This window comes from Heterocephalus glaber, unplaced genomic scaffold, assembly GCF_053883595.1.
Source record: "Heterocephalus glaber isolate CG9 unplaced genomic scaffold, H.glaber_assembly_v1.0 deba00000122, whole genome shotgun sequence".
NCBI lineage: Eukaryota > Metazoa > Chordata > Mammalia > Rodentia > Bathyergidae > Heterocephalus > Heterocephalus glaber.
Genome location: NW_028258138.1, coordinates 47,831,051 through 47,975,229, shown reverse-complemented (window position 1 = coordinate 47,975,229; position 144,179 = coordinate 47,831,051). Strand labels below are relative to the sequence as shown.

The 144,179-nt window shown below is 36.0% G+C and overlaps 1 pseudogene; it reads left to right on the top strand.

Annotated features, from left to right (window-relative positions):
* The first annotated feature begins 27,969 nt into the window (after nt 1–27,969).
* Nucleotides 27,970–130,928, top strand: LOC147830417 (large ribosomal subunit protein eL37-like; annotated as a pseudogene).
* The last annotated feature ends 13,251 nt before the right edge of the window (nt 130,929–144,179 follow it).

Sequence of the window (144,179 nt, the reverse complement as noted above, 5' to 3'; positions counted from 1 at the left end):
ATCATTAGTTCAGCATCCTTTACAAAATCAGTCATGCTCTGTATGATTTTCTGAATTTCATAAATATTTGTGTGTAATTCACAGAGATTAGGTTTATGTCTAAAAATCAAATTCTTCTTTATTAGGAGAGTATTATCATAGCATATATTTTCATCAGTTTTCCACTTATTATTTTTTCTAAAGTGAGCAAGTCTGCCTATTTATGTGTCAGGGCTCATAAAACATTACCTTACTTACACTCTCAGTTTTTCACACTAGAGAAACTATTTGGTATTTACACATGTGTGTCCTATTTATTTTACTTAAGAGATGGGAGGGGGAGGGGAAAGGAAAGAAGGGAAAGGAAAAATTATGAGAAAAGAAAAAAAATGGAAATGAAATCTATGTAAATAGGGAAGGGTGGAGGGGGTGAAGGGCACACAGGTAATGGGGAAAAAATAAGAACCAAGATACATCATGTACAGGTACAAGCACCCAATGATAAATGTAAATGGTATTGTACACCTAAAATGGACCAATGAAAGAATTTAAGAAGAAAAAAAAAACATTACCTTAAAGTACTTTTGGAAAAGATTGGGAGGGTTTCAGAAACAAGATTCTCTGACACTCCTCCACCTTTGTACTTGAAACATGATCATAAAGCAGTTCTCTCACTTTGACTGAAGATAGGTCAAAAGTTCTGTCCCACCTTTGGGAGGAATGTTACATATAAAGGCCAAGAAGAATCTCAAACAAGTCTTGCTGCATTTTCCCCCAATTTCTTACTATTAGGTCACACCCTTTTTATCCAATCACACTTCTACATGACTGATGATCCACTCTTCAATGAACCTAAGAATAAAAATACTCAGCTCTTCAAAGATCTTTGGGACTTCATTTCTGAAGCCTCCAATGTCATGCAAAACTCTGGTAATTTGACATGTTTTTCTATTACTACCCTACAAGTGTTGGCCATGGCTCTTGTGTTGATTGAGGGAAAAAAAAATACTACTTTTCATCTGTATAATGGTTTCAGTATCTTCACTTTTTAAATGAAGAGGTTGTTATAGATTATATCAAAGAATGCTTTCAAATCTCAATTTTTTGATATTTAATAAAAAACTAACCTGAAATTGGGAATTTAAATACATTTCATTAAATTTCAGAAGTCTAGAGAACTGACATTTAAAGTTTAGTGGTGGCTATATTTCCAGGATCTGCAACAGACACATAGATTTTCTTCTGGTTCAGTCGAAAAGAAATTCTGAAGTAAGATAAGTCATTCTTCACCATGACTGTGCATTTCTGGGGACCAGGAGACATAGGACTGATCCTTGGGCCTTAAGGAGGCATTTTGCAATATCCTAAAGATCCCCTTCTGTGCAGACAGCATGGGGGGAAATGCTGAGAAATGGAAAAATGGAAATAAAGTCTTTGTAAATAGGGAAGGTTGGCGGGGGTGAAAGGAGGGCTAGGAATGGGGAAAAAATAAGAACCAAGATGCATTATGTAAAGGTACAATTTCCAATGAGAAATGTAATTGTGTTGTATACCTACAATGTACCAATAAAAGAATTTAATAAAATTAAAAAATTTTAAAAAGATCCCATTCTGTGCAGACAGCATGGGCCTGCCCTATGTTTTACAATTTTTGCTTATTTTGATATGCTCCATCTACAGACCATTTTGTTAGCTTGCTTGTCTTTGCCATTTTCTTTTTGACACCAAAATTTGCTCACTTGAAGGTAATATATGTGGTCTTCCTTCCTGTTTTATTGCTCTGACTAACAATACCCCTAAGGGTTCCTTGAAAGAAAAATAACTTGGCCATTTGGGCCATGTTTGTTTTGTGTCTGTTCCACTAACAGCCAGCATTGCTGCAACCCTGCCATGTGAGTTTGGAGTTGAAGGCATGAAAAAGGCAAGAATTTCAAAGACTCATAAAGTTTGTAAACTAATGATCTAGCCTTTCATTTTCTTTGGAAAGGTGGCAATTTAATGCTGTATAAAGCCAAAATGAATTTTAGGACACAAGAAAATGCTTTTATTTAACCTTTTATTCCTTGAAATGCTAGACAACTTGGCACTTTCCAATAATAAAAAACCAAAAGACCTGTATTGGATGAAATGACCTCCTGGTGGGCAAAAGAGAGATAATCTGATCAATGGTAGAAGGATATAGCCAGGAGGCAAAGGCAGACGACAACGGCTGCCAGGAGATGGGACCAGATGAGGACAGGGGCAAAAAGACAAAAGAGAAACAACTCACTAGGGAGTAGTCAAAAATCATTTCCTGTGCAATACAGTGGAAAAGCCAAAGGCACCGTGAACCCATGAGACAGATTTAGATTGAAAATTCTATAAAAGAAATAGAGAAGTTTCAAGGAGACCCAAACACTGGGACAGACTGGCTAATAAACCAAGGCCTGCTCCCAAATGTCTCACCCTGTTGTTTTGCTATTTAAAATGTCTCCTGTAGCAGGGAATGGTAGTACATGCCTATGATCTTAGCACTGGGGAGGCTGAAGCAAGAGGATTCTCTTGAGTTCTTCGAGGCCATCCTGAGCTACATAGTGAGCTCCAGACCACCCTGAACTACATAGCAAGACTCTCAAAAAAAACCAAAAAACAAAAAAACAAAAGAAGAACCCTAAATAAATAAATAAATGTCTACTATTAGCCACTGGTGATGTATTAGCATTGGGTAATGATATTATCTCTAGAGTACAAACACTAAGAATTATTATGTTAATTAAAGAAAAGAAAGTTGTTAACAGAGAAAATAGGTTCATTTTTCAGGTTAGTTGATTCTTTGAAAATCTCAGTGTGATGTCCTAGGAGAGGCTGAGTCCAAGATGTGTTTAATGGAATACCCAGTCTCATTGAAGTTCTCATCTAGTTCTCTTAATATAGTTAATCTCTAATGGTGCTCCTTTATCTATTTTTATTCTTCCTCTTTTTATTCTTTAGCTACTTCCTCTAGTGTCTATGAAAACATAAACATATGTCTTGCTTATCACTGTGTACTCAGAGCATGAGGCATTGTTGAGTACACAGTAAATTCTCAATGATGTTAGCAACCAGCTAAATGCTGAATGATTGAATGAATACATGAATGAGTGGGGATGAATAATGTAGGAAAAGTAAAGTGATGTATTTATATGTGTGTAAAAATTTTTAAGATAGTCAAAAGGATGCAGGTAAGGTGTTGAGAACATGGGCAAGAAGAAAAAAGTGTTGGGAAAAATGTACACCTAAAGCCAAAACAGAAAAAGAGTTATTAAAAATAAATGTCCCAGTTTTAGTCAACTTTTGCCCAAGAAATAACCATAATTACTCTGTCCTAATTGTGAGAGGAAAATTTTAAAAACCATTACTATATTTCAAGACTTCTGGAAAAAAGGCATGGGAAGCATCTATTTCTGTATCTGCCCTAGGATTCTACAAATATTCTTTGTAAGAAATGCTACAGATTTAGGTACCCTGAAATGCCTATTTTTAATTTACATAAGTAATAAGTATCTTACTCGATGCCATACTGGTCCTTGTTAAGCAAATGCAAGCATCAGATGCTAGTGAAATCCTGTCCATGAGCCTAAGTAGTTATGTTCATGATTGATTTCAAAGTTCACTTGTAAGAAAGAGAAGCAAAGAACCCTTGAGAACATTAAATTTAGTAACAACTTCATCATTACTTTATTCTGTTGATAAATGAGGGAAAAAAATTTGTTTGGAAATAATTTGACATGACTTTCTTACCTATACAGAAACCAAGTCAGATGAAGGGGTCAGGGAACAAAGATGCCTTAAATCTCCTTATCTTTTATAGCTAAAACCTGTTTGATTTCATGCTGCATTTTCTTGTGTTATACTTTTTTCTTTAACCCCCTTTTTTGTTTTTTGTTTAATTTCTTTTAGTTTTATTTTGCACACTGAAGGAAGAAAGGATTACCCAAAGGCAAGATGAAGTTCCAGGACTGCCAGTACCAATATTATTTTTAAGGGGAATTCTATGTATTCCTATCTGTACTATTTTCTCTTCAGAATAAGGTCTCTGCTATTTTTTGTGTCTTAAGACTAATTATTCACCACCTAATTTTAAATGTTATAATCATCCAGAAATAGTACCTAGTATCTTGTGGAGGAAAAAGCAAAGATTGTAAGAATCATTGCTGTGTGAAGGCAACGTGAAAAATCCAGGGAAGAACACTACAATTGTATTTTTTCCTCTAATGAAAGTAGTCAAGGGACATCTCAAGACTAAAGACCATTTAAGGGCCAAACTCTCTAGTTTTCTATGTGATTATAATCACATTTCCAAGGTTATTAAAATTATACTTTGGAAAAAGTCAAAGTCCTCCAACTGTATGTACTGTATATCATGTGAGAGAGATGTTCATCCTTATGAGATAAGCAATGTCTTACTTTTTTGAAGGCTTATGACTGGTTTCAGCACTTCAAAAGACACTTCATCAGAAAGAGTATGAGTTCTGGAAAGTAACATAGGAAGAACTGTATTTCTTTTTATGGGACTTTTGAGTCTAAAATTTATATATAATTTAAAAAATATGTGTTGAGTTAAAAAAATATAAGTGTTAGGCTGGGTGTGGTGGCAAACACCTGTAATCCCAGCAGTCAGGAGGCTGAAGTTGGAGGATTAATGCAAGTCTGAGGCCAGCCTGGGGACATTAAGTTCAAGGTCAGCCTGAACTATATAGCGAGACCTTGTATCAAAAAACCAAAAAGCAAAAAGAAAAGTGTCAACTTATAAATTCAAATGAGTAATTTTCTGGAATGGATTGGTTAATAAAAACAATTCTACTCAAAAATATTTTGCTCATTTCATGGCAATGTCACCAGATACTGCATCAAGTAATAACCCTGTGGTCCACTTGATTTAATGACCTCTGTTGATATAGTTGTTTATTCTCTATGTCCTAATATACTCCCTTCCTTGAATATCAGAACCACCATTCTCTGTTCTTTTTCTTCTTTACTGGCTACTCCTTACTGGTAGCTTAGTCTCCCCTGCTGGGTCCTTCCCATCCTCCTATTCATTATTACTTAAATGACTCAATTCTTTTTTTTTTTTTTTGGTACCGGAGATCGAACTCGGGACCTTCCACTTGTGAGGCAGGCAGCAGCACCACTGAGCTAAATCCCTGGCCCAAGACTTAGTTCTTAAACATTGTCTCTTTTCTATTTGATTCACTCCCCAAATGATACATTCCAGTTTCATTTCAGTTACATTCCATACCTAAGGCACATTTCAAACTTATGATGTCTAAAATAGAATTTGGATCTTCCTCAATACATGTCTTCAAATCTGTTCCCTGAAGTTGCTTTACCATTCAATCAATATCAATTGTTCTACAAACTGAAGACAAAAACCATAGTCATCCTTGATTCCTTTCATTCTCTCACACCTTTCATTCAGCTTATCAGCAAATTCTGTCAAAGCTGTCTACTGCTTCTTCCACCCTGCTTCAAGATATCATCATTACAAACCTGCATTTTTCTGGTATTGGTTGTATTCATTCTTTTATCCCACATTTGCTCCTATACTGTGTTTGGCAGAGAAGGATATTTTTACAAAACTAGGGCAGATAATGTTTTCCTCTGTTAAAACCTCAATTAAGTCTTCCAATTTCAGCATGAACTCCAAATCCAGGACAGTGACCATTCATGTCCAATAGGATCTGGCTCACTGCTATCTCTCTAAACAATCTTTAATTTGTATCCTCTTCCCATCTCTTCTGCCCCTCCCCGATTTCAGACTATTCTCTGTCTACTCCAGGTGGGCCTGCTTACTCGCTATTCCTGGAACACATCAAGATGGATCCACATTAAGGTCTTCACACAGATAAAAACATGGCTCACTCTTTCATTTCCTTCCAGGCATTTTTCAAATGTTGCCTTAGCAAAGAGGTAGTCCTGTGAACCTGATTCAAAAGTAGCAGAAACTTCCCTTATGCCTTTCATTATCTATCTTTCTTGGTTTGCTTCATTTCTTCCATTGAATTTAACGTTGTCCATTCACAGATAATTTTTGCTTGTTTCCTATGTCTTTTCACTAAGAAGCAAACAAACAAACAAAAAAGAATACAACACTATGAAATCAGGAACTGAATTTGTTTTGTTCATTGTTCCAATCTCAACATCAAAACACAGCCTGACATTCTTGGCACTCCAAAAATATTTTATGAGGGTTGAATTGGTGGAGTGCTTGCCTAGCATATGCAAGGCCCTATGTTCAATCTTCAATCTTTGGCATGGCAAAAAAAGAATTGGTGAGTTGAATTATAATGGGTCATGTAAAATATATTTGTTATTAAGAAATTTCTTTTCAGCAAAGTACAAAAATTTAAAGCATTCCTTTCTTTAATTTTGTAATTCTTTACTGTGGAATAGTTCAAGATGTCAGTTCTGTTTTAAGTAACAGAATTGATAACCTAGCAAGGAAACGTAATTTGGATTATAAAATTCTTGCTTTAATAAAAATTCCTTAAACAGTGAAAAAAAAGAAATTTCAAAAATAAACATAGATAGGAACCAGGGAGATAGACTTTGTGGAGATGGGAATGGGCCTGGGGAAGGGGGAAGATGGGAGGGAAGGAAGGGATGTAAAAATGATCAAGATGTGATAAATTATATATTTATGCCAATTTCTCACAAAGAATGTATTTATTGTGTTTCACAAACATATACATAAAGGGAAAAACTTCACAACCTTAAAAAAGAAATTTCAAGTTATAAAGAAAGGAGAAGTTTAAAATTCTAAGTGGTTTTATAATTAACCAAACTCTGCTAGTAGTTAATAATTCATATATCAAATGATTTATGACTTTTTAAAGGCAAAATATAAACACAAATATCCATTTTCAGCATAGAAAGTATAAGATCAAAGTGTTAGTTCTCCTTTTTAATACATAGTTAATACTTTCAACACATTACTTATTTTCATTAAGCTTCACTTTTCTAATGTGTTAAAAGAAATGAGAATACTAACTTCAATTATAAATATTAATCATATTCATTTCAAGTTGGCACAAAATAGATTGTCTTAGCAGCAGCAACAATAATAATTTCTCCCTAGTCACAGAGTAGTAAGTGCTTCCCATTTGAAAATTAAGTATTGAAAGATTTTTCAGCAAGATGTTTACATGGGCCTCTCTAGAATCCTTTCCTGGGCTGAAATTTAAATAAACAGAAATGGTGAAGGGATCACTGGGGCTACAGAAATTTTGGAACCTTCTGCACATATGAGCCTCATTCAGGGTAACCTAGGAGTCCCATTCCAGACCAGCACTAGTCAGAGACTACTCAGGAAATTAGCTTGACACAATGATTCCAGAGGCAACTGAGATGCATCTGGATGTCTTTTACTACACAGAAGATATAAATTTCAGGGGAAAACAAGAATTGACATGGTCCTCTAATGCTCCTCAGGAGCCTAGATTATTCCCAGGGAACACCAGCTGATTAACTGAGTAAATGAAATACAGTGTCTGCAAATGGGAAATCATGCTTTGCTATGTCTACTCAAAGTAGTCATGAAATGTTCCTTCCCATAAGTATTAAATAACAAAAAATGTACAATTCTCTTTAAAGTCAATGTATACTCCTTCAACTCATTTTATTCATTTATCATTATTGTTTCTTATCTTGGTTCCTCTTTCTCTTCCTTTAAATTCTCACTCTAAGCTGCTTTGCAGCTTAGAACATGGCCAATATACATCTTTTAGAATGCATGTTTTTATTCTGTTAGGTAGGTAACATGTGGTAAATAAAAAATTGTGGACAATCTTAACTTATAGTCAAACAAAATGATCTTCAGTTCTCTTGACCTTTTCTTTTCCCTGAAACAAAGAACCAGCCTTGGTCTACAGTGTTGGTCTGTTCTTAGGAAAAAACCAGAAGAGTTCCAGGGTAACCTTATAAAACTCCAACTGTTCAGGGAAAAAGAGCAGAGACATAGATTGAATGGTTTGATTTCCTTTTAGATGGGGCTGGGTGTATAGGTGGGGAACCAGACACTAGGCACAGCTCAAAGCACCATTTCATTGAGTATAAATAACTCTGGCAAAGGTTACAAGAGCTTCCTGGACTGACTTAATATTGTTGCCTGCCACCTAAAGCCAAATCCCCTTTTTCAAATGAAAAAAATATATACAAATGTGATTATAGTTATGACTTACACAGTGAGACTTCATCCAGTCATTTACCTTTCTGAGCCAGTCATTGGAGGGCCAAAAATGTCCTGTCTACAAAGCAATGTGTAATATTGCTTTAGGCTGCATAGGACTGCCCAGGATCACCCTTGTTCTGAGGCCAGAGCAAACTTTACCTGTCCAGAATCTCAGCAGACTTTTTTTTAGAAGAGAAGGTCACTGGCAGGACCTTAGGAAATGAAATCCCAAGACATGAAACTAATTGTCTAACAGAAGAGATTTCACATAGGGAAAGAGGCACTTCCTTGTCTGGCTAGTAGGACATGTGGAGGGAACAGAGCCCAGGAATGGTCAAATGTTTATGAAAGTCCTTTATGTGTTTTGATTCAGGTGAAAGAGTTTTTTTGAATCCCATCACTTAGAATTAAATAAACTTCTACATAAATTTTTTTTCTTCAAAAATTTTTTCTATGTTTACTGGAACTTTATACAAAGAGAAATAGAGAAGTACATATGTAATATTCACTGCAATTTATTGGTTTAAAAGACACCATGGGACTCTCACAAATAGACAAGATAAGTGTTTGTTTGCTTAGTTGTACCATGGCCTGAAAAATAGAAACCTTGTTTTTTTATTTAGCATATGAAAGTTATTAGCTACATGGCAGGGGCCTTATGAGTTGGGTATTTACCTTCTGTATTTTTGTAATTCTTACATTTCCTATCACTATTTTTAACATACTAGATACTCAATATATTTCCCACTGAAAGAGTGTGCTAATAGGTAGATTAAATCAATGCACACAAAATCCGAAGTTTCCTACACATGGTAACGCACAAAATGAAGAGGAAATGTCCTTTTCATTCATTTTTAAAAATAATTTGTTCAACAGAGTGTCAAGAGTGCTCACTCTGTGCCAGGCATTGTGATTAAGCTAAGGGACGAGATACAAGGAAGGATGTTGTATTTTTTCCTTGAAGAGTTTAGAGTCTGATGTGGGTGAAGATAAATGGGAGAGAGGAGGTAGAAAAGTAATGTCAAGTTACCTGAAATTGTAATGCAATATAGAGTATCATAAAAATAAAAGAAAATGCAGATGACTTCAAGAAATTTTATCTGAGTAAATAGGAAACTCTTTATAAAGAGGGAAACACAAATAGCTCCCAATAGTATTAAAGTGCATACATACTTAGCAAACACTCTTTTATCTTCTTTGTTTCCCACCAAATTAGTTCTCCATCTTCTGTATTAAAATTGGCAAGGGTGAGGAAGGAAAGCTGCATCATATGTAGGGGACTATAGTAACTTATCTATAGACTCCCGGTCATCCTGGAGCCCCAGCTACTACCATTTTTTGATATTTCCAATATATTAAAACTTTTTAAATGCCCAAACAATGTTCTTAAAATTGTTGAATGCTTTAAATATTTAGTGTACTAATCTTTAATGCACAAATACTATGTAACATAAATTGTTAAACTTGTAAGAAAGTGATATAATTCATTATAAATGTTTATTCATTTGATTATTTAGTAATAAACACAAGCTCAGCATTCAATGATGAGTGTATTTATAACTTCATTTGAAGATTACATAGAAGTCTAAAGTTCATTTGACTTTATAATTGTGAGACCTGGGTAATGTGTACCAAAAGATCTATCATTGTGATAATTCTTAGATTCTCAGAAAAGACTTAGTATGCACTTTGGAGGAGATCACTTTAAGGCAGAGATTCAAGGTGTAAATATAATACCAAAAATTTCCAATATAAAAATGAAAATTACAAAGCCTTGGGCATTTAATGGTGGGTCCATAGCCATGACTGCCATCACAGTCTCTTGTCACCTTGACTCTATTTGTGAGATGTAGTAGTTAGATCACATTCAATGAAGGAGAATTACACAAGGTCATGAGCACTAGGAGGCAAGGTTGCTAGGGCCCATCTGAGAGTCTGCCTACTGACCACAAATGTTGAAGTAAAATCTAAATGGCATTGTAACTCACGAACAGACTGTGAGTCTCTTTACAATTCTGTATCTGGATGGATCATTTTTTTCCTCCAGAGATATATGTACTGTTACATAAGGAATAGTTTGAAAGGGGGCTGATCTCTCCAGAATATCTTCTGTGAAAGAAGGAAACTCAATTTAAATCCATGAATATATTCACCCACAAATACAAACAAATGATATTTCTAAATGTGAATACAAAGAAATAAAAATTATTGACATGTCTACCATGTTTCACATCATTTTCTAAAAAATGTACTGAATAATGTGCACCGTAGAAAGAGACTTCATTCTTCACAATTCTTGGCCTTTCAGTTTTGTTTTTTGGGGGGTTTTTTTTGGCTTCTTATTTTATGCCTGGAAGCTAAACCCTGAGCAATTTCAAGTTGTTGCCTCTGGTTTCCTCTTTAATAAACACAGATGAGAATGGGAAGGAAGACTATTTTCTCAACTTTACCATATTTCTTTATTTGTATCTCTCCCTTTAGTCCTCCCTGTCTGCTTGTCCATTCACCTCAGCAAAGTTCAAAGAAATTTAGTTTCTATTGTTCCACTTGAGACTGTTTTATGAATATGAACTTGCCTTCTGAGCAAGATTGTTTTCAATAGTAACAATGGCTTATATTAATAAGTAATAAATTCCTCAGTGATAACTTGACACTTGTTTAAGTTTCAACTTTTAAAGTCTTACCATAACCAATGTACCAAAAACAATTTTAGATTATTTAACAATAGTAAAAGATACTTTTTTACCTGCTTCTAACACAAGCATAGTTTAACACATTTGTATCATTTTCTCCAAAAGAAAATACACATTTGTATCATTTTCTCCAGAAGAAAATACTTTTGGATACAACCCAGATATATTTCTGCCAAAAAGATAGCTTTTCACAACACTTTGCACAAATTAAAAGTGAGATCTGAATTATATTAAAGAAATTTTAAGTAGTCCAAACCTGTATATTTTCAAATTCCAAACTTTAAGTTTGCCTTATATGTTGGCCATAGTAAATATTGCATAGATATCTGAAACTCAAAATACTCAAAATAAACTAGTCCATTTTCCTTCTCCAAAAATTCAATTTACACAGTTACATGGATCATCAGAAATCAGGTCATAATCTCACCTCTATTAATTTGCAAAAGTTTAAGGCAACTCAGAGAATTCAAGTTATTTGCCCAAAGTTTCTGGAGTTAGATACTAGTAGCTCTTCCATCATAGTCCTCATTTCTTTCGATTCTTCTGTTTTAATTAATGAAACCATTAAAAGGTCCTACCCAGTTGTTCAAATCATTAAAGTCAAATCTAGTTCTTCCCTTTTCCCTATACCAAATCACCTGCCAAATCTCTTTGTTCACTTCTGGACAATGCTTGTAATTACTTCTCTCACCCTATTCATATGTGTCTTCATATCTTGCCCAGAGCTATTGAAATGGCCTCCTAACTGGTTTACTTTAACCTCTAGTATCCATGTCCTTTAGATACTCCAGCTAGCAATCTGAATGGTATTTTTTTAAACACAGTTTGATCATGTCCTGGAAAAGTTCTAAAGCCCTTCATATCTTCCACTGTCAACCAAATAAAGCACTGTATCCATATCCTAGCATTAAGGAATCTGCATAACATAACTGTTATAAAAATTCTCAACTTTCTCTCTTATAGTTCAGTGGCATTTCCATATCTGGCTAATCTAATACACTTTATTTCCAGAATACACCCCATACTCTTTTTGTGTTCATGTCATTTCTTCTGCCTGGAATAACAACTGTTTTCAATGTGATAAAAATCCTATCTTGGAACACCAACTAAAATGTTAACTTTTTCATTAAACCTTTGATGATATACCCAACTGTTACTAGCATCAATTCATCTGAAACTCCTCTGTCATTGTTTCCGCCTTGTTTGTGGACCTGATTACATTTACTTTGTTTTTTCAGGTCAATAATTACTCTTTTACTATACTGTAAATTTTGTAAGGACAAGGATAACTGATTATTCAGCTGTGAGCTCTGTATGCCTAACTAATGTGGGTCTTGTCCCCAGTGGGGCTCAATAAAGCTTCACTTAATTAATAAACTGTATTTATCTAAGATTTTCAAAACAGATGACTATCAACTTCTTTTTCAAGCATCTCTACTAAAGGTGTTAGAAACTTCCTATACAGTCCCCTTAAAACCCTTTTATGATGAAACTGTTCTTTCAATTGCTTGTATCTTATTCACGGCTTTAGCAGTGCTGAGGTCTGCAGTTCAGTGGGCAAGGCTGGTGAATGATACTTCTAGTGCACTATTCCTATTTTCTTAGTAATATTATGCAGGTCATATCAAGGATAGAACTGAAAATTAAGTGTTAAGCAGCAGCAGTTCTTTAATTCTCTAACTTTTGATTTGGTTTTGCCATCAACTGGTAAGTATGACCCTCTTGCTTTAATAATCAACTTCTAAGAATTTCACCAGAGCTGTCAACCACTAGGGCAGCTCCTCCTGTGTTCAAGTTCATTCTTTTGGAGGGGGGGATTGAACTCAGAACCTTGTGCTTATGAGACAGGTGGTAGCACCACTGAGCTAAATCCTAAATCTCTGGCCCTTCAAGTTCATTCTTAACCCTAGCACCCCATTCACCTTTCCAAAGGAGTAATTAGTTCTACTCCATATAATCTAATTGTCTCTTTCATTGCACCCTTAGTACAAATTTAGAGTATTCGATCACCAATTTTTAAATCTCATATTTTCTTTTCAGTTTACAGTGAATAATTTATCTTATTTCCCAACCTTCTTATAAAAGTCTAAATATGGAAGATTAGAAGCTGAGACATATGTAATTTTAAGACAAAAAAGTTTAAATATTCACTTTGGGGACCAAGAATTATATCTTTACAATAACAACTTGTGGGAAAATCATGCAGCCAAACCATAAGCAAGTCTTCCCCTATAGGTTTCACCTTAATGCATTTGGATTTATTCAAAGTGGAATAAATGAGGTTGAACTGCAAGAATGTTACATAAGCCAGTGGGAAGAAAAGAAAATACATCTCAAGTTAACACAATTACCTAAATTCAAACATGGTCATTACTTGTATTTGAGCATTACATTATTGTTCACAATGTAATACTAAATATATTGTTGTTGTCTCAAAATATCAAGCTTTACTGGAGAATATCCTACAATGCTTAGTTGTGTTATCAATTCATATTAAACTTCAGCTAGGCCTTCACCAATGTTTAACAACTCCTTTCATTTTTAAATTAGCACCATATTGAATTACCAATATATAACAACTGTTCCAAATGTTTTATATACACTTAAAGCCCCTATGCAGTCCTCATGTCATATGTTCATAGTAAATTGCCTCATCATTTACTTTACTGTGAGGCTCAAAGATATGTAATGTAAATATTCTTAACTATATAACCTTAATAGGAAAATTCTCCAATTTCCTCTTCATTTTATTGCAGTTCACAAATATTCAGTTCCTTTCCCTTCTACTCACCTGATAGGAGTACATTTTTTCACCCCTTTGATGTTAGGCATTTCCACGTGACTTGCTTTGGCTGCTGAAATTCAAATGGGTCACTTATGGAAGAAAGACTGAAGGCAGTGGATAATTTTCTACATTCTCTTTCTCTTAGCTGTAACTCTTGACAAGGTTGAAAGCTATGGCTATTCTGTCATGCTGAGTCTTGAGGTAGAGATAGACATGGAGCAAGCATTCAGCTGACTTGCAATAGTTATAAATCATGAGCAAGAAGTACATACATCTTTGTAGTGTGAATTTAGTGAAATCTGGGGGTTGTTTGTTACTTTAAAAACCTAGTGTAAAAATAGTATCTAGGAAAAAGATGGTGTGAAGAATTCCAAAACCTTTTTTCGCTCCACAAAACCAGTAACTAAACTGGCAAGGGCTGTCAGAATTGATTTTTTCAAAACTCTAGAAACTAATCAAGAGTGTATACAAACAGGTAAATGTTTAATCAAGAAAAAAATCTAAGCCTCAGTAAGATAGCTTTGTAGTGTTTTAAATTACCTCCATCCTCATTCCCCATTCGTCATTCCCCAGCTCTGAAACAGCCTTAGGGACAAAGGGTACGTTCCTGTACCAAAGGTTATAGAACAGAACTTGTTCTCAAGGAATTGTAGCTGATTTCTTTAGCCTCTCTGGTGGCTATTGAAGGACTAGCTCAATCTATTTGCCTTTACTTTTCCAATTAAGAACAATCTAGGGCTATGGTGGCTACCCAGAGGACATTTGTCGAAACCACTGAAAGTCAAATGTACCAATGACTGTTGGATAGGACAAAGGATAAAGATTGGGCAAATACAAACAAACTGAAAACATTGGCAGAAAAGGCTGACAAATGAAACAATTTGCAGAAGAATAAAGAAATTCTAATGAATAAAAAATCATCTGTGTTCATGGACAGAAAGACTTAATACTGGTAGGATGGCAATAATTGCCAAATTAGTCTATAGATTCCATGGAATTCCTATCAGAATTGCTCCTCCTTTTGCTAAAATGGACAAGGCAATATTTCAATGAACCCCAAATAACCAAAATAATTCTGAAAAGGAAATACTATTTTGGAAGACTTGTACTTTCTGATTTTAAATATTACTAAGATGCACAATAATCAAAACAGTGGAACATTGGCATAAGGATAGGCACATTAACCAAAGGAATAAAGTCAGGAATCTAGAAGTAAACTATACATCTCAGGTCAGTTAACTTTGGTCAATGATCAGTGGTCTTCTGCCAAGGACATTCAATAAGGAAAAAGTCTTTTTCAATAAATAATGATGGAAAACAGAGTAATCCTATGCAAAAGAATGATCTTAGATTTTTAGCTCACATCATATATAAAAACTAATGCAAAACAGATTGAATATGTAAGAGTTGAAATTATAAAACTTTTAGAAGAAAACATTCAGATAAATCTTCATAATAATAGATTTAACAATGGAGTCATAGGTTTGATATCTAAAGTGCAAATGACAAAAAATAGATAACCTGAACTTCATCAAAATTAGAAGCTTGTAGATACAAGGACACCATGAATAACATAAAAAGTGTCAATTTAATTATAGAAATATATTAAAATCATATTTTGATAAAGGCCTAGTATCTAGAATATATGCAGACCTCTTCTTACAACTGTACAGAAAAAAGCATAATTAAAAATACTTTAGGCAAAAGACGTAAATAGACATTTCTCTAAAGAAGTAAATAAATGGCCAATAAAGATATGAAAAAATGTTCAACAATATTAGTCATTGGGAAAATGCAAATCACAACCACAATGATAGAGTCAACTTCACACCCACTAAGAAAGTGGGAGTAGTTATAATAATAATAAGTAATTATAACATGGAAAAATAGTGTTGGTGAGAATATAGACACTTTTATACTCCTTTTTGGAATGTAAAATGATGAAGCCACTGTAGAAAAATTTCCTCTAATAGTAAAGCATAGAATTACCATGTAACCCAACATTTCCACTTAGGTGGAATACAAGAGAACTGAAAATAAATATTTACACAAAAACTTGTACATGAACATTCACAGTGGAGTTATTCATAATGGTCAAAAAGTGGACAAAACCAAGTCCAATTTAAATAGTGGATTCCTTGGAATTCCTTGGAATCATGGATTCCTTAGAATTGTAGACTTTGCAAACTCATGATTTAGTATCTGCTTGATCAACTCTGGATTCTATTACAGCACCTCTTGTTGAAGACAAGATTATAGGCATAACCAATAAGTAAGAAGTTATTCATAGCCTCCAAATACTTAAAAGCACACACAGAGAAGAACAAGAAAATATTACCATGTGAAGTATCACTCAAAGAACTAAACTTGAACATTGTGCCAGTCTTTGAAACAGTCTTCAAAAGTACTCATGATTAATTTCTATAGTCAATGTTATTGAGCACCTACAATGTGCCTGGCACTGACCCAGGCCTTATCCCTTATAGAGCTGATATTATGGTAGGGAAAAGGGTAGAAGGAAAGAAATATATAAATGATTTAATTTGGGAACTTGATTATTGCTACAAAAAATATAAGTTAAGTGAAGAAACAGAGCAAGAGATGCACTGTCTTATGCAAATAGAAAAGTTCTGTGAATGAAGAATTTAAATTGAGACCTAGAAGAAAGCCTAGAAGAGGACAGCAGTGCAAAGAGCTAGCAATAGACTTGTCTTCACAGAGAGATAAGCAATGGTAAAACATGATGGTGGAAATAAATCTTGTCCTCTGCCAAGCCAGGAGACCTTGTCACTGGAGCATAGTGGAGGATGTGACATCTGATGAGACAGAAGAGCTGGGCAGCAACAGTACCCACTACCACAGGGACCTGAGTCTTGTAGGTTAAAATGTAGCATAGAAAATTTATTCTCTGGACAAAATGAAGTTATTAGAGGAATCTAAGAATATAATCTGATTTGCCCTTTTAAAATATCTTCTTGGCTGCTACATAAAATAAAAGATAGGAAAAGCAGTTAAGAGAGTACCACAGAACAGTCAGGAGATAGTGGTGACTTAGTCATAAATGTAAAGATGCAGATTTGGTTACAACAAATCTGAACATATTTTCTGATTCCTTTCAACCTCTTTTCCCCTTCTTTTTTCTAGAGTTTGTCTTTTCCCTGGGCTAAGAAAATATAAGCGTTTGACCTTAGCAAATGGACTGAGAGTTCTTTAAACACAAATACCTAAGAAAGTTAAACAAAATGAAAGTAACAAGAAGACATGCCATGTATTAAATTTCTTTTAGATCATGTACTCTGATTTCTTTAGACACTGGGCACATGGACTAAGGATTATTATTATGGCTGGATTACAGCCTCAAAAAATATAGGTATACCTATGTATACAATCATTGGTTCAGCAGTCATATCTTCTTTATAGCTTATAATCAAAAGCTATTGCTTAACTGTGCTAGTTGTGATTTGCCACTTAAGTCAGAAAAAGAAATGAAATAACATAAAATACATAATTTGTTTCAACAGCTTTTCTATTGGCATTTTCTAAAATCCATACATGCTAACATTTTTGTTAATTGCTTAATACCAGGGTACTTGTCAGAAACAAATATTTGTCCCATTAATTATCTACAATATATCAAGCACTAAAGCACAAGCTGTTTAAGAATTTTTCTGTGATGCTATTCTCATTTTTAATCAACATATTCTAATTATAATAATTTGGAAAGAAACTGTTTAATGACACATTTAGATAGCCAATTTCTGTGTAAAATGATCACTCATTGTGACAGTGTTATGGTTGGGACCTAGAATGTCTTCCAAAAGACTAATTGTACTGAAGGACTGGATAAGAGTTGATGGGTTTTAGGGAAATGATTGAGTCAGAAGGTCTCTGACTTTATCAATGGATTAATTCATTGATGGGTTCATAATTTGTCAGCATTATTGAGAAATGATGGAAATTTAGGAGAGTGAATTGGCTGAAGCAAGTCATTGAATGCATGGCTTGAAAGATTATATCTTGTCCTTGTTTCTCTCTCTCCCTCTCCCTCCCTCTCGCCCCCCTCTCTCTCCCTCCCTCCCTCCCTCTCCCTCTCTCTTCTGTATCTCTTCCAATCTTCCTCTTTCTCCTTCCTCTTCTTTTCTCCATCCCTCCCTCTCTTCTGGCTAAAATGAGTTGAGCAGTTTTCCTTTTCCATGATGCCTCTACCTTGCCACAATCCTAAAATTAAAGGAGCCAGGTGACCACAAACTGAAATCTCTGAACCCACAAGACAAAACTCCTTTAAGTTGTTATTCTCAAGTATTTGTCATAGAGATGGAAAGCTAACACACAAAGATGAACTTGTCAATAAATTATCAACCATTTTTAATACTCACCATGTGTTCAGGACGTTATGATATAAGTGAAGGCAAAGGAGACACAGTGCATACACATACACCAAGGAAAGTTTTGTTGTATTTCTGTGAAATTGGAGCATGAGTTGGCTACCATTACTTCTTGCTTCTTTAAAAAGAGCTATAAACTTCCTAATGATCAAATGATTACCTTTAGTAGTGAAAAGCTAAGGTTTTAAAAATATTTCTACCAACCGTCTTTTCTAAGTATGGAATCCTGTGGTGTTCATGAACACATTTTAAACTTGATGGTGAAGTATGATGTAAAAAAGAAAAGAATATATTTATCCACACAGAATTCGGTGATACTAATGTGTGCCTTGGCATTACTGACTGAATATAGAAAGAAATCACAGCCCTGGTACCCAAACAGAAAATTAAAAATAATTGTTCTATCTTCCCACAAATCCAGATGAGTAAATGTGATCATGAATGAGTCTGGCTCATTCATTTTCTACTTCAAATGCTTCTAATTGAACTGTAAGCAAATTTATTTCATGAGTTAATTCAAATGAGTAAATTAATTTTAGTAAATATATACACTTTATAACCATGTGATTTTTCCTTAATAGATTAGCTGTCTTTTCCCTTAAAGTCCATATGTCTAATGATAAAATAGCTACCCTGCCTTCCCAGTAATTACTATTTTCCTGTTAAATCTTTTTTTAAAGTTTTATTTTTTCTTGTCTTATAATCTCTTTTAAATGGTGAAGTTAGTTCATATATATTTGCTATGATTGCTGACAGTTATGGACTTAAAATTTTCCTTTTTTATATACTCCACCTCTTCCACATTTCTTGCTTTTTATATGCATGTTTCTTATTTTTAAAATTGTGACTTAAACTAGCATTCACGTGTTTCCCCTACCAGTAGCTTTCCCATGCTTTCATAATCTTTTCACACCACACCTATCCACCATCTGGTTGATGTTATGTAGACTATTAATTGGGTTGTTATACAAGTAACTATTGAGTTTTTTGTTTTGTCTTAATTATTTTTTTAAAAACTGCAAACTCTTCCAAAAATTTGGACCATTTATATCCAATCTCCTCTAATATTTATTTCTTTTCCTATTTAAGAACTCTTTCTAAATAATTCCCAATATGGGTCCTTGTGTTGCAAAGTTTGTGGCATTGTGTGCTAGAATACTTATTTTATACACTTACATTTGAATAACGATCCTTATAAGATTAAAATTATAGGTTGAAAGTTCTTATTCAATGCTTTTTTTTTAAAGTTACTGTTATTGGTACACTTTTTATATACACAAAGATCACATTCATCATAAGGAATTTGCACCTATACATAATATATCTTACATCTTCTTTTTTCCTCACGGCTCCATTGTCTTTGTATTCAGTGTTATACAAGTCTGATCTCAGTCCTACTATGATTTCTCTGTAGGTAATCTCTTTTTCACTCTAGAGCATTCAGGAATTTTTCTTTTCCTTTTCTTTTTTTAATCATTTTTATATTTCACTACTATTTACCTATGTGTAAATATTTCCCATATCTCTCTTGTCTGGAACTTATGAAAACTTTTAATTTGAGATTATTCATTTCTATAAATTTTAGAAACTACTTGTCCTGCTCCATTTTCATTTTTCTCTTGAACTCCTCTTATCTAGATATTGGTATTTCTAATTCTATCATATCTCTCGACATTTTTTACTTAAAACATCCTCATTGTTCTGTTTTCATCTCCAAACTAATCTTTCAATTCACCAGTATAGTCTTCAGTTGTATATTAATCTATTATTTGTCTCAATTATTGTGTTCTCACTTAGCTACAGTATTTTTCATACTTATATTTTGATTTGGGTCTTTCTATAATGTTTTGTTTATTTTTCATATTTTTTATTTACTTCCTTATCCTTTTTAGTATAGTCACTATTATTTTCTTCAAATTTGTGATTAATATTTTATTTTCCTGCTTTTGTTGGTTTAGGTTTTTAAATTTGGTGTTTTACCTTGAGATAGTTATCTCTTCAGATGTCCTGTTATCTTGTTTTGTGAGCTCATTAATCCCCTGATGATATCAGCTACTTTACATGTGAATTTATGTTGGGAAGATCTGAGTTACTCTTTGGATATTATAACAATCTAGACACAAGCTCACACTTCTACAGATAAACACTAACTCTCCCAAGTGAAAACCAGGAAGAAAACAAAAAGACTATAAGCCACTTCTTAGTAACAAGATTCTAACACTTATAATAACTACTTTTTGTCTCATACTATAGTCAACCTTCCCAGATCATTTGAAACAATCTTCGTTATGATTAAACTAATATACTTGCAATATGAAATACTGTGAACAAAAAGAAGAGGTGGATGTAAAAACATTGGTAAAAGAAGAGGACCATAATGAAGAAATAGAAACAAAGCAGGAGCCAGGCGTGGGGGCTCATGCCTGTAACCCCAGACTTGGGAGGCTGACGCAGGAGGATCACTGTGAGTTCAAGGCCAGCCTTAACTACATAGTGAATTCAAGGCCAGTCTGAACTACATAGCAAGATCCTGTCTCAAAAAGAAAAAAAGCAGGAAAATATAATAGTACCATTTTTGTAAAATCTGTATGAATATATGTGTTTATAAGGATAGGAAAAGCCTCAATGGATAGATATTTAAAGAGAATTGGCACAAAGGGGTGAAAAGCCAGAAAACACTCCTTTTTTGCTTAATGTAAATTTTAACTGTTTGTACACTTTCTCAGTATTTATGTGGCAGTTGATGAGTCTATACTAAATGGAGAGGCTGGAGTCTTATTACTAGAATGGGCAGAAGATTTAGTCCCCATATAGGATGACATGGTGTTCTTTTTAAATCCCCTCTGTATAATACACATCTCTTTCCCAAGTATAAATACCACAAAAGCAAAAAAAAAATCACTGTACTTTATCCTGGAAAAAATATCACTTTTGGTGACATTTATTAAGTATATAATATATTAATAAATGAATAAATACATGAAATAAAAATTGAAGATCTATAATAAAATCAAAGTTTTCTTCTTTTATTGATTATTTATATAATTATTCTAAATTGAAGGTTGGTCTAACTCCTAAATGAGATAGGAACACTGTGCTCATCTTTATCCATACACTATCAGGGAAGACTTTCTCTGGCTACTATAGGTTTCATCTTCCTTCTCAATCTTCCCTAGAGCAAATTTGGAAGCCTACAAATTGGGCTTCTGCATTAATCAAGGTATTCCACTTTTGTAAAAGGTGTAATCCTTTGAATCCCAGAAGGCCTGTGTTGCAGCTATTCATGGAAAAAGAATTGTTTGCATGAATAAAAGTAAAATAATTTAAAAAATCATAAATTTGGAAATGTAATGACCACTTGTCCAAATATCTATTGAAAGGAAGTTTGTTATTTCTCAAGAAGTTTTAGTACAGGTGGTATCATTTGAAGTCAATAAAAGTGTTGGAACTGGTGTGTTTATCATTGGTTGGTAATCTGTTTGTGATTATAAACCAGTGGCAACCTATCAAACTTATGAAATCTGAAAGCTCTTGTACATTAGAATGATGTTTTTAATGGTGCATAAAATATTTTTATGCTGTTTCTTTGCTTAAAAGAATGTTTATTAAAATTTACAACCTACTGAATTTGGAACACTTAGTAAGAACCCGTCTTACCATGGCACTCAAAATAGGAAAGCATCTTATCAGCATAGTCCTGAATGAAGTCTTATTCAAAATAATTATGACTGATTATTCTAGTTCATTTACAACTATATTTGACTGTTAAAACTTACTTGTGTTTTTAAACATGTACCATCAGCAATGATTTCAAATAACTGGAAATATAAATGAAAATGTGTTATCTGGAATGACTAAGGCAAGTAACAGTGTGGGCTCTGGAATTGGAAAGAACTGCATTTATATCCTAGCTCTACAACTAACCAAGAGTGAAATTTATATAATCTCTCTGAACATCATCTTCTCATATGTAAACTGGAGGTAACAAAGCTTGGTCCCTGGAGTGGTGAAAGAACAAATAAAATTACATTTATGAATGTCTGGCACATCCTAGGCACTCCAAACATGGCAGCAATTACTGCTCTGTCTCTTGCCAATTTTGCCTTTCTTCATGCCTTGCCCACATGTACAAAGGTCTTTAACAGCATTTATCATACACCATTTTCTTTGAACCAACTCACACTCCTAGGAGAGACATGGAATGCAAAGTGGGTGAAGCCAACACCTTCTTTAACTCTTAACTGGGATTTAACACTTACATCTTCTTGTGACAGAAATTCGAATGTCTGGAGAATACTGATTGCTTAACTGAGAATGAGCCACTACCAACAGAATCAGAAAGAAAAGTGACTTTCATGGGGCCTATCCATTTTTCCAGCTGGATAATCATCAGCAATTGTTACCTGCTGTAGTATTAAACAGAGGGAAAGATGAGATATTTAAGGTCAACAAGGCTCAATTCCAAAGAAAAGTAGAAACTAAGTCTCTTTCTTTAAAAAAATGTTTTAAGAGGAAACATAAATTCAGCTATGTTTCTGCTTTACTAAATGAAGGCTAATGTAACAGGAATCTGACTCCAGAGCAGTGATTTTCTGTTTTGTCCACAGGAGCCTTGAGGGACAACAAAACTCTTGTCCATGCATGCACCTTTCTACTCAACACAAAAACAATTAATAACAGTGAAATAAATACAATGTAAAATAAATCTAGGAAGCCAATCTTTTTTTATACTTAAATTCAGTCACTGCTTGAGAGTGTATATAGGTTTGTGTGTGTATATGTGATTAACCACATCATTTCAGAGAAGTTTAAGAAAATGCAACTTTTCCATAATAATGCTTTTTTAGTAATTTTTACACAGGGAATTAATTTCTCTATTTAATTACATTAAAGTATACTATCAAAGACATATTACCAATAACTCTTTCTGCCCAAACTCAGAGACTATAAGGTCTAAAAATTAAAAGTTTTAAACTATAAAAAATTGAACTCTAGAAATGAATGCTTATAATAAATGCAAGTCTTCATTACAACTTACAACAGGATTTACTAGAAACAAATCTATGAATAACTAACAATTACAATTATATTTTCAGAATTTAATGGCCCTGAATCCTGATCTATGTTACTCAGAAATCTCAGAATGGGTCCCTACTCTTCCCACTGGGAAGACTCAGTGAAGAAGAGAAAAGGTAAAGTTATAATTTATCACATTTACATTGCAACAGAAGAAAATCATATGTTCATCTCAGCAGCTTCAGAAAAAAACATTTTAATTCAGTATGGATTCCTGACACAGCCTTAGTGAACTAGGTCATAAAAAAATTCACAACTGCCACAGAGCATGTGCAAAAGCCTCCTGTCAACACCACAGGTTAAAATTGAAAACATATCTTCCATTATCAGGGACAAATTAAAAATATCTGCTATTACCACTCCTTCCATACTATACTGGCGATCTTCACCAGTACAGGGATACCAGTGAAATACATAAAATATGTACATACTCAAAAATAAGAAACAAAATGCTCTGTAGTACAGGCATTGTGATTGAATTTATAGGAAGACCAAATGCAATCATAATAATGCAACACATTATTAGAATTAATAACACAATTTTTCAAATGCCACATAAAAGTAAACACAGTCACCTTTTATATCTCCTTCTACAAACATGGATTCAACCAACCACATTAAAAATATTTTTTAAAAATGCTTCTGGACAGTTTCCCTTGTCTTTATTACTAAAATATGAAGCGGAACAGCTATTTATATAACATTTACATTTTATTACTGATCAAAAATAATCTAGAGATGATTTAAAATATATGAGATATGCATAGGTTATATGCAAATACCACACAATTTTACGAGATTTGAGCACTTGAAGATTTTGGTATCTACAGGGATCCCAGAATCAATCCCCTTGAGCAGTGAAGAATTACTGTATACAAAAGTGATACATACAGCCATCTACTAATACCCATGCAGTCAATCTGTTTATAATTTTTATAAAGATATCACGCAGACATATATATTTTTGCCAAGAAATATTTTATATATATATTTACATATGTACCATTTACATAAATTAATTGGTATTCTTCTATTTGCATTCTTTTTTTTTTTTTTAAATGTGGGCCTGACTAAACATTTAGTCAGGAATGAGGTAAAAATGGTGCTATGAAATTTGAGACTGGGTCATAAAAAGAATGGCTTCTGCCAGACACTTCCTCTCTTAGATCATTCAGTTTGGGGAAAGCCAGCCACTTCATTTAAGGACACCTAAGCATCTTTGGAAGAGACTCCTATACGGAGGAATAGAAGCCTCTTGTCAACACCCAGTACCAAGTTGCCTGGCAGTGAGGGAACCAGTATAGCCTCAACATCTTGACTGCAACACCATTTCTAACCTCGTGTTAGAAATCCAAGCCTACCCTCTCGCATGTTCTTGATCCATGATGAAACTGTGAAAGATAATAAAAATTTATCATTATCTTATATCACTAAATTTTACAACAGAGCAATAGCACATTGTGTGACCCCCAACACCTTTGAAAGATGGAAAATATTACTATGGTCACATTAAAGGTGCAATAAGAGTGGAAGAAAGACCTCAGAGAGCATACTCAAGGTCACACAATGGGGATGAGTGACTGAGGGAGATAGGACTCAAACACAATCAGGTTTCAGAGATTGTACTTTCAACTGTGATATAATACCACATTACATTTCACTCCCAAAGTCTCAACAGACTTAATATTTTGGTCAGTCCTTTTTCACACTAAATACCTGTCTGCTGTAGATTTCCAATTTCCAGATTGTATAAGGCTAAGTGGTTATCTGAAACTTGTGAGCCAGTTCTAACAGGGACTTCTCTTTCTTCTTGTTTCTTCTCTTCTTGTTTGGATCTACCTTCCCTGGCCTCCATACTACCCTCTTTGTTTGGAGAATAAAATTTCCTCTTTTCCAAAATCAAGAAAAGAAAATACTGATTATTTTGCCCCAAAGGCTGATTTATTATTTTGTCCAAATCCAAGTTATTAAAAAAAATCAAAACACATTTTAGAGATATTCCTGGAAAGCAATATCTTCATTTAAGTATTCCAGCATTTATTTGTCTGCTAATAAGCAAATGCTTTATTCTGGGATGCTTCTGACATTTATTCAGTACCTAAATTCCATCAAGAAGGATGCTATGTCAGATGTGTTCTTTACTTCATCCAGAATCTTCATCCTATATCCATAGTTCTTATCTGCCTATTAGGAAGTAAGCAAAATTCATTAGATTTTGCATCAGATACACATGAAGGGTAGCATTGCTTTTAGATCACTATAGCAAAATACCCAAGATAGTCAACTTATAAAAACAACAGTTTATTTAGGCTCATAGTTTTGGAGGCTCTGGTTCATGACTGTTTTTTTCTTTGCTTTGTGCCCACATCATATCATGGTGGGTGTGTGCGGGAGAACATAAAACATTTACTCATGAGCCAGGAAGCAGAAGAGCAAGGGGCCAGGGTCCCAAAGTCTCCTTCAAGCTTATGCTTTCAATGACCTAAAGACTTCCCCTTAGGTCTTACCTCTTAAAAATTCCACTACTTCGTAATAGTGCCACCTTCAAGTTCAAGCCTTTAACTCATGGCCCTTTTGGAGGGGCAAGCATTCAAGATCTAAGCTGTCTCAAGAAGTCTTTTCCTTTGATAACTTTTTTCACCATCTCAATTTTCTAGGGTAAATCTTTTAGTTAACACTCTAATTGAGAGTATGTAAACAAAAAAGTTTTAGACCATCACATGTTTGAAAAATCCTTTCTTGAAGTTTGTGCCGCAGGCGTCGCTGAGCGCCCCGGAGAGTGAGTGTGGCAGCCGCATGGCAGGAACCAGCGGCGGTGGCGCCCCATAGCGGCGGGCCGCAGCAAGTGTGCCCCAAGATCAAGCGGGAGGCGGTGCCCTGCTCCCTCTACTGGCTCCTGTAGGCCCCCTTGGGCTCTGGGCCGCCACTCCACTCAGCAATGGGCACCAGCCAAGCGCACATGACTTCACCCTGGGGCGGCAGCTCCCGAGCAGGACTAACCCGACCAGAGGTCCCGAGGAACTGCTGAGCACCAGGGACTGTCCCCCTGCCCTGCCGCTTCCCCCAGGATTCCATCCCCATCCGGGACCCAACTACCCAGCCTTCCTCTCTGACCAGACGCCGCCGCCCATCCCACCACTTCACTACCAAGAGCTCATGCCACCCTGTTTCTGCCTGCCGGAGGAGACCAAGCCAAAGAGAGGAAGAAGGTCGTGGCCCTGGAAAAGGACAACCACCTACACTTGTGATTATGCAGGCTGTGGCAAGACCTATACAAAGAGTTCTCACCTCAAGGCACACCTGCGAACCCACACAGGTGAGAAGCAGTACTGCTGAGACTGGGATGGCTTCAAGTGGAAGTTCCTGCAAACACATGGAGGAGCAACGCCCTTTCCAGTGCCAGAAGTGCCACCGGGCCTTCTTCAAGTCGGGCCACCTCGCCTTACACACGAAGCAGCACTTTTAAATCCCAGAGTGGAAATGAACTGCACTGCCAGGAGAGAATTCAGTCTTTTTTAAAACCTTTTGTATTGTCCTCCCCCAAGGGGAGGAGCCCAGCTGGCAAGCTCTACAATCATGGTCAAGTTCCCAGCAGGTCAGCTTGTGAGTGGATAATCAGGAGAAAGGAGAAATCCAAAAGAAAAACACAAAAAACAAAAAACAAAGAACAGATGGAATCTGTGACCGGATCTTCTATCATTCCGGTTCTAAGTCCAACTTGAACATGCCCAGACTTACAAAATGCCATGGGAGAGACTGGAAGTAGTGGCTATCAGGATATAAATTAGATCTTTGAGTTGGGGAGGGAGACAAGACCCAGATTTTGTTTTTTGTGTTTTGAGATAGGGTCTCACTATTAGTTCAGACTGGCCTTGAACTCACTTTGTAGCCTAGGCTGGCCTCACAGTAATCCTTGTGCCTCAGCCTCCCGAGTGCTGGGATTACAGGTATGTGCCACCATGCCCAGATAATTTGTATATTTGTAAACTAGGAAGTAAAGAAATGAACATTTTGTGGAGTTTGTATTTTGCATACTCAAGGTGAGAAATAAGTTTTAAATAAACCTATAATATTTCATCTGAAAATAAATTTAGCCCATGTTGTTTCCTTATCATGACTTGGCTCTATAATACTTTCTCAGAAAAGTGGGCTCATTGACAACCCATTTTTGGGTCCCCTCCTGTCTCTCAGGAGCTATCTCTCTCAATAAAGTTTCCTACTCTTAACCTCAAAAAAAAGAAAGAAAAAGAAAAATCCTTTCTTCCTAACTTCTGATTTGATTGATAGACTAGGTATAAAATTTTAGATTAAATATCACATTTTTTAATGTTTTGAACGGAGTACATATAATCTTCTAATGTTCAATGATTGACAATGACAGCTCTGATGCTGATATGATTCATATTCCTTTGGAAATGTTCTTCTGTGTGAAGATCTTTTTAATATTTTCTCTATTTGGGTGTTCTTAAATTTTAGAAGAAAATTTTAGATACTAGTTTTTGTTTATAAACCATATTATTCTGAAATCTAAAGATTCATAGCTTTTATTTTGTCTCTTAGCCTATCTTCTCTTCTTTTCACATTCTAGATTTCCTAAAATTTGTTACCCAGTGTTTTGCTGAATTTTTTAACATATATGATGGTTAATTTCAGTTAATTTAGCTAGGTCATAGTACACATAGATATTCGGTCAAAAACTAGTCTCAATATTGTGAAGGTATTTTTGGATGATATTAGCATTTAAATAAGTAGACTTTGGGTCAGGCAGATTACTCTCCATAATGTAAGGGAATTTTCCAATCTTTTGAAGGCCTCCCTCCAAGAAAAGAAGAATTCTGGTTCTAGATTTTCTTTAGATTCAAGATGCAGCATCAGCTCTTCCCTGAGTCCCTAGACTGCTTCACACACCTTGAAAGTTTGAATTTTCCAACTTTCACAGGTGAGCCATTTCATTAAAATATCTCTTTCCTTCCTTCCTTCTTCTTGGCCTCCCTTTATTTTTTGCTGTTTTTGTTCTCACTGTTTTTCTTCCAATATGGTTGTGGTACTTAGTTGCCATTTGTATTGATGGAGGAAGAACAAGACAAATGGACAAGTTTCCAATATATGTAATGCTCCTATTTTCTTTCCAAAGGAGCTTAGCTCAAAAAGAATGGCACACAGCTCCTTTTCTGAGACATTCAAATATCTGACACGGTGTTCTCTTCAACCTTCCTTACTTTCCCACTGTACAACCCAGGGTAGTTCCTCAGGATGAGAACGAAAAGAGACTCTTTGACTAATCTGTGTGGTTTTGCTTTTGCCCTCATTTTTATGGGCCCTGGCTTTTGCAATTAAAAAGTTAAGAGCATTAATCTTAAATTCTCTGATTGTGATAAAACATTTCTTTAGAGCAATGGATGTCTCATTAGACTCTTTTGCATGTTAAAAGCCTCAGAATCATAAATAAAAGCAATACTGGGCAACACAATCCTACGTGGTTGCTAGCTCAAAGTATCGTCCCAGTCATGGAACTCAGACACTAGAACTGAATAGAGATAATACATTCTTCACTACTTCACATATTGTCACCAAGTTTTTCCAATGCTTCTTTTTAGAAGATGCCCATTTTCCAAAATTTGCTATTGTAATGCTATTGTATGTTACATTTTAGCCAGAATAGGAAGACTGAACTATATTTCTAACTCTGTTTTGCCTTACTGAAAATACAAGAGCATCATCCAGTGGCAAAACTGTAACTGAAAAATTTTCAATTTACATAAATTGGATACTATTTCAACATAGAGGGAAAAAATATTTTCCTGTTCTGTTTTCTTAATGAGGTTTCCAGACAGAATTGTAGGAAATTTAAATGGCTGCTTATTTTTCAGCTTCCTTTGAAACTTCCCAGACCCAGTGATTCCAAAGTCCTCTGTATCTGACTTCTGAAGACTGATGTCAAGAATGACTGACTGTTTTATGAATACAGAAAGTTGGCTGTAAGAAAATTCTGAGAGACAGGGTTATGAGTAAATTAAGCCATGAAGTATTGTTATTCTTTCTCCTGAAAAAAGTATCTTTGTATCATTCCCTCATTACTCTGGCCTTAGGACACTTAAACATAAAGCCATTTTAAAACAATGCAGTCAGTTAAAGTCTCTTATTGAAGAATCTTTCCTTTTTGTTTAGAAGAGATGTGTTATGTGCATTTTTAAAATTCTGTTTAATTGAGATCATTATTGGTGTTTTATAGATTTATCTTGGTATTTTAATATAATTATAAGCAATGTTTATAATTCCACGGAGCTTGGAAATTGTAATGCACTAAAAAAATCACGAGGCCTCAAAAGGGCATATAGTTCCTTCCAAAATTTCCATTGTCTTACTGTAATCTAATAGTAGTTTCACCTAAACTTTCTGACTTACAAGTGCAACTCATGAAATTATCTAGGCTCACCATCAGTCCAGTTGACCAGGAACATTTGAAGTCGATATTACTGAGTTACTAACTTGGTAGAAATTTAAGGCTTAGAAACAAGAGATTTTTGGCCAAGATAGTATTTCTACGAGACATGTCCTCTAGTTTTCCTTAATAACGAGGGTTTAGCATGAAAGAAATCTTAGAATTACTGCATTGTAATAGTACAAAAGTCTAGTCAGACTATTCAATTAGTATAAAGATGCTTAAAAACAAAATGCAAAATTACTCTTGGTAATTTTGTATGTTGTAAAGTTTACAATTGGGGAAAAATAAAGTTTTTAAGATTATCCAGAGAATCTATAACAACTATTGGGAAGAGGCAATACTGGTCTCTCCTTGATGGTCATTGCTACAACTATTCTCTGATATTTGAGCCAAGAATTAGTAATACCCATGTTTGGATGAAAGCTTGTTTACAAACATACTGTGAACTTCATCTGCACTATTCCTTTTGTACAATGTCATGATATTGGGAAGATTTGGGGTAAATAAATTCATGATCGGGTAGGAATCTCATCCTCTTCATCTGGGTCCTATATGACCCTCATCTTTGACTTGTTTTTTCATCGTCATATTTTTGGAAAACACTTGAGACATTTACATGCTCACCAAAAATGGCCAGCCAGCTATGAAGTTGGTGTTCACACTTGTGACAGCCCATCTCTCATTTGATTCTTATTACTAATAAAACCCTCATATCAGGCCCAGTTACAGCAATGTCAGTTTTTTCTCCTGCAGACTTTCAGGGACTTGGGCCAAAATGTGTAACAGTGCTTATTGTGAAGAGAACAATAAGATCTTTCCATGCTAGTTAGCAATTAAGGAAAAAAAAAACACTAAATATTTTTGAGCTTCAGTTGATTACAAAATCACTAGAAATATAATAGGGCTAAATTCACCTCCTATGCTCCCTATGCGGGAATTTGGTGCCAAATAACTATATATGCTCAGTGAGATGGAGACAGAGTTAGAAGGGCTCATAGAATTTCACATGATTGTGCTCCATCTCTGGCTTCACTTCTACTAGTGACATTACTTTTGTCACTAACTTGACATTTTTCCATTTCTATGAGGAATATTTTGACTCAAATATTTTGTTACTTCATTTTTAAATCTCCCTGAAAGGATACTTATTTTCTATACTGGCAACATTTTACTGTGCACCTTTCTTGAAAATTCTGATCCTTATTTCTGCAAGTTCAGGGGATTTAGTTGGTGCCACAAACAGCAAGTAACAAACATACTAAGTCTGTTATACCTCATTATAAATTCATGAGTAATTTCTTTACATAAACAATCACAAGTACTATTTAACATTTTAACTCCTTTGTTCACCTTCATGTAGATTATTTTATTAGCATTTACTTCAAACCAGAAACTTTTTAAGAATTAATTTAGAAAATGAATCTTTCTGGGAGAAACTGAAATATATATTTTAAAAGATGATGACACTGTATATTGTCACATTGTTTCCTCAGATAGTTGAAGAAGTATTACTATTGGTCACTTCAGTGATATCCATAGACTTCTTAGCTTTAAATATTTACTGAGACCCTACTGTGTACTATGCATTAAGTATTATGTAAATATATCACTCCCCCATCAATGAGCAAATAGATAAAAGATTAGAAATTTTAGAAACAATCTTATACAAAATAAAATAAAGGAAGAAAGAAATTTTAAAAATTGTAAGATGAACACCAAAGTAATTCCTAGGGCCCACTGGATTGAGGTAAATAATTTTATTGACAATATTATAATACAAGTATTAGTCTAAATGGAAATATTTTTCTCCAGGTTTGACATTCTTCCAGATTTGAAATTATTGGGACCACCTAACAAAAATAAGAATCCTCCCCCACCTTTCTTGGAAATTTGAGGAAGTACAGACTTTGATGAAATGTCTTTGGCAATGTCAGTGACAGGCAGTTTTTCAAGTTGAATTGGAGATGAGTCAAATTGAAAATAAATATAACTCTTGTGCCAAGACACTCAATCCAAACTACCCATTTCCATGTGGGAACAATAAGTAGGCACAGTAGATTTCACTTTGAACAAATTTTAATTGAGCTGACATTATAGGGCCTTACTAGCTGTGTCTTGTTATAAAAAATATATTTGAGGGTACCAAAAGTATGGCAGCTGAACAAGAGGAAAGTGTTTAAATAAATTCCCACATGCTTCTTCTACATTACCACATTCAGTTACAGGGCTATAAGTACAGTGCTTTTATAACTGGATGATACCCAATTTAGTGAATCTTAGTTAATGTTTCTGAATTTGTGGTCAAATATTCTGGCCATTTGCAACAGAACTTCTATTAAAATTGTTAAATGAATGCATAAATAATAGCTTCCTCAGTTAAAGACTTTATTAATGTTAGAGATCAACTTGATTGGATTAAGAGACTCCTAGAGAGGCAATTGGATCATAAGGATGCCACATTCATCAGTGGATCAATCTAATAATTTTCTTAGCTGAATGAGATGTTAGGAGATACAGTCTAGTTGGAGGATGTGGGCCACTGGGGGCGAGCCTTTGGAAAGTGTATTTCTCACTGATGTTCTTTTTGTATGCTCTGCTTCCTGGCAGCCATGGATTGAGCAGATTTTCTCCACCTTGTCCTTGCCCCATGATCTGTCTCTGCCTTAGAGCCAAGCAACCTCTCAACTGCTCCTCCTTTAAAGAATGAGTATTGAGTGTTTTGCCTCAGCAACTGGAGAGCTGACTGATACATTAACAATTTTCAACTCAGTTTCAATTACTTTCCTGATTACCTAGATTAAAGTGTCTTATATATACACTAGTAGAAGTAAAATTTAAGTTGAAACCTGAAAAATGATTGAAAGATGTAAAACAGCTAACCAAAGGAAAATAAAATAGTATCTAAACAAAGGCAATGGCATATCTAAAATAATTAAGATTGAACATATTAAATCAACAAATTGAAATTAGTTCAATAGTGCTGGATGATAGAGTTAAAAATATGAAAGTATGACCATGGATATAACTGAGAATTAATAAGGAATAGGTAGAAGAGAGATTTATACCAAGTTAAGCAAGTTTGGACTTCATCTTTTTAATCATTGCTTTTTTAAAAATGACAATCAGACATATTTTTAAAAGTTTATCCTGGATGCTACATGGAAAATGTATGAAAGATGGAAATGGTATAAGGTAATGTTGGAATGATAACTAGGACAATAGAATTGATAGTTGAACTAGTGTAAAAAATGTCAATATCATATTCAAGATTTTTCTTCTTCTTGGTGACTATGGATGACTGGAATTTGGCAACAGAGCATTGCCCACAGAGACCACCCCAATGAAGCAGTGACTTGATGAAGAAGAGTGATGAAGCAATGACTTGAGGGAAACATGGGCCCTTGAAGCAATTTTTCCACTAGGCTACAATATTTACTTTGGACTGTTATGTGACATTAAAAAATATTCTTTGTTCTTTAAGTGATTCTTTGGGGGGGTCTGCTTGTTATTTTATCCACTTTCATTTTTTCAAATAAACATGATTTCCTTATTTGTCATTGGGAGTATGACTGCCCAGAGAAAGCCTGTGCAATAAAAGAAGCAGAAAATATTTAACAAATGGGAGTAGAAAAACAACAACTAAAGATGGTGAGCTATATATAGTAAGAGATGAAGAAAAATTCTGAGTGATTTATCTAACAAGAAGAAAGGAAATTTTGCATGAGATAATGGTATATCAGCATTTTATTTTCAGAAATAGTGAGATTTTGGATTTACATAAGTACTAATAATGTTTTGTTACATAAGAAACAATCACTGCACTTTTAATACATAGGGAACTTCTGCTTTTAGCCATGATTTGGCTTCAGACTTGCTTCTATAATAAACAACTAAAAAACTGAGTGAAGTAACATTGCAATTATTTCTGGTATGGACAGCAGAAAGTGCAAAACTGATTCTTGAGAAAAAGGGGCCATGAGATATGAACTTTACATTTGCCTTACCTTTCTTACTGGAGGAACTTTTGTGACTGCAGTGAAAGTTATTAATGCCTAAGTGTAGTCAACACTCACTGAACTCAGGAGAAAGACAGAAGAGACAGACTCTGCCACTGCGATGGACACTTGTGAGATTAAGGTATCAAAAAAGGCTGTATAAGGCAGAGACAGGAGTCAGTGTGGTTGCAGAAAACAACTCTAGATGAGTGAGTGAGTGCATCAAGGATGATATTTAAATAAAACCATAATGTTGCCTGCTGTGGATGGATAAATAGACTTACAATAAAAATATTCAAAAACAACTGAGAAAAATAAACCAATAATTGCCTCTAAAAAGGGAAGAAAAGAAATGTATTGGGGTCAAATGAAGCTTCAACTATATCTGCAGTGCTTCTTAGAAGAAAATCATTTTTAATCCTGTTAAATGAGTCTATATTCCCATAATTTTTTATACTTGAAGTACTGTCTAATTTTTAAGATGTAAAAATCAGTATGGCTTTCTATTTTGGCTCATGACAAAGTAACAACCTCAGATTTAACCTCATTCTTTAAACGATTAGAAACTGTGCAAAATGTATGAATCTATTTTTTTCAAGATCTAGACAACAGACAGCAAAGGATTGTGTTAGTGTAGTGTATGAGAGAAGAAAAGCAAGATGAGCCCCACAGTTGCTCCAATTTTTTGCCTAGAGGCAATTTCCTGACCACAGATTCCATACAAGAAAATAGTGAACTGGCCAAACTAAGGAGATGAAGATTACAGTTCAGGAAGAGAAGATGATGAGTAATTATAGACCAGACTGTCATAAAGGACACAAATATACCTAAAAATGTCTCCAGAAATGTTCATAATAATCACATAGATCTCTTCCATTAAGCAGATCTAATTCTAGTGAAATTTCATAAAGGCAGGTAAAGTACAACTGGGAAATAGAATATGTGCTGCCAAAGCAAGCACACAACTGGGAAATAGAAACTGAGCAATTCCCAGAGCTCATACAAGAAACTGAATTTTGATATCAGAATGAAGAGTTCTTAGAGATAAACCAGGCATTCAGTGAAGACCTCAGAGGTGTGAGGCTTTGAAAATACAGCTGAACTAGCAGGAGAATTCTGAGTGAAGGTCACTTTAGACTTGCTCTAGAAAACTTACAACTAGACCTACCGAGGGTCTAACTTACAAACAAGCAATTTAACTGCCCATCAAAACAAAGCCCAATGCTGTTAAGGAAGGCAACAATATCTATATACTTAGACACATAAAATTCATACTGTTCAGCAGCCAATAAATTTTACCAGACATGACAAAAATCAAGTAATGATGGCCCACAATCGGTGAGAAAACTCAGTCTATAAAACACAGATAAAAAATAGAATATTTGAAAGAACTAATAAAAAATGTGTTCAGAGAAACTAATACATGATATTCAGGTATTTAAAAGGAAAGATAAATGTAATGAGAGGAGAAATAGATTTTTTTTTTTTTTTTTTTTTTTTGGTACTGGGGATTGAACTTGGGACCTTGTGCTTTCGAGGCAGGTTCTAGAACCACTGAGCTAAATCCCCGGCCCAAGAAATAGATTTTTTAAAAAATTTTCTTATTAAATTCTTTTATTGGTACATTGTAGATATACAACACAATTACATTTCTCATTGGGAATTGTACCTTTACATAATGCATCTTGGTTCTTATTTTTTCCCCATTCCTAGCCCTCCCTTCACCCCCTCCACCCTTCCCTATTTACAAAGACTTTATTTCCATTTTTTCCATTTCTCAGCATTTTTCCTTTCCCTTCTTTCCTTTCCCCTGCCCCTCCCACTACCCCTACCCCTTTGGACCTTTTCTTCCTATTTTACATTATCGCTTATTCATTCTAATCATTGGTACATTTTAGGTATACAATATAATGACATTCATCATTGGAAATTTGCACTTTTACATAGTCTCTCTTGGTTCTTATTTTTCACCCTTGACCATCACTCCATTAAACCCCTCCATTTCTCCCTATTTACAAAGATTTTGATCCTATTTTTCCATTTTCTCATATTAATCCCATTCCCTTCTATCCTTTCCCCTAGCCCTCCCACTTCCTTCCCCTTTGCCCCTTTTCTTCCTATTTCACATTACCTATTATACATTTTACTTTTTATTTACACTTTCACTTTCTCACACCAGAGAAACTATTCGGTGTTTATACATGTGTGTCCTATTTATTTCACTTAAGAGTATTGCCTCAATGTGCATCCACTTAGCTATAAATGTCTCTAATTTCTCATTTTTTATGGCTGAATAGTACTCCATTTTATTTTAAAAAACACATTTTCTTTATCCAGTCTTCAGTTGATGGGCATTTGGGCTGTTTCCAAGTTTTAGCTATTACCAACTGTGCTGCTATGAACATGGGCACACATATATCACTGTGGTATGATTCTTTTAATTCTTTGGGGAAGATCCCCAGCAGTGGAATAGCGGGATCAAATGGGACTTCCAGTCCTAGTTCTTTGAGGTATCTCCATACTGATTTCCACAGTGCTTGCACCAGTCTACACTCCCACCAGCACTAGAGCAGGGTTCCTCTTTCCCCACAGCCCTGCCAGCATTTGATATTGGTTGATTTCATGATAGCAGCCATTCTTTCTGGAGTGAAGTGGAATCTCAGCCTTGTTTTCATTTGCATCTCTCGAATGACCAGTGATGTTGAACATTTTTTCATGTATTTATTTGCTGTTTCTAATTCTTTGTCTGAGAAATGTCTGTTCATTTCAGACGCCCATTTTTGGATTGGGTCTTTAAATTTGGGAGGTCTGATCTTTTTAAGTTCTTTATAGATTCGAGATAGTAGACCTTTGTCTGAGGAAGAGCAGGGGAAGATGTTTTCCCACATTGTGGGTTGTCTCTTCACACTGCTGGTGGTTTCTCTTGCTGTGCAGAAGCCTTTTAATAAGAAGAGATCGCACTTGTTGATTGTTTGTGCTAGTTCACAGGCAACTGAGGTTTTGTAAATAAAATCTTTTCCTACACCGATGTCTTCAAGGGTTCTACCTAACCTCTGTTCCAACTGGTACAGAGTTTCTATTTTAATATTTAGATCTTTAATCCATTTTGATTTTAGTTTAGTGCATGGTGAGAGATACAGGTCTAGTTTTAATCTTTGGCAAGTTGAAGCCCAATTTTTCCAGCACCATTTATTAAAGAGGCTATCTTTCCTCCAGTGAGGGTGTTTGGCTCCTTTGTTGAAGATGAGATGGCAGAGTGTGTCTGGCATTGTTTCTGCATCTTCTAATCTGTTCCACCGGTCCTCAGGTCTGTTTCTTTGCCAGTACCATACTGTTTTTATCACAGCAGCTTTGTAGTAGAGTTGCAGGTTGGGGATTGTGATACTCCCTGTCATGTCTTTGTTACCTAGAATTGCTTTTGCTATTCTGGGTCGCTTCTTGTTCCAAATGAATTTTTGGATTGTTTTCTCAAGGTCCATGAAGTATACTGCTGGGATCTCAATTGGAATTGCATTAAATCTATATAGCAGTTTTGGAAGTATGGCCATTTTCCTTATATTAATCCTTCGTACCCAGGAGCAGGGGATGTCTGTCCATTTTCTGATATCATCTTCAATCTCTCTTTTCAGAGTGCCATAGTTTTCAGAGAAGAGGTCTTTGATTTCTTTTGTTAGGATGATTCCTAGGTATTTCAGTTTTTTGGATGCTATTGTGAAAGGAATTATTTGCCCTATTTCTCTCTCAGTGAGTCTGTCATTTGTGTAGAGGAAAGCTATTGATTTTTGTGTGTTGAGCTTGTAACCAACTACTTGACTGAATTTGGTTATTAAGTCTAGAAGACTTCTGGTGGACTTCTTGGGGTCTTCCATATAGAGTATCATGTCATCTGCAAATAATGACAATTTGACTTCTTCATTACCTATCTTTATTCCTTTTATTTCTTTCTCTTGTCTAATTGCCGTGGCTAATGTTTCCAGAACTATATTGAACAAGAGTGGTGATGGTGGGCATCCTTGTCTTGTTTCTGATTTGAGTGTGCAGGATTTCAGTTTTTGACCATTTAGTATGATATCGGCTGTTGGTTTTTCATAGATGGCTTCTATCAGTTTGAGGTAGAGACCATCTATTCCAATTTTTTGTAGGGGTTTTATCATAAATTCATGTTGGATTTTGTCAAATGTTTTTTCTGCATCTATGGAGATAATCATATGGTTTTTATCCTTGGCTCTATTGATATAGCATATTACATTGATTGATTTTCATATATTGAACCATCCCTGCATCCCTGGGATGAATCCCACTTGATCAGGGTGTATGATCTTCTTGATATTCTTCTGCATTCTGTTTGCCAGGATCTTATTAAGGATTTTTGCATCTATGTTCATTAGCAAGATTGGCCTATAGTTCTCTTTTTCAGTTGGGTCCTTCTCTGCTTTGGGGATCAAGTTGATGTTTGCTTCCAGGAATGAATTTGGGAGTATTGCTTCCCTTTCAATTTCATTGAAGAGTTTAAACAGTAGTGGCAGCAGTTCCTCTCTACATGTCTTGTAGAATTCAGCAGTGAAGCCATCAGGGCCCGGGCTTGTCTTAGTTGATAAGTTTTTAATTACAGTTTCAATTTCATTGGTTAATATTGGGTTGTTCAGAATTTTTAGGTCTTCTTTGTTCAAATTTGGTACTTCATATGTATCTAGGAATCTGTCCATTTCTTCTGTGTTGTCCATGTTATTGGCATATAGGTTCTAGAAGTAGGTATTGATGATCCTCTGAATTTCTGCTGGGTCTGTTGCAATTTCACCCTTTTCATTCCTAATTGCATGGATTTGGGCCTTTTCTTTCCTTTTTCTGAGAAGTTTGGCTAAGGGTTTGTCAATTTTGTTGATTCTTTTGAAGAACCAATTCTTGGCTTCATTGATTTTTTGTATCATTCTCTTAGTCTCCATTGCATTGATTTCTCTTCTGATCTTTATAATTTCTTCCCTTGTATGAGTTTTGGGGGTGTCCTGCTCTTCTTTTTCTAGAAGCTTGAGGTTCAGCATCAGGTTGTTTAATTGAGCTTGTTCTGTTTTCCTAATATGCGTATTCACTGCTATGAATTTCCCTCGTAAGACTGCTTTCATTGTGTCCCATAGATTCCAATATGTTGTATTGTCATTGTCATTTAATTGAAGGAACTGTCTGATTTCTTCTTTAATTTCCTCTGTGACCCATTGGTTATTCAGAAGTGTGTGGTTCAATTTCCACGTGTTCGTGAAATTTTTTGAGTTTCTTTTGCTATGGATCTCCAATTTCATCGCACTATGGTCTGATAATATACAGGGGATAGCTTCAATTCCTTTGCACTTACTTAAACATGTTCTATGCGTGAGTATGTGGCCTATTTTTGAGAATGACCCATGTGCAGCTGAGAAGAATGTGTATTCTTATTTTGTGGGGTGGAAGACTCTGTAAACATCTGTTAAGTTCATTTGTTCAAGAGTTTGATTGAGTTCTAGTATTTCATTACTTATTTTTAGTCTAGTTGATCTATCTATCTGTGACAGTGGGGTGTTGAGGTCCCCCACTACAATTGTATTAGTGCATATATGACTTTTCATGTCCATTAGTATTTGTTTTATATAGTTGGATGCACTAGTGTTTGGTGCATAGATATTTATGATTGTCATCTCTTCCTCTTGGATTCTTCCCTTTACAAGGATGTAGTGTCCTCTCTGTCTCTCTTAATCAGTGTTGGTTTGAAATCAACTTGATCTGCAAAGAGGATAGCTACTCCTGCTTTTTGGGGGGTTCCTGTCACATGGAGTATTGTTTTCCACCCTTTAACTTTCAGTCTATGAGTTGCCTTTTGAATGAAATGTGTTTCTTGTATGCAGCATATTGTTGGATTTTGCTTCTTGACCCATTCTGCCAGTCTATTTCTTTTGATTGGTGAATTGAGACCATTAACATTGATGGTTATAACTGAAACGTATTGACTTGTCATTGCCATGACTTTTTCTTTTTGTTGGGTTCTCCCTCTTTCCATTTAATTTCTTGTCATGCCAGATGGGTTCATTCTGCTCTGCTTCCTGGGGTTGTGATCCTTAATGTCTGTTCCTAGGATATTGTGTAAAATTCTTTGGAGTGCTGGTTTTGTATTCATGGAGTTCCTAAGGTGCTCTTTGTCATGAAAGTATCTTATTTCTCCATCCATTTTGAAAGATAGTTTTGCAGGGTACATCAATCTGGTTTGGAGGCTGTTTTCTTTTAGGGCTTGGAATATTTCACTCCAAGCTCTTCTCACCTTGATGGTTTGTGTTGAGAAGTCTGCTGTGATTCTGATGGGCTTTCCTTTGTATGTGATGTGTTTCTTTTCTCTAACTGCTTGTAGAGCTTTGTTCTTCTGTTGAGTTTCTGAAATCTTAATAATTATATGCCTGTGTGTAGATTTTTTTTGATCAAGGCTATTTGGAGTCCTTTATGCCTCACTTATCTGTATGTCAAGCTCTTTTCCCATGCTTGGGAAGTTTCCTGCCATTATTTCTGTGAAGAGATTTTTTATGTCATGTCCACTCTCTCCTGTTTCTTCATTGAGCCCAATCAGTCTTATGTTATTCTTCTTTGCATCATCTAGAAGCTGCTGGATTGATTTCTCATGTTCCCTTATAATTTTGAAGCAATTTTTCTTTTCCTGGTCACTAATTGCAATCTTATCTTCTATATCTGAAATTCTGTCCTCACATTGGCTCATTCTGCTGTGTAGACTTTCAAGGAAGTTTTTCATGTCCTGGAAACCTATTTGCATCTATTTTATGGATTCCATTTGTTTCCTATGTTGGGATTCCATCATGTTCCTGAGCTCCTCTCTAGATTTATTAATCATGTCTTGCACTAGGGCACAATTTCTCCTGTTATCTGAGAAATTATTTCTGATTTCATTTTTTCCAGATCCCCTGTTGTTGCCAGTTCAGTGGTTCCAGGTGGTTGAGTATCAGAGTGTTCCATCTCATTTCCCTTTGGGGTTGCTGTAGGTGATCTGGAAGTCTGGTTTTGAGACTTATTTATGTATTTTCTCATTTCAACTGGGGCAGAGGGCTGTTAGCACCTGCACGGATTACCTCCTCTGAGCTGGGAGAGGTGGAACAGGGGCCAGGACTAGTGGTAGGGATGGTGACCCATAAGCCCTTTCCTGTGGGCTGGGAGTTGTGGGAGGGATGGTGGCCCAGAAGCTCCTTCCTCTGGGCCAGGAGCAGCGGGACAGAAGGTGGCCCCAAAGCCCTATCCTCTGGGCTGGGAGCAGCAGGAGGGATGGTGACCGGGAAGCCCCTGCCTCTGGACCAGGAGCAGTGGAATGGTGGCTCAGAAGCCTCTACCTCTGGGCTGGGGGCAGTGGGACTCAGTACCATGGTCTGGTGGTCTGGTGTCCTCTGCATCTTTGTAGTGTGGAACCAGGTGGCTGCTTGTCTGCAGTGGGGTGATTCGGTGTCTTCTGCGTGACTCAGGACCTGGGTAGGGCATGCACAGACTTACCTGTCTGCAGTAGGCTGATTCTGCCTGTTCCCTGGGACTCGGGACCTCGGTAGGGCATGCACAGACCTGCCTGTCTGCAGCGGGCTTATCCCCAAGAAATAGATTTTAAAAATCAAGGACCAGGGCTTATCTACAGATGAAAGACACAGTATTTGAAAAAATATTTTCTTAATTTCTTACCAAAAGGTTCAACACTGAAGAAAAAATAATTAATAAACTTGAAGCAAATAAAATATATTATCTTTATAATGAAACAAGAAGATAAGTAAGGCTGAAAAGAAATTAACTATTTAAATATAAATAATAATAATAATAATAATAATAATTGTAATAGCATAAAGAACAAAAGGACAGAAATGGAAGTAAGCTATTATGAGAGAGAGTCTTGTATTGTAGATGAGTTAATAACATTATTTCAAAGTAGAATGTGATGACTAAAATTCATGTATCATAAACCCTAGAACCACCACTAAAATAAAAAGTATACTTAATAGGTTAATGTCCTCCTTACTTTTCTGTTGTTAAGACAAAATACCTGACATTCAAAGTTAAAAGGGAAAGGCTCTATTTAGCTCACAGTTTGTAGAGGTTTCAGTCCATGATCTGCTGGCTCTAAGGCAGAGTGGCACATGGCAGAGGGGTTTTGCAAAGGAGAAACAGTTTACAGTGCCAACATGGTGGTAAAAGCAACAAGGGATAACCACAGCTCTTTCTATCCCTTTTATCTTATCCCAACTATTTGGGGCAGGTAGCACTCACACCCTTAATCCTAGTGCCTTTGAGCCTAACATTGCATCATGAATCAATCACACACTGTAGATTCAGCCACCTCAGAAAAAGCCCCACCTATGCATGAGACTTTGGGGGGACATCTAGACACAAGCCATAACAGCTAATAGTAAAGACCAAATGGAATACTGAAAGCAAAACCAAAAATATGATTCACAATGAATAAAGGAGGGAAACAACAAAGAAGGTAAAGTGAAGATAGAATTAAAAAGCAAAATGTGATATTTCAACATAACCAACTTATTAATAAATTAAATGATAAAAATACAATTAAAAGACATGTCTTATTTTGTATATATGCTGCATACAGGAAAACATCCTTAAATATATGAAGCAAAAACAGGCATTGACAGTAAAAAGATGGTAAAACATACAAAATAATGACAAAGGGGTAGATTCATCAAAAAGATATAATATGTTTAAGCCCTATAATGAAACTACAAAAAGTAAAGCAAAAGTTGATAAAACTAAAAGGCAAACTAAGAAATTCAAGTTTATACTTGAAGATTTCAACACTCTTGTCTCAGTTACAAATAGAAAAAAAATCAATAGGAATATAGTGTACTTCTATTGTCAAACAACTTTACCTTAATGACATTATAGAACATTCCTTATATCAAATTAAAAAGAAGCTTGAATAGTTAAAACTATTTTAAAATTATGAAACTACAGAGTTAATACGGTGTGATAGTGGCATAAAATTATTCATGTAATCAGTGGAACAAAATAGAAATTCCAAAAATAGATCCACTTATATATTCAATTTTTTTCAACAAAGATGTCAAGGTAATTTGTGGTAATCTGTGTCTTTTCAACAGATTCTGTTGGAATATTTAGATAGCAAAGTTATTACCTGACATTATCTGAAAAAATTACCTCAAAATGAATTATGGACATAACTGTAGACTTTAAACCTATGAAACTTCTAGGAAAAACCAGAAGAAAATTTTCATCATATTGAAGGACAAGGGTTTCTAAATTAGGGCACAAACAGCACAAACTTTTAGGGGCCAGGGAGTTAACTGAGTGGGACCACACCTGCCTGGCAAGCACAAGGTCCTGAGTTCAGTCCCCAGTACCAAAAGAAAAAAAAAGCACAAACTTTTATATATATAAAAAAGTGATAGATTGGGATTCATCAAATTAAAAGCATTTCATCTATGAATACATTGTTAAGATAACAAAAAGTCAAGCCAGAGCTTTGGGTAATTTATTAGGCACAGATATGTGAGATGATAAAACTCTAAATTACATAGATACTGTACCACTTGAATATATAACAATTATTGATCACCAATATCCCCCCAAAAACATTGAAACTATTCAACATATATTCATGATTAAAGTTCTCATCAAATTAGGTTTTCTCAATCTAATAAAAAGCACTTCTAAATACAAGTAGCATCAGATTTGTATACATAATTGTGAGAAACTGACTGCTTTCTCATTGAAGATTGATATATATATAATTATAGCACTTTTATTCATTACAACCCCAAAGTGAATGTCCCCAACTTAACATCTACCAACAAGAGAACTGACAAATGAATGAACTTACCGATACACCCAACAACATAGATGAATCTCAAAAACATCAGATTGACCAAATGAAGGAAAGGATAAAAGATTCCATACTATGGGATTACATTTATTTATAAAACAAATCTAATCTGTGCTGATTGAAAGTAAATCGGTTGTCTGAGACTTGACAGTGAAGTATACTTTCTGGGAAAGGATACAAAGAACTTGTCTTCAGAATGGTACTGGCTATATAAGTATATATGCCTGTCAAAGTTCATTGAATAGGTATATTTTATATGAATTATAACTCAATAAAATTAATTTTAAAGTTATTTGTAACTATAATACTTCCCTACTCAAAAGTTGGAAAGATTTATATAAAAGTATAGCTAGATTATATTCTCTGTTTTGATTCTGGTCTGCATTCTCCTTTTCTGTCATTATTTTAGACATTTGCTGATGGACTAGTGATGTTTCTACTTTGCTTTGTCTATGTTTTAAGCTACCCCTGTCCCTTCTTACCTGTGGAACAAAGAAATTTCTCAGCCACACAAATTTCTTTAACTTACAACTATTTCAGCTAGCAACTGTCAGTAAAAAGAAAAATGTGAAAACATCAGGGGAATATTGGAGTGGATTTTTCTCCACTGTCAAATGCTCTTCTATTATAATTATGAATACAAAATATCACAGTGTTTGTTGCCAATACTTCATCTTTAGCTTAATTTGGGGAAGAGTTCAATGCTTTTAAAAGAAAAGTAGATATCCTGGCAGGTATTTATTTTGCTTTAGAATGACATAAAAATAATTACTTTGTAATTTAAGTAATAATTTTAATAGATAATTTCCTTAGTCCAAATGATTATGTTACCAAGAATGCTTGTGCCAAAAAAAGAGAATGTTTGTGCCATGTATGTTGAGATTCATATGGCTGTTGTGAGTTCCCCCCAACTATTAAAATTTATAATATCCATTGATATAGTGCTTTTTTCTAGACCTCAATATTTTGACACTGTTTTATACAATATTCTTATAGTTTGTACATTCTTTATTTGATTTAGTCCCTATCTCTCTTATTGTTATTTTAAATAATTATCTTACATGAAGGACATATTAGGGCTAGAGAACAGCTGGTTAACATCCTCCAAGTAATAATTTCGTGTTTAAAGACTCACGGTCTGTCAATTCCCTAAAGTGCTTTCTCCAAAGCAAATAATCCTAATTCCTTTAATCTTTAATCATGCATCTAGTTGACTAGGCTTTTTCTTAAGCCTCAATAATAAGATCATGAGATAGTTACAACCATGTGTTTAGATCAGAGATTGCAATTCCCTTTGACTTTTATTAGAATCAGCTTCTCCAGGGAATACAAACACATTTCCCATGCCTCATGATAAGAGATAAATTCTTCTGAAGTGTAGGGAGGGATGCTCCATCATGCACCCAGATGTTCCTCTCTTATTATCTCAATTCTAGACTGCTAACCAATTAAATGAAACGCAGCCTATCATGTGTTATCCGTTCAAGCATAATTTAGCAAGGATGGATTAACGATTTTCAATTCAAGCTTGCCCTTGGAAAAGTAATCCTTATACTAAATGAACCACGTGGAGCTTTATTTAAGGAATACAGTTTTCTTCGTGATGAACTGTATGTATAGCCTTGGATAGAGATGAACATGTTTCAAGATATTTAAACTCAAATCAATAGAATTGACTCATTTCCTAAAATAAATGCCTGTGTTACTAGTATTATTATTGAGGTAAACACTAATTTGCCAAAATGGTATATGTTCCATGAATCTCTTGGAGATTCAATAAGAAAATTCTCCAGGTTCTTGTGAAGCAAATAGAAAGCCTAATAAGGCTGAAAAATCAAGAGTCCTAAGAACAAGGACAACTCTCAAGCCTCGATAAACTCAGCTGAAATCCTCTCTCTGTTCAGAGAGGTTGACCTTTATGGAAAGTCTTAAGATTTTTAAAAATTTCTCAATACTGATTAAATACATAAGCATGGATTAAAAATATATTTTGCTACTTTAATTGAATTCACCTGTAAATAACTCTGGTTCTAATAACAGAGCTGATATTTTGTTTTGGTTTGGTATTTTTTGGTACCGGGGATCGAACTCAGAACCTTGTGCTTGCCAGTCAGGCACAGCACCACTGAGCTACAACCCTGGCCCACAGAGCTAATATTTTGGTAATAATTAGATGAAAATGATTCTTACTGAAATAAATTAAAATAAAGCTTTTAGTATGTAATTAGAACCAGTTACCATACAAGTTATTCTGTCTAAACAATGTGCTGTTGAACAAACAAAAACAAGTAGATATAAAATAGCAGCACACCTAGAGAAAGGATATACAAAAATTTTAACTGAAATGATTGCCTCAAATAGTTTGTCACAAATGTGAAACCAGTATATATCTGAATACTTTATGAGCATTATTTACTTGATAGTTATTTTAATGAGTTACTTGAAATCAAAAGCAGTGCTGTTATTGTATGTAGCTCCTAATAAATAAAATTAATCTCTAAAACACTAAAATTATTTCCAGAATTTTAGGTGTCTTAAGTATTGGGAAGGCAAATTACATAACCAAGTAAATGGACCACTTAGCTGTCTTCAAGTTAAGGTCAATTTTTGTGCCAATCTTTATAGTAAATATTATTGTTAGTATTTAATTGCTATAGACTTTATTTTCCAGGAGACAAAGTTTTTTCCTCTAGTTTTTAATAGAATAAAATTTTACCTGTTTGTAACTCAGCTACATGGGACCCTTAGGTGTTTTATGAGTTAAAATGAAAATTAATCTAGATGTTGTTTACCATTCTTCAGAGGAAACCTTGTCAAATAAAAAGTTAATATTATTTATTTTTATTTGAAATGTTTAAATAATAAAGAAAATGCAAATATCACTAAAACAAAGACTCATGAATTCTCAAGCAAGAATATTAATAACATTCACAATTTGTCCTTTAGGTATTATTATTACAAAAAAATAAGGCTTGTTTGGTCATATTCAAAATTTACTTCATTCTTCTTGCCAGCTTCCTTCCCTTTCTCCATGCTTGGAAGCAACTGAAGTCATTAATTTGGTAGGTGTTCTTATAATACTGTTTTTATATTTTTGTTAACTTTGATTCATATAAATCTTCAAAAAACTATTTAGAAGTCCATGAATTTCTATTGAAATTATGTTAAAAATTATTTTATTTATATACTAAATTGTAATGTAAATTCAGGGTTTCCTTTATGTCTTTCAATTTCTAAATAACATTTTATTAAGTTTGCTAGATTTATTCATTATTGCTCTAAGTTTTGTTGTTATTAAATAGAGAATATATTACTACATTTTCTATATATTTTAAAGTAATGCATAAGAAAATATAGATATTTGTATATTGACTGTATATCAGTAGAGATACAAAAGTTTTTCCCTACTTTTTAGATTCTCAGAGAATATCAACTAAAAATAATGACAATTTTACCTTATCCTTTTCAATATTTAAACTATTATACTGACTTTTTCTGTCTTAGTTGATTGGCTATGAATATCTGGTACACTATTAGGTGAATAATAGTGGACTTAGTGTTTATTCTTGCTTTATAAAAAATATCCCTAATAAAAATTTATATTCTTAAATGTGACATTTAAATATCAGACTTTATCAGTGTGAGGCAGTTCTTTTAAATTCCCATTTATTTTTTAAAATTATAAATTATTATGGAATTTCCCTAATTTTCCTGCATCTATCGAAATTATCATTATTTTTCTTCAGTCTGTTAATATGAGTCACATAGACATTTCCCATGTTATGCTATTCTTGAATTCCTAGAATAAACCCAAATTAGTGAAAATGTATAAGCATCACACAGCTTTATGCACCATTAAAATTTTACATGGCAGAAAGGAATTGTAAAATCATCTTTGACAGCAGGGTGGGTTTTTTGTAATATTTTTCTAATTTATAATTTTAATTCTCAACATTTAAATCTTCATTTCCCTTTTCATTTTACACTTGCCTTTTGTAAACTGTTATATCTTTACCCAGCCCTTAGTCTCTGTATATTACTAGGCATGCTGAATTAATGAAAACTTCATGTGATTATAGATACATTTAGATTTACTTCTGCCAGTTTATTATTTTTAGTGAATTACATTTTAAATATCTTTTCCTGACTTCTTGTTGTATTTAGGTTTTCTGTTTGCACTTTTCTTGTGCTAGCTTAGAAGTTATAGTTTTTTCTACTGTTTTCCCTTAAAATTTAACAATATGATTAGCTGTGTGTTTTTCTGAAAGAATAAAAAAGTTAAGTAAGATCTTTATTCTTCTTAGCAATACAAAGATGAGCTCAATGGCCATTCCCCCCACAGAAACAAGGACTGAAATAATGAATAAATAACTATCTTCCATCCAAACTATCTAAGCAAACATATTACAGTGTCTCACAAGAGTGTCAAGGACTCTGTGGAGCACTCATGAAGGGAGCAAAATCCCTGCCACTTCTGCTCTATCTCCCATCAGAATAGCTCAGATCAAGAAGGCCTTCTCCTGGAAGAGAAGATGTAAGAAAGAAACACCCAATTGCTGTTAAAATTACAGAAACCTATGTTTGCTGCTGGAGAATTCTGCATCCTCATAGTCCTTGAGGCTAGTCTTAGAAGTTGCCTACAGTGCACATGGTTATGTCACTAGACAGGGTTCAGGGATGTCCAACAAAGAGGAAATGGAGACCTCTACTTGCCCCCTTCATAGAGTAGGTTTATTGATACCCATTACAGAAAAGCTTTTCAGGACATGTCACTATGAGGTGTAGGCCTTTTTACTACACAGAGTTAAAATATAAGAGGAAATAGGGTAGAAACTTCAGCTTGAGGACTTGAAAGGGGCATATATCTCAAGAAGAGGATCAGACTAGCCTGTTTACAAAACAATGAGAACAGGGTCTATGGATTTGCTAGGATGTTAGAGGCTGCTTGATCACTATCTCAGTTCTGGTTGGCAAGATGGCTCCTGGAGAGGTCCTCATTACTTGAGGGGGGAATTTGCTCTCCATAAGATGATTGTCTGCTTGGAGGAAGTCTTAGTCTTGTGGAAGCTCTGCTGTAGTCCAAGGTGACTGTAGGTTTAGAGCAATGACTGGAGATCTCTGGGCACAGTTGAATGTTCTTGTAAATCTCTTACTTCATGTTCTCAGTCTTGAAGGGGATAAGAAACGTTATATAAATTCAGGGCTAATCAACCTTATTTTGCCAACTTTTAGACAACATGCTTATATGCAGGGCTCATGAGGAATCTGACCCCAAGTTCTAAAAAGTTCAAGTTGCATTGTACTTTTAGTTACCCATTGGGCATCTGTAGGCACAAATGAAGAATCAGTACTTTTTTAATTTTAGCTTTTAAGTCTCCAACAGCCTTAAAAGAAAACATAAATCATGATCTTAGTGAATAATAGGTTAAGGGCCCAGGAGGTTGTTCTCTGTCTCTATGGTGGCCTCTGATTTGATGAGTTGCTCTAAAGAAGGAGTCCATGTTGTATTCCATCCCCCAAGACTCGGGATACTGTTGCAGAGAACCATCCAAACACAGAGCCAGAATGTGTCCTGCTGTGGCATCCTCCCATCCCAAGGCTCCAACCACTTCTATACTGCACTCATTTAGGCTAGGTGTATAAACAGGTTGAGTGTACAATTTGACCTCAACAGTTAAGTGTATAAATAGGTAGGATGTTTTGTCTTAATGAAAAATTTACCCTTTCATAATTTTGACATGTTTTTCTATGCTTCCAGTAATACTCATTATTTTGAAGTCTTTTTTCCCATAGTAATGAAATCACATAGCTTTCTCAGTATGGTATATATTTTCTTCCTTTCTCTCTGAGCTTTATTATATATGTGCATTTTAAGTTTGTTTCCTATAATTAACATATAATTGGCTCTTGGGTTTTTAAAAAATAATTGTAATCATATTTTCCTTTTATTGGGTGTTTTATATATTATCAATTCAGATTATCTCTGCCTCTTTTAACGTGTTTATGTTTAACAAGGTTATTATTATAATTATTTTTCTATGTTTATCCATTTCCTAATGAAATTTTTATTAGTCCTGCCTGTTATTTACTCTGTTGACCTTGATTTCCTGCACTCTTTTATACTGAGCACTTTTATTCTTCTATGACTTTTATTGTATTTTTATACAATAGTGTTTTTATAGTACTTGAGACTACAATATGCATTCTTTCTTATTTAATTTTATTTTATTGGTATATTTTAAGTATACAATATAATAACATTCATCACTGGAAATTTGCACCTTTACATAATCCCTCTTGGTTCCTATTATTTTCCCCCTTCTGCTGCCCTCCCCTCAACGGCTCTATCCCTCTCTATTTACCATGACTTTGTTTCCATTTGTTCATTTTCTCATATTAATTCCATTCCCTTCTTTCCTTTCCCCTGCCTCTCCCACTTCCCCTTACCCTTTGCCCCCTTTCTTCCTATTTTACATTATCCATGATAACTTTTAGTCCTTGTTTACACTTTCAGTTTCTCACACTAGAGAAACTATTCGGTATTTACACGTGCGTCCTTTTTATTTCACTTAAGAGTATCACTTCAATGTGCATCCATTTAGCAATAAATGTCTAATTTCTCATTTTTTAATGGCTGAGTAGTACTAGATTTTATTTTAAAAACACATTTTTTAATCCAGTTTCCTGTTGATGGGCATTTGGGCTTTTTCCAAGTTTTAGCTATTACAAACTGTGCTGCTATGAACATGGGTGTGAATTTTTCATAGTGGTATGATACTTTTAAATCTTTGGGGAAGATGCCCTGCAGGGGAATAGCTGGGTCAAGTGAGACTTCCAGTCCTAGTTCTTTGAGGTATCTCCATACTGATTTCCATGGTGGTTGCACCAGTCTACATTCCTACCAGTGGTGGAACAGTGTTCCTCTTTCCCCACAGCCCCGCCAACATTTGTTATTGGTTGACTTCTTGATAGCAGCCATTCTTTCTGGAGTGAGGTGGAATCTCAGTGTTGTTTTCATTTGGATCTCTCAAATGACCAGTGATGATGAACATTTTTTCATATGTTTATTTGCTATTTCTGTTTCTTTGAGAAATGTCTGTTCATTTCAGATGCCCATTTTTGGATTGGAGCTTTAAAGTTGGGAGGGCTAATTTTTTTAAGTTCTTCATAGATTTGAGACAGGAGATCTTTGTCTGAGGGACAGTTGGTGAAAATGTTTCCCAACATTGTGGGTTGTCTCTTCATACTGCTGGTGGTTTCCCTTACTGTGCAGAAGCTTTTTAATAAGAACAGATCCCACCTGTTGACTGTTTGTGCTAGTTCTTGGGCAATTGAGGTTTTCTTCATAACATTTTCCCTACACCAATGTCACCAAGAGTTCTTCCTAAACTCTCTTCCAGCTGGTTTAGTGTTTCTGTTTTAATATTTATATCTTTAATTCATTATGATTATAGTTTAGTGCATGGTGAGAGATATAGGTCTAGTTTTAATCTCTGGCAAGTTGAAACCAAGTTTTTCCAGCACCATTTATTAAAGAGGCTATCTTTCCTCCAATGAAGGTGTTTGGCTCCTTTATCAAAGATGAGGTGGCTTACTGTCTCTGGAGTTGTTTGTGCATCTTCTATTCTGTTCCACTGGTCCTCAGGTCTGTTTCTTTTCTAGTACCATGCTATTTTTATCACAGTAGCTTTGTAGTATAGTTTCAACTTGGGGGTTGTGAGGCCCCCTGCCATATCTCTGTTACTTAGAAATGTTTTTGCTATTCTAGGTCTCTTTTTGTTCCAAGTAAATTTTTGGATTGTTTTCTCAAGGTCCATGAAGCATGCTGCTGGGATTTCAATTGGGATTGCATTGAATCTATGTAGTAATTTTAGAAGCCCGGCTATTTTCACCATGTTGATCCTTCCTACCCAGGAGCAGGGGATGTCTGTCCATTTTCTGTTATCATCTTCAATCTCTCTTTTCAGAGTGCTATAATTTTCAGAGAAGAGGTCTTTGATTACTTTTGTAAGAGTGATTCCTAGGTATTTCAGTCTTTTGGATACTAAAGTGAAAGGAATTGTTTGCCCTATTTCTCTATTAGTCTGTTGTTCATGTAGAGGAAAGCTATTGATTTTTGTATGTTGACCCTGTATCCAGCTACTTTAATGAATTTGGTTAGTAAGGCTAGAAGACTTTTGGTGGAGTTCTTGGGGTCCTCTATATAGAGTATCATGTCATCTGCAAATAACGAAAATTTGACTTCTTCATTTCCTATCTTTATTCCTTTTATTTCTTTCTCTTGTCTAATTGCCGTGGCTAATGTTCCCAAAACTATATTGAACAAGAGTGATGATAGTGGACATCCTTGTCTTGTTCCTGATTTTAGTGTGAAGGATTTCAGTATTTGACCATTTAGTATGATATTGGCTGTTGGTTTTCATAGACGGCTTTTATCAGATTGAGGTGGAGACCGTCTACTCCAATTTTTTCTAGGGTTTTTATCATAAATGCATGTTAGATTTTGTCAAATGCTTTTTCTGCATCTATGGAGATAATCACATGTGTTTTTTCCTTGGCTCTATTGATATAGTGTATTAGATTGATTGATTTGTGCATGTTGAATCATGCCTGCATCCCTGGGATAAATCCAACTTGGTCAGGGTGTATGATCATCTTGAGGATCTTCTGCATTTTATTTGCCAGAATCTCATTAAGGATTTTTACATCTATGTTCATTAGTGAGATTGGCCTATAATTCTCCTCTTTGGTTGGGTCTTTCTCTGCTTTGGGGATGAAGGTGATGCTTGCTTCCAGGAATGAATTTAGGAGTATTGCTTCCCCATCAATTTCATTGAAGAGTTTGAAGTGTAGGGGCAGTAGTTCCACTCTAAATGTCTTGTAGAATTCAGCAGTACAGCCATCAGGACCTGGGCTTTTCTTAGTTGGTAAGTTTTTAATTACATTTTCAATTTCATTGATTGATATTGGGTTGTTTAGAATTTTTAGGTCTTCTTCATTCAACTTTGGTAATTCATATGTATCTAGGAATCTGTCCATTTCTTCTGTGTTTTCCATCTTATTGGCATATAGTTTCTTGAAGTAGATATTGATGATCCTCTGGATTTCTGCTGGGTCTGTTGAAATTTCATCCTTTTCATTCCTAATTGCATGGATTTGGGCCTTTTCTTTCCTTTTTCTGACAAGGTCGGCTAAGGATTTGTCAATTTTGTTTATTCTTTCAAAGAACCAACTATTGGCTTCATTGATTTTTTTGTATTGCTTTCTTAGTCTCCATTGCATTGATTTCTGCCCTGATCTTTATAATTTCTTCCCTTGTATGAGCTTTGAGTTTGTCCTACTCTTCCTTTTCTAGAAGCTTGAGGTTCAGCATCAGGTTGTTTAATTGGGCTCGCTCTTTTTTCCTAATCTGATTATTCACTGCTATGAATTTTCCCTCATAAGACTGCTTTCATTGTGCCCCATAGATTCTGATATGTTGTATTGTCATTGTCATTTATTTGAAGGAACTGTCTGATATCTTCTTTAATTTCCTCTGTGACCTATTGGTTATTCAGAAGTGTGTTGTTCAATTTCCATGTGTTTATGAAGTTTTTGCAGTTTCCTTTGCTGTTGATATCCAATTTCATTGCACTATGGTCTGATAATATACAGGGGGTAACTTCAATTCCTTTGCACTTACCTAAATATGTTCTATGAGCAAGTATGTGGTCTATTTTGGAGAATGACCCATGTGTAGGTGAAAATAATGTCTATTCTGATTTTGTGGGGTGGAACACTCTGTAAACATCTGTAAAATTCATATGTTCAAGAGTTTGATTGAGTTCCAGAATTTCATTGCTTGTTTTTTGTCTAGTTGATCTATCTATTGTGACAATGAGTTATTGAAGTCCCCCACTACTATTGCATTAGCACTTATATCGTTTTTTATGTCCATTAGTATTTTTTTTATATAGTTGGGTGCACTAGTGTTTGGTGCATAGATATTTATGATTGTCATCTCTTCCTTTCGGATTGTTCCCTTTACAAGGATGTAGTTACCTTCTTTGCCTCTCAATCAGTGTTGGTGTGAAATCCACTTGATCTGCAAAGAGCATAGCTACTCCTGCTTTTTTCGGGTTCCTGTTGCATGGAGTATTGTTTTCCACCCTTTAACTTTCAGTTTATGCATTTCTTTTTGAATTAAGTGTGTTTCTTGTATGCAGCATATTGTTGGACCTTGCTTCTTGACCCATTCTGCCAGTCCATTTCTTTTGACTGGTGAATTGAGACCATTAACATTGATGGTTATAACTGATATGTATTGACTTATCATTGTCCTGACTTTTTTCTTTTTGTTGAATTCTCCCCCCTTGGCATTTAATTTCTTGTCATGCCTGGTGGATTCATTCTGCTGGGCTTCCTGGGGTTGTGATCCTCATTATCTTTTCCTAGGATTTTGTCTAAAAAGTTTTGGAGTGCTGGCTTGGTGTTCATGAAGTTCCTAAGGTGCTCTTTGTCATAAAAGTATCTTATTTCTCCATCAATTTTGGGGGGGCGGGGTACTGGGGATCAAACTAATCCTCTTACTTTTGAGGCAGTCAGTGGAACCACTGAGCTAAATCCCCAGACCCTCCATCAATTTTGAAAGATAATTTTGCAGGGTCCATCAATCTGGGTTGGAGGCTGTTTTCCTTTGGGGCTTGCAATACTTCACTCCAGGGTCTTCTTGCTTTGATGGTTTGTGTTGAGAAGTCTGCTGTGATTCTGATGGGCTTGCCTTTGTATTTGATTTGTTTCTTTTCTCTAACTGTTTATAGAACTTTGTTCTTCTGTTGGGTTTCTGGAATCTTAATAAGTATGTGCCTATGTGTACATTTTTTGTGATCAAGGCTATTTGGAGTCCTATATGCCTCATTTATCTGTATGTCAAGTTCTTTCCCCCTGCTTGGGAAGTTTTATGGCATCACTTCTGTGAACAGTTTTTTTATGTCATCTGCACTCTCTCCTCTTTCTTCATTGACTCCAATCAGTCTTATGTTATTCTTCTTTGCATCATCTAGCAGCTGCTGGATTGATTTCTCATGGTCCCTTACAATTTTAAAGAAATTTTTATTTTCCTGGTCACTAATTGCAATCTTATCTTCTATATGTGAAATTCTATCCTCACATTAGCTCATTCTGCTGCATAGACTTTCAATGGAGTTTTTAATCTTCTGGAAATCTATTTGCATCTGTTTTATGGATTCCATTTGTTTCCTTTGTTGGCATTCCATCATGTTCCTCAGCTCCTCTATTTTTTTTAACTGTGTCTTCTCTAGATTTATTAATTATGTCTTGCACTATGGGCACAATCTCTTCTGATATGTGAGAAATTATTTCTGATTTTATTTTTTCCAGATCCTCTTTTGTTGCTAGTTCAGGGAGTCCATGTGGTTGAGTATCAGAGTGTTCTGTCTCATTTCCCTTTGGGGTTCCTGTAGGTCATTTGGAACTGTTTCTGAGGCTTGTTTACCTGTCTTCTCATTTCAACAGGGTGGGGGTGGGGGTGGGGGTGGGGGTGCTGCTGGCATCAGGGCAGCTCACTTCCTCTGTGCTGGGAGCAGGTGTATGTTGGCCCAGAGGCCTCCTGCTCTGCACTGGGAGCTGTGGCATGTTAACCCAGAAGCCTCCTCTGCGCTGGGAGCAGTAGCACATCAACCTATAATATGCATTCTTAACTTCTAACAGTCCACCTTGGATTAAAATTACACCACTATATGTAAAATATAGGAAATTTATAATCAAGTCATGAATAATGATTAATGGTCACAATGTTTTCAAATTCATTGTTCCTATCTTATGTAGTGTTTATTCTGATATTAATCCTATGCAATGTATTTTTATTTTGTATATTATGCTTTTCAGTTTTAAAATTGATTAGCTCTATTTTACTTTCATTTTTTTGCTAAGATTTTTCATTTGTTTACACTTTTATTTTTATTTTTCCGACATTTATTCAAATGCGTTTATAATAGCTATTTTAAAGTCCTTGATTGTGACTTTCACTATTTTTGTTACCCATAGTTCATCTTCCATAATCTTTATTTTCTTTGTTGTGGCCCCTATTTTATTGTGCTTCACATATCCTTTATTTTACTAGGATTGAGTTTCTGCGAACATATTTTCCAATAATTTAATATCATGTTTATTTCTATCATCTTTAGTTGTCACAGTTTTTATGTCTTTCTTGTGCTTGTTAAATTTTATGGAAAAAAATACAGTAGCTTTGTTAATTTCCTTTACAGACATTTCATTTTATAATCTTCACACACAACTCATTTTATAATCATTCTAATTTTATAATCTTATGACTCCAATGAGTAACTCTCATCCTTAGGTTTTTATTTCTATAAATGTATCACTGTATTCCTGTCACCTACATTTTCATATTTAGAATCACCACTGACTTCTCTTCCTTTCAGTATCTGATTTGTCAAATTGTATGATTACCCCTAAAATGGTCTGTCTCTACCCATTTTGTAAGCCCTCATTCACTTTCTCTAAAGCATTTCTTTTTAAAATCTATTTTTCTATTTTGAGTCAATTTTATTCATACCAAGTCAATCTTATTGAAATTCAGCCCTATTCATCCCACTCATACTCTCAAAAAAAATGATGCAAAAATTTATAAACTAACTAGGTACATTTCAAATCACTACTTCTTCTGGCTAAAGCTTATATTTTCAAATCTCCCACTATTACAGTTATGGGCCAAGCAAACTGAATTTCTAACTGTGCATTTTCCTTTGTCAGATTTTAGATCAATTTATTGTTATTCAGGGAAACCACACCTTCTACTCTAATGAGCCACTTAAAGATACTTCATCCATGAAGTTCCCTCTCCTCCAAGACTTCCTTGACATGGATCTGCAATTATCTGTGGTATTCACCACTTACTAATGTGTATGAGAATCATTTCCATGCTTATTTCTCTCCTACTTGATTCAAACCACTTTAGCAAAGGTTAATTTATTTTGTCTCCATATGGCCTAGAACTATGGTTCTTGATTTTGTAGGTTCTCAATAAATCCATATTGAATCAAATTATGTCATTTAACAAAAATGCCAGAATATATTTAGTATGAAATATGTAAGATGGAAAATCAAATGTAGTTTTGAAAGTTTTCATCCAAATGGTAATTAATAAAATTCAGATCATTAAAATAGTAAACTCTCAGCTTAGTGATAACCTCGCTGTGTAGAATCCCTAGAATTCAATAGGACTAGAGTTGAATCCTTATTTTAATTTCTAGTTAAATTAGATTATACAGTTAGACAAAAAATGTCTGCCTCAGTAGTAAAACTATTATAATATTTTCATATATTATGCAAAAGTAAACAATTTTAAAATGAAAAAAACAAAGTGGAATCTCTGAAAACTGCATCTTCACTTTGTCCTTTTGTCCAAAGTCTACAAAGAAATACAGATAAAAAGACATAAAATGCTATGACAACTAACACAAATAATGACATATTTCTTACAGTTGGAGAGCTTACTGAAGTTGATTGACTCGTGAAAGACTATGGAACACTTTAGAGATGATCCAGGACCAGTGATGATTAAAGTACTGGAAGCTAAGATTGACATTGAGAGGTTAATAAAGCTGGAACTGTTCAATTGTGTGAAGCAAAACCCCAAGAATCATTTGGCTTTTGGTGCCAGGCTTTAAAATGCATAAAAAGTTTTTACTTGGTGATTGGCTTCAAGTTGTCTCCAAACTTTAAATTGCACAGAATGTGGAAAAATAGTTTTAAATCAAGTTAGGATAGTAGTCTTGGGAATGAATTTAGGGGTACTGCACCACTGAGCTACATCCTCAGCCCTTTTCTATTTTTTATTTTCACACAGGGTTTTGCTAAGTTGCCCAGACTGACTTTAAATTTGTGTTCCTCTTGTCTCAGCCTCCTGAGTACCTGGAATTACAGGTTTGCACCATTATACCTAATGCAGTTTAATTTTGTTTGGAATCATTTGCTATAGTTAATCCCTGTGAAAGTGGCACAAAAACCTACTATTCTTCTTTGAAAAAAATGGATTTCTCCTGTGTATTTATGGAGCTCTATGTGCTACTGCTGGGGGAGATACAATGATTGAGTATCATTAAATTTTTTCACAATTTTATACTTCCAAAATTTGACAGGTAAGGCCAGCCTGAAGCAAATTCTTCTTTCATTGGTAACTTTCTATTTACCTGCCTGTATAGTTAACTTTAAACCTTCTGATTATAGCAAGGCTACAGTGAATGAGAAGGTTTGTTGTTGAAGTAGATGAGATTCTGGTTTCTCATTAGTCAATCAGTTAAGAAAATCTCTGCATATAAAGAAACAAACATAAGCTATCTGTGTTAATTAGCTTTTCATTTCTGGTACAAAATAATCAACTTAAAGGAGGAATATTTTATTTTGGCTCATAGTTTCAGTGGTTTCAGTCCTTGGTTGTCTGGCTCCATTAGTTTTAGGCTTATAGTAAGACAGAAGCATCGTGGTAAAAGGACATGGTGGAGGAAGCTTCTCAGCCCATGGCAAATAGAAAGCAGAGAGAGATAAAGCCTGGGGTAATGGGATTTCTCCTTCTACTTTTGTTCCATCTGTGCCCTCAGTGCATTGGAGAGTGCCACTCACATTCTAGGTGGTTCTTTCACATCAGTAGGCTGTTCCACATGTCAATCATCTCTGGAAGCACCCTCACAAGCACACCCTCAAGTGTGTTTTATTCATTTTCTAGCCATTGCAGCCTTTCCTCAATCCAACTGAGTTGACAATCCAGATTAATAATCATATTATCACTCTTGATATTTTATTATATCTTTTTGTTATAATAATATAATTGATTAAAATTTTGTAAAAATTTGTATTTTGGACATTTAATCCAATTCTACATAATTTTTAAATTGTACAAGAAAGTAAATATATTAACTGACTATTATGTTCCAAAATTTTGTTTACTAGATTTAAGAAATGGATTGACTGAATAACTTTTAAAAAATAGGTATAAGAATCAATAAATTCTTGTTATCCTTTTCAAAGTACATTACTCTGACTTGATTTGTTAACTAAATAAATGAATGGTCCACATCAAGCAACACTTCTGTATGATATTAAGATTTGGACTGGCAGTTTAGACAGGCTCAAATCATAAACAAATCTTTCTAGGTTAATGTCCTTTTCCAGTGTTACTCACTGAGTCAATGGGGCAGAACCATGATTAAACCCAAGTTTTCTTGATTTCTGGATTAGTATAATTTCTACCAAATCAAGTTGCATCTAAACTAAATGTATATCTCCTACAACTAATCAACCAACACCTAGGTAAGTCATTTAAACTAGCATACAGCCAAATTGATTCTGAAGGTAGCTTTCCTTGGAAGATTTTACATAATTGTCTTTTTTCTTTTTTACTTAAATTATTTTATTGGTACATTTTAGGTATACAATATGTTTACATTTATCATTGGGTGCTTGTACCTGTACATGATGTATCTTGATTCTTATTTTTTCCCCATTACCTGTGCATCCTTCACCCCCTCCACCCTTCCCTATTTACAAAGACTTCATTTCCATTTTTTCCTTTTCTCATAATTTTTCCTTTCCCTTCTTTCTTTTCCCCTTCCCCTCCCACTTCCCCTACCCCTTTGGAACTTTTCTTCCTATTTCAAATTATCAATTATTTATTTTAATCATTTTAATCCTTATTTACACTTTCAGTTTCTCACACTAGAAAAACTATTCAGTATTTACACGTGTGTCCTATTTATTTCACTTAAGTGTATGGCCTCAATATGTATCCATTTAGCTCTGAATGTCTCTAGTTAAAAGCAGCAAATAAACATATGAAAAAATATTCAACATCACTGGTCATTCGAGAGAAAACAACACTGAAATTCCACCTCACTCCAGAAAGAATGGCTGCTATCAAGAAATCAACCAATAACAAATGCTGGCAGGGTTGTGGGGAGAAAGGAACCCTTCTCCATTGTTTGTGGGAGTGCAGACTGGTGCAACCACTGTGGAAATCAGTATGGAGATACCTCAAAGAGCTAGGGCTAGAGGTCCCATTTGACCCAGCTATTTCCCTGCTGGGTATCTTCCCCAAAGAATTAAAAGAATCATACCACAGCGATATATGTGCACCCATGTTTATAGTGGCACAGTTCGTAATAGCCATAAAGAATGAGAAAATAATTTCCTTTTAATATTAATTGCTGTTATGAATCAAAATAGGTTTCTTATAAAATATATTCTGCCCATAATCCTTGATCTTCAAAGCATACTTATTTTTGAAATCAATACATTTATGGTAGTATGAAAGATTGTTCACAATAAATCATTTTATGGGAGAAAACATTATTTTAAAAGATAAAAGCATTTTTTTAATGAAAGGAGGAGATAAACAAAAATGCTATCTCATCCTCTTGATGGTCATATTTTGGGTAGGTTTCCTTCCTTTTCCTTGCTTTTATAGCTTTAGAAATCCAACAATAAACAACCATTACTTTTGTGATAAGTAAAAAATCCAAAGGTTTTCAGGTCAAATTTCTTATGATTTTGTTTGCGCTGTATACACCATAATTTAAGGTTAGTATGTAAGAAGATTTGCAGCAAGGAGCAGCTAGCATTTGAGACTATCATAGGGCCTGCTTAATTGTGGATATGACTCTAAATGTGATGTTATGTGAAACATTACCAAGCTTCCTTGTTCTTTTTTTTTTCTTTTATTGGTACATTTTAGGTATACGATACATTTACATTTATCATTGGGTGCTTGTACCTGTACGTGATGCATCTTGGTTCTTATTTTTTCCCCATTCCCTGTGCTTCCTTCACCCCTCTACTCTTCCCTATTTACAAAGGCTTCATTTCCATTTTTTTCCTTTTCTCATAAGTTTTCCTTTCCCTTCTTTCCTTTCCCCTTCACCTCCCACTTCCCCTACTACTTTGGACCTTTTCTTCCTATTTCAAATTATCAATTATTCATTTTAATCATTTTAATCCTTATTTACACTTTCAGTTTCTCACACTAAATAAACTTTTGGTATTTACACATGTGCATCCTATTTATTTCACTTTAGAGTATGGCCTCAATCTTAATACTGTTTAAGGAAAAAAATATCCTGTAGTGTTAACTCTAGGGCATTAAAAACTACTCAAATTTGACATTCAGTACCTTAGACAATCTACATTAGAAGCCTAATTTATAGTGAAGTTTTAATAGAACAAAAGCAGTCCACTAGAAATTATACTTTCTTGCTCTTCAAGATATTATTGTAACTTCTATTGTATAAATGTCATTATTCTGCATATAATATCATAACCACTCATTATCTATTTAAATCATCTAAGCCAAATTCCTATTTTAGCAAGAAGAAAAAATCATGGACATAATATAAAAGAAACATAAAATATTGCTTTTGCATTTAGTCTGTTATCAGCAGGTATTTACCTATATAATTCAATATAATGTTTGAACATGTTTTAGATATGCATTTCCTTTCAAATCCTCTTATTCTCTCAGTATGTCATGAATCACCTGCAGAATCAAGAATACATTCTTTAAATTTAACTAAACTTTCTATCCTTAGCATGTTTACTTATTAATATTTGCTTTTAGTGTAAGACAGTAGACCAGAATCTTGTTTAAAATAAGTCCATGTTCTTGAAGTAAAGTATATCTTATCTCCATTTAAATGCCCTATGCTTTAAGATTATTCTGAGCTAAAGAGAAAGACTATTCATTTAAGCTTTCTAAATCAAATTCTGTCAATGATTAATAATCAATTAGTAAATTGACCTTGAAATTCATTTTCTCTGGCACCAAAACAACAGTAATAACAACTTTAAAAACACATAATCTTTTTTTTCCCCCCATTAACTTTATTGGTACATTTTGGTAAATTTTAGGTAAAAAATACAGTTACATTCATCACTGGGAACTTGTACCATTACATGAGTCTCTTGGTTCTTATTTTTTTCCTTTTCCTTGCCCTCCCTTCACCCCCTCCACCCTTCCCTATTTGCAAAGACCTTGTTTCCATTTTGTTTCCTCTTCTCATATTTTTCTTTCCCTTTTATCCCTTCCCCTACCCCTCCGAATTCCCCTGCTCTTTTAGACCTTTCCTTCCTGTTACACAATATCAGTTATACATTTTTAAAATTACAATATTAAGATCTAGGAGACATTACCACAGATTTTACAGAACTTAAAAGGATATAGAAAGCATATTACAAAAATCTTTTTTAAAATAAATTTGACAACTTCTAAGAAGTAACTTGGAAGACAAATTAATGAAACTAACTCTGGAGGAAATATAAAATTTGAATAGCACCTATTAAAGAAAGTATATTCCTAGCTTGAAAACCTACCTATATGACAACAGCAGGCTCATAAACATTTTAACTGATAAATTATATCAAACAATTAAAGCAGAAAAAAGAAGGAACACTTCTCCCCTCATTTTAGGAACTCAACATTGTGCTAATCCTAAAACTAGATAAAGATAATAGAAGAAAAAAGTAAGAACATAGATGCAAATTTGGTTAACAAAACAAACTATTAGAAGTCAGATCTGGCAGAAGGTAGAAAGTGGTTTTGCTATAGGGATGGCAGTGTTGGTTCAGCATTGGAAGATCCACCCCCAAAAGTCATCATTTTAACAGAGGAAAGGAAAAAGCCGTATGATCCTGTCACTAGTTGGAGAAAAGGTATTGGACTAAACTCTACAGCTGTTCATGGTAAAAGCTATCAGGAGACTAGAAGTAGAACAGAACCTTCTCAACAGATTAAAGACAAGGACTCCATACTTCCAGTGAGAATGCCTTATATGAATGGAGAAGATACAATGCTTTCTCCTTAAGGTGGGGAACAAGGGCAGATATGCTTACTCTTTATCTGTCCATTAAACTTTGAAACCTAGTACCCACCAAAATAGTCTGGCAATAAAATGACACAACTAGGACAGGATTGGCAAAGGAGAAGCAAAATCTTTATATGTAGATGAAATGATCATGTACAGAGAAAATACTAAGAAATCTCTAGGAGCCCCTAGAACTTGTATTTGACTTTAGCAGGATTAGAAAACACAAGGTATATATAAAAATTCCGGTCTGTGTATACTTGCTATAAATGCAGAATTTGATATTGAAATTTAAAAGCTATGTAGGAGTACAGAGGACCTAGCAAAGTTAAAAACAAAAACAAAAACAGTGTTGGAAGACGTTTAGTACCTAATCTTAAGACTTCTAAAGCTACAGTAATCAAGGCAGTGTTGGTGTAAGGAAAGACATATAGATCATTTGAATAAAACAGAGAATCTAGAAATAGAACCACACATATATGGTCCACTGAGTTTTGAAAGATTATTTAACATTAGCATTTTATAGAATATAAACTCAATTCAAGAGCCGAGGAAGAGATAGTGTTTTCAGCAAATGGCACTAGAACACCTGGTATCCATATATAAAAAATTAACCTCAAACCTTTTTTTCCATACATGAAAATAACTTGAAGGGATCTATGAACCTAAATAAGAAAGCCTAAAAGTATAAAACTTTAAGAAGAAATTATCAGGGAAAATATTTATGAATTCAGGATAGGCAAGAACTACCTAGGATACAAAAAACATGAGGTGTAAAAGAAAAAAATTGATAAATGAGATTCCATCAAAATTTAGAGCTTTAAATAACATCATTAAAATGAAAAATAGTCCTTAAACAGACTATATTTACAATACATATAACCTATGACCAGAATATATAAAGACTTCTTAGAGCTCATTAATAGACAACCCAATTAAAATGTAAACATAAGAAGATGATAAATAGCCAGTATAGCACAAGGAATGGTGTGCAACTCTAGAATCAGAAAAATACTAATCAGTACAATAATAAGATTGAATTTTGCACTCATTAGGGAGATGAAGTTAAAAGTTTTAAAAGCCTTGTCATGACTTTCCTTTTGTTGGATTCTCCCCCTTTGTGTTTAATTTTCTACACCCAATGAATTCATTCTGCTGGGTTTGCTGGGGTTGTGATCCTCATTGTCTTTTCCTAGGGTATTGTCTAAAATTCTTTGGAGTGCCAGTTTGGTATTCATGAAGTTCCTGAGGTGCTCTTTATCATGAAAGTATCTTATTTCTCCATCCATTTTGAAAGATAGTTTTGCAGGGTACATCAATCTGGGTTGGAGGCTGTTTTCCTTTAGGGCTTGAAATACACCACTCCAAGCTCTTCTTGCCTTGAGGGTTTGCATTGAGAAGTCTGCTGTGATACTGATGGGCTTTCCTTTGTATGTGATTTGTTTCTTTTCTCTCACTGCTTGTAGAATTTTGTTCTTCTGTTGGATTTCTGGAATCCTAACTATTGTATGCCTATGTGTAGATTTTTTTTTGATCAAGGCTAGCTGGAGTCCTATATGCCTCACTTATCTGTATGTCAAGTTCTTTTCCCCTCCTTGGGAAGTTTTCTGCCATCACTTCTGTGAAGAGTTTTTTTATGTCATCTGCACTCTCTCCTCTCTTCATTGACTCCAATCAGTCTTATGTTATTCTTCTTTGCATTGTCTAGCAGCTGCTGGATTGATTTCTCGTGTTCCTTTACAATTTTAAAGCAATTTTTCTTTTCCTGATCACTAATTGCAATCTTACCTTCTATATGTGAAATTCTATCCTCACATTGGTTCATTCTGCTGCGCAGACTTTCAGTGGAGTTTTTAATCTCTTGGAAATCTGTTTGTATCTGTTTTATGGATTCCATTTGTTTCCTATATTGGGATTCCATCATGTTCCTCAGATCCTCTATTTTTTTATCTGTGTCCTCTCTAGATTTATTAATCGTGTCTTACACCATGAGCAAAATCTTTGCTGTTATCTGAGTAATTATTTCTGATTTCATTTTTTCCAGATCCTCTTTTGTTGCCAGTTCAGAGAGTCCAGGTGGTTGAGTATCAGATTGTTCCATCTCGTTTCCCTTTGGCGTTGCTGTAGGTGATCTGGAAGTCTGTTTCTGAGGCTTGTTTATGTGTCTTCTCATTTCCACAGTGGGGGGCAGTGCTTCTGGCACCCACGCGGCTCACCTTCTCTGCCCTAGGAGCTTGGGATGGCAGTGGGGGTGCTTCCTTCCGGGTGCTGGGACTAGCTGAGCTTCTCTGCCCTAGGAGCCTGGGATGGAGGCAGAGAGCTTCCTTCCCAGTGCTGGGACCAGCTCACCTTCTCTGTCTTAGGAGCCTGAGATGGCATCAGGGGAGCTTCCTTCCAGGTGCTGGGACTGGCTGAGCTGCACTGCTGTAGGAGCCTGGGATGGTGGTGGGGGATCTTCCTTCTGGGTGCTAGGACTGGCTCACCTTCTCTGCCCTAGGAGCCTGGGATGGAGCCAGGGAGCTTCCTTCTGGGTGCTGGGACCGACTGAGCTTCTCTGCCCTAGGAGCCTGGGATGGAGGCGGGGAGCTTCCTTCCGGGTGCTGGGACTGGCTCAAAAACACATAATCTTATGGCCCTTATTCATCTGACCTATCATGCTTTTAATCATTTTTATTGTTAACTCTTGATGTTCTCTGTGTCTTTTCTAATTGAATTCTTCTGAAGTTATTTCTTTGTCATAGCATTATGACTCAGGAGTGGGGCTTCATGTGACTAAAATTCTTACAGAAATCTTGGATCTTGCTAGGTCCTGAAACCTTCCTGTTTCAAGTACATTCCCATTCAATTTGACTGTTTTAAATTGTTCACTTTGTAACCTGGAAAGCATTGGAGGAGGGAAAAGGTGAGATGCACATTTTACCAATGGACTAGAAATAATGAGGACTGATTCTGAGGAATTCAGTCTCCAGCATAATGTTGATTTGGGCTCTGGTGTGAAGATTATATCTAGGAATATGAACATTTGGGCCTATCCAGATGTCAGCATTCATTTGGATCATGGATAAACATTTCTCCAAGCTGGTTATTGTTGGCTGCATCAATAAAGGGCTGTCAATAATAAGAAAACTCATTTTCTGACACCTATTGGCTAACAGTGTGTCATAAATAGGGCAGATTTAATCACTTTGAAAGACAGTTCCATTCATGTGATATTGTACAGATAAGATTTTAAAATGCTAATTTCTACCTGCCCCCATATTCATTTTCCTTGTAACTGTCTCTGTCTCTCTATCTCTGCCTCTCTCTCTCTCTCTGACACACACACATAGGAGAAAGCTAGCCTATTTCTTGGCCTACCCACAAGCATCACACCTGGTGGGATATGAGGGGTTCTAGAAGGATCTCATGCAGCTGACTGAAAATTCTTCAATTCCAGGTACTTACCCCTATTGGAGGCAGCTCTTAAAATGCAAATGTTATTTCAGCTGAGTAATATATTCAGCTCTTTTCTTCTTCGTTAACAATGCAGGTTTTTATAGGCAGAGACCAGAAAGCACGCACAATTCAAAGATAGGAAGGGGGTAGTCAGACTTGAGTGTGTTGCTGCCACTGATGATAGAAAGGTAGAAAGGTAGAAGCCTTGGAATGTTCAAGGGAGAAAGAAAGGCTGGCCTGACTCCAGCAGCACAGAGCACAATAATAGACTCAAGTGATTCCTATATTTTTCTGTCAGCAACATTGTATTTATGGACCTTGAGAGTAAATCCTTCCTTTCCTTCTTTGCACTTAGTAATTAGCATGAGGAAAAAAAGCTAACCCTGGCTTTGTTTTAAATATTGTTTTAAGGATGTTACAAAACTAAACTGCAAAGACATGCATAAAAAATTATACACATTTAAATCAACAGGTATGGAAATGGAAAGATAACTAAAATTTGCACAAGATTAAAATCATTGAACATCATTCTGAAACAAGCTAAGGACCCCTTTTGCCAACCATAATAAATCACTGATAAGGACTTGATCTGGGGTACCACAAAGTCCTCTGAACCCTAAAATGCCGTGAAAATGAGGCTAAGAGATTTGGTGGGATTTTTCCAAAGTCACCAATTCCTTGTTATGTTTGAATTCTGATTACCGTCTAGGTTTCCTGATGCTCAGTCCAATGTTTTACTCCCTTCAGTTCACATAATATCACATAATATGAGATAAGTTACACCAACACTTTGAAATGCCTCTCTGCTAAGATATGGCGCTAAGTAAGCAAATTTGTGCGCATAAACTCACTGAAGCTGTTTTTATTCTTTTGCCTCATTAGCGTGCCAAAATATGGTAGACATATGGTCCCTGCCTTCAAGAATTTTAGCTGTTAAAGAGAGTAGAATTGTAAATTAGATTCTTTTCCACTTAAATTGGTTAGGTTCTTTTAGCATGCAAGGAACACATATGCTTAGGTTTCATCTGAAGAATAGGATTTATAGTTAGGAGGACATAAGAAGCAAAGAAGGATGAAATGTGGACTCTTAAGGAGAACTAGGACATGAATTGTTTTAATTCATAGTTGACAAGAACCAAAAAAGTTAGAGAGCATCCCAGGAAAGCCATGGAGAATGCTCATCTCCAAAGCCTAGGACTTCAGCCTTCTTTCTCTGTTTCTTTCTCTAGGTATTTCTTTGTATTTTATCTAAATTGATATGTCTCTATATCCCTTTTCTTGGCCTAGTATCTTTAATTGATTAGAGCTGCTTACTTTTATTCTCGGGGTTTTTTTTTTTCTTGTTTTTCTAAATTATTTTACTTTTGACTTACTTTTTTCTAAGAGAATCAATTTGAGTGTGCTACCAAGCACAAGATTGCTTGGCTCCCTACTACCATTATAAGCCTATTGCCTATGTCTTGGGTCATGTCTCCCAATCCACCAAGGATCCAGTCACCTTCCCAAGGTTTGTGAGAGTCAAGTGACATTCAGGTGGTGCCATAAGCAAGGGTTATATCACTGGGCAAAGTGGGAGATCTAGTAGCCAGGAACCTTTGCCTACTTTTAAATATGTCACTAAATTTTTAGGAATTTAATTTATTGCTTCCTGTTTATTGCATTGGAAAGAATTGCAAATAAATATAAACATTTTAATCACACTTCAGCCAGTAAGAGAATTAAAGTATAATACTAATGAAATCAAATAAAGTAGAAGCTTTCTCACATAATCAGGACCAGAAATTTGTTATTTAATCATTATTTAATGTGAGAAATACTTTTTAATGATTAGAGAACATCTCTCAACTTAAAACCATATAATATCTTTCACTGCAGTGTCTTATAGGAATCTATGCTTTGTAAAGACTATTATCTCTAATAAGATATCTAAAATTAACACCTTTGTCTTTTTTAAAGTGAGAACTTAAACACATATGTGAATAAATTCTGCTGTATAAGTCTTAAGATTTAAAAAAATTGTTTCTTCATTAAGTTTATTGGTACATTTTAGGTATACAATAAGATGGCATTAATCATTGGTAATTTGTACCTATACATGATATATCTTGGTTCTTATTTTATCCCCATTCCCCTGCCCTCCCTTCAACCCCTCCACCCTTCCCTATTTACAAAGACTTTATCCCATTATTAACTTTTTTTCATATTTTATCCTTTCCCTTCTTTCCTTTACCCTACCCCCCCCCACTTCCCCTACACCTACCCCTTTGGACCTTTTCTTCCTATTTCATATTATCTATTATACACTTTGGTCCTCATTTACACTTTCAGTTTCTCACACAAGAAAAACTATTTTGTATTTACATATGTCTGTGTGTCCTATTTATTTCACTTAAGAGTATGGCCTCAATCTGCATCCATTTAGCTACAAATGTCTCTAGTTTATCATTCTTTAAGGCTGAGTAGTACTCCATTTTATATATATAAAACACATACACATCTGCTTTACCCAGTCACCAGTTGATGGGCATTTGGGCTGTTTCCAAGATTTATCTATTACAAACTGTGTCTCTATAAACATGGGTGTGCATATATCTCTGTGGTATGTTGTTTTTAATCCTTTTGGGAATATACCCAGCAGGGCAATAGTTAGGTCAAATGAGACCTCTAAGCCTAGTTCTTTGATGTATCTCCATACTGATTTCCACAGTGGTTGCACCAGTCTACACTCCTAATACCAGTGGAGAAGGATTCCATTTTCCCCACAACCCTGCCAACATTTGTTATTGGTTGATTTCTTGATAGCAGCCATTCTTTCTAGAGTGAGGTGGAATCTCAGCATTGTTTGAATTTGCATCTCTTGAATGACCAGTGATGTTGACCATTTTTTCATATGTTTATTGGCTATTTCTACTTCTTTGAGAACTGTGTGTTCATTTCAGAGGGCAATTTTTCAATTGAATCTCCACATTTGGAAGAAATGTTATTTTAAATTTCTTTATATATTCTAGATAGTAGATCTTTGTCTGAGAAAGAGCCAGTAAAAATTTTTCCCACATTGTGGGTTGTCTCTTCATGCTGTTGGTGGTTTGTCTTGCTGTGCAGAGATTTTGTGTGTGTGTGTGTGTGGTACTGGGGATTGAACTTGGAACCTTGCACTTGACAGGAAGATGCTGCAGCACTGAGCTAAATTCCTGGCCCCAGAATTGTTTAAATAAGATTAAATCCCAGGTGATGATTCTTTGTGCTAGTTCATATGCAACTGAAGTTTTCTTAATGAAGTCTTTTCTTATGCCAACGTCTTCAAGAGTTCTACCTAACCTCTCTTCCAGTCAGTTTAGTGTTTCTGTTTTAATATTTAGATCTTTGATCCATTTTCATTGAAGTTTAGTGCATGGTGAGAGATACAGGTCGAGTTTTAATCTTTGGCAAGTTGAAACCCAATTTTTCCAGGACCATTTATTAAAGAGGTTATCTTTCCTCCACTGAGGGTGTTTGGCTCCTTTGTCAAAGATGAGGAGGCTGAGTATGTCTAGAGTTGTTTCTGCGTTTTCTAATCTGTTCCATTGATCCTCAGATCTATTTCTTTGCCAGTACCATGCTGTTTTTATCACAGTAGCTTTGTAGTATAATTTCAAATTGGGGATTGTGATATCCCCTACATTGACTTTGTTGCCTAGACATGCTTTTGCTCTTCTGGATCTCTTCTGATTTCAAATTAATTTTTGAATTTTTTTCTCTAGTTCTGTGAAATATGCTGTTGGAATTTCTATTGGGATTGCATTGAATATAGATAGCAGTTTTAGAAGTATGGCCATTTTCACCATGTTGGTTCTTCTTACCCAGGAACAAGGGATGTCTTTCCATTTTCTGATTTCCTCTGTGATCTCTTTTTTCAGAATACTGTAGGTTTCAGGGTATAGGTCTTATTTCTTTCATTAGATTGATTCCTAGGTATTTCATTTTTGGATGCTACTATAAATGTTTTTCCATTTCCTCTCTTAGTGAGACTGATGTTCATGTATAGGAAGGCTGCTGATTTCTTGTGTATTGACCTTGTATCCAGCTATTCTGTGGAATTTGGTTATTAGGTTTAGAAGACTTGGTGAAGTTCTTGGGGACTTCTATATAGAGTATCATGTCGTCTGCAAATAATGAAAATTTAACTTCTCCTTTTCCTATCTTTATTCCTTTCATTTCTTTCTCTTGTCTAAGGGCTGTGGTTAATGTTTCCAAAACTATAGTGAACAGGAGTGATGATAGTGGAGATCCTTGTCTTGTTCCTGATTTTAGTGTGAAGGATTTTAGTTTTTCACCATTTGATGTTGTCTGTTGGTTTTTCATAGATGGGTTTTATCAGGTTGACATAAAGACTATCTGTTCAAATTTTCTATAGGATTTTTATCATAAATGGTTGTTGGATTTTGTTGAATCCCTTTTCTGCATCTATTGAGATAATCATATGGTTTTTGTTCTTGGCTCTATTAATATAGTGTATTACATTTATTTATTTGTGTATGTTGAAGCATCCCTGCATCCCTGGGATCAATCTCACTTGGTCAGGGTGTACGATCTTCTTGATGATCTTCTGCATTCTATTTGCCAATATCTAATTGAGGATTTTTCCATCTATGTTTATTAGTGGGATTGGCCTATATTTCTCTTTTGGTTGGGTCTTTCTCCGATTTGGGGATCAAGGTGATGTTTGCTCCCAGTAATTAATTTGGCAATATTACTTCCCTTTCAATTTCACTAAAGAGTTTAAACAGTAGTGGCAAAAGTTCTTCTCTAAATGTCTTGTAGAATTCAGCAGTGAAGCCCTTAGGACATGGGCTTTTCTTCTTTGGTAGGTTTTTAGTTACATTTTCAACTTTGTTCATTGATATTGGGTGGTTTATAGATTTTAGGTCTTCTTGTTCAACTTCGGTAATTCATTTGTATCCAGAAATCTGTCTGTTTCTTCTGCATTTTTCATCTTATTGGTGTATAGGTTCACAAAGTAGGCATTGATGATCTTCTGGATTTTGGCTGGGCCTATTGTAATTTCACTCTTTTCATTCCTAATTGCATGGAATTGGGCCTTTTCTTTCCTTTTTTCATAAGATTGGCTAAGGGTTTGTCAATTTTGTTTCTTCTTTCAAAGAAACAACTCTTTCCTTCATTGATTTTTTTGGTATCATTCTCTTAGTCTCCATTGCATTCATTTCTGCTCTGATTTGTATCATTCCCTCCTTTGTAGGAGCTTTGGTTTGTCTTGCTTTTATTTCTCTAGAAGATTGAGGTTCAGCATTCAGTTATTTGAGCTCTCTCTGTTTTCCTAACATGGGTATTTAGTGCTATAATTTTCCCTCATAAGACTGCTTTTATTGTGTCCCATAAATTCCAATATGTTGTATGGCAATTATTGTTTAATTGTAGAAACTGTCCAATTTCTTCTTTAATATCCTCTGTTACCCATTGATTGTTCAGGAGGATGTTTTTCAATTTCCATGTGTTTATCAGATCTTGTTATTTCTTTTGCTATTGATCTCCAATTTCACTGCACTATAACTTGATAATATACAGGGGATAACTTCAATTCCTTTGCATTTAAACATTTTCTATGAACAAGTATGTAGTCTATTTTGGAGAACAACCCATGTGAACCTGAAAACAGTGTGTATTCTGATTTTGTGAGGTGGATCACTCTGTAAATTTCTGTTATGTCCATTTATTCAAGAGTTTGGTTGAATTCTAGTATTTCATTGCTGACTTTTTGTCTAGTTGATCTATCTATTTGTTACAGTGGGGTATTGAGGTCTCCCACTACTATTGTACTAGTGCTTATTTGATTTTTCATGTATATTAATATTTGTTTTATTTGGTTGGGTGCCCTAGTGTTTGGTACATATATATTTATGATTGTCATTAATTCCTCTTGGATTATTCCCTTTAAAAGGATGTAGTGACCTTTATCTCTCTTAATTAGTCTTGCTTTGAAATTCATTTTATTAGGAAATAGGATAACTACTCCTGCTTTTTTTGGGGGGGGGGTCCTGTCACATGGAGGATTGTTTTCCACCCTTTAAACTTCAGTCCATGAGTTTATTTTTTAATTGAGTGTGTTTCTTGTATGCAACATATTGTTCCATCTTGCTTCTTGATCCATTCTGCCAGTCTAATTTGTTTGATTGATGAATTGATATCGTTAATATTGATGGTTATAACTGATATGTATTGACTTATGCTTGTCATGAACTTTTCATGTTATGAGATTGCACATGGCCTTTGCATTTAATTTCTTGTATTGCCTGATATAAATTTATTCTGTGGGGCTTCAAGCAGGTGTGACCTTCATTGTGTTTTCCTAGGAATTTTCCAAAATTTTTTGGAATTTTTCCAAAATTTTTTTTTTGCACTTTATTAAATTCTTTTACTGGTACATTGTAGGTATATAACACAATTACATTTCTCATTGGGAATTGTACCTTTACATAATGCATCTTGGTTCTTATTTTTTCCCCATTCCTAGCACTCCCTTCACCCCCTCCACCCTTCCCTATTTACAAAGACTTTATTTCCATTTTTTCCATTTCTCAGCATTTTTCCTTTCTCTTCTTTCCTTTCCCCTGCTCCTCCCACGGCCCCTACCCTTTGGATCTTTTCTTCCTATTTTACATTATCGATTATTCATTCTAATAATTGGTACATTTTAAGTATACAATATAGTAACATTCATCATTGGATATTGACATATTTGCATAGTCTCTCTTGGTTCTTATTTTTCACCCTTGACCAGCCCTCCCTTCAATCCCTCCATTCCTCTCTATTTACAAAGATTTTGTTCCTATTTTTCCATTTTCTCATATTAATCCCATTCCCTTCTATCCTTTCCCCTAGCCCTCCCACTTCCTTCCCCTTTGCCCCTTTTCTTCCTATTTCACATTGCCTAGTATACATTTTACTCTTTATTTACACTTTCAGTTTCTCACGCCAGAGAAACTAATCGGTATTTATACATGTGTGTCCTATTTATTTCACTTAAGAGTATCACCTCAATGTGCATCCACTTAGCTATAAATGTCTCTAACTTCTCATTTTTTGTGACTGAGTAGTACTCCATTTTATAAAAAATAAAACAAACCACATTTTCTTTTTCCAGTCTCCAGTTGATGGGTATTTGGACTGTTTCCAAGTTTTAGCTATCAAAAACAGAGCTGCTATGAACATGGGTGCACATATATCACTGTGGTATGCTTCTTTTAATTTTGGGGGGAAGATCCCCAGCAGTGGAATAGCGGGATCAAATGGGACTTCCAGTCCTAGTTCTTTGAGTTATCTCCATACTGATTTCCACAGTGGTTACAACAGTCTACACTCGAACCAGCAGTGGAGCAGGGTTCCTCTTTCCCCACAGCCCCACCAGCATTTATTATTGGTTGATTTCATGATAGCAGCCATTCTTTCTGGAGTGAAGTGGAATCTGAGTTGCTTTCATTTGCATCTCTCGAATGACCAGTGATGTTGAACATTTTTTCATGTATTTATTTTCTATTTCTACTTCTTTACCTGAGAAATGTCTGTTCATTTCAGATGCCCATTTTTCGATTGGGTCTTTAACTTTGGGAGGTCTGATCTTTTTAAGTTCTTCATAGATTTGAGATAGTAGACATTTGTCTGAAGAAGAACAGGTGAAGATTTTTTCCCACATAGTGGGTTGTTTCTTCACACTGCTGGTGGTTTCTCTTGTTGTGCAGAAGCCTTTTAATAAGAAGAGATCCCATTTGTTGATTGTTTGTGCTAGTTCATGGGCAACTGAGGTTTTGTTCATAAAATATTTTCCTACACCGATGTCTTCAAGGGTTCTACCTAACCTCTGTTCGAACTGGTTCAGAGTTTCTATTTTAATATTTAGATCTTTCATCCATTTGGATTTTAGTTTAGTGCATGGTGAGAGATACAGGTCTAGTTTTAATCTTTGGCAAGATGAAGCTTAATTTTTCCAGCACCATTTATTAAAGAGGCTATCTTTCCTCCAGTGAGGGTGTTTGGCTCCTTTGTTGAAGATGAGATGGCTGAGTGTGGCTGGAGTTGTTTCTGCATCTTCTAATCTGTTCCGCTGGTGCTCAGGTCTGTTTCTTTGCCAGTACCATGCTGTTTTTATCACAGTAGCTTTGTAGTATGGTTGGAGGTTGGGGATTGTGATACCCCCTGCCATGTCTCTGTTACCTAGAATTGCTTTTGCTATTCTGGGTCTATTCTTGCTTCAAATGAATTTTTGGATTGTTTTCTCAAGGTCCATGAAGTATACTGCTGGGATCTCAATTGGAATTGCATTAAATCTATATAGCAGTTTTGGAAGTATGGCCATTTTCCTTATATTAATCCTTCGTACCCAGGAGCAGGGGATGTCTGTCCATTTTCTGATATCATCTTCAATCTATCTTTTCAGAGTGCCACAGTTTTCAGGGAAAAGGTCTTTGATTTCTTTTCTTAGGTTGATTCCTAGGTATTTCAGTGTTTTGGATGCTATTGTGAAAGAAATTATTTGCCCTATTGCTCTGTCAGTGAGTCTGTCATTTGTGTAGAGGAAAGCTACTGATTTTTGTGTGTTGACCTTGTAACTAGCTACTTTACTGAATTTGGTTATTAAGTCTAGAAGACTTTTGGTGGAGTTCTTGGGGTCTTCTATAGAGGGTAACATGTCATCTGCAAATAATGACAAATTGACTTCTTCATTTCCTATCTTTATTCCTTTTGTTTCTTGCTCTTATCTAATTGCTGTGGCTAATGTTTCCAGAACTATACTGAAAAAGAGTGGTAATGGTGGACATCCTTGTCTTGTTCCTGATTTTAGTGTGAAGGATTTCAGTTTTTGACCATTTAGTATGATAGTGGTTGTTGGTTTGTCATAGATGGCTTCTATCAGTTTGAGGTAGAGACCATCTATTCCAATTTTTTGTAGGGTTTTTAACATAAGTGCATGTTGGATTTTGTAAAACGCTTTTTCTATGTCTATGGAGATAATCATATGGTTTTTGTCATTGACTCTATTGATATAGTGTATTACATTGATTGATTTGTGTATGGTGAACCATCTCTGCATCCCTGGGATGAATCCCACTTGATCAGGGTGTATGATCTTCTTGATATTCCTCTGCATTCCGTTTGCCATTATCTTATTGAGGATTTTTGCATCTATGTTCATTAGTGAGATTGGCCTATTGTTCTCTTTTTCAGTTGGGTCTTTCTCTGCTTTGGGGATCAAGGTGATGCTTGCTTCCAGGAATGAATTTGGGAGCATTGCTTCTCTTTCAGTTTCATTGAAGAGTTTAAACAGTAGTGGCAGCAGTTCCTCTCTAAATGTCTTGTACAATTCAGCAGTGAAGCCATCAGGACCTGGGCTTTTCTTAGTTGATAAATTTTTAATTGCACTTTCAATTTCATTGGTTGATATTGGGTTGTTCAGAATTTTTAGGTCTTCTTCATCCAAATTTGGTAATTCATACTTATCAAGGAATCTGTCCATTTCTTCTGTGTTGTCCATCTTATTGGCATATAGGTTCTGGAAGTAGGTATTGATGATCCTCTGGATTTCTGCTGGGTCTGTTGTCATTTCACCCTTTTCATTCCTAATTGCATGGATTTGGGCCTTTTCTTTCCTTTTTCTGACAAGGTTGACTAAAGGTTTGTCAATTTTATTGATTCTTTCGAAGAACCAATTCTTGGCTTCATTGAGTTTTTGTATCATTCTCTTAGTCTGCATTGCATTGATTTCTCCTCTGATCTTTATAATTTCCTCCCTTGTATGAGCTTTGGGGTTGTCCTGCTCTTCTTTTTCTAGAAGCTTGAGGTTCAGCATCAGGTTGTTTAATTGAGCTTGTTCTGTTTTCCTAATATGCGTATTCACTGCTATGAGTTTCCCTTGTAAGACTGCTTTCATTGTGTCCCATAGATTCCAATATGTTGTATTGTCATTGTCATTTAATTGAAGGAACTGTCTGATTTCTTCGTTAATTTCCCCTGTGACCCATTGGTTATTCAGAAGTGTGTTGTTCAATTTCCATGTGTTTATGAAATTTTTTGAGTTTCTTTTGCTATGGATCTCCAATTTCAACACACTATGGACTGATAATATACAGGGGAAAACTTCAATTCCTTTGCACTTACTTAAACATGTTCTATGTGTGAGTATATGGTCTATTTTGGAGAAAGACCCATGTGTAGCTGAGAAGAATGTGTATTCTGATTTTGTGGGGTGGAAGACTCTGTAAACATCTGTTAAGTTCATTTGTTCAAGAGTTTGATTGAGTTCTAGTATTTCATTCCTTATTTCTGGCTAGTTGATCTATCTATTTGTGACAGTGGGGTGTTGAGGTCCCCCACTACAATTGTATTAGTGCATATATGACTTTTCATGTCTGTTAATATTTGTTTTATATAGTTGGGTGCACAAGTGTTTGGTACATAGATATTTATGATTGTCATCTCTTCCTCTTGGATTGTTCCCTTTACAAGGATGTAGTGTCCTTCTTTGTCTCTCTTAATCAGTGTTGGTTTGAAATCTACTTGATCTGGAAAGAATATAGCTACTCCTGCTTTTGTTGGGGTTCCTGTCACATGGAGTATTGTTTTCCACCCTTTAACTTTCAGTCTATGAGTTACCTTTTGAATGAACTGTGTTTCTTGTATGCAGCATATTGTTGGATTTTGCTTCTTGGCCCATTCTGCCAGTCTATTTCTTTTGATTGGTGAATGGAGACCATTAACATTGATGGTTATAACTGAAATGTATTGACTTGTCATTGCCATGACTTTTTCTTTTTGTTGGGTTCTCCCCCTTTCCATTTAATTTCTTGTCATTCCAGATGGGTTCATTCTGCTTTGCTTCCTGGGGTTGTGATCCTCAATGTCTGTTCCTAGGCTATTGTGTAAAATTCTTTGGAGTGCTGGTTTGGTATTTACGAAGTTCCTAAGGTGCTCTTTGTCATGAAAGTATCTTATTTCTCCATCCATTTTGAAAGATAGTTTTGCAGGGTACATCAATCTGGGTTGGAGGCTGTTTTCTTTTAGGGCTTGGAATATGTCACTCCAAGCTCTTCTTGCCTTGATGGTTTGTGTTGAGAAGTCTGCTGTGATTCTGATGGGCTTTCCTTTGTATGTTGTGATTTGTTTCTTTTCTCTGACTGCTTGGAGAACTTTGTTCTCCTGTTGAGTTTCTGGAATCTTAACAATTATATGCCTGTGTGTAGATTTTTTTTGATCAAGGCTATTTGGAGTCCTTTATGCCTCACTTATCTGTATGTCAAGCTCTTTTTCCCTGCTTGGGAAGTTTTCTGCCATTATTTCTGTGAAGAGTTTTTTTATGTCATCTCCACTCTCTCCTGTTTCTTCATTGAGCCCAACCAGTCTTATGTTATTCTTCTTTGCATCATCTAGCAGCTGCTGGATTGATTTCTCATGTTCCCTTATAATTTTGAAGCAATTTTTCTTTTCCTGGTCCCTAATTGCAATCTTATCTTCTATATCTGAAATTCTGTCCTCACATTGGCTCATTCTGCTGTGTAGACTTTCAATGGAGTTTTTCATGTCCTGGAAATCTATTTGCGTCTGTTTTATGGATTCTGTTTGTTTCTTATGTTGGGATTCCATCATGTTCCTCAGCTCCTCTCTAGATTTATTAATCATGTCTTGCACTAAGGGCACAATTTCTCCTGTTATCTGAGAAATTATTTCTGATTTCATTTTTTCCAGATCCCCTTTTGTTGCCAGTTCAGTGGGTCCAGGTGGTTGAGTATCAGAGTGTTCCATTTCATTTCCCTTTGGGGTTGCTGAAGGTGATCTGGAAGTCTGGTTTTGAGACTTATTTATGTGTTTTCTCATTTTGACTGGGGGGGGGCTGTTGGTGCCTGCATGAATTACCTCCCCTGAGCTGGGAGCAGCGGTAGGGATGGTGGCCCAAAAGCCCTTTCCTGTGAGCTGGGAGCAGCAGGAGTGATGGTGGACGGGAAGCCCCTTCCTCTGGACCAGGAGTGTTGGGAGGGATGTTGGCCTGGAAGCCCCTTCCTCTGGTCCAGCATTGGCAGGACAGAAGGTCACCCAAAAGCCTTTTCCTCTGGGCTGGAGCAGCAGGAGGGTTGGTGGCCACGAAGCCCCTTCCTCTGGAACAGGAGCAGTGGGACACCAGCTCAGAAACCCCTACCTCTGGGCTGGGAGCAGCGGGACTCTGTACTGTGGTCTGGTGGTCTGGTGTCCTCTGCATCTTTGTAGTGTGGAACCAGGTGGCTGTACAAAGGAGGGGGGGAGCAATGGGTTGTTGCCAGGGAGTTGGCTGATTCAGCATGTTCTGCGTGACTCGTTACCGCGGTAGGATGTGCACAGACCTGCCTGTCTGCAGTGGGCTGATTCAGCTTGTTCCTCGTGACTCCCTTCCAAAATTTTTTAAAGCACTAGTTTGGTGTTCATGAAGTTCCTCAGGTGTTCTTTGTTGTGAAAGTATCTTATTTCTCCATCGATTTTGAAAGATAATTTTGCAGGCTGCATCAATCTGAGCTGGAGGTTTTTTTCTTTTAGTGCTTAAAATACCTCACTCCAGACTCTTCTTGAATTGAGGATTTGGGTTGTGAAGACTGCTGTGATCCTGACAGGCTTTCTTTTATATGTGATTGGTTTCTTTTCTTTAATTGCTTGTAATAATTTGTTCTTCTGTTGGGTTTCTGGAATCTTGACTATTATATGCCTCGGTGTAAAGTTTTTTTTTTTATCATGGCTAGTTGGAGTCCTATATGCCTCACCTATCTGTATGTCAAATTTTTCCCCTGCTTGGAAGTTATCTACCATTACTTCTGTGAACAGTTTTTTATGTCCTTTGCACTATCTCCAGTTTCTTTATTGATTCTGATCAGTCTTCATGTTATTTTTCTTTTATCATCTATCAGCTGTTGGATTGATTTCTCATTTTCCCTTGGTATTTTTAAGAAATCTTTCTTTTCCTTTTCACTACCCAATATCCTGTCTTCTGTGTTTGATATTATGTCCTCACATTGGCTCATTCTGCTGCTTGAACTTTCAATGGAGTTTTTAATCTACTAGATATCTATTAGAATCTTTCATATGGATTCCATTTCTTTCTTATACTGGGATTTCATTGTGTTCCATGGAGATACCTCAAAGAACTAGGATTGGAAGTCTCATTTGACCCAGCTATTGCCCTGCTGGGTATCATCCTGAAAGAATTAAAAGAATCATACCACAGTGATATATGTGCACGCATGTTCCTAGCAGCACAGTTTGTAATAGCTAAAACTTGAAGACAGTCCAATTGCCCATCAACTTGAGACTGGATAAAGAAAATATAATTTTTCTATAAAATGTAGTACTACTCAGCCATAAAGAATGAGAAATTAATAAGCCAATAAGATGGAAAACACAGAAGAAATGGACAGACTCGTAGATATATATGAATTACCAAAGTTGAACAAAGAAGACCAAAAAATTGTAAACAACCCAATATCAACCAATGAAATGAAAATGCAATTAAAAACTTACTGACTAAGAAAAGCCCTGGTCCTGATGGCTTCACTGCTGAATTCTACAAGACATTTAGAGAGGAATTACTTCCACTACTGTTTAAAACCCTCAATGAAATTGAAAGGGAAGCAATACTCCCAAATTCATTCCTGGAAGCAAGCATCACCTTGATCCCCAAAGCAGAGAAAGACCCAACTGAAAAAGAGAACTATAGGCCAATCTCACTAATGAACATAGATGCAAAAATCCTTAATAAGATACTGGAAAATAGAATGCAGAAGATCATCAAGAAGATCATACACCTTGATCAAGTGGGATTCATCCCAGGGATGCATGGATGGATCAACATGCACAAATCAATCAATGTAATACACTATATCAATAGAGCCAAGGACAAAACACATGTGATTATCTCCATAGATGCAGAAAAAGCATTTGACAAAATCCAACACTTATTTATGATAAAATCCCTACAAAAAATTGGAATAGATGGCCTCCACTTCAATCTGATAAAAAGCCGTCTATGAAAAACCAACAGTCAGTATCATACTAAATGGTCAAAATTGAAATCCTTCATACTAAAATCAGGAACAAGACAGAGATGTCCACTCTCACTACTCTTGTTCAATATAGTTTGGGAAACATTAGCCATGGCAATTAGACAAGAGAAAGAAATAAAAGGAATAAAGATAGGTAATGAAGAAGTCAAATTGTCATCATTTGCAGATGACATGATACTCTACATAGAAGACCCCAAGAACTCCACCAAAAGTCTTCTAGACTTAATAACCAAATTCAGTCAAGTAGTTGGTTACAAGGTCAACACACAAAAATCAATAGCTTTCCTTTACACGAATGACAGACTCACTGAGAGAGAAATAGGACAAATAATTCTTTTCACAATAGTATCCAAAACACTGAAATACCTAGGAATCAACCTAACTAAAGAAATCAAAGCCCTCTTCTCTGAAAACTATAGTACTCTGAAAAAGACATGTTGAAGATGATATCAGAAAATGGAAAGACATCCCCTGCTCCTGGGTAGGAAGGATTAACATAGTGAAAATGGCCATACTTCCAAAACTTCTACATGCATTAAATCCAATCCCAATTGAAATCCCAGCAGCATACTTCACAGACCTTGAGAAAACAATCCAAAAATTCATTTGGAAAAAGAAGAGACCTAGAATACCAAAAGCAATTCTAGGTAACAGAGACATGGCAGGAAATATCACAATCCCCAACTTGAAACTATAGTACAAAGCTACTGTCATAAAAACAGCATGGTACTGGCAAAGAAACAGACCTGAGGACCAGTGGAACAGATTAGAAGATGCAGAAACAACGCCAGACAAACTCAGCCATCTCATCTTCAATAAAAGAGCCAAACACCCTCACTGGAGGAAAGATAGCCTCTTTAATAAATGGTGCTGAAAAAATTGGGTTTCCACTTGCCAAAGATTAAAACTAGACCTATATCTCTCACCATGCACCAAACTAAAATCAAAATGTATTAAAGATCCAAATATTAAAATAGAAATGCAAAACTGGTTGGAACATAGGTTACATAGAACTCTTGAAGACATTGGTGTAGGAATAGATTTTATGAACAAAACCTCAGTTGCCCGTGAACTAGCACAATCAACAAGTGGGATCTCTTCTTATTAAAAACCTTCTGCACAGCAAGAGAATCCATCAGCTGTGTGAAGAGACCACACAAAATGTGGGAAAAAATCTTCACCTGCTGTTCCTCAGACAAAGGCCTACCATTTTAAATCTATAAAGAACTTAAAAAGATCATACCTACCAAATTTAAAGACCCAATCTGAAAGTGGACATCTGAAATGAACAGACATTTCTTAGACAAAGAAGTAGAAATAGCAAATAAATATATGAAAAAATGTTCAGCATCACTGGTCATTTGAGAGATGCAAATTCAAACAATGCAGAGATTCCACCTCACCCCAGAAAGAATGGCTGCTATCATGAAATCAACCAATAACAAATGCTGGTGAGGAACCCTTCTCCATTGCTGGTGGGAATTCAGGCTGGTGCAACCACTGTGGAAATCAGTATGGAGGTACCTCAAAGAACTAGGACTGGAAGTCCTATTTGACCCTGCTATTCCACTGCTGGGGATCTTCCCCCCAAAATTAAAAGAATCATACCACAATGATATATGTGCACCCATGATCATAGAAGCACAATTTGTAATAGCTAAAACTTGGAAACAGCTCAAATGCCTATCAACTGGAGACTGGATCAAGATAATGTGGTTTTTAAATAAAATGGAGTACTACTCAGCCATAAAAAATGAGAAATTAGAGAAATTTATAGCTAAATGGATGCACATTGAGGCAATACTCTTAAGTGATATAAGTATTACACATGTGTAAATAACAAATAGTTTCTCTAGTGTGAGAAACTGAAAGTGTGAATAAGGACTATAATGCATAATAGATAATGTAAAATAGGAAGAAAATGGGCAAAGTGGAAGTGGGAGGGGTAGGGGAAAGGAAAGAAGGGAATGGAATTAATATCAGGAAATGGAAAAATGGAAACAAAATCTTTGTAAATAGGGAGGGATGGAAGGGTTGAAGGGAGGGCAAGGGATGGGGAAAAATAATAACCAAGATAGAGTATTTAAAGGTGCAAATTCCCAATGATGAATGTCATATTTTATACCTAAAATGTACCAATAAAATTAATAATGTAAAAAAGAAAATAATAGAATAGGACAAAAAGAGGAACAAGGAAGGAAAGAAAGAAGAAGAAGAAGAAGAAGAAGAAGAAGAAGAAGAAGAAGAAGAAGAAGAAGAAGAAGAAGAAGAAGAAGAAGAGGAGGAGGAGAAAAGAAAAGAGAAGAGAAGAAAAAGAAAAGAGAGAAAGAAAAAAATATCCCCTTTGAGACATGACTCTGTTATTGTTGGCAAACAACATGGGCAGCAGGGAGAGGAGAGATTAATATCAGCAAACCAGCTGTAGTCCAGTGAGAATTAGTCTGGTTTCTGACTTCAAGGCCAGAATTGATCTTCCTGACCTTCTGTGGGTTAGAACTCTACACAGTTCTACTGCAGGTTTGAACCACCCTTTCCTCATAGCAGGTCCAGGTTTGGTAGGAGGTGCTGGTCCCAGCAACTCATCAATTGCTGTAGTCCACTCTGTTTTTGCTCTCCCAGTGGGCTTCAAGTTTTAACAAGAAAATTAAGGAGGCCCTCTCTCTGCTACTCACCTCTGCACCATCTTCTAGAGCTCATAGAAACACTCTCTGAACACAAGTGCCTTGATGCATGGATTTGGAATGCCCTCATGGGCATAGGGACACCCTCTCAGAGCCCAGGACTATAAATGGGTGTGTGCACGTCTTGAGGGGTCTGTGAACAGGGGGCCAGTCTTACAATGTTGAGAGTTTTTTCCAATTATTGTAATTTCCCTATCTACACTTAATTTTTAAATTTTATTTCTTTTTTAAATGTTTTATTTATTTATAAAGAAATCACACCTTATTGGGGAATTGAATTTTATTTTGATAGTAATAGCTTTACTTTTTATTCATATTTCATTACCTGATATAACATGTCAATGAATTAAATAATTTTAAATAAATTATATAATTTAAGCACACAAAAATGTCTAAAAAAGTAATTTAAAAAACAAAATAAATCAACAATGAAACAGATTTTCGATAAATCTATAGCACAATCGATTTGAACAAAGTACCACTGTTCTTTGAATAAAATATTCTTCTGATCATGAGCATTTGGGTTATGTGAACATCAGTTACTATGGTTTACAGAGGGAAAATAGAGATCTGCTAATCCAGCAGATGAACAAAGGAGTTTTCCTGTATATTTCTTTACTTGACTTGATTCATAATATTTTTTATGTTAGAAAATGAACAACAAATCACCTCGCTGCAGACAGGCAGGTCTGCCCATGCCCTACCGAGGTCCTGAGTCACACAGAACATGCCAAATCAGCCGGCTGCAGACAGGCAGGTATGCCCATGCCTTACCGAGGTCCTGAGTTGCACAGAACATGCCAAATCAGCCCACTGAAGAGAGGCAGGTCTGTGCATGCCCTACCGAGGTCCTGAGTCCCACAGAACATGCTGAATCAGCCCGCTGCACACAGGAAGGTCTGTGCACACACTACCAGGGTGCTGAGTCACATGGAAGACACTGAATCACCCCACTGCAGACAGGCAGACACCTGGTTCCACACTACAAAAATGCAGAGGAAACCAGACCACAAGAGCAAGGTACTGAGTCCTGCTGTTCCCAGCCCAGAGGGAGGGGCTTCTGAGCCATCGTCCCACTGCTCCTGCCCCAGAGGAAGGGGCTTCAGGGCCACCATCCATCCCGCTGCTCCAGGTCACAGGAAAGGGCTTTTGAGTCACCATCCCTACCGCTGCTCCCGGCCCCTGGCCCAATTCACCCAGCTCAGAGGAGGTAATCTCTGCAGGCGCTAACAGCCCACTGGCCCATTCGAAATGAGAAAACATGTAAATAAGTCTCAAAACCAGACTTCCAGATCACCTACAGCAACCCCAAAGGGAAATGAGATGGAATGCTCTGATGCTCAACCACCTGGACCCACTGAACTGGCAACAAAAGGGGATCTGGAAAAAATGAAATCAGAAATAATTTCTCAGATAACAGGAGAAATTGTGCCCTTAGTGCAAGACATGATTAATAAATCTAGAGAGGAGCTTAGGAACATGATGGAATCCCAGCATAAGAAACAAATGGAATCCATAAAACAGATGCAAATAGATTTCCAGGACATGAAAAACTCCATTGAAAGTCAACAAAGCAGAATGAGCCAATGTGAGGACAGAATTTCAGATATAGAAGATAAGATTGTAATTAGGGACAAGGAAAAGAAAAATTGCTTTAAAATTATAAGGGAACATGAGAAATCAATCCAGCAGCTGCTAGATGATGCAAAGAAGAATAACATAAGACTGATTGGGCTCAATGAAGAAACAGGAGAGACTGGAGATGACATAAAAAAACTCTTCACAGAAATAATGGCAGAAAACTTCCCAAGCATGGGAAAAGAGCTTGACATACAGATAAGTGAGGCATAAAGGACTCCAAATAGCCTTGATCAAAAAAAATCTACACACAGGCATATAATTATTAAGATTTCAGAAACTCAACAGAAGAACAAAGTTCTCCAAGCAGTCAGAGAAAAGAAACAAATCACATACAAAGGAAAGCCCATCAGAATCACAGCAGACTTCTCAACACAAACCGTCAAGGCAAGAAGACCTTGGAGTGACATATTCCAAGCCCTAAAAGAAAACAGCCTCCAAACCAGATTGATGTACCCTGCAAAACTATCTTTCAAAATGGATGGAGAAATAAGATACTTTCATGACAAAGAGCACCTTAGGAACTTTGTGAATACCAAACCAGCACTCCAAAGAATTTTACACAATAGCCTAGGAACAGACATTGAGGATCACAACCTCAGGAAGCAAAGCAGAATGAACCCATCTGGAATGACAAGAAATTAAATGGAAAGGGGGAGAACCCAACAAAAAGAAAAAGTCATGGCAATGACAAGTCAATACATTTCAGTTATAACCATCAATGTTAATGGTCTCCATTCACCAATCAAAAGAAATAGACTGGCAGAATGGGCCAAGAAGCAAAATCCAACAATATGCTGCATACAAGAAACACAGTTCATTCAAAAGGTAACTCATAGACTGAAAGTTAAAGGGTGGAAAACAATACTCCATGTGACAGGAACCCCAACAAAAGCAGGAGTGGCTATCCTCTTGGCAGATCAAGTAGATTTCAAACCAACACTGATTAAGAGAGACAAAGAAGGACACTACATCCTTGTAAAGGGAAGAATCCAGAAGGAAGAGATGACAATCATAAATATCTATGTACCAAACACTAGTGCACCCAACTATATACAACAAATAATAATGGACATGAAAAGTCATATATGCACTAATACAATTGTAGTGGGGGAACCTCAACACCCCACTGTCACAAATAGATAGATCAGCTAGATTAAAAACAAGTAATAAAATACTAGAACTCAATCGAACTCTTGAAAAATGAACTTAGATGTTTATAGAGTCTTCCACCCCACAAAATCAGAATACACATTCTTCTCAGCTGCGCATGGGTCATTCTCAAAAATAGCCCACATACTCACACATAGAACATGTTTAAGTAAGTGCAAAGGAATTGAAGTTATCCCCTGTACATTACCAGACCATAGTGTGATGAAATTGGAGATCCATAGCAAAAGAAACTCAAAAAATTTCATAAACACATGGAAATTGAACAACACACTTCTGAATAATCAATGGGTCACAGAGGAAATTAAAGAAGAAATCAGATACTTCCTTCAATTAAATGAAATGACAATACAACATATCGGAATCTATGGGACACAATGAAAGCTGTCTTAAGACAGAAATTCATAGCAGTGAATACGCATATTAGGAAAACAGAACGAGCCCAATTAAACAAGCTGATGTTGAACCTCAAGCTTCCTGAAAAAGAAGAACAGGACAACCCCAAAGCTCATACAATGGAGGAAATTATAAATTTCAGAGGAGAAATCAATGCAATGGAGACTAAGAGAACATTACCAAAAATCAATGAAGCCGAGTTGGTTCTTCAAAAGAATCAACAAAATTGACAAACCTTTAGCCAACCTTGTCAGAAAACAGAAAGAGAAGGCCCAAATCCATGCAATTAGGAATGAAAAGGGTGAAATTACAGCAAACCCACCAGAAATTCAGAGGACCATCAACACCTATTTCCAGAACCTATACGCCAATCAGATGAGCAACAAAGAAGAAATGGACAGATTCCTAGATACATATGAATTACCAAAGTTGAATGAAGAAGACCTAAAAATTCTGAACAACCCAATGTCAATCAATGAAATTGAAAATGTAATTAAAAACTTATCAACTAAGAAAAGCCCGGGACCTGATGGCTTCACTGCTGAATTCTACAAGACATGTAGAGAGGAACTGCTGCCACTACTGTTTAAACTCTTCAATGAAATTGAAAGGGAAGCAATACTCCCAAATTTATTCCTGGAAGCAAGCATCACCTTGATCCCCAAAGCAGAGAAAGACCCAACTGAAAAAGAGAACTATAGGCCAATCTCACTAATGAACATAGATGCAAAAATCCTCAATAAGATAATGGCAAACAAAATGCAGAAGATCATCAAGAAGATCATACACCGTGATCAAGTGGGATTCATCCCACGGATGCAGGGATGGTTCAATATATGCAAATCAATCAATGTAATACAGTATATCAATAGAGCCAAGGACAAAAACCATATGATTATCTCCATAGATGCAGAAAAAGCATTTGACAAAATCCAACATGAATTTATGATTGAAAACCCGACAAAAAATTGGAATAGATGGTCTCCCCCTCAAACTGATAGAAACCATCTATGAAAAGCCAACAGCCAATACCATACTAAATGGTCAAACACTGAAATCCTTCACACTAAAATCAGGAACAAAACAAGGATGTCCACTATCACCACTCTTCTTCAATATAGTTCTGGAAACATTAGCCAAGGCAATTAGACAAGAGAAAGAATTAAAAGGAATAAAGACAGGTGATGAAGAAGTCAAATTGTCATTATTTGCAGATGACATGATACTCTATATAGAAGACCCCAAGAACTCCACCAAAAGTCTTCTAGATTTGATAACCAAATTCAGTCAAGTAGCTGGTTACAAGCTCAACACACAAAAATCAATAGCTTTCCACTACACCAATGACAAACTCACTGAGAGAGAAATAGGACAAATAATTCCTTTCACAATAGCATTCAAAAAACTGAAATACCTAGGAATCATCGTAATGAAAGAAATCAAAGACCTCTTCTCTGAAAACTATGGCACTCTGAAAAGAGAGATTGAAGATGATATCAGAAAATGGACAGACATCCCTTGCCCCTGGGTAGGAAGGATTAATATAGTGAAAATGGCCATACTTCCAAAAACTGCTATATAGATTTAATGCAATTCCAATTGAGATCCCAGCAGCATACTTCATAGTCTTCACAAAAACAATCCAAAAATTCATTTGGAACAAGAAGAGACTCAGAATAGCAAAAGCAATTCTAGGTAACAGAGACATGGCAGGGGGTATCACAATCCCCAACCTGCAACTATACTACAAAGCTACTGTCATAAAAACAGCATGGTACTGGGAAAGAAACAGACTTGTGGACCAGCGGAACAGATTAGAAGATGCAGAAACAACGCCAGACACACTCAGCCATCTCATCTTTGACAAAGGAGCCAAACACCCTCACTGGTGGAAAGATAGCCTCTTTAATAAATGGTGCTGGAAAAATTGGGCTTCAACTTGCCAGAGATTAAAACTAGACCTATATCTCTCACCATGCACTAAACTAAAATCCAAATGGATGAAAGATCTAAATATTAAAATAGAAACTCTGAGCCAGTTGGAAAAGAGGTTAGGTAGAACCCTTGAAGACATCGGTGTAGGAAAAGATTTTATGAACAAAACCTCAGTTGCATTTGAACTAGCACAAATAATCCACAAATGGGATCTCTTCTTATTAAAAGGCTTCTGCACAGCAAGAGAAACCACCAGCAGTGTGATGAGACAACCCACAATGTGGGAAAAAAATCTTCATCTGCTCTTCCTCAGACAAAGATCTACTATCTCGAACCTATAAAGAACTTAAAAAGATCAGACCTCCCAAATTTAAAGACCCAATCCAAAAATGGCATCTGAAATGAACAGACATTTCTCAGATAATGAAGTAGAAATAGCAAATAAATACATGAAAAAATGTTCAACATCACTGGTCATTCGAGAGATGCAAATGAAAACAACGCTGAGATTCCACTTCACTCCAGAAAGAATGGCTGCTAGCATGAAATCAACCAATATCAAATGCTGGCAGGGCTGTGGGGAAAGAGGAACCCTGTTCCACTACTGGTGGGAGTGTAGACTGGTGCAAGCACTGTGGAAATCAGTATGGAGATACCTCAAAGAACTAGGACTGGAAGTCCCATTTGACCCCGCTATTCCAGTGCTGGAGATCTTCCCCAAAGAATTTAAAAGAATCATACCACAGTGATATATGTGTGCCCATGTTCATAGCAGCACAGTTTGTAATAGCTAAAACTTGGAAACAGCCCAAATGCCCATCAACTGGAGACTGGATAAAGAAAATGTGGGGTTTTTTAAAAAAATGGAGTACTACTCAGCCATAAAAAATGAGAAATTAGAGACATTTATAGCTAAGTGGATGCACATTGAGGCAATACTCTTAAGTGATATAAATAGGACACACATGTGTAAATACCAAATAGTTTCTCTGGTGTGAGAAACTGAAAGTGTACATAAGGACTAGATGTATAATAGGTAATGTGAAATAGGAAGAAAGGGGGCAAAGGTGAAGGAAGTGGGAGGGCTAGGGGAAAGGGTAGAAGTGAATGGGATTAATATGAGAAAATGGAAAAATAGGAACAAATTCTTTGTAAATAGGGAAGACTGGAGTGGTTGAAGGGAGGGCTGGTCAAGGGTGAAAAATAAGAACCAAGAGAGAATATGTAAAGGTGCAAATTTCCATGATGAATGTCATTATATTGTATACCTAAAATATATCAATTATTAGAATGAATAATCGATAATGTAAAATAGGAAGAAAAGGTCCAAAGTGGTAGAAGTAGTGGGAGGTGCAGGGGAAAGGAAAGAAGGGAAAGGAAAAATGATGAGAATTGGAAGAATTGGAAATAAAGTCTTTGTAAATAGCAAAGGGTGGAGGGCGTGAAGGGAGGGCTAGGAATGGGGAAAAAATAAGAACCAAGATGCATTATGTAAAGGTACAATTCCCAATGAGAAATGTAATTGTGTTGTATACCTACAATGTACCAATAAAAGAATTTAATCCAAAAAAGAAAATGAACAAGATTTAAAAAGATTTAAAATGGCCAGACATCGTAGTGCATGCCTGTAATTCCAGCTCTCAGAAGGTTAAGCCAAAAGGATCACCATGAGGTAGAGGCCAGCCTGAAATAGTGAGTTCTATCAAGGCTGGGATGAGCTACATAGCAAGACCTTGTCCCAAAAGACAAACCAACCAACAAACAAGCAAACAAAGAAATGATTTAAAATGATGGAGACAAAATCTCATTGATGAATCTTAAGTAGTAGTACTTTCAGTTAGAAAAATAGAAAATAGCATAGAATTAAATGGGTATAGGTCAATAGATAATAAAAACAAAAACAAGCACCTTTTCAGAATATGCATAAAAATAAACTCCTAGTAAATAGAGTAGAAATAGACTACTGCTTGCCAAATATATAAGAAGAGAAAACATGAATGAGCCTTATAACAAACACTTTTTAAATGTATCAGGAGACCAGAAACATCAGGGAAAAGAAAGAGAAGCAAGTAGCAAACATGAGAGCTGAGGCTGTGTCTGCTCCAGGAGGCAGTAATATTGGATTTTACACTTTGAAACAGCAGCAGAGAATGTGAAGCACATAGAAGGAGGAAGCTAGAACTAAGTCCACCAGTGTAAAGTTAAGACTTCAAAGGCCTGCCCTCAATAACAAGGTTAAAATGAGAAAAGAAGGCTCAGTGGCTTAGGGAGAATACAAGGAAGTTTAGTTTTACTTTGATTTTAAATGAGAAAAAAGAAAGAAACTCTGTGTTGGGCCCATATCAAAATTATCTTTTTCGGAAGACAAAGTATAAAAATTGCTCTTATACCAGTCATACTCCTGAGAGTCATGGAATAAGAAAACACATAAATTCCCTGATAGAAATGCTTTCAACCTAGACTGCACAGAATTCCCATAAGAATGAAAATATGTTTACAATGCAATTATAAAATAAAAGGAAACAATATAACTGGATTAAGACAGCACCCACAATGATTTCTACTCCCAGTAATGGCAGAAAATACAACAATCTGAAAGAGATTCTGGAATAAATATGGCTAAGGTGATTAAAGAGAAAAACACTTAAAGATACAAAGAAAGAGGATACAAATGCATCACAAAATAAAGTATACTGCTAAATGGGTAGAAAGATAGGTAGATGTGTATAAATCAAATGCAGTAGTAAACTATAGAGTAGCGATAAGTAGATAAATGCTCTCTATAAAATTCTTCCAATTTTTATATGTTTGAAAATTTTCATAGTAAAATTTTGGAGGAAATACACCTAAATAAGAAGAGCAGGCATAAAAAGAACAAACTTAAGGAAAGAAACTATAAAGTCTGGGAAAAAATGATACTTATAAAACTGCAGGCATTAGATAGCCACCAATAAATAGCCACAATACTTTGAGAGTAGCAGGGAGTGAGCTTCATAGTCAATCTGGTTATTGCCATGAGAATAGGGAAACTGAAATCAAATAAAATGGTGTGAAAAAGGATAGGAGCAAATATCAAGCAGCTCACATAAGTGTATGACTCAAAGACAGGAGCTCAAGAGTAAGGAAGAGCATCGGTAGTGGTACTCAAAGTGTAATTTTCTAATTAGCAGCATCAGCAACACCTAGAGACTTGTTATAAACTCAGCATAGAGTGCAGCACTCATGTTTAGTAATCTCTCTAGATGTTACTTTTAAAATTTTTATTGTTATAAGTACATGTTTAGTACATATTTAGTACAGTGTATAATAAATACATTCATCATGGAAAGTTGGTACATGTACACGAAAAAACTTAATTATTTTTATGTCTCCTTCCCTTCTTCTCCCTCCCTTCAGATGATTCTGATATTTTCTTGATCATCAAAGAAATCTCTTGATTTGAGACCACTAATAAAAACCTAATTATTGATAAAACAGATAACTTCATTATAAAAGTTTCAAATCCAAAATGAATAAATTATTGCTTTCATACAATGTGGTACACTGAAATGATTTCATTATCTACATAAAAAATGTGGTGATTTTATTTTCAAACTATTAAAATCAGTACAAAGTTTTAGTGAGATCATACTGGATATATATAAAATTTTATAAAATTTAAGTGTATTTCTAGCAAGCAGAGACAAACAATAATAAAAAACTTTAGAAAATGCACTTGCAACAGATATAAAGTACACATAAATGATAAAAATGTCCAAAATGTTTATGGAGAAAAATATAAAATTCACTACAAATCCCAAAAAGACTTAGTTAAGAAAAGCTTAGGTATTGACTGTTCAGAATTAATATCTAAAAATACAAAATGTGTGCACACACATGTATATATATCATGTATGTATACATACATACATATATTCTATATTAATACATAGTATATTTAGAAAATATATTTGTATGTAAAATTTCAGGTAATTCTAATCAAATTCCCAGATAAATTTTTAATGTAAGAAGTTGATCGTAAAATGTATGTAAAACAAAAAAGAATCAAGGACAGCAAAGAAAATTTTGAAGTTAATTTACTATCCAGATTTTTCATAATTAAAACAATGTGATACTGATGCAAGAAATGATAAAAATAACAATAATAATACACAGTCTAGACTTTACTTTTCTGACATAGGTGCTTGAAAAATGACAGGGGCATTGCTAATTGTCAGAAAAGAATGGACTATTCCATGTGTTATGGCTTGTGTCTAGGTGTCCCCCCAAAGCCTCATTCAGTGACAGGTGGAGCTTTTCAGAGGTGGATGGATCTAGTGTGTGATGCTGGGATCAAGAGTGTGTGATTACTAAATTAGTCCACTGATTGGTTTGGCATAGTTCTAGGTGTGGAAAATGGGAAGGCCCATCCTGGGTGTGAGTGCTAGGTGTGTATCCTGGATAGAATATAAGGGACAGAAAAAGGGCTGTTACTCACTGTTTCATTACTTTGCTACTTGCTTCTTCCTGCTCTGCTGCCTTCTCTCCACCTTGAACTGTTTCCCCTCTGTGACACCCCTCTGCCAAAGCACCTTGCCTTGGAGCTAACCAATTATGAACTGAAACCTCTACAAACTGTGAGCTACAATAAACCTTTCCTACTTTAACTTTGGGTGCTAGGTATTTTGTCTCAGACTGAGAAAAGTATCTAAGACACCATGTATGACATAATTCACTACTCATGTAGTATAAAAGACAAGATTACCTCTCTACACCCACATAATACCTCTATATAGTTTGGATCTGAAATATCCTCCAAAGGCCCTGATGTTAAAATTGTGGCCCCTAGGGTGGCACTTTTGGAAGTTGGTGGAAACTTTACGAGTTGGATCCAGTGGGACTTTTGGGGCCTTGACCTTGAAGGGAATTTTGGAACTACCATCATTTCCTCTCTCTCTTTTCCTTCCAGGCCACTGGTAAGCAGATTGCTTCCTACATATTCCTGACATGATGTATTGACTTTCCACAGGTCTGAAGGCATGTAACCAATGAAATATGAACTAAAACTTCTAAAACTATGAGCCAAAATAAATCTTTTGTTTATAACTTGATTGATAGGTCTCCCACTACCTCTGTTGCTATTATGAATAGTAGCTTCCCTCTTACTATTGTGCCTTGCCCCCTCCCTGTGTGACATCACATGAAGTTGGTTACTCCCACCAAAGAACAAATCTTCCTAGCATGCCCCTGTTCCCACCTAGAGAGTAACCTAATTCTAGCTCACCTCCTACCATCTAGTGATATCACTGGCTCCTCCATTCCCAAGTCACTACCTCACTCAACCTGGCCTCAGCTCCTACAAACCCCAACCCAGTCTCTATAAAAGACACTCCCTGACCCAGACATAATGCCTTTGTCTCTCCTTTTTTCAGAGACAGCCCAGCAGATCTGTTCCCATAATAAAGGCTTGTTGTGGCCCGGTCTGGTCTTGGTTTTGGGGCTTTTTACCTGATATTGATTAGCTCTGGTATTTGTTATAGCAATAGAAAGCTGACTAGCACAACCATATGATGATTGATTGCTAGACAGATAATAAGTAGTTGATAAACATATAGATGATTTAAAAGCTAAATGTGAAAGCCAACTTTTAAAATTTTGTTTGAGGAGGGGCAACCCACTTTTTGAACCCCCTTCTGTCTCTCTTAGACAGAAGCTTTCTTTCTCTCAATTAACTTTTCCTACTCATAACCTCCATTTTTTCTAGAATTCATTCTTTGATTTTAGAGAACATGTACTCATGTTTTGGATATCTAGTAGGTTTGGGAGTTACATCTCTTCCCCTTATATCATTTTGGAGGTCTTCCACGAAGATTACTGGTCAGAGGTAAGAGTTTTCTTTCATAGGTTCTAACTTTGGTCTTTTTGCTTTATACATTGTAGCTTTTGTTTCATAGGCTCTGGACACTTGTTTCATAGATTCTGGTTTTTGTTTCATATAAATTCTGGCCTGTGTGTCAGCTTCTGTTTCAAAAGTGTCTTAATTTTAAGTTGTGTGTTTTAAATGTTTGCAAATTTCTTGTTTTGCTTATGCATTGCCTTTTGTTAAAATTATGTTTTATTCTTGTTTTGTATAATTTGCATTTGGACTTAGTTGCTTTAAAATGTTGTAAAATGGGTCTCTTATGAAATCATCTCAAATACAGTTCAGGCTTTTAACTGTCCATTATAGAATGCCAGACAGTGGTTATTCTGCCTGCTAGTAATTGCCTTTAGGGTAGCTGCCACTCTGAAAGAAGAGGACAGGTTTCTGCAGTTGCCCTCTGGTGAATCTCCACTTCCATTAAAGCCAATGGCAGATGGAATGTTGACCAGATAGACAACTGTGTTCCTTTTGGAAACAGATCTCTGATTGTGTGGAACTAGCAGAAACTGATGTGACAACTGAAGGGTCATGGCCAGGGTTACTCTCTGGCACATACCCAAAGGTCCCTCAGAAGAAACTAGCTCCCAATAGCCCGTCTGGGTAATCAGCAGAAAATCTCCATATCTTGTCCCTATCTGGACTCCTCAATGAGGTGAAAGGGAAACTCTGTCAGTGATCATCAGATCTCCTCTGTCTCAGAGTGATCTGAAATGATGCCATCAGAGCCCTTTCTTAAGGCTCCCTTAAGAGTTGGACAGGTTTGGACTGCTCTCTCTACTACTAGTAAGACCTCTAGACAAATGTAGAAAATGAATCTTTGATAGATTAAAAGCTACCTGAATTCCCCCCCCCCGGCATGGTCTTCACCATTTATGTGTGTAGGGGGAAAATGCCTTTTCCAATAGGTTATGCACTTTGGAATGTTGACTGTGGACTTATAAAATGCTTATGATGACTTTTGGATGTTTAACCAGCTTGAGATTTATTTGGACTTTTTCCTGTCTGCTAGTGAGTTAAAAACTCCCCGTAAACTTTTCTCCAACTTGTTGGGAGTTCATTTGAAAATCCCTTGTAGTCAGACTGCTCCTCTTTCCAGAAAGTCAGGCTAAGGCAACTTGCAACAACTGTTTTGTCTTACACTAGGGAAAATAGAAATTGGTAACTCGCATTTGTGTTTTTATATGCTAGCTAGAATATGGGACTATTTTGGTCAGCCATTCTCTTCTTCTTGTGTCCACATAAGAAGTTAATAAAGGTGCCTTTACTATGTAGATTGTGGCTGCTAGGTGGACCTTTGAGTTTCAAATACTTAATAAATTTGAAATGGACCTTAAAGGAATAGCCTTGTCTTGATAATAAAAATTGCCTAAGTGACTGGGTAGACAACAGAAATTTCTCAGAGCTTTCTTTGCCCTAGGGCTCAGGGAAGAATCTCTGACTTACCATCTCTGGAGGTGATCTCTTTTGCAGGAAAAGTGCCCTAATTTGACTGTTGACCTATTTTCCTCTCTCTCTTTCAAGGAACTAGATAGCAATGGTTTAAATCTCTTGGTTTGCTAGCAATATTTCCTCCTCTAAACAAGATTGTTATGGCTGAAGTCAACTGTAACTTGCACTTTAAAAGTACCTACTGGAGTAAGGATATAAGTTACCTGAGGAAGATAAAATCGTGGGCTGGTAAAGGGTAGATAGTCCAGTCTGGTTTTATTTTCTAGATCTCTCTCCAGAAGGTAACTACCTACCCTGGAGTGGTATAAACCTTGCGGGATGCACTGGGGACACCCTAGAGGGCACAGGGATCAAGCAAAGACTTACAGGATGCCATATTTGTTTCTCTTGTTTCAGCTTAGAAACTCCATATCTGAGCCTCATACTCCTTTGGAATGTATTATTTCTCTACACTTGAGCATGGTGTGCCTACCTCCTAAAGCCAAATACATAGAGTAAAGTACTATGATGCTATCTCACAATTAGAACTATACTGTAAGAGAGAAAAATGGTCAAAATCACCTTATGTTGTGACTTTCTTTACATTAAGAAGTGAAATAAACAGGACACACATGTGTAAATAATGAACAGTTTCCCTAGTGTAAGAAACTGAAATAAGGACTAAAAGGTATAATAATGTGAAATAGGAAGAAAAGGGGCAAAGGGGAAGGGGAAGTGGGAGGGGTAGGGGAAAGGAAAGAAGGGAATGGAATTAATATGAGAAAATTTAAAAATGGAAACAAAGTCTTCATAAATTGGGAGGGATGGAGGGGTTGAAGGGAGGGGAGGGGAAGGGTGAAAAGTAAGACCCAAGAGAGATTATGTAAAGGTGCAAATTTCCAATGATGATGTCATTATATTGTATACCTAAAATGTGTCAATAAAACAATATTTTAAAAAAGAAGTAATTCTTGCTTGTGTTTAAATGTAAATGTAGGCCATAGAAAAGTGAGAAACACTTCACCCTTAAGGAATTCAGGACCCTAAGCCTGAGGCTACTCCTTGCCCTAACCACCAGGTGCTGAGGGTGGAATAATTAATCTCTATGAGGCTACATCCATCCTTAGCTAAGTTGTTTAGGTCCCTCAAAGAAAATATCCCTTCCAGGAAGTAAATGGCTAATATGGGACTACCTGTGTTCAAGAGTCTTTTTCTCTCAGTGATCTAAGATAGATTAAATGAGACCTAAAAAAAGTTTTCAGATGATCCTGATATGTACATTGAGGTCCTACAAGAACTTACTCAGACCTATGGACTAGATTAGAAAGATGTAACGTTGCTCTTAAATCAAATAGTGATTTCTAATGAGAGACCACCAGTTGCTACTACATAGAGACAAATGTTATTTTAATTTTGGAAGCTCAAAAGACAGGCAGCCAAGTGAATAACTGGTTCCTACTGGAACACAAGCAATTCCTGTACAAGACCCCCACTGGCCTGTCAATCAGATAGGAGATTAAATAGAAGACATTTTCAGGCACATATTCTTAGAGGTCTAAAAAACATGAGAACTAAGCCCTTCAGTTAATTTAAATTGTCAACTATTTATCAGGGAAAAAAGATGAGAACATCCCTAGATCCTGATTTGATAGAAGGAAATACTATATATAGTTTTTTCCAAATTATTCTTGTAATATGTAGATGGTATGCCGTTATGTGCCCACTCAGAAGAGCTTTCTAGCCAAGACAACTATGCTTTGCTGAATTTTCTAACAGACAGGGGTAATAATATTTCTAGATCTAAGGCAAAACTTTGCAGCCTTGACATAAAATATTTAGGCCTTATTATATCTAAGGGAACCCAAAGACTGGGGGAAGAATGAATTAAACCAATTATTTTCTTTCCACAGCCCAAGACTCTAAAACAGCTAAGGATATTCCTAGAAATTACAGGCTTTTGTAGCCTTCAGGTAGCATGACAGAGTGAGATTGCATGACCCCTCTATCAGCTTATAGAGAAACCCAAAAGAAAGATGCCTACATTTTAGCCTGGAAACCTGGTTCCCAGACCACACCACATTCCAGAAGCTGAAACAAGCACTTCTAATTGCCTGCCACAGGACACCATTTCAGTTTGTATGTTAACAAAAGGTGAGACATGGCTTTGGGAGTGTTTCTACAAGATCAAGGACCTGCTCAACAGCCTGTAGGGTATTTAAATCATAAATTAGATATTATAGATTTGGAGTAATTCATTAAAAGAGTAAGCCATAAACAATATAGTTAGAACACTTTCATTTTCTTTCAAGAGGCAAAAAGCAACCATTCAGGTTCTTTGATTATTGGTTTGATTTTCTATTTGGCAATGCAGATGGAGTCAATCATAGCTTTTGTCTCTAGGGACATGGTTTGCTAAGGATTGCAGATCCACTCTGTAAAAGCTCCTGATCTTATTTGTCCTTCTACACCTGAGATGGTTATGATTTAGTTCTTTTGCCATACTTAAAGGAACTCTTCTGTCCCTTCTCCACTGCCCTGCCCCTGAGAAATAACACAGTTCTCAACAGTGTTTAATTTGAAGCACTTCCCTCCTCTGTGGCTGCTGGGTTTCAAGACAAAGCTTCCAGAATGGTGAGTTTCCCTTGCCTGGAACCCTTCCAGAGTAAAGCTGACCTTCATTTATCTCTGGGCCATATAGAAAACTGGTCTAGGTTTAATCCTGAAACTCTCAAAAAATAAATGTAAAAGTTTTACTTCAGATTTATCTGTCTTTCAGCCCTCAGGTAAAATTAGAGAATGGTAAGAACAGCTAACCTGGCTCTGGCCACTTCCTTGCACCTCTAGTCAGCCGCCACTGGCACTGGATAAGATAAAGTCTAAGGGACACCTTATATTGGGCACAGAACAATAGAGATAGAGGGGAATGCCTTCTTTTCCTTTGTTTTGTTTTGTTTTTTAATGGAAAAAACTGTCATAGGTAGACATCTGCAGCACAGCAGGCTGGAGCCTTGACAGGCCAGGTTGGAGACTTCCCTCACTGTTTGAAATTCATACTTAGCTCCAAAGAATGTCACCTAGTCTCTTTCTATACCCAACCCTGGCCTGAGCACACACCCCCCCCCCCGGGAGATAGTTAAAATTACTTGTAACAGTCTGTCCCTATAGAGGAAACAGTTATATGCAACTAAAAGCAACCATGAGAAGCCTGTGTAGCTGGGTCTTCCAATCAGGTAAACTGTCAGCTTATGGCCCATCTTAAAACTGTTTTTGCTTTCACAGGTGTAGAAGATTTTTATTCCTTTTATTCTTATTACAAGAGATCTCTGTCAATTGATCTGTAAAGTTCTGACTAGTCTTTTTTATAATTATAAACCTAAAAATTATAAAAGTTATTATAATTCAACTTGGCCAAATACATCTGAATGCATTCTGGTTTATAAACAAGTTGTCTTATGTGTGTGTGTGTCAGTCTGTTCAATTTGTTACAACACATACAGCTGTTGTGTTTGAGCATTTTTTCTTTTGGTATTTTGGATTTTTTAAGATGTTTACCAGTAACGCAAGTTGGCTTATAGATAAATATAATTAAAGACATGCTTCCCCCAGATTGCCAGATTAGCCAAATAATGTCAACTGGTTTTACAAATACAGTACATATTGTTGTCTATATATAATATTGGGAATCTTTCATTGGTCAAAAATAATGTGTTAATTGTTATGATCTGGCTCTAATAGGTTATCTAAAAATTTGTTAAGATAATTAAATAAAGACTCTTGGGCTAAGGAAAACTATGGGACAGGACTCCTCTTGGTAAATAAAGGAGTGTCTGCCTGGAAAACTTTTTTCCACCCTTTTTTCACAAAGGGGACCCCAATAATTTCAAAGCCTTATGGGAAATACATTGCTAAACATATTAATGTGATATGTATATATTGGTCATAGTATAAGTTTTCTGTGCAAAAAACAAGGTTTTATTTAAAATGCTCTTGGAACAAAACAAAATTAAGGGACAAAGGGTTTCATGTAACTGACACTCATTGTTATTTCATGGTATATATATTCATGCCTTCCAAGTGTACCAGTCTTGTAGGATATTGTTTATGGTAATGATATTTTTTGACTCAAATATCTGCTTTTCTCTTGCACTCCAGCTATTTGTGATAAGAGGTACATGTCAAGCCATTATGAGAAAACCAATCAAATAAAAGTTTTCTTAAAAATTATGTGATAGATATGTTATGAGTCACCACACTTAGGGATGCTCAGAGTTCAAATAGTCCAAACAATGTCACACACTAAAACTTAAGAGCTATGGGCCAGCAAATTTCCAATGATGAATGTCATTGTATTGTATACATAAAATATACCAATTATTAGAATGAATAATCAATAATGTAAAATAGGAATAAAAGGTCCAAAGGGGTAGGGGTAGTTGGAGGGACAGGGGAAAGGAAAGAAGGGAAAGGAAAAAATGATGAGAAATGGAAAAAATGGAAATAAAGTCTTTGTAAATAGGGAAGGGTGGAGGGCGTGAAGGGAGGGCTAGGAATGGGGAAAAAATAAGAACCAAGATGCATTATATAAAGATACAATTCCCAATAAGAAGTGTAATTGTGTTGTATACCTACAATGTACCAATAAAAGAATTTAATACCAAAAAAAAGAGCTATGGGCCAGGGATTTAGCTCAGTGTTTTCACCATCTGCTGCGCAAGCACAAGGACCCGAACTCAATCCCCAGTACCAAAAACAAAATAAAATTAAGAGCTAGACATTATGAACTTCTAAGATACATTTATAGGACAACATGTTTGTTCTCTTTAGATGGCATCCTACTAAAGTATAAGAATTAAGAATTTTCTATATGGCCAGACATTTAGCTCAGTGGTTCTGCTACCTGCCTTGCAACCACAAGGACCTGAGTTTGATCCCTGGTACCAAAAAAAAAAAAAAAAAAGAATTTTCTTTATGTCATTTAATGTCTGGTGGTCAGATAGAGGTGCTTAACTGAAAGACTATTCCATACTAAGATACACATGTAAGTGTTACAAAGATAATGTCATCATGATTGTCATGCAAAAATACTAGGTGTGGCTGGGGATTTAGCTCAGTGGTTCTGCTGCCTACCTTGAAAGCCCAAGGTTCTGAGTTCAATCCCTGGTACCAAAAAAAAAAAAAAAGAGTTACATTCAAAAATACTATGTGTGGGGCTGGGGATTTAGCTCAGTGGTTCCACCACCTGCCTCACAAGGGCAAAGTCCCGAGTTTGATCTCTGGTATCAAAAATAAATAAATAAAAATACTATGTATGGCTCTTGATGTTGTTTCTCTATAATATATAACTGTTGTCTGTTAACATTCTACAGGGATGCAACTATTAGAACAACCATGGTTGATAAGAAATAACAGCCCTGTAACTGTCCTTTATATTTCAAAAGTGCTCAATGTCCAGTTGAAATTATAATAGTTAAGCTCACTCACTGATCCTACTGAAATACTTGTCACTGATCTTCTCTTCTGGGTGTTCAACAATTAAAGTTTGGAGACCAAAACTAGAAAGGTATCTGGGCTATGAGGACAGCCAATATTTTGGCTCTGGCCTCTAAAGGTCAACAAAGATCCAGGACACAAAGGAATCTTTCCTATAGGATCCTACATCTTTGGTAAGTCACTCAACCTCCTGAGCAGGGAGATTGCTGAGCACCAAAGGACAAATGTATCATGTGCTAAAGGAGGGTCACAAAGAGAAAAATCTCCCACTGAAAGCAATATGGTCATGAGGCCTTGAACCATCCTGATAGCTGACACTGACAGAGGAGCTGAGAGGCTCTATGCATGGTTCCAAAATAATGTCTGAGGAGACTTAACTGGCTCTGATAGATAGCAAGAGGTTCATATTGATTGACACAGGTCTCACTTTAACTTGATCTTAAACACCCAGCAGAAAAGAATAACCAAAAGAGGTATAAAATAATGCTATAGTAAAAAAGTAGATATAAAAGGGGCTCCAATTGCTGACTCCTTCTGGCAATTTATAGCTACACCAATAGCTAACCACAGTTATGGATCATTAGGAAAAATACTATGGTAAAATCTGTCAGGTAAAAGGGCTGAAAACCAAGACCAAACCAGGCCACAATGAGCCTTTATTAGGGGAATAGATCTGCTGGGCTGTCTCTAAACAAAGGAGACAAAAAGAAATATGGCCGGGGCAGGCAGAGTCTTTTATAGAGACTGGGGTGGGGTTTGTAGGGGCTGAGGCAGGGTTGAGTGAAGTAGTGACTAGGGAATGGAGAAGCCGGTGATGTCACTAGATGGTAGGAGGTGAGCAAGTATTAGGTTACTTTCTAGGTGGGAATGGGGCATGCTGGGAAGAAGGGTTTATTCTTTGGTGGGAGCAACCATCTTGGCATGATGTCACACAGGGGAGGGGGCAAGGCACAATAGGAAGAGGGCAGCTACTATACATAATAGCTGCTGAGGTAGTAGGAGACCTATCAAAATCTATAAGAGCTCAGCTAGAGTTTTAAATTTCTTAATTGAGATTTGTTCTTCAAATTGTCTCTTCTTAAAGTATCAGCCTTATAGATAACCTCTATCAATGAAAGAATCTAAGAGCCAGCAGGTTACAATCACTCACTATTTCAATTTCTAAGTGTGACTTTTTCCCCAGCCTGCCCTTCCATTCTAGTGTGCTCATGCTTAGATTATGCATGCTCTAATTTCTTTAAAGTTTTGTTTATCCTTGCCTAGAGGCTGCCAAACTCCAAACAGTCATCCAAGTGGAATCAATGACAAATGTGTTAGACTTCTTTTACTGGAATCTACCAGATTGACCTTGTAAACAGCTTATAACTGCTAAACTGTACAATACAACTTCTATGTTGGGATTCTAAAGTCCCCTGGACCTTCTCCTTATCCTCTTTGTGTGAGGCTATTACTAGTTTCTCCTGGTAGAAACCCTTGTTGGCTATATTCATAGCAATTCTGCTGACCTTATAATTTAGCCCACATATTCTTAACTATTTCTTTGGCTTTGTCTCCTCCAGACTTAAAGCTATAAGGCTACCCAAGATGACAATGCCTGGTGCCTATTGAAGGCCTTTAGGTAGACCCTCTGTAGAATAACTGACTGCTGATCACAACTACAACCCTCTTCAGCCAGAAGTAGCCAGACTGGTCTTTGCCCTTTGCCCCCTCACAGCAGTTAGGGTTACTTCTTCAGAGGGGTGAATATTGCAGATAGGTAAGTTAATTAGATATCTTGTAGGCAGTTAGACAAGGCTAGCCCACAAGGAGCCAACATGGAGGACACTGAAGACACATTCAAGGAAGGCCAACATTGTAAAAGGAGAAAAACTACCACACCCATGTAGGATGAATAGCAGTGATTGATATTCTAAACAGGTATCAGTTACCTGGGTAGGGAGCCAGGGTCTTAACCCAGCCTCTCTGGGAAATATCCCTGACCCACCCTTAATGAAAATCCTTGTATGCTTGCTACATGACTTGCTCCCCCATTTGACCTCCATTTAATCAATACTACCTTGGTGACTGTACTTGTAATCTTATTGGTTGGTCATGGTTTTGCCCCACCTCATGCCCACCTTGTAAATTTCCATTGTGTCTTATATTTGTCCACTTTGTACCTGCCTCACCACATGGCTTTGCTGTATAAAACATCTTCAAAAAGTGGGGTGGGTGGGCAACCCACTTTCCAGTCCCCCTTCTGTCTCTCTTAGAAGTTTTCATTCTCAATAGATTTTTCCTACTCTTAAAATTTGAAAAATTTTGTTTGAGAAAAATATATGAAAATAATCTTTATAATACTGTAGTAAAAGGTTACTTAATCAAAATGCATGAAGCAAAAACATAAAGATAATCAATTATTTGTGCATTTGACTTCCAAATTTAATTTTTCACTTGACAGAAACACCCAAAAGCAAATATCAAAACACAGATTGTGATAAAATACTAATAATGGCTAGCACCAAAAATGAATTGCTATATAAAATATAAAATATAGAGAGAGTTCTTATAAATAAGTAAGAAAAGTAAAACTACCCAATAGAAGAATGGATGAAGGCTATGAACAGGTATGACACTGAATAATCCTGAATTAAACAATTCATATTTATTAGAAAATGAAAAATGAGACATATTTTATAGATTTTTTGTCTTTTCAATTAAATATAGAAAGTGTACAGCAGGGCAATATGTATGCATTGTTAATCTATTGTTAACTTTCAGATTATTACTTTGAATCAGTAATTTGGACCATGGCATCATCTACCTATGCAATTTTGATTTAGAAGCATACTTGGGGTTAATATAGAGTCAGGCTGCTCTAACTGCCACTTAGTCCTAAAATAATGTTTATTGTTTACTGATTTAGTAGCTTAATTTCTATAGAATTCACAGAAATTAGAAAGTTTCTTTACTCATTCTACATCAGCAGTTATGCATGGAGAGAAATCAGAAAGTTTTCTAAAAATTATCTTCTTGTGCATCTTATGATTAAGAATTATTCCCTGGAAACATTAAAAAACCTCTGGTGTAGAAAAAAATATGTAAATATTTATCTCAAAAAGTTAAAGTACTGAATTTGGAAGCACTGTAAATTACGATATTAGGTTATATCTGAGGAAAGTATTCTATAGTGGCCAAGATCAAATCTGAAAATTAAGTGGAGGTTGATAACAGCTAGGTTTAGGAAAGCAACTCACAGAAACTTGGCATTAAGAAAAAAACAACAGAGTGGGGAAAATTTTTTGCCAGCTGTTCCTTAGACAAAAAACTGATGTCTAGAATGTATAAAGAACTGAAGAAATCAACCTCTCCAAATTTAAAGACCCAATCCAAAAATGGGCATCTGAGGTGAATACACATACTACAAATGACAAATAAATATATGAAAAAGTGTTCAACAGCACTGGTCATTCAAGAGATCTAAATGAAAACAATGCTGAGATTCCACCTTACTCCAGAAAGAATGGGTGCTATCAAGAAATTAACCAATAACAAATGCTGGTAGGGTTGTGGAGTAAAAGGAACACTTGTCTACTGTTGGAGGGAGTGTAAACTGGTGCAACCACTGTGGAAATCAGTATGGAGATACCTCAAAGAACTATGATTAGAGGTCTCATCTGACCCAGCTATTCCTCTGTTGAGTATCTTCCCAAAAGAATTAAAAGCATCATACCACAGTGATAAACACTCATGTTTATAGTAGCACAGTTTGTAATAGCTAAATCTTGAAACAACTCAAATGCCCATCTACCAAGGAATGGATTTTTTTAAAAGGATGTGGTTCTTTTTATATAATAGAGTACCACCCAGCCAAAAAGAAACATAAACTTGAGACATTTCTAGGTAAATGGATGCACCTAGGGACCATACTCTTAAATGAAATTTTTCAGACACACATGTGTAAATATCACATTGTTTTTCTGGTGTGAGAAATTGAAGGTGTAAATAAGGACCAAAATATATAATACATATTGTGAAATAGGAAGAAAATGTTCAAAAGGGAAGAGGCACAAGGGAGGAGGGAAAAGGAAAGAAAAAAAACAAACAAAAAAGAGAAAGGTAAAATGGAAACAAAGTTCTTATAAATAAGAAGGAAAAGAAGGGTAGAAGGGAGGGGAGGAGAATGGAAAAAATTAGTATCAAGATATATCATATACAGTTACAAATTCAATATAATGAATGTGATCATGTATATCTGAATTGTACCAATAAACAATAATTTTTAAAAGGAAACAAAATCTTCAGGATTCATTTACTTATTTTTGAAGTATAGCAATTTAATAAATTTTTTCTTAAAGTCATTGAGTTGAAGTTATCAATATTTTTTTTCAGAGAAAAAATTGGTTGATTTTTGGATCTGATTATATTGGTTCAGATGCTGGGTTTGCTGTATGCTTTTGAGAAAGTCACATGGTTTTTCTGTCTCAGTTCCTTTATCTGTAACATGGAGTGGTCAGTATCACTTACTTTCTAGGGTTATTATATGGATTAAAGGAGATAATACAGATAAACATCTTTACACAGTCTGAAATGTGTAATGAACTTAAAGGTGTAATTCAATACAAAACTGAATAAAATTTAGCTATAAATATCATACTAGATCTAAAAGAAGTACTTGTTATGATCTGCAGTATATAATAGATGTACTATAGTTCATCAGCTATAAATATGTGCCCATAAAGTACTAAATGCTCTGCTTTTTTTTTTTTTTTTTTTTTTTTTGGTACTAGGGTTTGAACTCAGGACCTTGCAAATGCAAGGCAGGCATGGCACCACTGAGCTAAATCCCCAGCCCTCTCAGTGCTCTACTTTTAAAGGCTGGAATTTAAGGGCTGGAAAATTAAAGTTAAGAGAATGATAGGAGACAAGATAACATGTACTATCAAACAATTTTGTAACTAATGTGGCTCAACACTGAGCATATGTGTATTTCTGAGGGACTATACCTATCAAATTAGATTTGACCACAGACACTGAACATACCCTGTGAGCACACACACAAACATATACACCTCAAATATGTAGGTCATCCACACCTGAGTACACATTATTTGCATTCCTAAATATTATAAAATAAAATGACTATGCTGAAATTGAAATTCTAAATCTTCTTTGGTGTTAACTAGAAATTAAAATATTTTCCACCATAATTAAAATATTATTGGAACTACAAAATGTGGAGTATTCATTTTAAAACAATTTAAAACCCAAGCCATTAAAAATTTTTAAATCCAAGCTTTTAAATTTACAGATGTGAGTATGGAGTAAACAGGTGTTAGTAACAAAAGGGGGCTAGAACATAGGTCTCTAAACTCTACATCCAATATTTTCCCCAGCCCAAAATTCAGTGATGACTATTTTTCTTGTATATGTTCTAGGAAACACATTCACCTGGCTGCTTGTAAGGAAATACTCTTTAATTATGAACAAATTCTTTAAGGTATGTACTGAACATAAGCTTTGTGCCCTGTACTTGGCTAGACATTATTAAATAGGTAGTATTTACATGTGGCAATTTTAATAAAGAGAGCTGGAGATTGTTTTGCAAAATATGGCTGATTTAAAATTATATGTGTTGTTTTCACTCTCAAATACAGCATATAGTTAAAAGTAAAGGATCAGAACTCAATCTGACTACCAATATAGGTTTTACTAACCCTTAGTTATGAGACATTAGTTAAGTTATTTCACTATTCTAAGCCTGAACTTTTTCATCTTGTAAAACAAGATTTGCACCTTCCTTAGAGCTGTGAGGATAACATCACATAAAGTAGACTAAGCAGTATTTAGGCCATGGCTTAATATAAAGTGAATGGTCAATAAATACTAACAATATAATCATCATCATCATCATCATCATCATCATCATCATCATCATCATCATCATTATCAGCTGACTGTTATTAAAGTTCAGTTCTTCCTAAAGAGTAGGGAACAAGATTCTTTCTACTTTGTTATTAGTCTATGATCACAAATTTAGCTTGTTTTTAGTTTGTTCATAAGAAAAAATACCTCAAGATTATCATTAGGCTTAACAGAATAACCTATGTAAAGTATCTGCAAAGAACTTTATGTTTGATAAATCTTAGACTCCTGTTCTTGTGTTCCTTAAAGAATAGGTCCTAGGGCCAGGGATTTAGCTTAGTGGCACCACGCCCACCTCACAAACTCAAGGTCCTGAGTTCAATCCCCAGTATCAAAAAAAAAAAAAAAAGAATAGGTCCTAGATATTTCTGTGAATAGACAAATACAAGGATATTTTGCCCTAATGAAATACTTAAAACAGATCCTGTAATTCTTCCTATGTATGGCGGAGAAGTGAGAGAAATCAAAGAAACAAATACAGTGACTGCTGACACATGAGATGTTGAAGACTAAGGGAGAAAAGATGCAAAGTTTCCTTCGACTACTAAAAAATAACAAGTCACAAACATGAGGAACTTGCTAAAATACTTTGTTGCTAAAGAAGGTAAAGAATTTGGTTTACCATAAAAATACAGGAGCCAACACTGATGACAGCTTGGTTTCAGATTTCTGTCCTCCAAAACATTAAGACAATAAATTTTCATTGTCTTAGACACTCAGTTTAGTGGTACTTTGCTGTGGTAATTTTAGCAAAGTAATATAAATTATCCTAGAGGGGTTACTTACCACAGAGAACTTGTGTTTTATTAAAAAGACAATTCTGTGATGTAACCAAAAGAATTCAGAGTGCTTAAAAACATACACATTCTGGGTTTAAGGGAGGCCTAATAAACCTCCCTTAGAAGAGAAGCAACTAATGCTTAAGGCATTACTTAAATCTAGTGAGCGTGGATTAAAAGAACAAGAAAAATCAAGAGATGTTTGGCTCATTAATTTAATACAAGTAGAAAATGATCTCTTTCTGTACATCCTAATAAAAATTAATGCATGTGATTAATTTTGCAAAGAATATACATTTAGAAAATAAATACCTTTTTTTCTATCCTGAGACCAAAATATACTGTCTGTTTTAATAGCCCATTGACTATCAGAACAGTAAATGGCTTTAGACATCACCTCATTTTATAAATGGGAACTGAGTTATAAATTTTGCCAAACTTAGATATCTTGTGTAATGGAGACTGAGAAAAGTTTGAAGTCCTTGAATTAAGTCAGAATCTCTGTCCCTAGACATTGATTGGTGTAAAAAGCAAAACAAAAGCTTGCTTGTGTAAAGTGCATGGGCCTATAATCCTGTGAGTTTATGCCATTCCTTTTGGTTCCTGACCTTGCTGAGCTTGGAGTACTGGGCTTGGGCAAAGAAAGATGCTATAGCTGACTAAAAAGGCTTCCCAGATATGGCATTTTGGAAGAAGCAAATTCTGGAAAGTTACATATTTGTTAATTGTATTTCCCCACTTTCCATTTTCTTTTCATCATCTTCTGCAAATTAAGAATTACAGAATGAAATATATTTTAGAATGAATCAAATTCTATTAATTTGAAAATGAGACAGAGACTCACATTAATTATGGCTTGCTTGTGGTTATTGAATGAGTTTGCAGAACTGAGTAGACCAAGTTTCCCTCATCCTTAGTTCTGCTTTCTTTATGTAGCACTACACTGTCATCACAAGAAAGATTCTATCATATATACTATGACAGTAGACAGGCAGACAGACAGACAGAATTTGGTGTGAAATTGACCAAGCATTGGTGTCTCACTACTGTTTGGCTTAAAAATAGATAACTCTTACATATGAAATAGATAAAAAATGCACAAGTCATTCTACAAGTTTAGCCATGCCTTGACCCTTTTATGCATTTCATTATCACACTCCCAGTATACAAAGGAAATTGACTTTCTTCCAAAATTTCCATTCAAGGATATTGTATTTCTGTATAAAAGCTTAGACATACTGATAGATTCCATGAAAATATACAAATGAGGGCTGGGGATTTAGCTCAGTGGTTTTGCTGCCTGCTGCGCAAGCACAAGGACCTGAGTTCAATCCCCAGTACCAAAGAAAGAAAGAAAGTAAGAAGAAAGAAAGAAAGAAAGAAAGAAAGAAAGAAAGAAAGAAAGAAAGAAAGAAAGAAAGGAAGGAAGGAAGGAAGGAAGGAAGGAAGAGGGAGGGGGAGAGGCAGAGAAGAAAGAGAGAAAGAAAAAATATACAAATGAATACAGTAGATAAACCTGAGCCAAACACAAATTTGGCCTTGTGATATGACTGTGTTTTCAAAGTTTTCTAAAAGTAACTCTAATGGGACTAGCCAAAGCATATTTTTAAACACTCAATGCCAAGATCTCTGCAATTTAGCTACTGACAATGGTTGGCAGCCTGTAATTCATTCAGTCCAAGTGCACAGGGGCCCCACTTTCAATATAATGGCTGGCTCAATCCTAGAGCACAGTGCTAGCAAGAATTCCTCTGAAGTTAATGGGTCATGCATGCTCCTCCCAGTGTTGTGAGGAACAAGAAAAACCAACAACCAGAGTCTACCGAAGTCATAAACTGCTCCTAATTTATTTTTCAGATGATTCTAGTCTAGATTATTCAATGTGTAGATCATAAATTTTTAGTCATAAGGAACATTCCTGGAGTTTTTTAAAAATCTCTTTTATTCTAATTGCTCTTCTGCCACAAGTCTGTTCTTCAATTAGATTGCAAGAGATTAACTGTAGCCTTACAAAATACAGACAGCAAGAGAAAAAAGCAAGACCAAATCCTGCATGGCTGTTCAGGTTGAAATGTAACCAAATCAGTAGGATAGAATGTAACCAAATCAGCAATTTTATTATATAAAATTGTATAAAATCTGACCCTAGTTTAAATTTTAAAATATCCATTTTCTGTAAGAACTCCTATTTAGCATATTCTAGCTCCTATACACCTATACAGGAAAACATTAATTTCATTTGGCACAAGGGATTTGTTGCTCTTTAGGGTTAGTCCTATTTCTGTTTCATTTTAAGATTTCTCCATCAACTTTCAGATACTAAAAATTCTTAGAGGAACAAAACTTTTCTTTCCATAAGTAAGGTCTAAAGATTTCAAATACACATGAGCATGCCAGACAATTCAAATGTTAATTGAATGACACCTCTAAAAGAAATACTTTCAACCTAAATGACTTGTAACTTATTCGCTAAACTATTCAATGCTTTGAATTTGAATTTAAATGAAATCACTTGAATATTTTGCAGGAAAAATCTGAAAATGTATATTGTCACTATTTTAAGGATACTTTGTAGGGTTACTGAGTGAAGCCCTATCCTGTGGGAATAGAGTATAACATTGTGGAACTCTCCCTCCATACAGGAAACCCTCCTACTACAGTGGAAACAGAACATGCAGAATCCTGTTCAGAAATCCACCTGACAACCAGCATAAGATCAAGAGAGTCACACCTGCCAAAAAGAGTAATTATTATTTCCAATTTTTTTTGTACCAGAGATCAAATTCAGGACCTTGCACTTATGCGGCAGGCACAGCAACCCTGAACTAAATCCCCAGCTCTGTTTCCAATATTAACAACACATTTTTTAATTTTTTATTTTCATGTAATAAATAGATATTAATAAAGAAAATAGAAAAACATTTCTATGAAAAAATAAAATTTCATAACAAAATAATTAGAGAGTAACAATGGTAAATACACTATCATTATACCTTTTTTTGCATAAAACATTTTAATTATTAACAAAGTATCTGACACTGGCCTTATTTTGAACAATTTCTTCCTATTTCACACTATCTATTATACATTCTGCTTCTTAATTACACTTTCAATTTCTCACACTAGAAAGATAATGTGATATATAAACATGTGTGTTTGATTTATTTCACTTAAAAGAATTGTGTAAATGCATTTATCTAGAAATGTCTCCAGTTTATGCTTCTTTATGGCAGAATATACTCCATTTATTCTTCTTTGTGACTGAATAGTACTACATTATATTTTAAAACCCACTTATTTTATTCATTCCTTGTTTGATGGACATTTGGGTTATTTCCAAGACATAGCTATTAGGAAAAGTGCTGCTGTAAACATGAGTGTGCATATATACTGTGGTATGATGATTTTAGTTCTTTTGGGAAGATACTCAGAAGGGGAATAGCTGGGTCAAATGGGACCTCTAATCCTAGTTTTCTGAGGAATCTCCACACAGATTTCCACAATGGTTGCACCAGTCTACACTTCCAACAACAGTGAAGTGTCCATTTTTCTTCACATCTCCACCAGCACTTGCTGTTGGTTCATTTTTAAATAGCCATTCTTTCTGCAGTGAGATGGAATGTCTGAATTGTTTTAATTTGCATCTCTTGAGTGACTAACACTGTTGAACATTTTTTCATATATTAATTTGTCATTTGTATCTCTTTATCTGATAACTGTTTATTCATTTCAGATGCACATTTTTGGATTGGGTTTTTTAATTTAGGGAGGTCTAATTTTTTCATTTATTTATATTTTCTTTCTCTGAATAGCAACTGGCTAAAAATTTTTCCCACTTTGTGCATTGTCCTTCACTCTGTTGGTGATTTATTTTGCTAAGCAAAAGCTTTTTAATAGAATGAGACCCAGTTGTTGGTTCTTTGTATAATTGTCAATGCAATCGAGGTTTTGTTCATGAAATCTTTGCCTACTCATATGTCTGCAAGCATTCTACCTATTCTCTATTCCAGAAGATTTAGTATTTCTGTTTTACTATTTAGATCTTTGATCCACTTTGACTTTAGGGCCTGGTGAGATACATGTTTTAGTCTAGTTTTAATCTTTGGCATATAGAAAGCCAGCTTTTGCAGCACTAGTTAATAAAGAGGCTATTTTTCTTCCAGTGAAAATGCTTGGCCTCTTTGTTAAAGATAAGGTGGCGAGTGTGTTTGGAGTTGTTGATGCATCTTCTAATCTGTTCCATCAATCCTCAGGCCTTTTTTTGCCAATACTCTGTTTTTAATCACAGTAGCTCTGTAGTATAATTTTAACTCAGGGATTATGATGCCCGCTGCCTTGCCCTTGTTGTTTGGAATTGTTTTCCCTATTTTTTAAGTCTCTTCTGGTTAAAAATGAATTTTAGGAGGGCTGGGGATTTAACTCAGTGGTACCATGCCTGCTTTGCAAGCACAAGGTCCTGAGTTCAATCCCCAGTAACAAAAAAAAGAATTTTAGGAATGTCTTCTCTAGTTCTGTGAGGTATGCTAATGGTATTTTGATTGGAATTGTATTAAATTCGAATAGCAGTTTTGGGACTATGGCCAGTTTTACTATGTTGGTTCTTCCTACACACAAGCAAGAGGTATCTTTCCATTTTCTGATATCTTGTTTGATCTCCTTTTTCAGAGTACTGTAATTTTCAATATATAGATCTTATACTTCTTTTGTTAGATTGATTCCTATGTATTTCATTTTTTTAATGTTATTGTGAAAGACTTTGTTTCCATTTTTTTCCTTTTCTCATATTTTTTTCCTTTCCCTTCTTACCTTGCCCCTAACCTCCCCACTTCCCCTTCTCCTTTGGAACTTTTCTTCCTATTTCACATTATCTATTATACATTTTGATCCTCATTTACACTTTCAGTGCTCACACCAGAGAAACTATTTGGTATTTACATGTTTGTGTGTCCTATTTATTTCACTTAAGAGTACGGCCTCAATGTGCACCCATTTAGCTATAAATGTCTGTAGTTTCTAATTCTTTATGGCTGAGAAGTACTCCATTTTATATTTTTAAAAAAACACACATCTTCTTTATCCAGTCGCCAGTTGATGGGCAATTGGGCTGTTTCCAAGATTTAGCTATTACAAACTTGCTGCTATAAACATTGGTGTGCATATATAGCTGTGCTATGATGCTTTCAATTCTTTTGCAAAGATACCCAGCAAGGGAATAGTTGGGTCAAATGGGACCTTTATGCGTTAGTTTTTCAAAGTATCTCCATAGTGATTTCCACAGTGGTTGCACCTGTATACACTCCCACCAACAGTGTAAAAGGGTTGCTTTTTTTCTCACAGTCCCACCAGCATTTGTTATTGGTTGAATGCTTGTTAATAGCCATTCATCTGGAGTGAGGTGGAATCTCAGCATTGTGACTCTCAGATGACCAGTGATGTTGAACATTTCATGTTTATTTATTATTTCTACTTCTTTGTCTGAGAAATCTCTGTTCATTTCAGACCCCCATTTTTGGATTGGGTCTTCAAATTTGGGAGGTCTGATTTTTTAAAGTTCTTTATATATTCTAGATAGCAGACCTTTGTCTGAGGAAAAGGTGATAAAAAATTTTTTCCCACACTGTGGGTTGTCTCTTCACTGTGTGGGTGGTTTCTCTTGCTCTGAAGAAGCTTTTTAGTAAAGTGAAATCACAGTTGTTGATTCTTTGTGCTAGTACACATGTGACTGAACTTTGCTTTATGAAGTCTTTTCCTATGCCAATATCTTACAAGATGTCTACCTAACCTCTCTTCCAACAGGTTTAGTGTTTCTGTTTCAATATTTAGATCTTTGATCCAATTTGATTTTAATTTAGTGCATGGTGAGAGATACAGGTGTAGTTTTAATTTTTGGCAAGTTGAAACCCAATATTTCCAGCACCATTTATTAAAGAGGCTATCTTTCCTCCAGTGAGGATGTTTGGCTCCTTTGTCAAAGATGAGGTGGTTGAGTATGTCTGGAGTTGTTCCTGCATCTTCTAATCTGTTTCATTGATCCCCAGGACTATTTCTTTTCTAGTACCATGCTGTTTTATCACAGTAGTTTTGTAGTGTGGTTTCAAGTTGGGGATTACAATATCCCTACCTTGTCTTTGTTGCCTAGAACGGCCTTTGCTATTTTAGGTCTCTTCTGGTTTCAAATGCATTTTTGAATTGTTTTCTCTAGTTCTGTGAAATATGCTGCAGAAATTTCAATTGGGATTGCATTGAATCTATATAGAAGTTTTGAAAGTATGGCCATTTTTCACTATAGAGCAAGGGATGTCTTTCCATTTTCTTATATCCTCTTCAATCTCTTGTTGCACACTGCTGTATTTTCAAAGTAGAAGTTATTTCTTTGATTAGATTGATTCCTACCAATTGCATTTTTTGGATGCTACTGTGCAATGAGTTGTTTCTTCAGCTCCTCTCTCAGTGAGTATGTTTTTGTGCACAGGAAGGCTATTGATTTTTGTGTATTGACTTCATGCCCAACTACTCTACTGAATTTGGTTATTAAGTCTAGAAGACTTTTGGTGGAGTTCTTTGGGTCTTGAATATGAGGATCACATTATCTGCAAATAATGACAGTTTAAATTCTTCATTTCCTATCTTTATTCCTTTTATTTCTTTCTCTTGTCTAATTACTATGGCTAATATATCCAGAACTATATTGAACAGGAGTTGTTATAGTGGACTTATTTGTCTTGTTTCTGATTTTAGCATGAAGGATTTCAGTTTTTGACCATTTAGTATGATGTTTGCTGTTGGTTTTTCATAGATGGCTTTTATCAGGTTGAGACAAAGACTATCTATTCTGATTTTCTGTAGTATTTTTATCATGAATGGGTGCTGGATTTTGTCAAATGCTTTTTCTGCATCTATGGAGATAATCATATGGTTTTTGTCCTTGGCTCTGTTAATATAGTGTATTACATTTATTGATTTGTATATGTTGAAACATCCCTGCATCCCTGGGATGAATCCCACTTGGTCAGGGTGTATGATCTTCTTGATGATCTTCTGCGTTCTATTTGCCAGTATCTTACTGAGGATTTTTGCATCTATTTTCAGTAGAGACATTGGCCTATAGTTCTTTTTTTTCAGTTGTGCCTTTCTCTGCTTTTGGGATCAAAGTGATGCTTGTTCCAAGAATGAATGTAGAAGTATTACTTCCCTTTCAATTTCATTGAAGAGTTTAAACAGTAGTGGCAATAGTTCTTCTCTAAATGTCTTGTAGAATTCAGCTTTAAAGCCATGAGGACTTTCTTGCTGTGTTTTTCATTAAGTTTTCAAATTTCTTGATTGATACTGGGGGTTTTAGAATTTTTAGGGCTTCTTCATTCACCTTTGGTAATTCATACATATGTAGGCATCTGTCTGTTTTTTCTGTATTTTCCATCTTATTGGTGTATAACTTCTCAAAGCAGATATTGATAATTCTCTGGATTTCAGCTGGGTCTGTTGTAATTTCACTCTTTTCTTTCCTAATTGCATGTATTTGGACCTTTTCTTTCCACTTTTCATAAGTTTGGCTAAGGGTTTGTCATTGTTTCTTCTTTCAAAGAACCAACTCTATCCTTCATTGATTTTTTTGTATCATTCTTTAGTCTCCATCACATTGATTTCTGCTCTCATCTTTATAATTTTCTCCCTTGTAGGGGCTTTGGGTTTCTTTTGCTCTTATTTTTCTAGAAGCTTGAGGTTCAGGATTAGGTTTTTTTAGTTGATTGGGTTTTTTTTTTTTTTTACTAATATGGTTATTCAGTGCTAAGACTCCTTTCATTGTGTCTCATAAATTCCAATATGTTTCATTGGTGTTGTCATTTAATTGTAGAAAGTGTCTAATTTCTTCTTTAATTTCCTGGATCACCCATTGTTTGTTCAGGAGGATGTTGTTCAATTTCCATGTGTTTATTCAGTTCTTGTGGTTTCTTTCACAATTGTTTGCCAATTTCATTGCACTATGATCTGATAATATACAGGGGATAATGTCAATTCCTTAACATTTACTTAAACATCTTCTATGAGCAAGTATGTAGTCTACTTTGGAGAACAACCCATGTGCAGCTGAAAAGAATGTGTATTCTGATTTTGTGAGGTGGAACACTCCATAAACATCTGTTAAGTCCATTTGTTCAAGAGTTTAGTTGTGTTCTAGAATTTCTTTGTTTATTTTCTGTCTAGTTGATCTACGTATTTGTTACAGTGGAGTACTGAGGTTGCATACTACTATTGTATTAGTACTTATTGTATTTTTCATGTCTGTTAATATTTGTTTTATATAGTTGAGTGTCTAAGTATTTGGTGCACATGTATTTCTGGTTGTCATCTCTTCCTCTTGGATTTTTCCCATTACAAGAATGTAGTGATCTTCTTTGTCTCTCTTAGTTAGTCTTGGTTTGAAATCCACTTTGTCAGGAAATAGGATAGCTACTCCTGCTATTTTTCGGGTTCCTGTTCCATGGAGTATTGTTTTCCAACCTTTCACTTTCAGTCTAAGAATATGTTTTTGAATGCAACATGTTGTTGGATCTTGCTTCTTGAGCCATTCTGCCACCCTATTTCTTTTGATTGATGAATTGAGACCATTAACACTGATGGTTATAATTGATATGCATTAACTTATCCTTGTCATGGTCTTTTCATATTATTAGATCCACACCCCCTTTGAATTTAATTTCTTTTTTTGCCTGAAGGATTCATTCTTTTGGTCTTCATACAGTTGTAATCATCATTGTCTTTTCCTAGAATATTGTTTAAACATTTTTGGAGTACTGGTTTGGTATTCATGAAGTTCCTCAGGTGTTCTTTTCATGAAAGTATCTTATTTCTCCATCGATTTTGAAAGATAGTCTTGCAGAGTACATCAATATGGGTTGGAGATTTTTTCTTTTAGGGATTAAAATACTTCACTCCAGGCTCTTCTTGATTTGAGGGTTTGTGTTGAGAAGTCTATTGTGGTCCTGATGGGCTTTCCTTTGTATGTGATTTGTTTCTTTTCCCTAACTGCTTGTGATAGTTTGTTCTTCTGTTGGGTTTCTGGAATCTTGACCATTATATGCCTAGGTATAGTTTTTTTTTTATCATAGCTAGTTGGAGTCCTATATACCTCACTTATCTGTATGTCAAATTTCTTCCCCTGCTTGCAAAGTTTTCTGCAATTACTTCTGTGAACAGTTTTTTATATTCTTTGCACTATTTCCTGTTTCTTGATTGACTCTGGTCAGTCTTATGTTATTTTTATTTGCCTCATCTAGCAGATGCTGGCTTGGTTTTTCATGGTCCCTTGCAATTTTTAATCAGTCTTTCTTTTCCTGCTCACTAACTGCAATCCTGTCTTCTGTGTCTGATATTCTGTCCTCACATTAGCTCATTCTGCTGCATAAACTTTCAATGAAGTTTTTAATCTCTTGGATATCCATTTGAATCTATTTTATAGATTCCATTTGTTTCCTGTGAAGGGATTCCATTATGTTCCTGAGCTCCTCAATTTTTTTTTAATCTGTGTATTCTCTAGAGGTATTAATCATGTCTTTCACTAGGGTAACAATCTCTGTTGTTATTTGAGAAATTATTTCCAATTTCATTTCTTCTAAAATGCCTTTTGTTGCCATATTGGAGAATCCAGGTGGTTGAGTTTTGGATTTTCCATCTCACAACCTGGATTTCCCTTTGGTGTCTGGAATTCTGGGTTTGTGTCTTCACATTTCTTTTGTTGTTGTTGTTGTTAGTGTTGAAATTTTTGCTTTAATTTGCTACTTATATATTGTTCATTGCAAGTTTCTTTACTGCTAGTATTTAGAACCTTTAGGGAATAGTTACTTCTTGATTGTCTTGGTTGTCTTCCTGGTATAGTTGGCCTTTGAGTTTTGAGTCTGTAATTGCCTTTAAGTGATCTCAGTCTTGGTATACCAGTAAAGACTACTGAATAGAGCAATCACATCACCTTGGCCAAAGTAATACAATCGGGAACAACAATAGCATGAAACACAGCTTAGAAAATGACATACTGTGGAAGCTATTATTCTGACATCTTTAACTGCACAAACCAGATGTCTGATTATATATCAGAATCAAGGACCAACCAGAAATATGTTTACAGTTAGTAAGCCCTTCAATATAGCAGCTTCCCTCCAACCCCCAGGAAGAAGACTTAGAAGGATTTGTGGTTTATAGAGTGATAGGAGAGGAAATAAGTAGGGATAGCAGACACAGAAGGATCACACAAACTTTGGGAAACTGGTGAAAACAGGAGGAAAAGAGAGAAGGAAAGAACAGAAACAAGAAAGGAACAAATCAACAATAACAGGAAACCCAGAAACTGTATTCACACACTTTTAACAACAGGAATAATCAAGAAAAGAATAGGATAAAAACAGGAACAAGAAAGGAGGGAAATGAAGAGGAAAGAGAAGTAAGAGAAAAAGAAAACACTAAAACAGCCAGGCTGCCCTACCACCACTCCCAGTGCAGAGGAGGAGGCTTCTGGGCCACTGTACCACCATTCACACCACAGAGGAGGTGAGCTGCATGGGCATCAGCAAAATACACACACACACACACACACACACACACACACACGCATGAACCACCCTCACGTTGAAATGAAAAAACATGTAAATAAGTCTCAAAACCAAGACTTCCAGATCACGTACAGCAACCCCAAAGGGAAATGAGATGGAACACTTTAATACTCAACCACCTAGACTCCTTGAATTGGCAACAAAAGAGGATCTCGAAAAAATGAAATCAAAAATTTCTCAGAAAACAGCAGAGATTGTGCTCATAGTGCAAGACATGATTAATAAATCTAGAGAGGAGCTGAGGAACAATGATGGAATCCCAACATAGGAAACAAATGGAATTCAAAAAACAGATGGAAACAGATTTCTAGGAGATTAAAAAACTGCATTGAAAGTCTACACAGCAGAATGAGCCAATGTGAGGACAGAATTTCAGACATAGAAGATAACATTGCAACTAGTGACCAGGAAAAGAAAAATTTCTTTAAAATAGTAAGGGAGCATGAGAAATGGATAAAGCAGCTGCTATACAATGCAAAGAAGAATAACATAAGACTGATCAGAGTCAATGAAGAAACAGGAGACAGAGCAGATGACATAAAAAAACTGTTCAGAGAAGTGATGGCAAGAAACTTCCCAAGCACAGGAAAAGAACTTGACATACAGAAAAGTGATCCATATAGGACTCCAACTAGCCTTGATCAAAAAAAAAATCTACACATAGGCATATAGCAGTTAAGATTCCAGAAACTCAACAGAAGAACAAAGTTCTACAAGCAGCTGGAGAAAAGAAAAAAATCACATAAAAAGGAAATCCCATCAGAATCACAGCAGACTTCTCAACACAAACCATCAAGGCAAGAAGAGTTTGGAGTGAAGTATTGCAAGCCCAAAAGGAAAACAGCCTCCAACCCACATTGATGTACCTTGCAAAACTATCTTTCAAAATTGATGGAGAAATAAGATATTGTCATGACAAAGAGCACCTTAGGAACTTCATGAATAACAAACCAGCACTCCAAAAAATTTTAGACAATATCCTATGAAAAGACAATGAGAATCACAACCCCAGGAAGGCCAGCAGAATGAATCCATTGGGTGTAACAAGAAATTAAATGCCAAGGGGGAGAATCCAACAAAAAGAAAAAGTCATGACAATGCTGTCAATACATATCAGTTATAACCATCATTGTTAATGGTCCCAATTCACCAATCAAAAGAAATAGACTGTCAGAATGGGTCAAGAAGCAAGATCCAACAATATGCTGAATACAAGAAACACATTTAATTCAAAAAGAAACACATAAACTGAAAGTTAAAGGATGGAAAACAATATTCCCTGTGACAGGAACCTGAAAAAAAGCAGCAGTAGCTATCCTCTTTGCAGATCAAGTGGATTTCAAAATAGCACTGATTAAGAGAGACAAAGAAGGACACTACAACCTTGTAACAATCCAAGAGGAAGAGATGACAATCATAAATATATATGATCATCTCAGTAGATGCGGAAAAAGCATTTGACAAAATCCAACCTGCATTTATGATAAATACACTGCAAAAAATTGGAATAGAAGGTCTCTACCTCAATCTGATAAAAGCCATCTATGAAAACCAACAGCCAATATACTAACTGGTCAAAAACTGAAATCCTTCATGCTAAAATCAGGAACAAGACAAGGATATCCACTATCACCACTCCTGTTCCATATAGTTTTGGAAACATTAGCCATGACAATTAGACAAGAGAAAGAAATAAAAGGAATAAAAATAGGAAATGAAGAAATCAAATTGTCATTATTTGCAGATGACATGATACTCTATATAGAAGACCCCAAGAACTCCACCAAAAGTCTTCTAGACTTAATAAACAAATTCAGTAAAGTAGCTGGATACAAGGTCAACACACAAAAATCAATAGCTTTCCTTTACATGAACAACAGACTCACTGAGAGAGAAATAGGGAAAACAATTCCTTTCACAATAGCATCCAAAAAACTGAAATACCTAGGAATCAACCTAACAAAAGAAATCAAAGACCTCTTCTCTGAAGATCTGTGGCTGTAACTATTTCTTCAGTAGCAATAGATTCTTTCTTCTCCTCTGTCAGTTCCCTCATGGTTCCCTCATTGTTCCACTTACTTTGTTTCCTCTCTGGGCTGCTGATTTCCAGACTCCTGCCACTTTATCTTGGAGAACCAGGGCTGCTGACACATACTGCTCCACCATTTTTTTTCAATCTGCTCTATAACATTTTTTAAAAACCCACTTCTCCATGTAACAAATTTAGATAGAGTAGTTTATCTAGAAGAGAGTATATTTGAAAATATTCTAGCTTCCATTTCCTATAAAAGTACATTACCTTCCCTTTAAAATATCATATAGCAATACTTAAACAATACTTTTAAAAATTCATGTTATTTCTCTGTGTTTGACTTTACTATATACAATTTTGTTGAAGTTTTTTTGTGGGTTTTTTTTGGTACCAGGATCCAATTCAGGATGTTGCGCTTTCAGGGCAGGGGCTGGAACCATTGAGCTAAATCCCTGGCCCAACATTTTTTTTTTTTTGGTACCGGTGATTGAACTCAGAACCTTGCACTTGCAAGGCAGGTGCCAGAACCACTGAGCCAAATCCCCAGCCCTCTACATACAAGTTTGTTTAGTTTGGTTTTGGTTTGGTTTGGGGTTATTTTTAGTTTTTTAAATTAATTTTATTTGTACACTTTTGACATACATAATGATCACATTAATTATAGGGAATTTGTACCTTACATAATATATCTTAATTCTTTTTTTCCCCATTCCCCTTTTTTACTTTCAATCCTTCTTTCTTTCTCCCTTAACAAAGCTTGGTTTCTATTGTTTTTCTGGTTTGATTTTTTGAGACAGAATCTCATCATGTAGTTCAGGCTGGTCTTGAACTCACCATTCAGCCCTGGATGGTCTTGGACACCTAGTAATCTTCCTACTTCATCCTCTTAACTGCTAGGATTATAGGCATGCACCACCATGCCCAGCACATTTTTTTAAACTGACTATGGCCTTCTAGAAGTCAGACCTTGAATGGCAAATTTCCATCTCAGTGGAGTTCTCTTTCTTGAAAGGAAAAAAATATTTCTGTCATTCTTGTCTCAGGATTGAGGGAAAGTAGCCAGGAATTTTCATAGGTAAACTCCTTTTGTCAGCTTTCCAAGTTTCTGGAATCAAAATATGCCTTTCCTGGGCTGGACTGTGAAAGTGATGTTTGTTCAGGGTTCATATTTGGGGGCAAGTAGATGCCCCAGTGGGAAATATGAATGTCTATCCAAGAGGTGTGGGAGTGTCTGCCACCATTTCCTTTCCAGAGCCCTTGTCTTCCTGGATTGGTGTATCTGGAATTCTTCAGCTTCCTTATGAAAATGTTGATGTTTATTCACTTTCTGAATCTTCCCAATGATAGATGCCTGTGGCCACCTAAGCCCCTAGATGGGAAGCTGGCAGTCCTTAGGACAACTGACTCTGCTGTCTGCACATATTGCCAGAGATTTTAAAATGGACTTGTCAAAGTCAAGTTGAGATAGACAATGTGTTTAGTCTGAGGTATTTTTTTTTATTCTGTGTCTCTTTCATTTGACAACTTAAGCTCACCCTCCCAGGTTTGTTTGTTCAGTCTGAGTCTGAGAAAATGAAATTTATTTTTTTGGCCCTGCAACAAGAAAGGCTCCTCTCTGACATAAATATGAAGGGAGGTAGTAAGAAACTAGCACAACTGAAATTGGTAGAATGATTGAACATTTTAGAAAGATAAGCAATTCCTTAAAAATAAATTTCATGAGACATGACTAGGACAAAATATGCATCACATTTATATGTTTTATTCTAATGTCCCAGTACACTCAAATCCCAGATATTTTACTATGGTCCCAGAATAAAAAAGAATAACTCTGTGAAAAGGGGTAAATGGAGAAAGTTATGCCTGCCACTGGTCTGAGGATTTATTTAGCTTGTCTTTTTGTGCCTGGATGAATTTATTTTAAACTGCTGTTGATTTGTTCCAGAATTAACCAATGTAAAAATGAACTCTAAAATCAGCCAGCAGTTTGCCCACTTGCTACTACAACAAAGTTGAAAATATATAAAGCTGTAAATATTTCAATATAATGGATCAATACAACCTTCTCTGAGCACCAGAACAAACTAGTTCAGCCATTCAAAGGAAGAGTGAAGAACAATCCCAGGAAAGGACACTCTCATATGGAGGTGATTTTGCAGTTCAGGCAATATTTGGTGGAGCAAAGATGTAAGTGAAGAACTTCAACTTACTCAAACTTTTGTTATTTCAAAATTTCAGTCTAACCATGTAGATACCTTAGAGTTAAAAGATGATACATTTTAAAATCTATTGGCTGAGAAACATATTATTTCTAACTTACTAAATATCAGGCCGTCAAAGAAAATATTACAGGAAACCTCTTACAGTTGCTTTCATTGGGTAGCAGCCAAAACAAAACACTTCATTATTACTACATAGACCTTTGTATATCTAAGCAGAATATTTTTCAGATAGAATTCATATTTAGATTCAGCATCTGGAAAATTTCTAATAATTTTCAATCTTGGTACAATTTCTAGTGGTACACTAACCACAGGTATGGAAATGCTTGGGCTGCATTTCTATAAAGGATATTCTGGATAAAAGGGCTAACATTGTCAAGACTTCACTTCAGGGCTGGTAGTGCTTCTCCTAACTAGCAGGTGTTGGAACTAACAACAAAACCAAGTGGGTAATGATCAGGAGGACAATTACACATGGAACCAACAGAGCTCCTCTCTTCCTATTAGTGTAGCTGGTGACGTGCATTGACTTGGACACATATATTTCTACCCATGTTTCATTATCTTGGTAAAAAGTGTGATATGTGAATACATAAATTTATAAGGGTTTGTTGTTCTCCAAATAATGTTAATATAATTTATTTAGCAATTTGAGAAAGTAAAGCAATCTCATCTTATCTATATTATAGGTCTCTGAAGAAACAGAACAAAGAGAAGGTACAGACACATGCACATGCACATATGCAAACATACCTAAACATACATACAAATACCTATATAAGGAAGGGGAGATTATGGCAAATCTTAATCAGTAGGGCAATCCTGCAGCTGCCTGAAAATTCCAGCTGGAGTTGAAGTTGCAGTTTTGATTCAATGGCAGTCTTGAGGCAGAATCCTTTCCTCTTCAGGGGATCTCAGTCTTGACTTGAGGCCTTCAACTGATGGATCAGACGCACACAATGAAGTGTAATCTGTTACTCAAAGTGTATATATGTATTTAAATGTTAATCATATTTAAACTATACCTTCACAGAAGCATTTAAACTGCTGTTTGATCAAATAAATGGGCACCATGGCCCAGTAAATTTGACACAAAATTAATCTATAGGGTGCAGGACATTGTATTTTAAAATATATCACCTTGTAGGTCACATTTTGACTTTCTGACTTTCTGGATGAGAACTGCCTATTAAAAATTCTCTGATTTACCTCGGCTGAAAGGTCAGAAGACACTCATGTGATAGGTATCTTTCCCTATATTAGGGAAGGAAGAAATATTGTACAGTGACACAGAAAAGAATTTGAGCAAATGAGCCTCACTGACTCCCCTCTTCCCAGTTTATCGCCACTAAGTCATGCCCCTTTTTGTCTATTCCTGTCTTTCAACAACCTTCTACTTTTTTCATAACATAAAAATACAGCTTTCCTGAGGTCTTTGGGTCTTTGTTTCTAAAGGTTCCTGTGTCACTTAAAGTTTTGGTTCACTAAATGTACCATGCTTTTATTTTATTAATTTGTTTTTTCTTATTAGTCATGAACCTTGCAATGGATTAGGAAAGACAATACTTTCTTACCAACATAACTTTCTTATGCATAAATCACATTTCTATCACTTAAATATTCCCAGATTAGCTTATGGAAAACTATAGAAATATGAAAATATGAAATATGACTATAGGCTTCTCATAATTTAATTTCATACTTCTGGTTGTCATTTAGACCCTTATCTAGATTTTGCTTAGAAAGAAACTTCTGAAAGTTATCATATGTAGACCTATGGATCTCCCAAATTAAGCAAAGCTACTTGGAATCTAAATCAACCCTCTACACAAATATTTATAATTCATTGAAGAAATAAAGAATTAAATTTTTCACTAAAACTGACTGCAGAGTGAAAATAATATTGACACAGTACAAACTCAATTATAGATCTTTAGTTTAGACTTCATTACCTCTCTCTCTGGAAAGGTCAGACTTTTAACTCATGTGAAGTTTCTAGATATAGTAATAATTTCCGAAGTAAAACATGACATCGCTGGTGAACAGAATCTACCAATTCAACACTCAGAATTGATAATGGACAAATACTGGTACAAACTGGCAATCTGGTAGTGCATTTGAAAATAATCTGATAGTTACATCATAACCTCTAGGAAGTTTCTTACCAAAAATAATTTCATGGCATGAAGTTGTTCACACACATAGAATCTAAAAGATGATACAAATGCAAAACTTTTTAGCCTTTTCTCAATGACTCATCCTTAATTAATAAAGAGCTTACTGCAGATGATCATTTAGCAGGGTTTTTTGGGCTCTGGCTTTCCCCCTGTGCTTTCCACTCAGTCTGGTTTTCTTGATCATTTCTGCTCATAGCACCCACCTCTCAAAAGTCACGGCTCTGACTTCATGAAAAAGCATCTAGAATTCAGGCTTTTCCCTGTGAATAAATTACACTTCTCATACATACCATCATGACAAAACTAGCTCGCTCTCCTTCCTTTTTTATTAAATACTCCCACTCTTATACCAATTGGAGAACAAAAGAGAAAACTCTAAGCTTTCATGGGAGCTATAAATCCTGTCTTCTAGTGATCTCAATTTGGATCTCATGAAAATGAATCTGTTGCTATTCAATTGATTGATATTAATAATAATTATCATTATCATTATCTTTAAGATGTAGAAGCACAAGAATTTCTTTTTTTATTTATATATTAATTGGTACATTTTAGGTATACAATACATTTACATTTATCATTGGGTGTTTGTACCTAAACATGATGTATCTTAGCTCTTATTTTTTCCCCCATTAGCTGTGCGCCCTTCACCCCCACCACCCTTCCCTATTTACACAGACTTTGTTTCCATTTTTTTTTCTTTCTGATAATTTTTCCTTTCCTTTCTTCCCTTTCCCCTTCCCCTCCCACCACCCTTACCCCTTTGGACTTTTTCTTATTTCAAATTATCAACTATTCATTTTAATCATATTCATCCTTATCTACACTTTCAGTTTCTCACACTACAGATACTATTTGGTATTTACACAGGTGTGTCCTATTGATTTCACTTAGGAGTATGGCCTCAATATGCATCCATTTAGCTACAAATGACTCTAGTTTCTTGTTCTTTATGGCTGAGTAGTACTCCATTTTATAAAAAAAATCCCACATCTTCTTTATCCAGTTTCCAGTTGATGGGCACTTGGGCTGTTTCCAAACCTTAGCTATTACAAACTGTACCACTATAAACATAGGTGTGCATATATCGCTGTGGTATGATTCTTTTAATTCTTTAGGGAAGATACCCAGCAGTGGAATAGCTGTGTCAAATGGGACCTCTAGTCCTGGTTCTTTGAGGTATCTCTGTACAGATTTCCACAGTGGTTGCACCAGTCTGCACTCCCACCAACAATGGAGAAGGGTTCCTTTCTCTCCACACCCCCACCAGCATTTGTTATTGATTGATTTCTTGATAGCAGCCATTCTTTGTGGGGTGAGGAGGAATCTCGGTGTTGTTTTCATCTGCATCTCTTGAATGACGAGTGATGTTGAACATTTTTTCATATATTCATTTGTTGCTTTTAGTTCTTTGTCTGAGAAATGTCTGTTCATTTCAGATTCCCATTTTTGAATTGGGTCTTTGAATTTGAGGTGTCTGATTTTTTTCAATTCTTTATATAGTCTAGATAGTAGACCTTTATCTGAGGTACAGCTGCTAAAAATTTCTTCCCATATTGTAGGTTGTCTCTTAGTTCTGTTGGTAATTTCTCTTGCAGTGCAGAAGCTTTTTAATAAGATGAGATCCCAGTTGTTGATTCTTTGTGTCAGCTCCCATGCTACTGAAGTTTTGTTCATAAAGTCTTTTCCTATGCCAATGTCATTGAGAATTCTACCTAACTTATCTTCCAGCAAGTTTAGTGTTTCTGTCTTGATATTTAGCTCTTTAATCCACTTTGATCTTAGTTTAGTGCACTGTGATAGGTATGGGTCTAGTTTTAATCTTTGGCAGGTTGAAATCCAGTTTTTCCAGCACAATTTATTAAATAGGCTGTCTTTCCTCCAATGAGGGTAGTTGGGTCCTTCATCAAAGATGAGGTGGCTGAGTAAGTCTGGAGTTGTTTCTACATCTTCCAATCTATTCCACTGATCTTCAGGTCTGTTTCTTTGCCAATACCATGCTGTTTTTACCGCAGTAGCTTTGTAGATAGTTTCAACTTGGGGATTGTGATACCACCACCCATGTCTCTGTTGCCTAGAATTGCTTTAGCTATTCTAGGTCTCTTATGGTTCCAAATGAATTTTTGGATTATTTTCTCTAGTTCTGTGAAGTATATTGTTAGAATTTCAGTTGGTATTGCATTAAATCTATATAGTAGTTTTGGAAGTATGGCCATTTTCACTATATTGATTCTCCCTACCCAGGAACAAGGGTTATCTTTCCATTTTCATATATCCTCTTCGATTTCCTTCTTCAGAGTGCTGTAGTTTTCAGTGTAGAGGTCTTTTGCTTCCTTTGTGAGGTTGATTCCTAGATATTTCATTTTTTCAGATGCTACTGTAAAAGGAATTTCCTGATTTTCTCTCTCAATGGGTCTGCTATTTGTGTATAAGAAGGCTACTGTTTTTTGAGTGTTGACCTTATATTCAGCTACTCTACTGAATCTATCAGTTAGGTCTAGAAGACTTTTGACCGAGTTTTTTGGGTCTTCTATGTAAAGTATCAAATCATCAGCAAATAATGACAGATTAACTTCTTCCTTTCCTATCTTTATTCCTTTCATTTCTTTTTCTTGTCTAATTGCTATGGCTAATGTTTCCAGAACAATATTGAACAGGAGTGGTGATAGTGGGCATCCTTGTCTTGTTCCTGATTTTAGCATGAAAGTTTTCAGTTTTTGACCATTTAGTATGATGTTGGCTGTTGGTTTTTCATAGATAGGCTTAATCAGGTTGAGATAAAGACCTTCTATTCCAATTTTCTGTAGAGATTTTTTTATCATGAATGTGTGTGGGATTTTGTCAAATGCCTTTTCTACATCTATTGAGATGATCATATGGTTTTTGTCCTTGACTCTGTCAATATAGTGTATTACATTTATTGATTTACTAATGTTGAACCATCCTTGCATCCCTGGGATAAATCCGACTTGGTCTGGGTGTATGGTCATCTTGATGACCCTCTGTATTCTGTTTGCCAGTATCTTGTTGAGGATTTTTGCATTAATGTTCATTAGGGAGATTGGTCTGTAGTTCTCTTTTTGAGTTGGGTCTTTCACTGGTTTGGGAATCAAGGTAACACTTGGTTCCAGGAAAGAATTTGGAAGCCTTGCTTCTCTTTCAATTTCCTTGATGAGTTTAAAGAGTAATGGTGATAGTTTTCCTTTAAATGTCTTGTAGAATTAAGCAGTGAAGCCATCAGGACCTGGACTTTTCTTTGTTGGTAAAATTTTTATTACATTTTTAATTTCACTCATTGTTATTGGGGTGTTTAGAATTTCTATATCATCTTCATTTAACTTTGGCAATTTGTATGTATCTAGGAATCTGTCCATTTCTTCTGTGTTTTCCATTTTATTAGAGTACAAGTTCTCAAAGTAGGTATTGATGATCCTCTGAATTTCTGCTGGATCTGTTGTGGCTTCACCTTTTTCATTCTTAATTGCATGGATTTGAGCCTTTTCTTTCCTTTTTTTGATAAGGTTGGCTAAAGGTTTATTGATTTTATTTATTCTTTCAAAAAAACAGCTTTTTGATTCATTGATGTTTTGTATCATTCTCTTAGTCTGCATTGCATTGATTTCTGCTCGGACCTTTATAATTTCCTGTTTTGTACGAGCTTTGGGTTTGTTATGCTCTTCCTTTTCTAGGAGCTTGAGGTTCTGCATTAGGTTATTTAACTGAGTTCTCTCTGTTTTCCTAATATGAGCATTCACTGCTATGAATTTCCTGCATAGAACTGCTTTCATTGTGTCCCACCGATTCCTGTATGTTGTACTGGCATTATCATTTACTTGTAGAAACTGTCTAATTTCTTCTTTAATTTCCTCTGTGACCCATTGGTTATTCAGGAGAGTGATATTCAAGTTCCATGTGTTTGTGGGTGTTTTGTGGTTTATATTATTGATCTCCAATTTTATTGCACTATGGTGTGATAATATACAGGGGATAACTTGAATTCTTTTACATTTACTTAGAGTTGTCCTATGAGCTAGCATGTGATCTATTTTGGAGAATGACCTGTGTGCAGCTGAAAAGAATGTGTATTCTGATTTTGTGGGGTGGAACACTCTATAAACATATATTAAGTCCATTTGTTCAATAGCTTTGTTCAGTTCTAGAATTTCATTGTTAATTTTTTTCCTAGATGATCTGTCTATTTGGGATAGAGGGGTGTTGAGGTCCCCCACTACAATTATGTTACTGTTTATTTGGTTTTTCATGTCCATTAATATTTGTTTTGTATAGTTGGGGGCATTCATATTTGATGCATAAATATTTAGGATTGTCATTTCTTCCTCTTGGATTGTTCCCTTCACAAAGATGTAGTGACCATCTTTGTCTCTCTTAATTAGTTTTGGTTTGAAATCTACTTTGTCTGCAAATAACATTGCTACCCCTGCTTTTTTCTGGGTTCCTATCACGTGGAGAACTGTTTTCTATCCTTTTACTTTCAGTCTATGAATTTCCTTTTGAGTTAGGTGTGTTTCTTGTATTCAGCATATTTCTGGGTTTTGCTTCTTAATCCATTCTGTCAGTCTGTTTCTTTTGATTGGTGAATTGAGGCCATTAACATTGATAGTTATAATTGAAAGTTATTGACTCATTCTTGCCATGATGTTTTATTGTTGTTGGCTCTTTTCTTGTTTTTCCCCCTTTCCCTTTAGTGCATTACCTTGCATGGTGTCTTCTCTCTGTTGGCCCTCATGGAGTTGTGACCCTCATTGTCTTTTTCTTGGATATTGCTCAGAATTTTTTGGAGTGCTTTTTTGGTGTTCATGAAATTTCTCATGTCATGAAAGTATCTAATTTCCCCATCAATTTTGAAAGATAATTTTTCCAGATAGGACAGTCTAGGTTGGAAGTTATTTTCTTTTAGGGGTTGAAATACTTGACTCCAGGCTCTCCTTGATTTGAGGGTTTGTGTTGAGAATTCTGCTGTGATTCTGATGGGCTTTCCTTTGTAGGTGATTTGTTTCTTTTCTCTAACTGCCTATAGAATTCTGTTCTTCTGTTGGGTTTCTGGGATCTTGACTATTATATGTCTTTGTGCAGATTTTTTTTGATCATGGCTGGATGGAGTTTTATATGCCTCACTTATCTGTATGTCCAATTCTCTACCTCTGACTGGGAAGTTTTCTACTATTACTTCTGTGAACAGTTTTTTTATGTCAATTGTACTTTCTCCTGTTTTTTCATGGATTCCTATCAGTCTTATGTTATTCTTCTTTGCATCATCTAGCAGCTGTTGGATTGATTTCTCACGATCCCTTACTATCTTTAAGAAATCTCTGTTTTCATGGTCCTTAACTACAATCCTGTCTTCTATATCTGATATTCTGTCTTCAGATTCTCTTAGTCTGCTCTGCATGCTTTCAATGGAGTTTTTAATCTCCTGAATATCTGTTTGAATCTGTTTCATGGATTCCATTTCTATCTTATGCTGGGCAATCATGGTTTCCATTTCTTTCTTATGTTGGGCATTCGTGGCTTCCAGCATGCTTCTGATCTCATCTATTTTCTTATCTGTTTCTGCTCTAGAGCCTCTAATCATGTCTTTCACTCTACTCACCATCTCTGTATTTATCTGGGAGATTATTTCTGCTTTGAGTTTTTCTAGAGCCTCATCCATCTGCTTTGTTACTTCCTGTGCTATCAGTTCAGGGTGTCCAGGTGGTTGATTATCAGACTTTTGCACCTCATTTCCCACAGAATTTCCTTTTTGTGCCATGGAAGCCTGCCTTTGTGCCTTGATTAAATGTCTTCTCATTTTTGTTTTTGGTACTATCCTTGGTTTAATTCCTGCATTGACATTTCAAAATTGCTTAATGCAGGTATCTTTGTTGCTTGTGTTTAAAATCCTTGTGGAATGATTGCTTTGAAGAGGTCTCTTCCAGATATGGCTTGTCTTTAGGTTTTGAGGCTTTAATGACTCTGAGGCTATTTTATTTTCCTTATACCAGGAAGGAAAACTGATTAGATCAATCACAATGTGTTAGGCCAGATGTTATAATCAGCAATACCATAGCATCAAGCACAGCTTAGAAAATGACAATTTATAGTAGTTATTAATCTATCACTTTTAACTATGTGAAGTATAATCCCATGTGCCTCTGTAGTGTGGGACCAGGTAGCAGAAGAGCCAGAAAGCAAGATGGGATGTGGAATTGGGCCTTGCAGGTGCCCATGTGGCTAAGTGGAGCACTGGATGAAGGCAGGGCTCCAAGTCACTCCTGGGACCTCACTGAAGAATTTCTTCATATTTGGAACAAGATATTTTCAGTCTTCTCTATTGTTTTTTCTACTGCAAATATAGAGGGGGGAGAGTGATTGATGTAGCCTTAGCAATTAGGAGACATTTTTAAAAATTTTTTCTGTGGCAATTAAGAAATGAGGCATTGAAACATTGAAAGACAATGAGTTAAAGGAAAGAAATCTCTTTGGGGCACATGAGAGATGATAAGGGAAGTCACTGTTTGGAAAATGTCATAATAAGACACACACTGTGCCACCACTGTGACTCCCAGGCCTACCACCTTCAGAAGTGGACCTGTGTCAACTGTGGCTATGCTGCCAAGTGCAAGAGAAAGTACTGTATACTGTAACTGGAGTGCAAAGGCTAAAAGAGGAAATGCCGCCAGTACTGGGCAAATGAGGCACCTAAAAATTGTGTATTGCAGATTCAGGCATGGAGTTCATGAAAGAACAAGACATAAACCCCAGAAAGCAGCTGTTGCTGCATCCAATTCACCTTGAAAATTTCAACAATGACCTAAAATAAATCCTTTACTTAAAAAAAAAATTTAAAGACAAAGAAAGCAATGTATATACTTCTGACACTTGCTTTACAGAAATGTTTTATTTCATACCTGATGTTTTTGGTATGCTGTGATCAGTTATTGATGACCAAGAATCTTTGGTCTGGAAAAGTAATCAAATGAAAAACTCTTATTGAGTTTTATTCTGCTCCCAGCTTCATAAAGCTCACCTCATTAAGAAAAAGTAAAGGTTTCAAGAAAGAAAAAAGAAAATAGGATAATAAAAAGTAATATTTCCTTGATATTAGGACACACCTGTTTCCACTTTTTTATTTTTACTTTGCCAAAACATTTTGCTTTTATGTGGTTTACTCTATGATACCTATTATAATATTGGCTTTTTCAATGAACATCTTGCTTGTTTGATACTTTAGTACTGTGATCTCTAACTTTTTTGATTGTATAGCCTTAGCAATAAAATTATTGAGCCCCATCCTCAATGTATGGATATGTATTTATAAATTACACAGCTGTACCACTTTTACATGTGTGCATTATAAATGTATATTTTAGTTTTTAAATGAGAAAAAATATAAACAGAAGTTTGAACATTCTTCTTGCACTTTAGTGAAACACTTTGTACTTCATAGGACATATTACACCCTTTATTCTCCACTTTGCTTCAGCAAAGATATCCTTTCTATTGGATTGAGCTGTTTGCTCCCAGTCATATTCCCTTAATTTTATTGAAAACAAAAGAAAACTGTACTTTTTAACCTTTGTAACACTTATTTTGCTCCCTAGAAACACCAGATTATCCCAATTCTTCATTCTTCCTACTATTACATAAATCTCAGTTGCTCCCAATATTCTACTTATACCCTTATTTCTACACCAAATGAATGGAACCTTGCCACAGCTTAAGATACTATTAACTTAAAATCTCCTTTAAATGATTTTTTCTCTTGAATTCTGTCTTAGTGTGGAATCACAGGTTACTAAGACCTCTCAAGGACAGAACCCAGAGAAATGTCCTCTGTGGATCTCAGGGATGAGAACCAAAAGTGTCAAACTACAATCTAACTTCTTTTATAACCACCTTTTCCCACAGAATCCCTCATCATTTCCCTTCAAATCAGCTATAGTCATCTCTCTGAAAAATGATTTTCTTTGCTTTCACTTTCCATGGCTATCTTGACCTTGAACTTATATGGTCTCCAATTCAAGAGACCAGTAAAAGAATTCGAGTTTTCCATTGTGAATATACTCATCAAGGAAAAGGAATATATTTGACCTAACTTGTATCTTGTGTCAAGTTCTGGTCTCAGTCAGTTGTGGCTAGTAGTGTATGTCTTCTGAAGAACAGATGGATTATGTGTGGAAGGTGAGCATGTTCCCTAACATGGTGACAAGAAGAACATGATTTTCTGAACAGATTCTGTGATTCCTTTCTCTAAATACTATCCTCTCCTTTACAATCATCCTTCCTGGATTATTCATGGCCTTGTCTTCTACTCAGTCTTTAATGGGGTTATGTCTACCAAGATATTCTTTCTCCATTCTATTTACTCATTCCAAACACCTGGCTTCTGCAGACACCCCAAAATGATGACATTTATATATGTGTCTTCATCTCTGCCATCTATCCTGAGCTCAGGCTACACTATGTGTACCTGTTACTTCTTGCCTGATATGGATGAATCATCTCAAGCCCAGCATTTGCAGGCTGGCTCACCATCTGCAGACCCACCACTGATTTCTCACTTATCCCTGGCCCAGGTAATGGCATCATCACCCTCAATCAGATACCAAAATCTGACAGGCATACTAATTAGATTCCTGCATTCATCTGAATTATATATTGGGTCTTGTTTAAGATTTCATTGGAAATACAAATTTCCATTACTTATAAAACATGAAAAATCATCACAATATTATAAAATCCTTTTGCTTAAATAATAAAGTGAGTTAATATTGATAATTGCTCTTATTATTAATGAGTTCAGCACATATCTTTCCAAATAACAAATAACTGAGGGCATAGCACTAAGTCATTGTGGAAGATGATCTGGAAAATGCCTCAGAGAGTCATGGAATATTATCTCTCATTTATTCTTCACCTGACACATAGAGCAAGTACTATTGCTTTTCTCATCTTACAGAAAAGAAATATACTGATGTGCAAAGTGTGAATAAGTACATAGTTCGGAAGAGGCTGAGAGAATTTTAACCCATATTACAGAGACTAAATTCTCATTATTACAATTTTCTTCCTCTTTCTATGTCACAGAATTTGGCATATGATTAAGAGTGTGAATTTGACCTCAAGAAGATACTGGCAAAGAGAACACAGAGGGTCATCAAGAAGATCATATACCCTGACCAAGTTGGATTTATCCCAGGGATGCAAGGATGGTTCACATATGTAAATCAATAAATGTAATACACTATACTAACAGAGTCAAGGACAAAAACCATATGGTCATCTCAATAGATGCAGAAAAAGAATTCAATAAAATTCAACACCCAATCATGATAAAAACCCTGAAGAAAATTGGAATAGATGGTCTTTATTTCAACTTGATAAAGGCTATCTATGAAAAACCAACAGCAACATCATACTAAATGGTCAAAAACTGAAAACCTTCATGCTAAAATCAGGAACAAGACAAGGATGTCCACTATCACTATCCTGTTCAATATAGTTCTGGAAACATTAGCCATAGCAATTAGAGAAGAGAAATAAATAAAAGGAATAAAGATAGGAAAGGGAGAATTTAAACTGTCATTATTTGCTGATGTTATGATACTCTACATAGAAGACCAAAAAAACTCCACCAAAAGGCTCCTAGACTTAATTGACAGATTCAGTAGAGTAGCTGGATACAAGGTCAATACTCAAAAATCAATAGCCTTCTCATACACAAGTAACAGACTCACTGAAAGAGAAATTAGGGAAGCAATCCCTTTCATGATATCATCCAAAAATGAAATATCTAGGAATCAATCTAGCAAAGGAAGCCAAAGACCTCTACATTGAAAACTACAGCACTCTGAAAAAAGAGATAGAAGAGGATATAAGAAAATGGAAAGATGTCCCCTGTTCCTGGGTAGGAAGAGCCAATATAGTGAAAATGGCCATACTTCTAAAACTATTATAAAGATTCAACACAATCCTGATTGAAATCTCAACCTCATATTTCACAGAACTAGAGAAAATATTCCAAAAGTGCATCTGGAACCAGAAGAGACCTAGAATAGCAAAAGCAATTCTAGGCAACAGGTCAGGGCAGGGGATATCACAATTCCCAACTTGAAACTGTACTACAAAGCCACTGTGATAAAAATAGCATGGTACTAGCAAAGAAACAGCCCCAAGGATCAGTGGAATAGATTAGAAGATGCAGAAACAACTCCAGACATTCTAAGCTATCTCATCTTTGACAAGGAAATCAACCATCCTCACTGGAGGAAAGATAGTCTCTTTAATAAGTGGTGTTGGAAAAGCTGGATTTCAACTTGCCATAGATTGAAACTAGACCCATATCTTTCACCATGCACTAAACTAAAATTGAAGTGGATTAAAGATCTAAATATTAAAACAGAAACACTAAACTTGCTGGAAGATAAGTTAAGTGGAGCTCTTGAAGACATTGGCATAGGAAAGGACTTTATGAACAAATCCTCAATAGCACAGAAACTAGCACAAAGAATCAACAACTGGGATCTCATCTTATTAAAAAGCTTCTGCACTGCAAGAGAAACCATCAACAGAGGTAAGAGACAACATACTTTGTGGGAAAACATTTTTACCAGCTGTTCCTCAAAGGTATACTATCTAGAATATATAGGGAACTAAAAAAAATTAGACCCCTCAAATATAAAGACCCAATTCAAAAATGGGCATCTGAAATGAACAGACATTTCTCAGATAAAGAAGGAAAAGCAGCAAATAAACATGAAAAAATGTTCAACATCACTGGTCATTCAAGAGATTCAGATGAAAACAACATTGAGATTCCACCTCACCACAGAAAGAATGGCTTCTATCATGAAATCAACCAATAACAAATGCTGTCAGGGGTGTGGGAAGAAAGGAATCCTTCTTCATTGTTGGTGGCAGTGCAGACTGGTGGAACCACTGTGTAAATCAATATGGAGATACCTCAAACAACTAGGATTGGAAGTCCTATTTGACCCAGGTATTTCTCTCCTGGGTATCTTCCACAAAGAATTAAAAGAATCATACCACAGTGACATATGTGTACCCATGTTTATAGTGGCACAGTTTGTAATAGCTAAAACTTGGAAGCAACCCAATTGCCCATCAACTGAAGACTGGATAAAGAAGATGTGGGTTTTTTTTTTTATAAAATGGGGTACTACTCAGCCATGAAGAATGAGAAAATGGAGACATTTGTAGCTAAGTGGATGCACATTGAGGCTATACTCGTAAGTAAAATAAATAGGACATATGTGTAAATACCAAATAATTTGTCTGGTATGAAAAACTAAAAGTGTAAATAAGAATCAAAATGTATAATTGATATTGTGAAATAGGAAGAAAATGTCTAAAGTAGTAGGGGAAGTGGGAGGGGTAGGGAAAGAGAAAATAAAAAATATGAGAAAAGGAAAAACATGGAAACAAAGTCTTTGTAAATAGGGAAGGGTAGAGGGGGTGAAGGGAGGGCAGGGGAATGTGGAAAAGAATAAGAACCAAGATTCATCATGTAAAGGTACAAGATCCCAATGATAAATCTAACTGTAATGCATACCTAAAATGTACCAATAAACTAAATGAAAAAAAGAAGAATTTGGATTTTAAAATTAGATAAAACTGATAAAAGTTGTCACTTGCCTATTTAGGCCACTGTGTTCTGTCACCTGTAAAGTGAGGATAACACACAGCTGGGAGGGCATTTACAAAGTAAATAGGGAGATGTTTGTGGAGTGGAAAGCACAGGGTTTGGTACATAGTTAATGTTCAATTCAATACATGGTAGCTATTACCTTAAATGAGGACATGTAATAGAGAGCATACATCATGAGTTCAATCTCTGCTCAGCCAATGTATTAGTGGGAGTTCTCCAAAGAGGCAGAACCAATAGGACTTGCAGAGATATATAGAAAGAAATTTATTGTGAAGGATTCATTCATATGGTTATGGATGTTGAGAAGTCCCATTACCTGCCATTTGCAAGCTTGAGGCCTAGGAAAGCCAGTGGTGCAATTTAGGCCAAGTCTGAAGCCTGAGAACCAAAAGACCCAATAGTGCATGTCCCAGTGTGAGTCCAAATGACCAAGAATTGGGAATTTAGATGTCCAAGGACAGGAGGTTATGAATAGTGCAGCTCATGCTGTGTTAATTTTTCATGCTTCTTCTGCTTTTTTGTTCTATTTAGGCCCTCAATAGATTGGATGATGCCTACATGCAAGTATAAGTGTGATGTTCCTTAATCAATTTGCTGATTCAATTATTAAACTCTTCTGAAAACATCTTCACAGACACACCTAAAAATAATGTTTCACCAGCTATCTGGAAATCCTTTAGCCTCATCAGGTTGACACATTAAGATTAATCATCACAACAACCAACACTTTAGGTTTTCTTGGGCAAAGTTTCTTAATCTCCAGATTAGGTTCCAAGGTAGTTACATTCTAAAACAAGATGCTAGTCAAATAAATTAAGGTGTCTAGTGAGGAAATACTAGTCAACATGACGGGCAAAAGGGCCTTAGACATAGACATGATACGTGATACTAAGATAGACCTTGGAGCTAGACATGATACACAATATGCATTGACAATGCCATTTCATTTCCCCTTTTAGATGGTGAAGGAAAAACAGTAGAAGCTGATGCTAATGAGATCCAAAATTTCAACTGGGTAAAATGCAGGGAGTGGGGAGAGAGAGAGGAGGAGGAGAAAGGGAAGTAAAAAGAATTAAGACTAAGATGTGTTATTTAAATATATCAACTCTCAATGATGAATATAATCATTTTATACTGCAAACATGTATTAAATAAACATTTAAAAATAAATTTAAAAGCTGGAGGTGTAGCTCAGTGTGAGAGCCTAGGTTCAGTCCTCAGTAGTGTCAAAAAAAGAAAGAAAAAGGAGAAAAAGAGGAGGAGGAGAAGGAGAAAGAAGGAGAAGGAGGAGGAGAAGGAGAAGGAGGAGAAGAGGAAGAAGAAAAAAGAAGAAGAGGAGGAGGAGGAGCAGGAGGAGGAAGAGGAAGAAGAGGAGGAGGAAAATAGAAGAGAAGGAAGAAAAAGAGGAGGAGAAGAATGGAGGAAAAGCAATTTAACAATATTCATGTACTTTATCCATAGCATAAGGTATTCTAATTCAAGGTTTTGGATTAACTTTGTTCTTATAGTAAGAAGTTTTCCTAGGTTTGCTTTTTTCTTTTCTTCTCTTTATTTCTCTCTCTCTCCTCCTTTCTTTCTCCTCTCTGTGGCTTGACGGAGCCTGCAGTCACTTGTCGAACAGTACCTGAATGGGGGAGTGAGGATGAAGAAAAATAAAGACAAAGAGATAGAGTCAGGAGGGCTCCCAGAGACCGAGCGCCTAAGTTTATTTTTCACCTTTCTTTTATACACTTGGTGAGTTTGGTCATTAATCATGACCCTTATCCAGAGACACCTACTTCCCTGTTCTCTAGTTATTTGGAAATCCTCCCCCCCTCCATGGGCTTCTTTGTTTCTCAGGGTTACAGAACGTTCATCATGTTTCCAGGACAATTTCTAAAGGTAAACATCTAAGTTGGCAAGGACGCGGTTCCTCATAACACAGTCTCCTTGCTCTATGCAATGGAGGGTAAGATTTAATATGGAGCCTCTATGGCTAACACTGCTCTCCACATCTCCCCATTTTATATATTGTGATCAAGGTCCCTTGATCACGCAGATAGACTGTGCCTGTTTTAGGCGAGGAATACTAAGACATCCCTTACCCGTCATGGAGTCAAGAGCATCATTGTACTGTTGCTCTGTCTTAGGTTGGTGATTTCCTGTACTCCTCTTACTCATCATTGACTACCAGCCTCTGCAGGGGATAACACCTTAGGCTTAGGTGGTATAGCATGTAATTGTGGACCATGAATACTTCCAACCACTCTCATCAAAGAATGCATAAACATCTGTAGTAGCACTGGAAGGATCATGCATCGAAGAAGTAGCCCTCCTCCAATGATTACTATAGAAATGAGTTACCACATAAATGCAGACGTAGATGGCAGAACTTTTCTAATTTGTCCAATAAAATTCTGTGCAGCCTGGGCTGCATCAAATTTTAGGAATTCTGCATTTTGGAGATCTATAATATCCTTATGAAGCTGTACTAAATCTAAGGACATATTTGCAAAACCATCACCTGATTTTCTGTCCAGGTGACACAATTACTTATTTGACAATTAAAGCAAATTACATCATAATAATCATTACCTATCTGAAGGCTAATATTTTCTACAAGCAATACATAAGAATGCATAACACATGCAATGACATTTCTTTTGGGATGATAAGAATTTTCAGACCAGTCCAAAATATAAGTATCAAGTCCAGTAATATTATATCTCACAGGGGCATCTGCCACATATCTCTTCCATGGAATAGTCTTATTGGAGCATTAAAAGTTTGAGGCACTATCCCGTATAGTTGAACAACCAGATCTCATTCTTGTCAGGTGCCGCCGGCTCATCCAACAGTCTGGTATTGTTTACCCATACCTTACTTCTCCATTTTTTCAGCTCATTGGATGTACAACAGGTGGATCAGGTACATAAATCCAATAAACCTTCTCATTAAGCCTCATCATTGGATTTATCACCAGGACAGTTGTCGGGATCTTCCTGAGGGGCAGGAGAATTTCCTGCAAAATGGACCAATCTTTCAGGCAGCCACCTGGCACCTTCAGCGTCCTGTGGAAAAACACAAACATGCCCTCGACCCCATATTAATACCGGGTCGGGGCCATTCCATACACCCATGAGGGGATCTTTCCACCTCACTTGAGCATATGATGATTTAGTTTTAGGATGCCATAACCGTTCTGCTGCAGTCAATCCATGAGCATCCACAATCAGAAAGTTCAAGATGAAGAGAGCATGATGTAAATAATTCTGTGGGGATAAAGGGTATAACTCCCCCTTTTTTATTTTTTGTATTTGATTTTTTAGAGCACCATGGGCTCTTTCCACAATCCCTTGGCCTTGTGGGTTATAAGGAATACCTGTCTTATGGGCGATACCCATCTGCTTGCAAAAGATTTGAAAAGCTTTACTAGTATATCCTGTGCCATTGTCAGTTTTAAGAATGGTAGGGACTCCAATTGTGGCAAAGCATTTTAAGCAATGGGCTATCACATGTTTTGTAGCTTCTCCAGTTTGTGCAGTGGCCACAATAAATCCTGAAAAGGTATCAATACTTACATGTATGTATTTCTGTTTTCCAAATTCAGCAATATGGGTAACATTCATTTGCCATAGCTGATTAGGTTTAAGGCTGCAGGGATTTACCCCATAATGAGGGACAGAATAATGTGTAGGACAGGCAGAACATTGCTTAACTATTTGTCGAGTAGCTTCTCGAGGTATATGGAATTGTTTTCTTAAGCTTTGGCTATTTTGATGATGTAGAGCATGAGACTGTTGAGCTAATTCTAATTGACTGAAAGCTACTAGCCATGTAGCCTGATCCACAAGATCATTTCCCTTTGCCAGGGGTCTGGGAAGCCCAGAATGAGCCCTAATGTGACCTACATAACAAGGACAGGTCCAGGCATGTATGAACCGCTGTATCTGAGCAAAGAGTTCCTGTATTTGATTATTGGCAGTATCAATATAAGCAACTGTTTCAAGCACCTGTAAAGCTTTAACAGTATAATGACTATCTGTATACAAATTGGAAGAATAATGGTCCATGAGCTCAAACACTGTAGTGATGGCGCGAAGCTCAACAATCTGAGCAGAGGTGGGGGCTGTATGAACAATCTGTGGCTTTCCCTGAATAACATAAGCTGCAATGCCATTGCAAGACCCATCAGTGAAGACCACTTAGGCATTTCTTATGGGTTCCTGTTTCATAATCTTGGGAAACACTAAAGCATGAATATTAACAAATTGTAATAATTTATCTTTGGGGATATGGTTATCTATACATCCAGGGTAATGTGCAAAAGCAATGGCCCACATGTCCACATTTTGGAATAGCCAATCTAACTGTTGTTTGGTAAATGGGACTCCAATTAAGGAAGGCTCTGCTCCAAAGTATTTTTGAGACTCTTCCCTTGCATTTGAACCAGGCACACCACAGATTTGTAATAGGGAATTAACACTCTGGCTGAAGAGACAGGCAAATGCAACCAAAGCAAGGGACCATCTTGCCATAAGATGGCAGTGCAGGTATGTGCTGTTGCCAGAACATAGGCAGCCCATCCCCGAGCATAATCTATATATTGAACTTGCTGTTGCTCTATAGCTTGTTCTACCTCACACAAGGCCATTCGACCTTCTTCAGTTAATTTTCTAACAGATGTAGGATCAGAATCTCCTTGAAGGATATCGAATAAAGGTTTCAATTCTCTGGTGGAGATTTTTAAATATGGTCTAAGCCAATTAATATCTCCTAACAATTTCTGAAAATCATTCAAAGTGTGTAAATTGTCTTTCCTAATTTGAACATTCTGAGCTAATATAGATTTGAGATATAACTTATGTCCTAAATAGGAATATGGTGGCTCAGTCTGAACCTTTTCCAGTACAATCATCAATCCTTGATCCCTCAAGGCTTGTTGTAAATGAGCATAGGCTGTCAATAAGAGGCCTTCTTGTCCATGAGGTAAAAGTATATCATCCATATAATGAACTGTATAGATTTGGGGATATCTTTTCCTAATTTTATTTACTGCCTGAGCTACAAATTTCTGACACAAAGTAGGACTATTAGCCATACCCTGAGGCAATACTTTCCAATGATATCTCTTCATAGGCTCCTTAAAATTTGTCGAGGGTACACTAAAAGCAAATTGTTTACAATCTTCAGGAGCAAGTGGAATAGTATAAAAACAATCCTTTAAATCTATAATGATCTTATAAGTATTTCTAGGTAAAGCTGATGGCATAGGTAATCCTGGTTGCAAGGCTCCCATTACTTCCATAGTCTGACTGACTTTTCTAAGATCTTGCAATAATCTCAATTTCCCTGATTTTTTCTTAATGACAAAAATAGGAGAGTTCCAAGGAGAATTAGAAGGAGCTACATGTCCGCTATCAAGCTGTTCCTGTACTAACTGCTCAGCAGCTTTAATTTTTTCCTTAGTGAGAGGCCACTGATCCACCCACACAGGTTCCTCACTTTTCCAAATAATGGGATCCGCGTGGAGTACAGGCTGGCCAGTGGCCTCCTTCAAAAACACCCTAAGCCTGTTCTTGAAGATAGTTGGATCGGCATTAAAGGTTCCCGTATCCCCTGACCTTTAATTCCCAAGCCCTGATTAGGTAAAAGCCCTTGATCAAACATTTGGTGGGTTACCTGTTCACTAGGACTATATAAATACACCCCCATTTCTTTCATAACATCTCTGCCCCACAGATTAACCGGCAGCCCTGGCACAATGTACGGTTGAAATTGTCCCTGATGACCCTCAGCATCTTTCCAAAGTAACACATTACTACTCTGTTCAGTGCTTTGGCTTTGACCTATTCCTTGTAATTGTGTCATTGTTGATTGTTTAGGCCATGCTGTAGGCCATTGGTCTGCAGTTAGAACTGAGACATCAGCTCCAGTATCAAGCAGACCCTGGAATTTTTTCCCATTGATGGTCAGGGTGAGCTCAGGTTGTTGGGCTCCTATAGCCCGCACCCAATAGGCATCTGATGACCCAAATCCTGCAGCCCCTCTGTTATCTCCCTTGGCTGCATTTTTAGTGTGTACTTGAGGAAGTAGAAGCAGCTGTGCAATATGCTGTCCTGCTTGTATCACAGAAATCCCAGTAGGTGAATGGGTCATGATTTTAATCTCTCCAGTATAATCCCCGTCTATGACCCCTGGATCGACTAAAATACCTTTCATAGTAGCGCTACTTCTTCCCAAAAGCAGTCCCATCATTCCTGGTGGTAAAGGTCCATAAACTCCTGTGGGAAGGGCCTGCATTCCCATTTCTGGGGTTAATACTGTGAAGGCGGAGGGACTGAGGTCCAGTCCTGCGCTGCCTGGGGTTGCTCTGAAGAGGTCCTGAATGGATTGCCTTGTTGGGGAATGAATGTCTGGAGTGCCCCATAACATTGTTGCGGGGCCTGGGGCAGGCCCTTCCTCCCATTTCCCTGCTGGAGAAGATTACCCACGGCATCCTTTTTAGATTTACACTCACCAGCCCAATGATTACCTCTCTTACATCTAGGACATAACCCCGGACCATTTCTTTTTCCTGCCTCATCATGTCTTACTGGAGGAGCTTTATGAGGACATTGTCTTACTTGATGACCCATTTGTCCGCATCCAAAACAGCTTCCTGGAGGACCCAGAGTTCTACCTCTAGGACTCCTCTTTTGTCGGTGAAACAGCACTTCTTTAAGTTTTTCCCTGCAAAGCTGCCGCCATTGCAAGGCCCTGAGTGTAGGCAGGTCCAATATCTGCACACATTCTAATATAGTCTGAGATGGTGCCCTTCTTTCTAAATGGCCTTAAAGCTGCTTGGCAGGCAGTATTTGCATTTTCATAAGCCAGTTGTTTGACCAGCAACAATCCCACATCGGAATCTCCCAGCAATCTACTGGCAGTCTGCATTAACCTGGCTACAAAATCTTGAAAAGGCTTATCAGGTCCCTGTCTAATTTTGGATAAATCTTCTGTTTGCCTACCCGTAGAAGGCAGCTTCTGCCAGGCCCGCTTGGCAGCGGTATTGACCTGTGCATATATTCCTGCAGGAAACAATGATTGACTGGTGAGGTCTGCATATTGCCCTTCTCCTGCCAGCATGTCATAATCAATATCATTTCTATTAGCCCGATTTAATTCAGCTGTTCTCTGACATTGCTCAGAAAATTCTGTTTTCCAAAGGAGGTAATCTCCCCCAGACAGGCATGCCTTAGCCAGCTGTTTCCAAACTCCGGGAGGCAGCGCCTCCATGCTCAGCGATTCTAACATGGCCTGAGTAAAAGGTGCAGTAGGGCCATATTGCACACAGGCCATTTTTAGCTCTTTGAGCTGTTTAAAAGGAATCGGTCAATGGACTCTGACCATATTCCCTTGAGCATCAGTTTCCTCAAATACTGGACAAGCTAAATGAAAGCCCTGGGTATCTTCTCCTCTGTCAACCGCATGCTGCAGGGTAGCTTGTAAGACAGACAAAGGTCTGGGTCCTGGGGGGTGTTTGATCATGGCTATAAGAGGGTCAGTCTTTTTGATTAATCTTGGACCTGCAACCGCCGGGGGGTCAAGACCAGCAATTATACTAGGAGCTATTTCTTCCTCGCCCTGAGCCTTCTGGCCCTCCTCTTCCACCTTTAAGCCTGGCTGCCACTGCTGGCAAAGAAACTCCAATGTCTTTCCTAACCTAGTAATCGTTTCGGTTACGTCCTCCTTTGCTGGCTGTCTGGATTTTCCGGTTTTCCTGGCCACGGCTATGATAGGGAGGGAGGGCCAGTCCTCATTGTTATATCTAGCAGCCTCTTCTTCCAAATCATCAGCATCTCCTGGATCTAAGGGACCCTCATCTGGAAGAAGACCCTTCCTTAATGCACGCTCTGCATCAGCATACACTGGCGGAGCAGATGGCTTAGTTTCACTTTCTATAAGAGACGGAGGGACAAGCTCGGGAACATCAGCCTTGCCAGGCTCTTCCAAGGAAGGACTTGAGGAGGGTCCTTCAACCCTCTCTCTCTCATGTCGAGGGTCTAAACTGTCCCTGATCAAGGTCCATAAACTAAAAGTGTCTATAGGGACTTTACTGGGTCCATGACCATCATAATATTCCTGAAGTTGCTTTCCCACTTTATTCCACACTTCTAAATCTACCGTGCCTTCTTCAGGGAACCAAGGACAAACTCTTTCTACAAATTCTAAAAAATTACATAAGTGTTGATGCCCTACCTTTGCTCCACGAGACCGAAGCATATTCTTAAGTATTTGCGCAAAAAGCATTTGGCTACTGCCATTACCCATCTTGCTACTCCCGAGTGTACTCACCGCCCTTGACTTATCCGAGCTCACAATACACGGTGTCCTTCATTATGGTCCCCCGTATTCAG